This window comes from Ciconia boyciana, chromosome 17 (genome assembly GCF_034638445.1).
Source record: "Ciconia boyciana chromosome 17, ASM3463844v1, whole genome shotgun sequence".
Taxonomy (NCBI): Eukaryota; Metazoa; Chordata; class Aves; order Ciconiiformes; family Ciconiidae; genus Ciconia; species Ciconia boyciana.
In genome coordinates, this window is record NC_132950.1 from 451790 (window position 1) to 575873 (window position 124084).

At 54.7% G+C, this 124084-nt stretch overlaps 7 protein-coding genes and 2 non-coding genes across 11 annotated transcripts; 5 read left to right on the plus strand and 4 right to left on the minus strand.

The window, feature by feature from the left end:
- Window positions 1–1133: 1133 nt before the first annotated feature.
- On the minus strand, window positions 1134–51947 carry HIP1 (huntingtin interacting protein 1). 3 transcript variants are annotated; one of them, XM_072882225.1, is made up of 31 exons: window positions 51761–51947; window positions 19232–19295; window positions 18457–18599; window positions 17910–17966; window positions 17326–17406; window positions 15001–15077; window positions 14656–14717; window positions 13079–13219; window positions 12483–12540; window positions 9266–9341; window positions 8727–8858; window positions 7979–8076; window positions 7698–7770; window positions 7097–7280; window positions 6913–7001; window positions 6708–6824; window positions 6518–6619; window positions 5500–5694; window positions 5201–5348; window positions 4967–5053; window positions 4740–4847; window positions 4344–4480; window positions 4132–4242; window positions 3960–4018; window positions 3731–3824; window positions 3256–3356; window positions 3047–3152; window positions 2681–2804; window positions 2401–2462; window positions 1701–1812; window positions 1134–1361 (listed from the first exon to the last, which is right to left on the minus strand). In XM_072882225.1, exons 1-31 carry the CDS (start codon window positions 51875–51877, stop codon window positions 1351–1353), a joined length of 3126 nt encoding a protein of 1041 aa, XP_072738326.1. In that variant the 5' UTR covers window positions 51878–51947; the 3' UTR covers window positions 1134–1350. The 3 variants fall into 3 exon arrangements, with proteins under 3 accessions (XP_072738326.1, XP_072738327.1, XP_072738328.1); XM_072882226.1 differs by lacking the exon at window positions 51761–51947 and adding an exon at window positions 27977–28125; XM_072882227.1 differs by lacking the exon at window positions 13079–13219.
- A 10179-nt stretch (window positions 51948–62126) lies between these two features.
- On the plus strand, window positions 62127–62942 carry LOC140661049 (C-C motif chemokine 4 homolog). Its single transcript, XM_072882635.1, has 2 exons — window positions 62127–62254; window positions 62535–62942. Exons 1-2 carry the CDS (start codon window positions 62182–62184, stop codon window positions 62651–62653), a joined length of 192 nt encoding a protein of 63 aa, XP_072738736.1. The 5' UTR covers window positions 62127–62181; the 3' UTR covers window positions 62654–62942.
- Window positions 62943–64254: 1312 nt separating this feature from the next.
- Window positions 64255–69785, plus strand: LOC140660765 (E3 ubiquitin-protein ligase TRIM39-like). Its single transcript, XM_072881932.1, has 6 exons — window positions 64255–64865; window positions 65541–65636; window positions 67300–67530; window positions 67668–67690; window positions 68183–68295; window positions 68850–69785. The coding sequence occupies exons 1-6, from the start codon at window positions 64428–64430 to the stop codon at window positions 69419–69421; spliced, it is 1473 nt and encodes a 490-aa protein (XP_072738033.1). The 5' UTR covers window positions 64255–64427; the 3' UTR covers window positions 69422–69785.
- A 6037-nt stretch (window positions 69786–75822) lies between these two features.
- Window positions 75823–77092, minus strand: LOC140660826 (C-C motif chemokine 4 homolog). Its single transcript, XM_072882074.1, has 3 exons — window positions 76973–77092; window positions 76482–76596; window positions 75823–76160 (listed from the first exon to the last, which is right to left on the minus strand). Exons 1-3 carry the CDS (start codon window positions 77040–77042, stop codon window positions 76073–76075), a joined length of 273 nt encoding a protein of 90 aa, XP_072738175.1. The 5' UTR covers window positions 77043–77092; the 3' UTR covers window positions 75823–76072.
- Window positions 77093–86355: 9263 nt separating this feature from the next.
- Window positions 86356–88016, plus strand: LOC140660829 (C-C motif chemokine 4-like). The gene is made up of 3 exons (XM_072882082.1): window positions 86356–86483; window positions 86982–87093; window positions 87491–88016. Exons 1-3 carry the CDS (start codon window positions 86411–86413, stop codon window positions 87576–87578), a joined length of 273 nt encoding a protein of 90 aa, XP_072738183.1. The 5' UTR covers window positions 86356–86410; the 3' UTR covers window positions 87579–88016.
- Window positions 88017–95719: 7703 nt separating this feature from the next.
- On the minus strand, window positions 95720–97788 carry LOC140660819 (C-C motif chemokine 5-like). The gene is made up of 3 exons (XM_072882049.1): window positions 97547–97788; window positions 96958–97069; window positions 95720–96331 (listed from the first exon to the last, which is right to left on the minus strand). The coding sequence occupies exons 1-3, from the start codon at window positions 97617–97619 to the stop codon at window positions 96244–96246; spliced, it is 273 nt and encodes a 90-aa protein (XP_072738150.1). The 5' UTR covers window positions 97620–97788; the 3' UTR covers window positions 95720–96243.
- A 4443-nt stretch (window positions 97789–102231) lies between these two features.
- TRNAE-CUC (transfer RNA glutamic acid (anticodon CUC)) lies at window positions 102232–102303 on the plus strand. The gene has a single exon. It is a non-coding gene; the product is annotated as a tRNA-Glu (tRNA).
- Window positions 102304–102788: 485 nt separating this feature from the next.
- Window positions 102789–102870, minus strand: TRNAS-UGA (transfer RNA serine (anticodon UGA)). The gene has a single exon. It is a non-coding gene; the product is annotated as a tRNA-Ser (tRNA).
- Window positions 102871–110765: 7895 nt separating this feature from the next.
- On the plus strand, window positions 110766–123416 carry LOC140661026 (eosinophil peroxidase-like). The gene is made up of 13 exons (XM_072882607.1): window positions 110766–110862; window positions 111442–111538; window positions 112421–112596; window positions 113233–113356; window positions 115249–115378; window positions 116012–116212; window positions 116308–116623; window positions 117787–117947; window positions 118328–118580; window positions 120021–120191; window positions 121033–121270; window positions 121800–122017; window positions 123376–123416. The coding sequence occupies exons 1-13, from the start codon at window positions 110766–110768 to the stop codon at window positions 123414–123416; spliced, it is 2223 nt and encodes a 740-aa protein (XP_072738708.1).
- Window positions 123417–124084: the final 668 nt, after the last annotated feature.

Consider the following 124084-nt stretch of genomic DNA (forward strand, 5'->3'; position numbering starts at 1 on the left):
GAGGGGGCTGGTCCGGCTGACTCCCCCCAAGGAAGCGGCAACTGCCTGAAGGCAGGGTGCAGGCAGCGGTGCTGCCAGGCCGGGAAGGACACCCTGGCCCTGCAAGGGGCACCGGCAGGACCATGGGGGAGGCCGTGGGGGACAGAGACATTGCTGCGCAGTTTGATGCCACCGTCCCTGCCCCAGTGAGACGAGCTGGGGGGCCCGGAGCTGGGAGACACCCCCCTGTCCTCCGAGCCCCCTGCTCCAAGGCACAAAGGTTCCCCGGCTGGTGCCAGCCCCAAGGCTGCCCCTGCCCACGGCAACGCCAACACCGACCCCCTGAGCACCGAAGAGGTGGCGAGGACACAAGGGTGGCACCAGCCCAGAGTGAGCAGGCATAGGGAGCTGCTTGCTCTGGCTTCAGGGTGCTCTGGTTTTGGGGCACCCCGGCTGCCCCACAAATCCTCTGTGCTGCTGCCCTAGAGCCACCCCCCGTCCCCAGGAGCTGGTGGCTTGTGCGGTGGCACCACAGTTGCCCAAACCCGTGCCCAGCACCTTGCGGAGGGTTTATTGCTGGCTTGAACACAGTGATCTGTCGGGGCAGGGCAGCCCAGCTCAGGAAGGGGGGGGAGGGTGGGGGCGCATTCTGGGGACCCGGGATGGGCGGGCAGGAGCTTATGGCAGCGTCCCTCCTGCTGCCAACCCCAGTCCCTCCTCACCGCCGGCTGCTCCCGGCACTGCTGCCGGCACCCTGGTCTCACCGGCCAGGTTGTCCCACGGGAACGCTCGCCCCCACCCTGCAGCGGCCAAAGGCACTCGGTGCCCCCGCCAGAGGGGGAGCACACCTAGCACCAAGCGCAGCAGCACCCCAAAAGCTGGCTCCTGACCCGGTGGCACCCCTGGGGCCCTTGGCACCACGGCAGGCTCCTTAACAGGGTGGGGATGTTTGTGCCGAGCCAGGGACCTGGTTAAGGCTGGAGAAGCAGTGAGAGGCGAAAGAAACCCGACCGCTCTCGCTCAGCCAGAGCCGGCTCAAAGAGTTCCGAAAATCTGTGCAAAAACAAAACTAAAGGGTTAAAGACACCCCCCCCCCCGAGACCCCCCCAACCCCAAGCAGCTCTAATAAATACACGTGCGGTTTGCGGCTGGCGTCAGGCCGGCAAGCCCTCGCTCCCGGCCCCGGAGTCTCGCCAGGCGGCTCTTGGTGCTCCGGCGCTGGAGGCGGCTCTTGGCGTGGGGGACGTGGAGAACATGTGCTTCGGGGTGGCTTTTGCACCGGTTTGTTGTAGATCTTCCCAAAAGGCTGCACCGAGGTGGGTCCCAGCCCGCTGTGGAGGTGTCCCCTGCGGGCTGCTTCCACCACAGGTGTTAATCTGCAGCTGGAGGGGGAGAGAAGGTAAGGGGGTGCAGAGCAACACAGTGCCCCCCAGCATCCCTCCACCCCATCCCTTTGGGACCCCAGGGCTTCGCAGGATGGTAGAGCCCCAGCAGCACCCGAGCACCCTGTCCAGGGATGATGCCGGTCCCACAGGCTCTTGCACAGGTCAAGGTCCCCGTGGCTTTGCCCACGTGTGCTGACTATCCCTGGGCTCTGCTTGTGCCAGCCGGAGTGAAACCCATGCCCGCTCGCTGCCTGGACTGCGGGCAGGTCTTCCCCATCCTACCCTGCTCCTTTCCTGAGCAGCTTCCCAGCCGGAGCAGGACTGGGATCCACTCACCGTCCTCCTCCCAGCCCTCCGCCACTCCTGCCAGCTCGTAGTGCTTCTTGCGCAGCTCCCCCAGCTTCTGCCGCTCCTTCTGCAGCTGGTTTTCCAGCTCCAGCACCCGCACCTGAAGGACATCAAACACACCATGGCCACCCTGCGCCCCAGCACGGCACCGAGGTGCTCCAGCTGGTACAGAGCCATGCGGGGCTGGGCACCTCCCTTTCACACCCGTTATCGCCCCGATACCAAGCCCAGAGACCACTGAGGTGCATCCCGTGAGTGTTCTGATGCCAAATGGTCCTGGGGAGGGGACCGAGCTCAGGTGGGCACTGCCTGTGCAGGCAGGTGAAGGCAGAGCAACCTGCGTGGGCATGCCAGGAAGGGGAATTCCCTGGGGATGCCCCGTGCCAGGTGGAGGTGGGTGCTGTGGGGCAGCCCGACGGGCATGCAGGAGCAGGGAGAGGCCTTGGGCTGTTGTGCCATGATGGGGACAGCACCAGGGGAAGCTCAAGGACACCAACTGCCTGCGGCTCCTGGGCAAACCCGGCTGTTGCCTTCATGCCTTAGGCTTTCCCTGTGAGCTGCAGGTGCCCGGGGCCAGGCAGCCGGGCAGGGTGCCCCCCCCCACCTCTCCTCCAGCCTGGGCAGCCTCTCGTTAGCCCAAACGAGGCACCAGCAGGTGTGTTTCCCAAAGCGTGGGGGAACCTCCTACCTGTGAGTCCATCTCCTGACGCTTGATCTGGGTGAGTGTCATGCTGGAGAAGTCCATGCTGTCTGTGGAGAAAGACACCACCAGCCCCCCTCAAGCTCTGCTCCCCAGCTCGGACCCCCCGGCAGCTCCCACGCCACTGGCAGAGTCTGCCACCACAGGATACGCAGGCAGCGAGGGGCAGCTGCAGGCAGAGACCACCGGGGCACGGCCAACTGAAGACGGCGAGCGTGAAAAGCAGAGGCTTCAGGGCAGGTCCATGCCCCTGCAGCCCCACGCTTACCTTTCTCCTCCACCTGTGACTTCCCGGCCTTGGTGGAGGCCACCACACCAGCCGTGGCCTGGTTGACGCCCCGGGAGGCTTGCTGGAGCTTGCAAAGGTTGGCACTGTCTTTGTCTGCCTTCACCTGCCGGGGCAGTGAGGAGGGGTGTGCTTACGCCCCACTGAGTGAGCAGAAGACCAGCCCCGCATTTTGGGGTGACCATGCGGCACCCCAGGGTCACCCCAAACCATGGCCAGGGGAGCAGCCTCGCTGCTGCCTGCTCAGGGATGGACCATCTCCCAGAGCCGAGTGCAGGCAGCAGTGGGGGGAGCTGCCGGGCAATGCAGGCAGCGGCGGGGGAGCCTCCCCGGACGCCGGGCTCCTACCTTGGAGGCTGCCACCAGCTGGGCGGTGCTGGCCGCGATCTCCCGGGAACAGACCATCAGCTCCTCAAATGTCCCCTTGCCTTGCACCACCAAATCGGCAGCATCGCTGTGGGAGGGCAGAGAGCGGCTGGAGCATCCTCCCGTCCCCTCCCTGTGGGGACAGCAGGACCCTGCCATCCTCTCCCCGCTCCGGTGAGGGTGGCACTTACACCATGACAGTGGCACCCCAGCCCACAGCCTTGGAGGCGGAGATGAGACCCTCGGTCCAGCGGGAATTCTTGGCGTAAAACTCCTTGGGGGATGCTGCGCCCTGCCGTTGAGAAAGGCATGGTCACGTGCTGGGGTCAGGGGGGTGGCAGGCCTGGGACCCCCAAACCCCAGCTCTCGGGGGAATGGAGTAAGTCAGGGTTTCATTTAGGATGTGCATGGGAGCCGGGGAGACACCGAACCTGGGAGGTCACAGGGTCCCCTAGGAGGGAAGGGAGATCAGGGACCTCCATGACACCCCAGGGACCGCAGCCAGGGTGAGACCCCAGGGCTGGGGCAGGAGCTCCTGGCAGGCGGTGTTGATGCCCCGACGGGCCGAGGCTCGGAGCAGCACGTCCCCAGCAAGTGCACGGTGAGCCCCGTCTGGCCAAGCACCTGCTGCCCCGTGCCCTGCCCACATCCCTGCCCCCGGCTCACCCGTCCGCTCTCCACAATCTCTCTCTGGAGGTCCTTGGAGGCCAGGACCAGGACGTGGATGGCCTGCATGAGGCCCGTGCAGGAGCCCAGGATCCTGCGAGACAAACCCCACTGAGCCCCACTTGTGGGGCAGGGAGACCCCACTGAGCCGTGGGGCAGCTGCTCTGCCTGTGGCACTGGGCCCCATCCTGCCTGCCCAGCTCTTTCCAGCGCCCCGGCCACTGCTCACCTCTCGTTGACTTCCAGTTTGACCCCAGTGTCACCAGCCCGTGCCTTGCTCAGCATCTCCTGGTAGAGGGGGGAGAGGCCGCGCTGAGCCCCGCACGCCATCCTGGCCTTGTGCCGGTGGTCCCAGCAGGCACGGCACCCATGGGTGCCTCACGGCATGCGGCAACCCTCACCTCGATGCGGGCGGCCGCTGTTTCGATGGCTGCCGCCGTTGCTGCCATCTCCTTGTCCACCAGGTCACCCAGCTCCTCCTGCTTGACGTCCAGCCCTTTGGGCCGCAGCTCCTGGGGATGGGACGAAAGGGACCGTCCAGGGGTGGCACAGCCCCTCCGGCGGTGCCCGCCACGGCCTGACCCCATCCCACCAGCCCTCCTGGGGCACCCACCTCCCCGATGGCACTGATCCGGCCCAGGCAGGTCATCACCAGGCTGCAGTTGGCGCCTTCCACTGTCCCCGGGTCTTGCAGGGCACTGAGGTAGCTCACGGCCTCGCTACCGCACTGCTTGCACATCTCCAGCAGACCTGCGTGGGCAGCACGAGAGGCTGAGGGTGCCGCATGCGGGGGCAGAGACGTCCAGCCCCTGCCTGCCCCAGAATTCTACCTGGCTCGGCCCCTGCCTGCCCCAGCATCCTGCCCGCCCTGGCCCCTGCCCACCGCACCTTCCTACTTGCCCCAGCATCCTGCCCACCTGGTCCCCTCCCTGCCGTGGCCCCTGCCCACCCCAGCATCCTCGGCCCCTGCCCGCCCCAGTCCCTGCCCGCCCCGCTGGGCAGCACTCACGGTCGGCGGGCTCCATGGGGGCCACGTGGGAGGTAGCGCTGCCCTGCAGCAGGGTGTCGCTGACGAGGTGGGCGAAGAGGGCCAGGCAGGGCAGCAGGGAGCCCACAGCTGCGGTGGGAGAGCGGGCACGTGCCTCAGCCCCCGTGGGCGCTGCCCACCCGGCCCACGAGTGCCGGAGCTGCCCCTTGCCCCCAGCCCAGCCCCTGCCCGGGGCTGCGGGATCTCACCTGCGCGATTGGAAAGGTATTTGCCATGTGCGTCCCGCAGCCGCTCCACGCACTCGGAGGCTGCCAGCGTCCTGGATAGGAGGCAATCTGCAGGCAGACAGCAGGCAGGACTCAAATGCGGGGCATCCCTGGGTGTGGCACAGCTGCTCTCCGCCGCTGGCACGGCCCAGAGGACAGCAGGGAGCGGGCTTTACGTGGCAGCGGGTTGGGATAATGCCAAACCGGGGAACTCGCCTGCCGAGCCAGTGCAGCCGATGTGAGCGGGATCCTCCAGGCGACTGAGGGCATCCTGCACCATCCGCTCTGCCTCCCGCGCAGTGCCCTGCAGCAGGGCAAACTGCTCCTCGGCCAGGCGCTGCCGCAGTGCCTGCTCCCCGCTCTCCTGCCGAGCCGGCGCAGGTGTCACGGCCCCCACCGTGCCGGCTGGGAATCACCCCCGCACCGCACCGCTGCCTCCAGCTCTGCTGAACCCCTGCAGCTCGGCAGGGAGGGGGATGCCGGGATGCGCCATGCCAGCGGTGCCCCCAGGGTACCTTGTCTCTCAGCTGGGTCTGCAACGTCTCCAGCTCCATCTTGCTGCTCTCCTGCTCGCGGCTGAGCGTGTCCTGCAGCTGCTGCAGCTCGGCCCGCAGGGCAGCCATCTCCTCCCCGTGCCGCTCCGCTGCCCGGCTCAGGCTGTCCCTCTCCTGCTCCAGGCCGGTGATCCGGGTGCTCTGCTCCGCTCCCGCCTGGGTGGGCACGAAACAACGGTCAGGGCTGTGCCGAGGGTGAGCCCTCTCGTTTGGGGACTTGTTCATGGTCCAGGCTTGGGCCACCCTGACCGTCCCTGCTTGGTGCATCACAGCCCATGCAGGTCGCAGCCCTGCATCACCCACTGGCCGGCAGCACCCTTGCAGCACTGATGGACTTGCCTGGGGCCAGCCCAGGCTTCCTGCGGAGCCCTTTCACTTTTATCAGTGAAAATTCACTTTTATTATGACTATCAGCATCCCGATGGAAGAGCGGATGAAGGGTGCTGGCTGCTAGCCCTGGCTCTGCCCCATCCCCATCCTGCTGCCGTGTTTCTGCCCACCCTGGGGACCAGCAGCTCCATTTTCCTGCCAGCTTCTGCCTTCTGCAATGAGCCTGGAAACCCCTGCTGTCCTCCACAGCTTTGCAGGCATGAAATACCCTCTGCCACGGCAGCAAGTCCATGCAAAGGCTTGCGATGTGATGACACGCTCCCTGCCTGGGTTTTACAGCAAGCAGATTTGCCCTGCCTGACCCTGCTCTTGCAGGGATTTTGTTCAACCATCGCTGCTGCTGGAGGCTATTGCTCCGCATGCTCTTGCACCCAGGAGCGTTAAACCCCCTGGTACGATCATTAAACCCATCTACATGTGAGGGGGAAGAAGACAGGGAGTTGGTTATCAGGCCAACGGTGGGTAATGCCTCCTGGATAGGCAACACCTTCTGCCCAAGCACCATGACAGCAGGCAGACCTCCCCTTCACCTGGGCTGCCTGTCCCAGGGCAGTGGGGGGGTTGGCGGGGGCTACCCATGGGCTCTCACCTGTGTGCTGGACTCCAGGGTGCCCTGGAGGACCTGCAGCTCCTGTCTGCTGGCTGCCAGCTCCCTCTTCAGTGTGTCCAGCACCTCTGCCTGCTCCTGAGACTGCGGGCAAGAAGAGAGGTTGCTGGCACCGGTGCCCCATAGGGCAGCCCCCTGCCCATCTCTGGCGTGTCCCCCCATCCCTACTCACCTTCCTCTGAGCCTGCTCGCTCACCCGCTGGAAGGAGTCCTCCAGCTCCTTCTTCTCCCGCTCCACGTCCCCCTGGGCCTGCCTGGCCGCCGTCACCTGCTTGGTCACCTCTGCATTCTGGCAACAGCAGAGGGAGCTCAGCGACCCCCGGTGTCGGGGGGCATGGCTGGGAAAGGGGATGCCAGGGGGGTTTCAGGGAGCCCACCTTCCGCAGCAGGTCGGCGTGGTTCTGCACCAGCTCGCTGTACTTCTCCTTCAGCTTGCTGTAGCGCTGCTCGTTGGCCTGCGCCCGCCCTGCCACGCATGCAGGGATGCTGGGTTGAACACCTGGGACCCTCACCCCGGGACTCACCCCCACCCCAGGCTGGGTGCCGGCTCTCCCTGCTCACTTTCAATCTCCGTCAGGCTCCTCTGCGCCTTCTCGGTGTCCTCCCGCTGCTTCTTCAACTCCTCCAGCTCTGCACGCAGGAACTCGCTCTCGTCCTGCGCCTGCTGCTTCAGGTGCTGCTGCTCGGCCAGCTCGGCCTCCAGCTCGCTGGCGCGACCGCGCAGCTGCACCGCGCCCCGTGCGCTCTGCAGGGACGGCAGGCAGGCAGCTCCCGGCGCCGTTTGGTGGCTGCTGGCACTGTCTGATGCCCGCCGGTACCATCCCGCGGCCACCCCGGGTAGCATCCCACAGAGCCCCAAATGCAGCAGGGTGAAGCATTGAGGATGCTGGGCAGTGGGGGTGATCCTGGCCCCTCCGGCAGGGACGCATCCCCCCACACACACCTGGGGACCTCCCGTATGGGCAGGGGCGACTGCACCAGGGATGCAGAAGCCATGAGGGACAGGGCAGGACAGACAGACAGGGTCACCGCCTTGCCCACGCGGGGACGCAGCCACCACCCCACCAGCCCCATTCCCAGTGTGAGCCGCTGGGTCTCATCCTGCCCCTGGACTGCCACATGGGTGCTCACTGCGTGACACTACTGGGTGGTTGTCACCCACCTCGGCCTTGAAGTTCTCCAGCTCCTCCTTCAGGGCTGCAATCTCCCCATAAAGCTGCTCGATTAACCGGTCCCTGGAAAGGAGAGACACCGGGTACATCCTCAGTGCCACCAGCCGCGCCGGTGCCATGGGGACGCATCCTGGGATGGGAGGCATCCCCTGGGCCACCGCAGCTGCTGTGCTGTTCCGCAGCAGCCTGGCAGGTGGCTGTGGTGCCGTGCCGGGGAGGGAGCTCCCGGTCTGATCCTGGCTGCCTCCACAGCATCACTGGGACTGCTCACTTGTCATCCTTGTTCATCCCGTTCTGGCTGTTGAAATTGAAGGGGTCACTGCTGAAAGAGCTGCCGAAGATGTCGTCAAACTTATTGTCAAACAGGCTCTGCGGGGAGAGCAGCATGGCCCTGGGGTGAACCCACCACCATTCGGGAACCCTTGTCCCCTTCATGTCCTCGGCAGCGCCACCGAGCCAGCCCACATGCTGGCAGGGCTGCTGCCTGCTCGTGCTGCCTGGGCACCAGGGCTGGATCCCCCCACTGCTCCCAGGGTGTTGAACGTGTTGAACATGTTGAAGATGGAGCATCTCTGGTCCGTCCCCACCTAACTCCCGGCGGTGGGGGGAAGATGCCCAAAGCCATGTCACCACATGCCCCTTCCCCTCCTGAAACGCTCAGCGCCTGGGGACAACCCTTGGTGGAGAGGGGAGTGAAGACCTAACGCAAGCACGTAGAGCTGAGGGGCGATGCTGGGAAGCCAAACATCTCCAGCCAGCCATCACTGGAGGGCACCAAACCATTAAGAGAAGCACCGTGAGATGAATTCAGCCTGGCTCAGACCTAGCAGCACCCATATGGGACACCCCGCACCCACATGGCCCCCTGCAGTGATGCTCCCCAGCGCCTGAGGCCGCCCCCATTGTCTCAGTCCCCACCATGGCATGGTTTTGGAGAAATAATCCTGGTTTTGGAACCGAAGGGAACCCGCCGTCCTCTCCGCAGCCCGAGGGGCACAGGCAGTGTTGCAGCAGCTCACCTGCGAGGCCGTGTCCATCTCCACCAGGTCTGTGATGGGCTCGCTGTCGGGTGAGGATGCCTCGGCGGGGATGACCACCACGGGGCTGATGTGCTCTGACAGCGCTGAGGCGCGCAGGAAATTGGGGGGGTTCTGGGGAGGGAGGGGAGCGTGGCTGGGTGGGGGAGGACCGGCACTGCCACAGGGCTTCAGGCACAGTTGGTTGAAATCCTGCCCTAGCGCTGAGCTGGCCGTGCCTGGACCCGTGGGAATGGCACCGGGACCCACAGGGATGGAGCCAGGGATGGATCCCAGAAAGGGCTAAGGGTTGGTGCAAGAGGGGATCCCCAGCCTGCCCTGGAGGGGCAGCTCCATCCCACAGGATCCCACCCAGGGAGGGAGGCAAGGATGAGCCTCAGGCCCCACAGCCCCACATTGCCACTGGCACTGGGAAGCCATCAGGTGACCCTTTTTGGGCACTCTCCCAGAGCCACTGGCCCCATTGCTGCTCCTGGCCATGGGGACAGCGAGTGTGGGGACCAGGGACGACGGGATCTCACCTCTGGCAGCTGCGGGATCTGAATCAGCCGCTTGAAGTACTGCAGGTTGCTGGAGCGGTAGAAGAGGTCCTTCAGCCTGCAAGGGGCAGGGAATGGTTAGGCATGGCTCTTGCCCAACCCAGATACCCCACCCCAAATGTGGGTAGCTCCAAGCCCTCGCCTGGCTCCAGGAGGGTGTCATCGGGCCACTGTGCTGCACACAAGGGGACAGTGGTGTGTGCTGCCACCAAACCCACGGCTGGTCCTGGGAAGACCCCATCACCAGCCTCCCACCTCTGGCAAAAACTGGCTGCTGGAGGCTTTCTCCCATAAACCCAGGACCTGATGAGCAGAGAGAAGGACCTGAAACTTGAGCAACCTGATCTAGTGGAAGATGTCCCTCTTAGTTGGACTAGATGATCTTCAAAGGTCCCTTCCAAGCCCAATCACTCTGTGAGTCTATGAAACCATGAACTGCAGCAGAATGGCTGCACTGGGTCGCACTGAGGTACAGCCACCTCTGTGCTGTCCTCACCACGGCCAAAGCTTGAAGGGACAGCTGAGGAACATCACCATTGCTCCCACTACGGCCCCAGCCATCAGCCGGTTGGGGGCTTCCTGCCTGGAGGCCACATCTGCACCATCGCTTTCAGCTCCCCGCAGGAGCATCTCCCCCAGGAGCAGGGCTACCTCCCTTCAGGATTTCCAATTTTGGGGAGGAGCGGCAGTGCCCGGCTGCACCACTCGTGGCTCCCCTCCCTTCCAGCCACCCTGGCATCCCAGTCGGTGTGTCGGCGCTGTTGATACCTGCCCCAAGGTCTCTGCCCTGGGTGGTCAGAGCCCACGGACAGCCCTGCTATCTGCTGATGCCCGTTCCTGGTGTTTTTCCCACGGGCGCTGGTTTGCAGTTTGTGACCTTAAATCGAGCTGTCCCTCAGTGCCGTGACATCCTCTCCCTGCTCTCGGAGGCCAGTTTTCATTTCAACTACCCTAAATAATCACGTACCAGCGCCCACGGCACTTCACTGTTCACTCTTTTTCAATCTCATTTAAAATACGATGAGAGGACTGGTTCCAGCACCGTGGCTGGGGGGTTACCCTGAGACACTCGCTGGTACAAAACCCGACCATTTGTGTCCTCTCCTTTGTGCAGTTCCTAATCCAGGGGAGACCTGCCCTCACATCTCATAGGATCATGGACTCGCAGGATGGTTTGGGTTGGAAGGGACCTTCAAAGAACATCTGTTCCAACCCCCCTGCCATGGGCAGGGACATCTTCCACTAGACCAGGTTGCTCAAAGATCCGTCCAGCCTGACCTTGAACACTTCCAGGGATGGGGCATCCACAGCTTCAGTGGGCAACCTGTGCCAGTGTCTCACCACCCTCATCGTAAAACATTGCTTCTTATGTCCAGCCTAACCCCACCCTCGTTCAGATTAAAACCGTTGTCTTGTGCTGAGGACCCCAGAGCTGGACGCAGTGCTCCAGGGGGGTCTCGGGAGAGGGGAGCAGAGGGGGAGCAGAGGGGGAGCATCCCCTCCCTCGACCTGCTGGCCATGCTGCTGGTGATGCAGCCCAGGAGATGCTTGGCTTTCTGGGCTGCAAGCCCACATTGCCGGCTCATGTCCCATTTGTCACCCACCACTATCCCCCAGTCCTTCTCTGCAGGGCTGCTCTCTGTCCATCTGTCCGTCCCTCCCTCCCTCCATCCCCGTCTGTGCTGGTACTGGGGATTGCCCTGACCCAGGTGCAGGACCTTGCCCTTGGCCTGGTTCAACTTCATAAGGTTCACATGGACCCACTCCTCCAGCCTGTCCAGGTCCCTCTGGGTGCCACCCCTTCCCTCCAGCGTTATCAACTGCACTGCTCAGCTTGGTGTCATCTGCATTTCTCAGGGTAGTTCCATTTTTTCCCAGAACTTTTGGAAATAAATATGTTTGCTCCCACTGCACATCACCCTGCAGCAGCTCATGGCCTCTCACGAACCCAACACCCACCTCCCGCATGCAGAAGCACCCACCCCTTTTTTCATGAAGACCCTCTCCCACTCCTCGTTTCCCTGCTGTGCCAAGCGCCAGGTCAGCCCCTCCGCTGCCTCCCTCCCCTCTCCCCGGAGCCCTTCTTATCAAGCAGCACCGTAACACTCCTCAGCCCCTGGGCACTGGCAGCATCACAGCCACCCTCATGTCCAAGGTCTCGGGTAACTGGGTGACCATGACTTGGTTCTGTCTCTCTCCTCCTACACCTTTTATCTGCTGCTTTTAAAATCTCTCTTATTGATATTTTAATCTGGGACAGACACAGGTGCCTTTACCCTTTCCTTTTCTACCTGTGTCCCTGCAGGGATGGCTTTTCCCACCCAAGAGCCATCTCTGCTCCACTGCACCACCCAGCAGCATCCCTGGCACCCACGCTCTCTGCAAGGCTCTTCATGGACCCTTCCTCATCTTTGCAATACCCAAAGGTTTCGTCCTTTGACTACCCATTTTAACAAGCTCCCCTGGCTTTGTGCAACTGGCATTTTTTTTTTTTTAAATTCAACAGAACTGGGGGGAAAATCTCTTTTCCCTGTCCCTTGCCCCAGTGCCATGACGGTGAGTCCCCCCCCAGGGCACGTGCAGATCCTCCCTCCCACAGCAGCATCTCCAACCGCCTCCATGTGCTGCATGCATTCTCCTACCCCATTGCTCCTACCAACGCATCCCTCTCCCGATGGAGCCAACGGACCCACTGCAAGCAGAAAATGCTGCTAAGGGTGCTGAGCACCCTGCTCACCCAACACCCAGCCTGGGGCATCCCTGGGGTGTCCCCACTGGCACGCCCCCACACTTGGCTTCTCAGCCCATGCCCAGATTTCCACCTCAGCACATCAACTGCAAATTGCATTTAAAACTGCAATTAAAGGGTTTAAGGGGTTTAAGTCATCGGACGTGCTGTCAGTGGCTGAACACCTCCTTAGAATTAATAACACCGTTATCTGGTAATTCAATAGCTGTGGATTAGCCAAGCAGGGCGGCTGTCCTGGAAGAAGCTCCAGGGAAAGCTGAGAGGTCAAAGCGGGCTGGATTTCAGAGCCCCCAGCAAGACCAACTCCTGCACTTCCTCCATCTCCATCGCTCGGCTGCTGAGCCCCAGCACAGGGGCTCCAGCGTCCCTCCACGCTCCCTCCGCCCTGGGAGCACCCCTGGAGCATTGCCAGCAGCAGGGAGAGCCAGCACCCCGGCTCTGGGCACTTACTTTCTGAACTGCTCCAGGAAGCGATCCCGGTGGCCCTGCAGCGTATCTGCTGGCAGACCTGGAAGAAGAGGCAAGTAGAAACATCACTGGGTGTCTCCACGCCAGGAAGGAGCACAGATCAGGGGACAATCCATTGGCACAGCCACGTGGGGATGGGTCTTTCCCAGAGATGGTCACCCTCCTCCCGGGGTCTGAACGCTCCGGGCTCAGCGTCCTGCTGCAGGAGGGGATCACATCCTCCCCAAGACACCCCCAGGGCAGGGAAAGGCAGCGAGCTGGTGTTCAGGCAGCTGCCACCATAATTCGAGGTCCTGGGGGATGTGGGTTTTGCAGCCGGTGCCTGTCCAAAGCTGGAGGGGCTCCTGGTGGGCACCATCCCTGTGGCCGAGGGGTGTTCGGCAGGGCAAGCTCCTGGGACAGCTTGGTCCCCCATCACTTGCACCTCCTTGTCCCTTGCCCTGGTGACTCCCTCCACTCCCCCAAAAACGCTGGGAAGGAGATGGGGGCGAATGGCCCAGCCTGAGCAGGGTGGTGACCCCTGGTGTCCCCCTCTGTGTCACCCCCCTGCCTGAGGCGGCGGCGCTGGGGACACTCACAGGAGTGGAGCTTGAAGAGCAGCTTGACAGTGTAGTCGTAGAGGTGGCTGCAATCCAGGATCACCTGGATGAGCGGGGCCAGGCGGCACTGCCCTGCGGCTGTCACCGACACCGAGCGTGACATGTCCAGGGAGCTGAACACTGCAGGGAAGGAGCGTGGGATCAGGCTCCGGCAGCACCGCAGGGTGCCACGCCGTGTCGGCCGTGTCCGCAAACGTCACCCAGAGCAAGAGACCCATTGGCCTTGGGGATCCAGCCTGCTGCTGCACAGCCGTTTGCTGGCTCAGCGGGAGGGGAAATTCCCACCCGGGACTCCCCCGCAGGCATGGGAACAATTCAGCCTGGCACCATGGGCTGGAGGTGCCTGGTCCTGAGCCCCAGCCAGGTTCCCGGGCAGAGCTCCCAGCCCCCCAAGGGCACGCAGCCCCTGCGCTCTGCCTGTCGCTGCTGTCCCGCTGGCACTCAGGTGTGCCAGGGAGATGCTCCAGAAACAGCTGGGAGCAGCTGACAGCACCTCACATCCACGATCCTCTGCCCATGTCGCATCACATTGCATCTTGTGCCGGGGCTGCAGATGAGCCCTGTGACACCGGGCCATGAAGGTATATCTGCTGCGGTGGGGACAGGCCAGCCTGGGGCATGGGATGCTGGGCTGCCGGAGATGTGTCTGGTGACTGTCTTCATGGCCTAGCCTTGTGGGTCTCCCACAAGCTGTGGGATGCCTGCCCTTGAAGCGTGCTGGTGCAGCAGGCAGCCTAGCAGGGTGGTCAGAGAAGACATTGGCTTCATCTCCTCCCATCCAGGGACTCCATCTCCTTCCATCCGGTGTCTCCCCTCCGACAGGCAGAAGAGCGAGAGCTCCTGGGAGCGCTCCGGGGACAGGGCTGCGCCGCACGGATGAGCCCCCCAGCACCAGCACCATCCCGCTGTGCCAACGTATGGCCATGAGATGAGGGTGCTGCTCCAGTTCTGTCGAAAAACAGCCCCGTCCCGCCAGCACCCGCAGCCTGGTGCACGCAGCAGATGAAGGCTTCTCCCAGAATTGCTTTAATTTACCCCAAACTTCATCCTGCTCGACTGTGCAGAAGTCCATGACAGTCCTGAGGGTTGAGCCTGGCTTGTTTTTACCCCTCCACGTGCTTGCGCAGGAAGGCAGGAAGAAGGCAGGGTGCCCCCACGCCTTCCCCAGCTCCAGCACCGCTGCAAACACCCACGGCAGCTTGTGTTCGCCGCTAATAAAAACCAAAACCTGTCGCAAGCCCATGAGTAAGACGAGAAGAAATTCAGCCCAGGGAGGCTGCTGAGGCAGGAGAGCCCAAAGTCTGGGCAGTGGAAGCGATGCACGTCGTGGGGAGCGGGGTAGGGTGATGTGGCCAGCCCCATGGCACTGCCGGAGGGCTGCCACGAGGCAGCATGGCACACAGGGACTTCAGCTAATAATAATTTGGGTGAAGTGCCCAGAAAAGAGATGAGCCGCGATGACCTCAGACAGATCCTTCCCAGAGGCACCCCTCAACTCAGGTCAGCCCCCGCGGACCCCCCACCCCGACCGCCGGCAGGGCAGCGCAAGGGCTCACCCATCTGGAAGAGGTTCAGCTCACACTCCAGGTAGTCAAACATCTCCACTGTCAGCTGAAAACTAGGAAAAAGGGATGAGGATGGCTGGGGAGCATCCCCATGGCCACCCATGGGCCTCGACCTGTGCCAGGTGCCACCCCAGAGGGATGAGCGGGTGCTTCAGCATGGATGCACCGGCCTTGCCCAGGGGCTCTGCCTGCTCCCAGCACCCGTGGCAGGGGTGGGGGGAAGGTGCAAGGTCCCGTCCCCGGCTCGGTCATGCTGCCAGTGAGGTTGGGCAGCGCCATGCCACACTGCCTGCATCCGCCCCCCTCCCTCACCCCCTCCCCGTGCCCCATGCTCACAAATTATTGACGTCGTTCTCCCCTGCTTCGTCAAGCTGCCGATCAGACATCTGGAGATTGCTGGGGAAGCGGGGATTCTGTGTGGGGAAACAGGAGTCGGGAAAGGGTTTCGGAGGGTCTCCTGCTCCAGCCACAGCTCTGGGAGCACCAGGGCTGCCGATCCAGCTGGCGGCCTTGGTGCAAGAGACTAATGCACCGAGGAGTGATGCTGGGGGGAAAGAAGGCTAACACGAGCTCTGCTGAGCCCCGGGTGACCACAGCATCCCCAATCCATGCTGCCCGTATTCTCCCCTGCAAGAAAAGGCAATTCTCCCTGCGCTTAGAAACCCACAGAGTGGGGAGGAGATGGGGCCGCCAGCTCGTGCACAGCATCACCAAGAGCTGGAGGGGAAGGAGCTGATATCTGCTCTGGGGGGCAAAACCTCTTCATGCTGCCTAGATGTTTTGGGGAAGGTCACATCATGGCTCCAAACCAAATTGGGGTGATGGACACAGCCTGGCTTCAGAAAACACCTCTTTCCAGCAGAGCTCAGAAAGGAAGGAAACACTGCAGGTACCAAACCTGCCCCAGTCAGTTACTGTAAGGATGAGGGCGCTCGAAGCCATGCAGGGCTTCCAAGCCCACCATGACTTCCCATTCTCCTCTTGGCAGCATGCCGTTATCTTAATGCCACAAGCATATTCTATTCTATTCTATTCTATTCTATTCTATTCTATTCTATTCTATTCTATTCTATTCTATTCTATAGCATCTGCCTAAATAATAAGCTCTGTCGATGGGAGCATGGCTTCCTGAGGCACGAGAGGGCACTTCTCCCTTTCTATAACACACGCTCCCCATCAGCCCTGGCAGCCGGCACAGCATGGAGCAGACCCAGAGCTGGCGCATCCTCTCTGAGGCCAGCCCAAAGAAGGGACCTGCCCAGCAGCACTGCTCCGGAGACTGGAAACAAGCTCCTGATGATGGGGAAAAAACCTAACCTGGGACGGTCCCCTGGGATTCCCCTAGGATGCTCCCGTGCCCAGGAGCACCCATGGCCCAAGAGGGGAGAGAAAAAATGGATTTTGGTGACTGGCATTGATTATTTCAGGTTGGGGACAGCACTGGGTGGGACAGGAAGGGACACCGGCTGGGACTGGATCTGCAGCATTCCGTGTGTAGCGATGTTTATCAAGTGGGGCAGGCGAGGGAGAGCAGAAACCCTGGGAACACTGAGGCAGCTGGGGACCAAGGGGTTTGTTCTGTGCTACCTCATCTTGATCTCCTGATAAATCTCAGGTGAGATTTATGGTCTGCGATGAACTGGGTGTTCATAAAGAAACCTCAAATCTGTGACTGTTGAAAGTTCTGCTGAGAACTCGGGTTGCGCACACTCAGCGGTGCTTAGATTAAGTTAATCATTACTTCCCCATCATTCTTAAATTTCCAGGCTGACTTGTTGCTTCCACTCCACTTTTCCTGCCCATACAAAAACCTTATTTAAGAAAGCACTAGAGCGCCTTACATCCAAACTTCAGTCCCGATCAAAGGCACGTTTCTATACACATCTATTTCACCTCTCCTTTGCTGACCATGGCAAATAATCCTCCATGCTCGCATGCCTGTCAGAGCAGGCGCTGCTCATCCTCCTCCACGCACCAACAGGGACACCTCACCAGCCCAAACCCCCGGCATCCCTCCCTGCATTCCTGGTGATGCAGAAAAGCCAGGCTCTGCTGCAGGGTTTTCCGGGGGATTTACACCTCTGTAAAATCCGGGGGATTTACACCTCTGGCCCCTGCCCTGCCTGCACCGCCTCCTGCCTGTCCCTGCTGCCTGGGCTTACTTTAGCCCTTGCCGATCTTGCCAGGGCAGTGCTGGGGATGGGCAGGAGCTGCTCCTATGGTGGGGCACGGCACAGCCCCCACAAGGCCTCCCCACTCCAGAACCCCATGGCCTCTTCCACCTCTGCCCATCTAGGATACCTGGGAGGGACATGCACCCCAAAGCTGAGTGTCTCTTACTGCTTCTTGTAGCCCCCCAGCTTCCAGCCCAGCCCAGGTGCCTCCAGGGAGCCCTGATCCACCACGAAACTGTCCATCTCCGAGGCACTGGTCCTTGGGCCACTTTTGGTCCAGGCTAACGATGGACCCTGGCAGCATGGGACATGTTTCATGGAGGCAGCAGGACAGCCATGACGGAGGAGAGAACCCGTGGGGGTGACAGCACCAGGACAATTCTGCCAGCTCCTGTCCTGCCCCATAATGTTGCCACCACTTTCATCCCAGTGCCCCATCACCTGCCTCTTGCTGCAGCCATGGGGATGGGGACAGGACGATGCTCACCTTCGTGTGAAACTCCATCTTGGTTCTCAGCAGTTTGAGGTAGATGCTGCAGAGCTGCCCGTAGCCCTCGCTCAGGTGGCCCTGGTGACACCAACAAGCTGTTGAGACCTGGGGCAGGCTGTGAAAAAGCGTTCTCCCCTTGCAGCATGAGAGACCCCTCCCTTATCTCCCCCAAAACCACAGCCAAAACCCTCCTCGCTGACACCCCGTCTTGCAGGCTGACTTGCAGCCAACGTGCCAAACTGATTTGGTCAGGACCTTCTCATCACCTTCTCTGCAGATTTCAGCACTGCTTTTGATCACCAGAGCCAAGTTCTACTGGGTTTTGTCATAAAATAGGAAGAAGGCATCTGATTTTTGTGGAAGAGGATACTGAACACAACCGGCAAACACAGCCGGGGGAGGTCACGGCCACCACGGCTCAGCCACAGCTGAGCATCTGCTCAGCCCTCGGAGCCTGGCTCCTCCTGGGTGAGACCACCGTCCAAGCCAACACCACCCCCCAGCCCAGCCGGGGCACTGGGTGCTGCTGAGGGACCCTCGGGGTGTCCCCACTGCAGTGGCTGGTGGGGTTGGTCACTTACCCACATCCTGCTCATGTCGCTCAGCTCGTTCTTGTATCTCATGGAGTCTTTCAGGACCTGGAGGAATGACGATGAAAATAAGCAGGCAGCATGGGCAGCAGGCAGAGCACCAGGGCAAGATGTGCCATACTTGGAGCCAGCAACTGGGGTAAGGAATGAGAGGTCTGGATGCATTTGCAACCCGCAGCCTGCCAGCAGTCTCATTACCCCAGCCCCAGGGCGCCTCAGCTTCCCCAGCTGCACGCGGGGCAGGAAGATCCTTGCTGATGGCTCCTGCACTGATGCTGATGCCCCGTGCCGAGCAGTTTCCTCTGGCACGGGCGCCGCAGTCGGCACTGGGGGTTGTAGCGCACAGGGGTTGTGGGCAGAGCAGCGCTGGGAAGGCTCTGGCAAAACGAGCGGGGAGGAGGCCTTGTGCCAGCCCCCGCTGAGGACTGACCCCCCAGGAGGGCACCGACCCGCCAGAATCTCGCACTGCCCCATGCAGCCCCATGGGGAAAAGGATTTGGCCCCGGGGCGGCTGCTGAGCCGAGCCTGCGGCACTCACGTTCGCGTGGCCATCCCGGAGGAGTTTGTGGAAGACGTGGCAGAACTTCCAGCAGAGCACAGCGTTGCCTGACAGTGGCAGCCGGTTCACCACCGACCAGAAGGTCTGTGCCCCCTTCTCGTGGTGCGTGCCCAGGATGCATGGTGGCGGTCCGTCAAGGAAACGCTCCTCTCCCCCTCGGCAGTGATGGACAGCAGCCACCCCAAAGCCGGCTGGTACCCACAAAGCCGAGGGGAGCCAGGCCACGGCAGGGAGCGGATAAGCTGCCAAGCCTGGGCACATGCTGTCCCCTCTCCTCCAGCCCCACACCACCGCTCCAGGAGCACTGTGTCATGCTTGGGGCTGGGGCTGTGCCTCTGTCGAGCCTTCCCAGCTGCCCTGCTGGGATGCCGGGGATCCGCTTTTAGTGGCAGCATGCTCACAAGCACCTTTGGGGATTCAGCATCCTCATCCCAGGATAGGTAACCTGCTGCAGGCATCCGCCCTCCCACGGGATGGCAGTGCCAGGAGCGCAAGGCTGGGCACCCACCAGCAAGCAAAGGCTGCGGCAGCAGGAGCAGGGATCCCGTGCTGTGCCAGAAAAACCCCAACCATCAGCAAGAGCCCCCCAGGGTCCCATCCAGCCCTCCTCAGCACCCCAGCAGCCGGCTTGCAGCACTGGCCCAGCTGCGCCAGCACCTCTCCCCATGCACGGCCTCGCCGCTGCCGCTTTTCCGGGTGGCCCCGGCCCCGCTCCCATGCTCGCTTGTCCTGCAGCCAACTTTGGAAAGGATATTTCTGGCGTGTTTCTCCTTGACAGCCACTTCCTGTGCATTAATAGCCTTATTGATGCTGACAGTCTGCAAAAGAGAAGCGGTGGAAGGGGGGGTGAGATGGGAAGGGTTCAGGCTCCCCCCCTCGGTCCCCCCCACCCGCTGGGACCCCCCGGCTCTGCCGGCACCTGTCGGTGGCTGGGTCCCATCCAGGTCCCCAGCCCCTGCTCGTGCCAGCTGGATGCTGCCCGTTGCCAGATGCCTTTCTGGGATGTGGTTGGCACTGGCCAGGTTCAGCTGCTGCCAGGACTCATTTACTCCGCATAATAACGATGCAATTAAAGCAGAGACCACAAAGGACACTCTCCTGCCCTCGGGGTGGTGGGACGGGCAGAGGGAAGGCAAATCCCTCCCCTGCCCTCAGATCACCGGCAGCAGCCGGTGGCTGCTGGGGGGGACTGAGCGGAGATGGTGTTTCGGGGGGCATGGGGAATCCGGCAGCGGGATGCCGAGACCACCACGTGCTGCAGAGCAGAGCAGGACCTGGGCTGCCTGTGCTGTCTGGCAGCAAAGGACAGGTCCCAGCTTAACTGGCACCAAAGCGGAGCGGCTCTGCAACCCCTGGTGTTCTGCCCCAGCCCACCCGCCCCGTGGCCGGACACGGCCCCAGCTGCAGGATTAGAGGGGCAGGAGACGGCCCTGCTGCCCACAGCGCAGGCAGCTGCCCTGGCTGGCACCCGCTGCCACCTCCCCACCCCGCTGCTGACTGGCACATCTCAGCTTGGCCACAGGCGCATCCAGACGCGGCACAACCTGTCCCCACCGCCCAGCGCTCCCCGGCCGATCCGATCCCGCCAGGAGCCGGCGCAACCCTGCCATGGGGCAGGCAGCGCTGCAGGCAGCCTCTCCCCAGCACAACCCTGCCCACCCTGCCCACAGGCTGCCCTTTTGCTCTCTGCCAGGAAAGGCAAGACTTGCAAAGCAGACGTCGGGGACCTTGGGAAGCCCACACTGAGGAGCCTGGGCAGAGCTAGTGCTCCATTTAGCCTCCGGAGAGGCAGCGGCAGCTGCTGGAAGCGTTTGCTGGGCAGGATTTTTAACCCTACCCCATTTTGGCCCCTCAGCAAGCTGTGCTGGCAGCGGGGGGACACTGCGGCTGATCCTACATGGGAGCGCGGTGACGCCGGTGTGGGGCTGCCCTCTCCCCAGGCTCCCGCGTTGCTTGCGGCGGCGCCGAGCGCTTGCCTGGCACCTGCTCCATGAGGATCCCGCTGCTGAGGGACGACACTGGCTGGCTCAGCACTGCCAGAAGTAGCTAATTACTGATATAAACCAATTACAGCAGCGGGATTAATCCCAGCGCCTTCCCCACTGCAATCCTTCTTGCACCCCCGCTTCCTCACCCTCTCCGAGGTGGCCCTGCCATGGCTTCATCACGACCGACCCTGGTGACTCTGTGCTGAGCAGGGCTGGGGGGGCCCACGGGCACCAGCCACAGGCACCCCACACACAGCTGGGCACGGCCCAAACCTCCCAGCGCTGAGCCTGACCCATCTCCCCAGAAAGTCCCTCTGCCACCAAAGCATCCGCCGGCCAGAGCGGGGACAACGTGCTGAAGGGCTGAGACAGCTTCTGCTCTCACCCACAGTTGCCAACTGTATCCCCATCCCAGGGCCGAGCACCCCCTTAGCTGAAACATGGGGTCTGGGTCCTGATGTCCCAGTATGAACCAGTTCTGCCGCGGGGACACTGCTGCTCTCTTTGGCTGCGCTGGCTGCTCTTGAGCAGGGCTGGTCCGTGCGGCCCCGTGGTGTTTGCAGCCCCATCCCTACAGCGCTGGCTCTGCTGGGGACCACAGCGGGTCTCCAGCTGCACCAAGCTGTTTACCATGCCCATCACCAGGTCCCTGCTTACTGGTGATCATGGAGGTCATGGAGGTGACCAGTAAGGACCATGGAGGTGACCGTGGAGGTCACCAACAAGACGCAGGAGGCTCATTTCGGAGTGGCAGGGGACCCAGATTGCCAGCTGCAGGCACAAGCATCCCGGTCCAGCAGTGGGCTGGACATGGACCAGAACCTGCATCTTAGCTTGGTTTTAAGGAGAGCTGAAAGAAACACTGGTGGTGGAGAAACTTGACCCCGATGGGCGTCCCTTCCTGAGGGGCTGGACGGAGGTGAGCAGGTTCCTAACGGAGGAGGACCAAGGGTGGGAGCCACCTCTGCAGCTCTGCCCGGCTGCACGGCCACGGCCCGTGCCATTTATGAAAATATAAAATAAAATTCAGCATTAAAAAATTCCCAACAAAATCCTTTGGAAGGCGCCTCTCTGCCAGTGGTGGAAGCCTGGAACGTGATGCCCACATCCCAACAGCTGTCGGTGACACGTGCCATGGATCCAGCTCCAGGTGCAGCTTGTCCTCCTCTGAAATCCCAGCCTGCAGCCACGACAGCACAGGCAGGCAGGATGGTCGTGACGGGCCAGCCGGCATGGCAAGGAGTGCCAGGATCGGTGTTTAAACACGTGTCCCACCTTGAAATGGGAGTCCTGGACCACAAGTAACAAGCCAAGCACAAAGCCAGAGCCAGCGAGCAGAAGCTTGTAGCCAGAGGCAGGATAGGGGCACCACTCCCCTGAAGCCGGTGGCTTCACCGTGGCACATGTCCACTCCCCTGCCCTTGAAAGACCAGACAGGGGTGGTCTCCGGAGGGAAGAGGTGCTGGGGGCCACCGCATCCCTGGGAACGCTGGAAATGGAGCTCCCAGTTTAAGTGCTGTTTCCTGCCAGCTTTTCCTGGTAAAGCAAGGACACATTTTTCCAACCAGAGAGGCCTCCAGTGACGCCCCAGAGTGGGGAGACATGGTGGGGGGATGACGGGGCTCCGGCAGCCCCTGGCTCCAGGTGGTGGCCTCCAGGCTCCTCCCTCCCCAAGCCCCCTGCTCTGAAGCACACGTGATGTCCGTGTGGACGGCAGAAAGGTCTTCCTAGGAAAAGCCGGCTCCCACATTTCTGTCCTTGCAGGTGCCACAGGCACCCCGCCTCCCCGCTGCATCCCCTGGGAGGGCAGGGCAGGCGTCCCATCCCGGGAGCTGCTTGGAGCAGGCACCGGGACTCAGGAGATGCCCAAACCGCTGCTCCACTGGCCAGCGGCTCCAGCAGCACCTGCGCAAGCAAACCGCAGGAGCGCAGGCAGCAGCGAGGGACGAAGGCTGCGAGTGTTATCTCCAAGGGACGAGCGGGGTCGGGGAGGGAGACAGTGGTGTATCCTCTGTCCATGAGTTTTGGCTGCAAAACTGGGTGAAGAAGGAGAGAAATTTGGGGCTGCCTTGAAAGAAAGCTCAGACCTCTTTGCCACGGAGATGGTCTTTCACCCTGACCCACAGGTGCTGCTTCCCAACACCATCCAGAACCTACAGCTGATGGTATTTTAATTTTAATTTAATTACGAGCTTCTACACCACAAGGGCTGTTTCCCACCTGCCAGGCCACGAGCGCATCCTTGGCAGCGCCGCTGGCCCGGCTCCGGTTTCTTGCCGATGGAGGGATGCCAGCCCCCGGTCCCCGTACCCACATGGGCGCCCAAGGGGCTCCTCTCCCGCTGCTGCTCCCCCCCAGCACTGGGAGCAGGGCAGGGGCCTATGGCGGCTGTGGGGCAGCCGAGCCCTTCCTCCAGCCCCACACCCCTCCCCGCCACCGGGAAAGGAAACCCCGGTGCTTCCTCTTGTGCAATGCTGCTGAGGCAGTGGGGCTGGGAGGGAAGCAAGAGGAGAGGCTGGCGGGGCCCCATTTGCACAACGAGAGCTGCAAGGGGGTGACACTGTCACGCCAGCCTCCCCCCGGCAGGGCCATGGGGCTGGGGTGTGGGGCAGACCTCAGCGAAGCAGCACCCGGGGCAGGGCTGGGCCGTGGGTGCTCTGCCGAGGCTGGGCGAGCTGCACTGGTGACGCTGCAAGCACTGGTAACGCTGCAAGCACCCTTAGCGTTTCAAACATCTCTCGAGCGGGGTGAGGAAACCCCACCGCCACCAGCACCGAAAGGCTCGGGGCGTTTGGGAAGGAGCAGAGTCAGGTAATACAAACCAGGGACCGTCCAACCTAATAGCTCTGCCCCAGAGCACTGGGACCTGCCCGAGCGCCTTTTCTTCCCTCCACAGCACCTAGGGGGTCCCCAGAAACCCCTGCAAGGTCTTGTGCCCGTGGCTTGACATGCTGCCACAGCCCTGTTCCGGGGCAATTTAACACCATTCCCGTGGGACTCTGGGAATCCCACTGGCAATGAGCGCTGCTGGCCCTTGGGGTGACCTGCACCATGTCCCACAGGACCCCCGTGACCCCTGACTCAGCCCAGCTCCTCTCACAAGGAGATGCGATGCCAGAGCCAAGCCACCGACAGCTCCACGCGGGGGTGACCCCCCGACTGTGGCTCACATCAACTAAAACACCTCTCCGGGTGTGCAACCGCAGGCTCCAGCCGGAGGGACAGAGGAGCCCAAAACTGCACAGAGGCACCTGGGACAGTGACAGAGGCTTTCTGAGCACTGAGAAACACTTCTCGCTTTCACATGCACATATTCACACCCTCATCCCCCTTCCAGATCTCCCCAAATTACGCCCTCAGCCTCCTCTGCATTGCAAATCTCCCATTCGGCCGAAGAGCCGAGCTCTGCTCAGGAGCCACACAGCACCTTCCCGTTTCTCCTTTCATTTCCAAAAGGAAATGAGTGTTGATTAAAGAATCCAGAGCTATTGCAAATTATTTTGAGAAACTGAGTAAGTCGCAGTGCAAATCCTCTTAGTAATGCTCCCTCATTTCTCCTTAATTCCTTTCTATAAATGGAGAGCTGGGATGGAGCATACCTCTGGAAAACCGCTCGCAATCAAGCCCTGCAGACGCAGGGGCTCTGGGGGAAGCGAGCGAGGAGGGAGACCTGACTACTACAAGCCTGGGAAAAAACCACCTATGAGCTTAATTAAAATGCAAATCCCAGCCTAGCAAAGCTTCGCTCTGGACCCGGAGGTGTGCAGGACACGAGGGTGTGGGCAGGCTTTTTGGAGGGCGCATGTCTCTCTTTAAACATCGCTCACCAACAGCAGCTAAAACCAAATCACAGCCTTGCCGGGGCTCGGGAAAGGTTTTTCTCCAGCAAAATCCCAAAGCAAAGCTGGCTGGATAACGCTGGGGGTGCTTAACGCCCCACTGGGACCAGCGAGAGCTCCTGGGGAGAGCCGGGGTGGCCGTGGCCCCCCTCCGTGGGGCTGCCGGGCGCCTGTGGCGTTTGACAGCAGCGGCAGGAGCAGGCAACAAGCCCGGCTTTGTGCCCGCCGGCAGCCGGAGGGAAAGGAAGGCAGCGAGGCCGCGCTGGCAGGGCTGGCTGGCTGCGCGGGGCCAGGTGCTGTGCCTCGTACATGCACGGATATATTTCTGTGTATAGGATAAGACGATGCTCAGCACAAATGGGGTAACTTGTAGTCTTCCTGCTCAGTCCTAAATGCTCCCTTTGAACAGGAAGCGAGAGGAGACATTAAAAAATACCTTCCCATCATTTAATCCTATTTGGCTGCCTCCACTGCTGGATCCATGAGTTTAGAAAGAAAGCGCTCCTCTCCCGCCCAGCTACGCACCGGAGCCGCTCCAGGGATGAAGCGCCTTGACCCAGGGCTGTGTGAGCATCTCCTTGAAGGTGCTGCCGCTCTTCTCGCCTCCTGCTCCCACCAGCCAAGAAATAATCCTCAAAATGGCACAAGTATCAGATTTCCCTTCACTTGGGCCGTAAAAACAACCACATTTTCCCCAAAGCAATGCTGGCCTCCAGCGTTAGAGACTCCAAAACCTCACTGCATCTGCCGGGGTTTGCTCCCAGCTGTGGCAGCTCAAGATGTACCTCTCTAGGAGGAGATGCTGATGACACCAGCTTGGATGCCAGCAGGAGAAGGAGGACCAAGGTGTACCAGAGAGACCCCTAAATCCCAAGGGACACCTGCATGGGGGCCTCGGGGGGGGTGTTTGGGGACACCTTGCCCCACACCCTGCACTGCTGCCCACCCACCGCCCCGTGGCACACGGGACACCCCAAACCAGAGTCACCAGGCATTGGCATTGTCGATGAGGCTCTTCTTGGCAGAGACCTACCCTGGCCACCACACCTGTAGCATCACTGCCTCCAGCTCTGCTCTCCTGAAGTGGGGAGGATGATGACTTCAGATCAATGTCACGCTTGGTCTACCCACTGTCAGCGCTCTCCGGCGCATGGTGAAGCCTGATGTGAGCATTATGGAGGAGCTCTTCCAGCACACACGGGGCTTCCAGGGGAGAAACCACCTGAGCCAGGCCAGGGAAGGGAGATGTGGTGTTCAGAGGTCTCCACACCACAAGGAGACATGAGAGGATGGCAGCTGCCATCCGACTGCCACCAAGGCCTTTGCCTCGTGAGCTGTAGTACCATTATCATGGTAGAAAAATGAAAATAAGTTGAAGGATACAAATTTTGAGTGTATCTGAACAGACCACCCCTCTAGCTCCCAGCTCCTCCCAAGGGCAGCAAGGTGGCATCAAAGCAGAGGTTGGGATCCACAGGATGATGCACCCATAAGCTGCCTGTGCAAGGACTTAACCCACCGCTCCTCCTGGCCTTTCCAGAGCCTCCAGCGAAAATAATGAGTTCAACACCATCACGAGAGCTGGGGCAGAATGAGACAGCGCGATCTGATCCCTCCTCCACTTTCCAGACAAGCAAAGGGAAAGAATGAAGACAACCACCCAACTGACTTGTGGTGGGTCCCAAGGATGCGAATGAGACATCCGATGCCAGGAGGGGAGAGCCGGGCTGGTCACCTGGAAGGGTTTGGTTCCACCAACGCCAGAGACAAGAGCTTGCTATGTTGAACACATCACTGCCCACTATTGGGGACCAGCACCCAAAGAGTTGGGCCACTGGATTTCTCCAGTGCCATAAACAATTTATGCAGATTAACAACTTGTCTGTATTCCTTAAACTGGATTTAAAAAACACATGTCCTTTTCCAAGACACAGATAAACCTTTGGAAAAAAAGCAGGACAGCAAGAAAACTGATTTTGGGGAGAACAGCTGGCAAAAAGTGAGGCTATAGAAGAAGCCAAACCTCACCAACGACCATCAGGGGAGTTGACGCAGTAAAACTCGGATTCCTTTGAAGCCTCCAGCTGAAATAACAGTCAAAAGAGAAGCCAGCCAAGGCTGCAGAAGAACTTGGGGTATGCTTTAGTCACCTCCAGCACAGGCCCCGGCTCCCACTGCTGGGCACTTCCAACCTGCTGCAGCCGGAGACCCTGGCACCAGACCCCAGCACAAGTGGATGGATCCGAGGAGAGGCAAAAAAACAGGAGGCTTCCCAGGACCTCTGCACCCCTCCGCAGCTCCTCCCCACAAAAAACACTCCTTACTCTTCTCAATTATTGATATGGGCACTCCCTCACTCATGCTCCACGTTGCCCAGCTGGCTCGGCCATGGCCGGAGCCTTTCCCGTGAGCTGCCCCGTTAGCCAAGCTTTTAATTTTAAGTGGGGATTTTATGCGAAGATAATCTCTTCCAGCAGCGGTGATTTCTATCTGGGGAGGCAGGATGGCTGTGTTTTCCAGGGTCAGTGGTTCAGGAAGGTCCTCCACTGCCTTCAAATAGTCCTGAAATGTTCCCAGTAGTCCTGACCGGAGTCGTCTTCTTCCCAGCAAATGCAAATATTTAGGCATTTTTTGGAACAGGAGGAAATAAAAGAGCGAGGCTGGAGGATGCGGGGAGCAGACACCAGGAGCACATCTCCGGATGTGCATGTCGGTGATCAGCTGCCATCCCAGGACCGACCTTTCCTTGGGAAGTTTTAGCCCAGCGGGAACACCCGGGGTGTGTATCGCCCTAGCAGGATGCTCCTGAATTCTGTGGAGCCGGGACACCCCGGGGATGCAGAGCCTGGTGGTGTCAAGTTAGCTTTGGTCAAAATCCTTCCTTGCAATGCCTCCCGCCGAGCGGCAGCTCCCATGAGCAGATCGGGGTGTCCCTCGCCCGTCACCCCTCCAGGACGTCTGGATCCTGCAACGGAGCTGCGAACAGCCAGGGCCGTACGGGCTCCACGCTGCACCCAAGGGACCTTCCCCGTCCCTAACCCGGCTCTGCCGGAGCACCGTGAAAAGCAAAACCTCTCTTCCCAGGTGAGCAGCGCAGGGGAGGAACATGGCTCCCTGCAGGAACGGACCCTAAACCCCCACTTTTCACCCCAAACTTGTTTCCATCCCTAATGCCCGGGTGAGGGGCTGCCCCCCGGGCCGAAGGGGCTGTGACGGCAGCACCGCGCGTGGGGACACGGGCATGTGGGGACACGGACACTCGTGGCATCACCTGAACCCAGCCGAGTCAAAGATCGGGCGAAAGCAAGTTAAAACGGGTGTGAGGGAGCAAACCCCGACCCAGGCTGCAGCAGCACGGGGGGGATGGTCAGCTTTAACCGCGAGGATGAGCCCCCGATAACCGAAGGAGGCGGCGCAGGGCTCCCGCTGCCGCCCCGAATCCATCCCCGGTTCCTCCTCATTTTACACCAGGAGGCACCCATGTCCGGGGGCTTGCAAACACCCGAAACTTCCCCGGGAAGGAGTTTCGCTGCGTCCAAACCCTTACTCCAGGAATAAACCTGGATGCCGCGCTCTGCCCCCCCCGCCCCCCGCGGTGCTGGGGGGGTCCCGGGGCGGGTCCCCGGGGGATCCCCGGCGGGGTGCGGCGATCCTCGGGGCCGCGCCACTTACCACCTTGCCCAGCTCCATGGCGGAGGGGCGGCCGCGGCCGGGGCTCCGGGCCCCGCGGGCGCCGGGTGCGGGCTCAGCGCGGCGCGGCGGTGCCCGTGGCGGCGGTGCCCATGGCGGCGGCCCCGCGGGGCGGCGGCGCTGGAAGGTTCCGCCGGGCGGCGGCGGCGGCGGAGCGGCGCGGAGCGGCGCGGCGCGGCGCGGAGCGGGGCGGGGGGGGCGCGCACCCGCGCGCGGCGCGCTCCCGCGAGGGGCGGCACAGCTGCGCTGGGGAGGGGGAGGAAGCGGGGGGCGGCCGCGCCGCGCCGCCGGAATAACAAAGGAGCCTGGCGGGGGCGCGCGTGGGGGTGGGCGCGCGTGGGGGGGCCGGCACGCCACCGCCCACGCTGAACCGCCCACCCGGGAGCGCCCCGCCGCGGCGCCCGCCCGCAGCCCGCGGGGCGGTTTCGGGGCAGAGGCGAGCGGTGGCGGAGGGGATGCCCGGTGGCAGGGCGGGCGGTGGGCTCCGCACCCCCCGGGACAGCCTGCCTGAACCCCTGCCTCGCCGCCTGCCCCCCGCTCCATCCCCTGCCCCACCGCCTGCCCCATCTCTGTGCCTGGGGGGGAAGCTACCGAGGGTCTGGCCGGTGACCCGCCCAAGGGTTTCCCTTGCCCAGGAGCCCACTCGGCTGTCGCAATCTCGGTTCCAACAACAAAAGCAATTAAACTGGCGTGGTAAATGAGTCCCCCGACCTCAGGCCACCATTCTGGGGCGGGCACGGCACGCTGACTGCCCGCGTTGCCCGCACTCCGAGCAGGGATTGCCGCCCCGCTGTGGGACAGGCAAACACCCAGGCAGGAGTATTTGGTTTTTTTCCCGGCTCCTACTGGTGCTCAAGCAGCATTTTAGCATCTTCCAACGGGAGGCACGAAAGAAACCCAAACAATTCTTCTATCGTTCTGCAACCCCAAAGCAGGGAGGAGGAAAAGCATCGCAGCTGCCCCTCGGCTGAAGGTGGAGGAGAAGCTTCACAGCCCTAAGAAAAAAATGCTGCTGCAGTGCTGGCCCTGGCCGAACATGCTAATCCCCCAGGATTACTATAGTCTAGTCGCGGCTCAGCCACTTACTCTGGCATGGTGACTTGGCCACTCTTAACAAGGTTCCGGGATCCCACATCCCTGCAGGGACTCATGGGGACAGAGCGCCGCCACCCCCGTGCTCTGCCAGCACCCAGCTCCGCACCCACCCCCCCCGCCCAATTAATCCCTGCCCTGGAGGGGGCAGCTTTTAGGGCCAAGACCCAGGTCGTGTTTTCCTCAGGTGGCTGTTAAAGCCTCTGCTGCGATTCCTGGGACAAACGGACGGACGGACAGCAGCACAGCAGGTACACAGCTCGTTGTTTTTTTGCTGGACCAAACGTGTTTTGCTGGACCAGATGGTTTTAAGCAGCAGCCAAATTCCCCTGGGAGCAGAGTCTGGGCCCTGCTCTGAGCCTGGGGGTGAGCATGAGGCAGCGCTCCGGGTGCGGGTACCCGCCCCGATCACAGGTACCTGTTCCTATCGTGGGTACCTGCCCCCATCACGGATGTCTGCCCCTGTCATGGGTACCTGCCCCATCATGGGTACCTGTCCCTATCATGGATACCTGCCCTGCCCCATCACAGGTACCTGCCCCATCATGAACACCTGCCCCTGTCATGGATACCTGCCCCTATCGTGGACATCTGCCCCTATCATGCCAGGCATGATGGGGCTCGACAGCCCCTACCACGACAGGCATGACAGCATGTGTGTGTGGCGGGAATGGTCTCTGCCGCGCTGGCCATGGGAGGCATGGCACCAACCCTGGCATCCCCGGGACAGGGCGCCCAGGCCCCGAAAGCAGAGGGGACAAACCCAGAATCGAGCACTGTGGCTGGGAAGGGGCAATGGGGTTTGTGCCCTCCCCACGGCGAAGCCCCTCGGCAAGCGATTCCCAGCCGTGCTCTCGGCATAGGAAGATGGAGCTTGGGTCCTCGCTGCACAGCCCAGCCCCCAGCCTGGTGTTCACCCTGGCTTAATGGGATCCTGGAATTAATTAATTCACCCTTGTCTGGGTTTAGCATTGCTCTGAACCCAACGCTGCAACCGCTGCTGCCTTGCTGTCCCGGGATGTCCTGCAGATGCCATCTGCGCTTCCCAGAGCACCGTCCCCAGAGGCACCAAGAAGTGTCAGCCTCCAGAGGCCACAGCCCTGCAAATTAGCACTTGGCCATCAGGTTTTAATGCCTCACGTGCATGAAGAGACCTTAAGGCAGGTATGCAAAGAGCACGCCCTGCAAGGCACAGTCAAAAACAAAGAGCATCCTCTGGAGCAAAACCCAATCCCCCCTCACCACATGCATAGGATGGATGTGACTTTTCCTACGATGCCACCTGCATATATAGCTTGTAAAATAATATGCAGGGTCCACCCTTTAGCCATATTTACTGGCAACACCCTGTAATACCATCGAAACCTGTGTGCAGCCATGCTAAGCTGCCCACCTCCCGTGTACAGGCTTTGTGCTCCCAACATCCCTCCTTAATCCCACAAATTAAGTCAGCTCATCATCATTAACCTTATTTCTCAAAATCAAGCTTTCACGCAAGCGCACCCCTGAACCAAACACCTCAGCTGGTGCTAAAGCCAGTTCAGAGAGAAGATGGTTATTGCCGTTATTGATGGTCTCCTACGGATCCTGCAGAGCTGGGATATGCAAGTGTCTGGCTGCCATGGCACGGCCACGGCCGCTGTGTGGTTCCTCACGGCTGAGCTGCTCCAGCCGGCAAAGCCCAGATTTTGGAGGCCACCAGAAAGCACATGAGGAAAAGGGAGAGAGCTCCAAGTCCACCTGGCTTCACAGCAAGGGGGGGTCTTCAGCTAGAGGGCAAAAATAAGAGCCAAGGCAGCTCTAGAAGAAAATCTGAAAATTAATTTCAAGGCAATTTCAGGAGGGTCCCTGGAGCAAAGGGAAACCCAAATTCCCCAGCAGCAGGCAAAGCTGCACTCCCCAAGCTGAAAGCACCGAGCAGAGAGTGGGGATGGCTCAGGAGGGGCCAGCGTGACCCGTGGGGACAAATCCCACCACTACAGGGATGCCTTGGGGTGAAAGGAATTTCCTTCTTGCTTTACTGAGCCCAGGGGAGTTCCCTGCTGTGGTTCACCACATCGCCGGCACACAAGAGCCGCTCCCGCACTGCACGATGCTCCCAGGTTATTCCCAGGGGCTCCTGTAAAGATGCCGAGGCACTGACCTACTGCTCTTTGCAGCTGCAAGAGCATCAGCTCTGCTTCCAGTTTCCTTCAACTGCTATAGATACAAATATGTATATATAATACTTAACTCACTCGCACAAATCCACTGACGGCTGTTCAATAAGTGAACTTGCTCTAAATCTCCGTGCCACTGTGGCAGGAGCTGGGGGGGATATATAGAGCATCCCAATCGGGTGTGCAAACCCACGCTTCATCCCAGGCTCCAGCAACCCTCTCCAGGGCTGCACCCCATCCCAGCAATTTGGGATGAGCTTGCAGAGGACCAGCCCTAGCAAGCCTCTCCGGAGCAGATGCGCTCCAGTTGGGATGGAGGGAATTACCTTGCGAATGAAGGCAGTGGGGGGGATGCGCTGAAGGTGCTGCTGAAAAACCGCAGGGCATCAAAGGCGCTGCCTCCGCCAACCCCTCCAGCTTGGGGGGTAGGAAGGGACCTCTCCCAGCAGGGAATAGGGAAGGCAAAGCAAGGGCTGCTTCCCTGGAGAAACAGGGGGGGAGGCAGCCCCACGCTTCAGCCTGTCCCCTGAGTGCCTTCATCATCCTCCTGGCTGATCAGGAGAGGCGGACAGCCCCTCCTCTCCCCCCCGGCTGTATTTAATCTCCTCTGGTGCTTCACTCCGAGACTCTTTACACCACCCTGGAAACACCCTCCATCCTCTTGCAGCTCTGTTATTCTCCTGCGAGTGGGACGGTACAGGCGTGTCGGACCACGAAGGATGAAGGAGGAGAGACACTCAGTATCTTCCCTGAGCCCACCCGAGGCTCCGCGAGCAGCTTTTAAACTCTATTTTGGCAACCAGCTCCCACTAAAATGAAGGGAATTAGGGCTAAAACGTCTCAGCAAATGTGGCCTTTTGTCATTACAGCCAGCTTGACGAGGTTCGTTGGGTAATGATCTAGAAGGCATTTTCTTTTATTGGTTTTACATTCCCTACTTCTATTTGAGCGAATCTCCGCCTGAGCTGACGCTTGGGGCAGGATGGAGCGGAAAGCCCGGGACGCTCTGCTCTGTGAAGCATTTACATCTCTCTCAAAGGTCTCCTGCCTCTTTTTTCCCCCCTACTGTTCATTTTACCAGGTCTAAAAATACTTCGAAGCCTTTTAAACCCTCTTCCCCTGCAGCCGCCTCCCTCCTTGATGACTAATAATATCTGTTGCTCCCTCTCGATCTCTCTGTATTTCCCAAGTTCTTCCCTGAGGGAAGGAACCAAACAGGAGCTGTGCTCTCAAACCACCCCTTGGATTCACAGTCTCTTAAATTCATTTTCCTCGGGGAAAGCCATTTTTTCCCAGCTGCCCAGTGTAGGAGCAGTTTAAACCCACCTCCCCACAGCAGCTCTCTTAGCTCATGATAAACTAGTCCTGCCCCATGGCTTAACCATGCAAGATGCTGCTGGAGCATCTTTCCAGCATGGGATCTCCAGGATCCCGGGGTTTTCAGAGCTCTAGGTATAAAGCAGAAGAGCAGGTTCCTTGGGAAAACCACTGAGCACTTAGAAAACTATTTATTTTCTATTTTGCAGGTTCCAGCTCTTTTCAGCATCTCTCCAGATCTGGAGCACTCGCTTGGGGGGTGTGCCTTCAAGGACTCGTTAGACTGGGTTTAGTTTCTGGTCCATGGAGCTGGGTGAGCGTCACTGGCTGTGCAAGGAGTTTGGTTTTTTAGGAGAAGGGAGTGAATGCTGGGCACCAGGGTGTATTTGTACTAGTGTGACTTAGAGGAAAAACCCACCATGCCATCACCATTTGTGGCAATGGCTTTTTTTTCCACTAAGCTGGGAGGTTAGAGCATCGTAACAGAACAGCTTTCCTGACCGATCCCCTACGCTGCTCCACGTCCTTCCAAAACAGAGCCGAGACCTGCCTCGCGCACCCTCCCCATGGCCAGCATCACACCACAGGTTATTTGGGATACAGGGATGGAGCAGCCGCATCGGCAGAAGCTGAAGGTGTCATGAGTTTCTCTGGATTCAGACACCGCAATACAGCCAAACCCCTCTGGGCTGATGCCACACCACCGCGATTTTCAGAAAGGATCCAGCAACGAACAACCTTCAGAAAACCCTCACACTCATTAACACTGATGATGTAAAAAAATATGCCCCAAATTGTCAGAGTCTTGGTGAACCAGCTGCTTTTCCGTACCAAATCTACACTCGCACGGGAAGCAGATTTAAAGGGTGTTTGGGTGCTCCGATACTTCTGGAAATCCCCCCCGGCTGACTAATGCCCAAATATCTTTGCAAATCTTGATTTAGGAAAAATATCCGCTCTGGAGCAGTGCTTAAAAAGCTCAAGGCCGTTTTCAAATCCTTGTAATGCTGCAGTTTCCTGGGCATGTGAAAGCGAGAGGAAAAAGCAGATCAGTCTGAAGCGGGCATGGGTCCAGGGCTGGCGGCTGCACCAAAGGCTTGTGCCGGCATGGAGCAGGCAGCGTGGGCAGGAGCAGGCAGCCCAGGGCTGCCGGTGAGGGGGTAATTTCAGTGGGTACTGAGCTCCCCCAGCTCCTCACTGTGGGCTGGACCAGCACGGGCAGTCGGGGAGAGAAGCCCTTCCATGTCGCCCCAAGCAGAAGATAAATGAAGAGCTCCCGGGGTGCAGAACCATGCAATCCCCGCGGGACCGATGGGCACGGGTGAAGCCAGCGCCGCTGACAGCCCCAGGCCAGGGTGCGGGCAGGAAGCCCAGCTCCATTATCCCTCCTGCCTTTACAGGAAGCCGCTTTGTTGTGTTGTCAATATACAGATTTTCTTAAAAAAAAAAAAAAAAAGCTGGGGTTCATGCTGTCATTATTGATCGTTTGTTATTTTTAGCTCCTTGTTCAATCTATGGCCATTGGTGTTACAGCAACCGCACAAGCCTCATGTAACATCACTCAGCGCCTGTGGACGGGGCTGCTCCAAGGTTAGCAGGAGCTCAGCGAGCAGCTCTGCAAAGCCAACGGAATTAAAAATGCAAGAGGGAAAGAGACACAGGATAAGCAGCATCCTCCCTGCTTGCTGCTTCACCCTCCTGCTGATGTTGCAAGAAGCCAGGCAGATCCTCCCATCCAAACCTGGAGCAGAAGAAACTCCCGTTCCCCACCTGGCGTGGAGGGCTAGGAAGCCATAGAAAGGATGACACCAAGCTGAGTGGTGCAGTCGATACGCTGGAGGGAAGGGGTGGCACCCAGAGGGACCTGGACAGGCTGGAGGAGTGGGTCCATGTGAACCTCATGAAGCTCAACCAGGCCAAGGGCAAGGTCCTGCACCTGGGTCAGGGCAATCCCCAGTACCAGCACAGACTGGGAGATGGATGGAGGGATGGATGGATGGATGGAGAGCACCCTGTGGAGAAGGACTGGGGGATAGTGGTGGGTGACAAATGGGACATGAGCCGGCAATGTGGGCTTGCAGCCCAGAAAGCCAAGCATCTCCTGGGCTGCATCACCAGCAGCATGGCCAGCAGGTCGAGGGAGGGGATGCTCCCCCTCTGCTCCCCTCTCCCGAGACCCCCCTGGAGCACCGCGTCCAGCTCTGGGGTCCCCAGCACAAGACAGACATGGACCTGGTAGAGCGGGTCCAGAGGAGGCCACCAAAATGGTCCGAGGGCTGGGACACCTCTGCTATGGAGAAAGGCTGACAGAGTTGGGGTTGTGCAGCCTGGAGAAGAGACAGCTCCGGGGAGACCTTACTGCGGCTGCTCAGTACTTAAAGGGGGCTTGTAGGAAAGAGGGAGAGAGACTTTTGACCAGGGCCTGCAGTGACAGGACAAGGGGTCTGAACGAGGGTGGGGTTAGGCTGGACATAAGAAGAAATGTTTTACGATGAGGGTGGTGAGACACTGGCACAGGTTGCCCACTGAAGCTGTGGATGCCCCATCCCTGGAAGTGTTCAAGGTCAGGCTGGACGGGGCTTCGAGCAACCTGATCTCGTGGAAGATGTCTCTGCACACAGCAGGGGGGTTGGACTGGATCATCTTTGAAGATGTTCTTCCTTGCAACCCAAACCATCCTGTGAGTCCATGATCCTATGATGGATGGGGAAGGCACCGCCTGAAGCCCTCGATCAAAAAGGACAGCCTTCAGTAGCCATGTAAGTGAATCATGGCAGTGGGATGTAAACCTGCACGCTTAACCTCAGCTAATATGTATGTGACCACGCAGATCTCTTCTGTGTCCCCTGCGGCCCCATTTGTACGTGCAGGTTATCTGGAAACCCTTCTCAACTCCAGCTGAGGCTCGGCCTTCCTTTACACACGCACAATGCATGGCTGTAGTTAGTCGCTTCCTTCTTGTAAGCCTTAACGCCGACACCACTGAGATAAGCAAAACGCCCAGAAGAAGGAAACAGGGTTAGCAAATGTCACAACTGCACTACCGAACCGTCAGCACTGTGCTCACCGCTCCCATTTTTGCCACGTTGCTACTCCCTGGGCTGCCAGCGCCCAGAGCTCCTCTGTCACCCACCTCCTTGCAAGCCCCAGAGATCTATGGGGATAAATGCCCGCAGCATCTATCCCCATCAATGGGGCCATTTACCCCCATCAATGGCCCCCAACTTTGTCCACACTTCTCCACTTTGCAGCCCCTCCGTATCTGGATCAGTGCTGTCAATGATTCAGAAGGTGGTTGATGAAACACGGCTCCCACCAATTTCCTTTTGAAGCCCTTAAGTTCTGCCCTGGAGGCTTCATGTATGGGGAGCTGGTGGCTTCACGTGGAGCACGGCTGGTGCCTGTGGGGCTGGAGACAAAGCCATGCCAAAATACCTTCAGCATCTGCCCTCGGGTGCCTTCCTCCTTCTCCCAAAGCACACTGAGCCCCCTCCCTTCGGTAGCCTCCAAACCTCTGCCTTAGGTGATCTTCAAATTGCCCCATCAGAGGAATCATTTTAATTATCTGCTTTTGTTTGTCCCTTGAATTGAAACCCGCAGACAGACCCAGTGGCAACACCATGTGCACGATGCTTCAGCTCAATGCCCAGCCAAGACTTGCACACCCACCGCCCAGGACCTTCTCACACCTCCTGAACTTTATTTCCACACAAACCCAAAAGACGGGGGAGAAGGGGGCTGAGCAGATGCTCCCAGCAGATTTGCAATGTGTACACACACGTCAGCACCTACAACAAGCCCTAAATGTTAACAGCTTCAGCACATCTGCATAATGAACGAGGAACAAACTCATCTGAAGTGAAACCACCTGATGCAATAGGTTGGGAAATGCCACAGCAAATGTTTTCCCTGTGGCTGGACCCCACCCTCTGGGGCCAGACCCCTGCCAGACCCCTGCCAGACCCTGCCTGCAGTCTGCAAAGCAGTGCTGGAGGGACACAGAGGGCAGCGGCATAAATATTTATAGGAAATAGGCAACGTATTTACAGCCCCGGGAAAGTTTCCAGCTCTGAGTATATTCATATTCAAGTGCCGCGTGGTTGCAGGGAGAGATTGGAGCAAAGCTGGCGATGCCGGCTCGCAGCAATGCCGCCTCCTCCTCCGAGCACTCCCGGAGGTTTTTCCACTTTCTTTGGCATTGCGGGTCACTTCCCAGCTCTCTCACCCCGCAGCCCGGCCGCCGAGACCTCTGCCCACCTCCCCATCTCCTGGAGAGCTGCTTCCCAGAAGTGCCGGCAAAGGGGCAGGGGGCTCATCTCCCTCCCACCAGACCCAGCGGTATCAAGGTGCCCATTTCAGTCTGGAGGGAAAACGGCAGAGCAAACGAACTGATGTCCAAATGACAGATAAAAATGACATTTTTGACTCACCACTCAGCATCCCCCCACATGTGGCGGGTGACCAGTGCCAGGATGATGCTCTGTGGCTGAAACTGCTCCCCTCTCCCCCAGCAAGGACAGAGCTCACTCCCGGTGTCCAAATCTCTGACATTGGGAAGGTTTGTCCTTTATAATTAATAAATATTGTTTTACTAAATACATAGGTTCTAAGCCTATGCATATTTAATAAATACCTAAGCCTAAGGCAACAGAAGGCTGTCAGTACTGGAGCAGGATGGAGCTCCGTGTGCATCCCTCTGGGATTTCCCAGGACTTTAGAAATGAGCGTCCAGCTTTGTTAAGCCACCAGCACGGTCCCCAAGCCCCGGTCCCCAGCAGACCTCCCCGGCACCCAGGCCACCATGCGGTGCCAGCTGTAAGCGGAGCTCAGCACCCAGCGACGGGGTGTCCGTTCCCCGTGCAGAGGAGCAGGATGGGACAGAGGAGGAACAAGGGATGTTCTCCGATGGATGTATAACTGGAAAATAAACCAGCCCCGCTCTGGTATGTGAGCTCCAAGCTTTCCTCATGCTTGGTACAAGCAGGCCACGCTCCCTGTGTTCGACACCTCTCCTGTGCCTGCAGATGCTCCCCACCGCAGGTGATGCTCCCCACAAGGAGCTCCGTGACTTTGCCGGGCTGTGAGCATCTGGCATGCCGCCTGCTTGCTGGGTGTGGAACGCGCCTGGGGAGCACATGGAGCCAGAGCAGGGATCTCTGCTGGGACACGGGGTGGAGCCCGAGGTGGAAAAAACCCCAGCGTATAAAGGAAACTGTGTTTCATGTGTTATTGCTGCCTGTCTGACGCTTACCAACAGGGGAATCGCAGGCACGATTCCGTGCTGCGAAATCCCTTCCCGAGATCTAAATATTAGTTTTTACTCATTTTCCTTGTTCGAAAACAAACACTGCTGGCTGGAGTGCATGCCAGCACACCCTTCAGCTTACCCAGCCCAAGCAGAAAGGGTTGCACTGTCCCAGTCCTGCCAGCCCCGGCACTGCGGCTGGAGAGTAACCGAGAGCGTAAAACCCAGCTCTGGGTGTGGAAAACACGCCTGTGCCTCCTGGCAGGACGGGGAAAACGGATGAGAGGCACTTGCACTGGGCACAGACGGTGAGAGGCGCCTCTGTCGGGAGCCCCTCCAGCAGCAGGAGGAGATGCCCCCATGCTGGGAGCCACTGGTGCCCCACGGCTCACCCACGTGTGATCCCACAGGGACACGGGCCGGGCTCGGGGGGTCAGGGGGCTGCACCCACCACCCCACACCCTGCCTCCTCCAGCCCCGCGAGCGGGATGATGCATCCTCCGCAGCAAGATGGAGTTAGCGGGGATGCAGTACTTGTCCCTATGGCTACAGGAGGCAGGAGAGCCCTGGACACAGCCCTGCCCGCACACTGCAGCTGCAGGCAGCAGCATAGCCCCAGCCCAGTGCAGGACAGGGAGGCAGGGCAGCTGAAGGGCTCTGCACCCTGAGGATGTCCCTGCCAGAGTTAAATAGGGCAGAGGGAAAGGCAGCCCCAGTATCTCCATGTTGTTTCAGGAAATCAGAACGTATAATCTGAGAGGGAAATCTCTGCTCTCAAAAGCAAATCACAGCATCCAGAGCATGCATGGTGCTATCACTGCCAACCGCCTCCTGCCCGCCCGATGCTGGGCATGCATTGCTGGCAGAGGGGCACATAGGACACCAAAACGATGAGGTATTGGCTCCGAGAGACAAAATGTGTGCTCCTGGCTACATATCGACAGCCGAGCTGGAACTGAAGTGCAAGCAGGCACCTTTTCCCAAACCATCAGTCACCCCCCTCTGTGATACAGCACTCACGTCGGCAAACGAGCCACGTGCAGCAGCTCAATCCCGCTCTCCCAGAGATGGCAATAAGGGGTTGTGCTGGTTTTGGCTGGGATAGAGTTAATATCTGGCTGGTGCAGCGAAGTCCTAAAGTCTTCTAAGTACTTAAAATCAAACATCCTACTAAACACACCCAATTTCATTACTTTTCAGCAATTCAGCAGTTGTCAGACACTGCCAGACCAGCCCTGCACAGGGGACTGTGGTCCTCACTGCCCCCAGGGCATCCTCCTGCAAGGGATATGCTCTGCTGGAAGGTGACAGGGCTGGCCGGCGTGACATGGGGACAAGGGCTCCCGTGTGACCAGCGTGATGTGGGGACAAGGGCTCCCGTGAAAGCTGGTGGGTGACAGCCAGCCTCTTGGACACAAAAGCCACAGGGATCAGACTCGTCTGGGCAAAGGCGGATGGATGGCTGGGCAAGGCACCAGCCCGAGGACCAAGGGAGCCGCACCCAGTGCTTCTGCAGAGAAAAACCTCCATGTTCCTAAGGCATTTGGGGAATCAGGACTTTTTTTTACATTTTTGGATAAATAAAGAAGATTGTGCTAGAAATCTACTGACTGATGTTATCAGAAACAACCCAAAGAGCCCTGAACACAGCCCTGCTGCCATGGCCAGTCCCCTGTGCTGTACCCAAGTGCTCACCAGCAAGGCACAGAGAGACAGAAATCTGCTTGGTGAGAATTAGCATGATGCTGCTACCTGGGAGAACAGCATATTGCAACTAAACACCAGGACCAGGAAAAAATGCAGGTGAGAAGTAGACGTTCCTGTACAGGAGCACCCAGGCTGCCAGGACCGCCCGGGCATCGCTGCTGCGGTGCTGTAGTCGTTATATGGGACAGCCACGTGGAAGGAGCTGAGCACCGGTCCTTCTTACCCTGTAGGGCTGGAAAAGATGGAAATACCTAGGATAAGAAGAATAAGCTCTTGCCATGGCCACACAAGCTGCTCACAGGATGCTGGTTATTTCACTGAGCAGTAAACATGCTGCTTCTCTTTGCAGGCTGGAAAGGAACAGTCCCTTGGAGGTGCTGGTATCAGATACCCAAAATTTGCTTATCATCAGAAGAAAGGAGCTGGCAGACTTCATCCTCTCTGATAGGAATCAGCAGTTCTTAGCATTTCCACAATGTCCAAAATTCCTTTTTCCTGCTGATGGGAAGAGAAGCTGGATACCTAGACAGTAATTGCTCCCAGAGCTGGTGAATGCGGCAGAAAGGGAGGAAAAAGGGTTAAAATTATAAACGGTGTAATGGACACAGCCTGGCTAATTGCCGTTTCCACGTGATGGCTGATTAGAAGAAAGAATTGGTTCAGATTTGACCTCAGATGAATTTTTCCCAGGTACGGGAATTTTTCCCAATGCAGTACAGACCATTCCCAGCAGCCATCGGTGTCCTGTCAGCCCACCCCAGCTGACGCAGCCCTGCTGCCTGAACGATGATTGCACACAAAAGGGACTGGGGAGGCCAGCAGACAAGTGGCAGCAGGGACCCGAAACGGTTCCTGCGTGATAAAAACTCTTGGAGGGGGAGATTGCAGCCATAGCATGCCCAAAATGGTATCCAAGTATTAAGGGATTAATGGGGAAGTCTAGGTAATTATACCTCTCTCCCATGGGAGAGAGGATCGGACTCGCTGGGATGCCCAGGGGAGCCTGTGCCAGCCCTCGGGCAGTGGCAGGGCAGCTCCTGCGCCCCTGCCCTGGCTTTGCACCACAGCCAAAATCCCAGCTAATTTTAAGGGGCTGAAAACCACAGGTTTTGTTTAACAAACTGTCCTCTCCTTTTTGCTACCATTTATTTGCAGCCGTGCAGCAGACAAAGCTTCGCTTCCCTCCCAGTGGGCAGAAATCGCTGAACATTTTGTCTGAGCTCTTTGCTCACCACCCAGCAGCTTTAGCAAATACCTGATCTCTTATCCACCCCCCAAACATTATTAATTTCTGCAGCTTCATCCAACACCACCAGCACACAGGGAGCTCTTCTGCCAAACCAGCTGCGCCAAGGCACAAAATCTGGGGGTTACAGAAAATACAGGCAGGGGTGAGAGACCTCATTCCCTGGGAAAGCCATCTCGCGGAGGCTCAATGGCTGGTGTGAGGGCACTGGGAATAAGGCAAAGGAGAAAGAAGACCCAGTCTGAGTGGAAAAAATGCAGGACATGGTTCCCAGCTCGGCACTTGCGGCAGTGGAACTCTTCAAAATTGGACATCTCAGCTAAAAAAATAATAAAACTGGAATGCATAAGCAGAGAGCAGCCCTATTTCTAGCTGCGACTCCTCCCTGTGTGCTTGGCCTCCCAGACGACTCAGAAACTCAAGGCGCTTCTTTCCGAGCTATAAAAAGAGCTGGAGCAGGACTGCAATAGCCAGGAAGACAAACAAGAGGGGAGCGCGTCCTCCTGTCAAGGCCAAGAGCATCTCGCCAGGAGAGGAGCGAAGCCAGGAGATGGTCTTGCTCAACCCACCTCCTCAGCTAACGTCACCTTTTGAGGTGCCCACAAGGAGGGAGGGCTGTGGGGCATGTCAGAAACTCCAGGCTGGATGCCACCCGCCGAAACTTTGGCTGTGTCACGTCCCAAGTCACCCCACCGCCTCTCACCCCTCCTGCGCAAGGAGGAGTAGTGAAGTAGTAGGAGTAGTGAAGCTTCATGCCACGCTGCGTATGACCCCCGCACCCGTCACCCCAACATAAGCCTGGGTCACTGGAGCAATGAGATGCTCTGTGCTTGGGGGGAGGCACGGGTACATCCATGGGCATCTGTGGCAGGTACCGCAGTGAGCAGAGCTGGGGCATAAAGCCTTTCCTGGGACCACGGGGAGGAATGAGCTGCACCAAAACGCAGCTCCCTGCTCCCCAGACGGGCTGCTAAAGGGGTTAAAAACCTTGCCTGACACCCGCTCCACACGTCCCAGCAGGACAGTATGGACCATGCAAGTTCCAGGTAACAGAATGAGACCATAAAATTCAGCAAATACAGAAATACCTACCTTTGCCCTCTCCAGACAAGTGTTTACCTCCGCAGAAGCAGTCAAACCTTGCTGACTCTGTCAGAACATTTCATTCCCATTTGTGAAGTGCACAAAACCTTTCTGGCTGGGAAAACACAAGGTCTCCACCAGGTCATGGACTGGGAATGGCTCCACCAGAAGAGATGATTTCTTCAATGACTTCATTGACTTATTCAATGCAGAAGTCATCATCTCTTCTGGTGGAGCCATTCCTAGTCTACATTGACTTGTTCAACACAGAAGTCAAAGTCTTCCACTGCCTCCACTTCAGCATTGCCTTAAGACAATCTTCACACACCACTAATCGGTGACGTGGGATTTTTGTTGTGAGCAGTTGTGAGGGTTGTAGAGCTGGACTGGGCGGCCCACAAGGAGCAACCTGAAGATGGCACACTTGGTGCACGCAGTAACCGTGGCTCAGGAGGAAAGGGACAACCATGATGCCCACGGACCAGCAAGGGTGAGGGCCAGCACCAGCGTGACCTGCTGGCAAGCCTACTGAGATGCAGAAGTGCTGATCAGTGCTTGATTCAATGGATTGCAGAGATTGCATTTAGTCCACACCTGGATGACCAGTGACCTTCACCAGGTGGGGGACTTGAGGGCCACATCTCGCTTGTGCAGAAGATGCAAATCGCTCTTTGCAACCACACCCAGAGCCTTCCCCTGCCCAGACGCCCAATCCCAGGTGAGCATGCTTGGTGGGAGCTGTAATCTCAGGACGTGCATCACTGGGTCGGAGAGGTCTACTGCTGAGGTCTCAGCACTCATGCCATCACCTCTTTTCTGGGGTCGCAGGCGGAGGAGGAGGGACAATTCCTGGGTGTCCCTTATGTCCAGGCACAAGCACCCCATTTATGCTTACAAAACCCTGTATTCTTGTTCACTTCCATGTGAACACGACTGGAAAACACTATTTTCCAGTGAGCATCTGCTAAATAAAATAAAAAGCGATGCCATGCAGTCTCTAGAGAGCGCTGGGCTGCTCACATGGAATAAAAGAGACAAATGGTAACAATAAATAGCAAGTCTCCAGCCCAGCCCTGGCGAGAGAAGCCTCTTCTCCCAAAGGGTCCCTTTGTTTGCTGCAACTTGCCTCTTTTCTGCACGGTAAATACTTAACTTTCTCTCCTCAGCATCAGTGCCTCAGCTGCCAGCCCAGCTCTGGCAGCACCGCGGTGCTGGCCGAGGGGCTGCACCGTCCCCCGCAGGAATTGGGTCACTTGGCAAAGCAGTGAACGTGGTGGAAAGCTGGGCGGTAAACACCAGACCACAGGAGACCCCCAAGGAGCAGAAACCTAGATGCCAACAGCCTCTGATGGAGCATTTGGGGCTGCAAGACCAAAAAACCACCTGGGAAGGACACAGGCTGATGCTGTTAAATTGGGATTTACTGCAATCACATTAAGCTGGCTATCAGTCAGACAGGCTAAAAATAGCATGTAAAATTATGAAAGTCCTGGAATAAAGTAACCACAGCTTCAGCAATCTGATCTGCAAGCATGCTTAGCAGAGTTTTGTTAGTTTGCTCAACAGCCAAGAAACAAAGAATCTTCTCCACCTCATCACTCAAAGGATGGTAGATGTGGGCAACTGAAGTCAACCTCACAACCTCAGTTTCACGACAAAGCCATAAAAAAATCCTAGTAACCTCACTATGAGCTGCATAAAGCTGAACGAGCTCTAGAGCTACCTGATTTCTCAGTAACACAGTTTTTGCAGCCACTGCACTGATGCTTTTTGCGTTGGTGGGAACAGAGAATGCAATGGCATCTGCTTGTCCAAGTGCCAAAATGGCACGGCTGGCTAAAGGCAGGGCAAGAAGGGATCAGCAAGCGTGCGCAAAGCCCCATGGGAGGGCACAGGCTCCAAGACACAGCTGATGGACATACCCACCTCAAAGCCTGCAGTGGGGACTGGGACCATCTGGGAGCATCTCTGTGCTGGACTGAAGATGTTGTTGGAAGCTATGGCCAGGACCATACCCTGCAGCAGCCACAAGGCTAAGCCTGTCCTTGTGGTACAATACCAACCACGACCACAAACAACCTACACTACGCGCTCTCCATCGGTGTGAGACTTGTCAAGCTGCAGAAATGTCCCACCAAAGAAGGGACTGAAATTCTGCAGTTACAAAGGAAGCTCCGTGTGCTAAGACACAGTTTTAATCTGAACAAGGGTAGTGTTAGGCTGAACATAGGGAAGAAATGTTTTACGATGACGGTGGTGAGGCACTGGCACAGGTTGCCCACTGAAGCTGTGGATGCCCCATCCCTGGAAGTGTTCAAGGTCAGGCTGGACGGGGCTTTGAGAAACCTGGTCTAGTGGAAGATGCCCCTGCCCATGGCAGGGGGTTGGACTGGATCATCTTTGAAGGTCCTGGTCCCTTCCAACCCAAACCACTCTGAGTCCATGATAAAATATTAAATGTCTGCATGCACCTTTGAGCAAGTGACTTCACCTTCTGCATGTAGACCAGCGATCATTTACCTTCCACTGTGATTAGCCCGGAACAGCACACAATGTATAATTAGTCCAGCCGTGGGCTGGGACTTGCATATCCGGGCTAAAATACCGGCTGCGCTGCTGGTTTCTGCTGTCACCCGGGGAACAGTCAGTCCCCAGGAAGTTTTCTTATTTAGTGACTGTGCAAAATAAATCAGCCAAGCTGGTGGCAGAGATTAGGGCCAGGATCCGGCCCTTCCTCCAGCCCTCATGCTGCTGTGTGACCCTGCCGGCTGTTGGCCCTGTGTCCCCACTGCCCCGGCGTGGGTCAGCCTCGGGTGAAAGCGGAGAGGGACCGAATCCCTTCAGGACAGAGGGGTTTTAAGTCGATTCTCCACAATCCGTGCCAGCACCCAGCCCACCAGGGCTGAGCCATGGGGCTGCCCGCAAAGCCTCCTCTCCTGCCTGCACCAGGGTGTCCCTGGGGCAGTCCTCACCAGCCCTTCCCAGCATTGCTTGCTGTGTCCTGAGTATGTTTTTTTAAACATAAGTATCAATATTCTTAATTAAATATAACTTTTTAATAAGAAAAAGAACTTTTTAAAAATTAAAGTGTCAGGTTTGTGCAAGAAAAAGTCTGCAAAGATGTGGCAACCTCTGGCTCTAACCACTGCCCCTGTTCTTGCTTGCTTTGAGTTACAAATACATCCAGTTTTCTGGCTCAGAAATACGTGTGTCTGAGGACCCAGGCGTCTGTCAAGCTCAGGATCTATGCAAAGGCTGGGGCAGTCATTTTAGCCCACCAGCCAGAAGAGCAAATGAGTTACACAGCTGGAGGCAGGCAATGGGATGAGCACGGGCATGGCATTTGGGTGCCGGGGCTCATGCCTCTGTGGCTGCATGCCGGATGGTGCTGGAACAGGCGATGCTCAGCATTGCACCTATGGGATGATGCACTGGGAGCTGCAATGGGCACCTTCTCCCCATCCTCGGTTTCTCAGTCTTCAACCAAAATTGTCCCTCCTGCAGCTTCAGCCCCTTCACTTTGGTCTCTTCAGAGGTTTTTTTCCCCTGGAAGAGCAAAGCTAGGACGAGCCACCCCCTCCTCGTGACAGGTGCCTGCTTCCCACCTGCCCTTCCCCACCATTTTCCATGGGCTCAAGGGTCACTGCCAGTGCTGGTGCAGGGGACCACACTCAGTCCAGAGTCCTCTGACGGGGAATTTGGTAAAAATAATCCGCCTGGCTGGCTGCTTCTCCCCAGCTTTGCAGGAGGATGGAGTTTAACAGGCTGAAGTTCAGACGGCAAGAGCCCCTGCGCTCATTAGCGCAGGACACGCTTGGTGGGGAGCCCTCTCCTAACTGCAGAGCCACTGAATTACAACCACCCCGGCTCACGTCGTTCATGCTGATCTGTATTTTAAAGATCAGATTTTAAAGAGCCTCCTGTGACCATCAGGGCAGCACGTGCTGAACAAGGGCAAATGGGTTTTGGGGCAGCAATGTCCCCCAGCCCTTGGCATCCCTGCCTTCCTGCTCAGCCTCTGGCGTGATTTGCAGCAAGGTCCCCCCTTGTCACCCCCCTTGTCCAAAAACATCACGTCCCCTTCTGGAGCAGCCCCCTGGACTCAGTGGCAGATGTCCCCCACATTCAGCACCAAACCTATTTATCCTGAGGCTTGGCCACTTCTGGAGTTCATCACCACATTAAAAAACTCAGTTATTTCTGCACATATTTTAAAAAAACCCAAACCCCTCCAACCCAGATTGCACTAAAGAGAAAAGCAGCCCCTAATCTGGTAAAAGACATACTATTTTCTTTCTCTGGGGACGGAAATAAGTTCCTAAGAGGGACTCGCTGAAAAGAGATGAGATGACTAATTTCTTCGCTGCTGAAGCTGTATTCAATCCCAAGCACCTCTAATTCCGATTAAAAGACAGGAGACCGAAAGCATGGGGGTTCACACAGCACAAAGCACAGGAGCTCATTTTCCTGGAGATGAAAGAGCTGTGAATTAATCCCCTGTATCACCTACTCCCCCAGGATGGGCTCAGCTGCCTTCAGCCCTCGCTCCCCGCAGCCAGGAGCTATTTTTTCCTGTTCTTGCTAGTGTCAATATGTTTCTTTAAATATCTTTTCAGAGAGGCTATATATATAGCCCCACTCTGGTGCTTTGAAAGGAGCCTCATTTCCTGTGTAAGAATTGAAGTTCTTGGCAAAGCTGCTGGCGGCTGCAGCATCCGAACCACAAAAATTGGTTTTTTCAGTAGTAAAATGGTATTTCCTCCACGACTGTGAGTCGTACCGAGCTGGGTCTGTTCTGAAACCAACGGGGCTGCTGTGGATGGGAGATACGGTGCCATATTCCCAATTATGTAAATGATGGGGAAAGGGATTAATTGCATTAATAGCAGTGGTTGGGCCCATTGCAGGGACCAGGATGGGCACAAAGCTGCTTTCCACCTGCATTTGTCTGTGAAAAATTTTGGTTCCCACATCAAAATGATTTACTAACTTTGTGCCCAATACGTTTTCTCCTTCTTCTGCACTGTCTCTACACGCCTGGTTTTTGAGAGGGCTCCTCCAGCAGCAGAGCAGGAAAGAAAACAGTTTTCCAGCCCCTGCGAAATGGTGGTGGGATGCCTCATGGGTGCTCAGGACCTTAAAAACCTTTCTGAGGAGATGTGGCATCAGCTGCGTTCAGCATGCTGCATCTCCCCGCTGGCAACGTGCTGCATCCCCCACCGGGAAGCCCTGAGCTGCAGGGTTTGACACCCCTCTGCACTACGTCAGGGACCTCTTATGATAGCGGCAGTGATGCAGACAGATCAGCAATCACCTTCTGCTGCAAATATGTCTTTCCAGGGTAACTTCTGAGTCATAAATTGCTTTTATTGCTGGTCCAGCAGCAACACACAGTCCTAAGGACCCAGTGTGCAAACATGCAAGAGAAGGTGGTGGCTGTGGGCAACACAAGCGGTCCACGTTTCTCTTTGCTACTCAGCTACTTTCTCAGAAAAAAACCACAGTCAAAGAAGATAAGTGCAAGTTTTTTAGATTTTCTGGAGAAATTTTAAACAAGAAGTGTCTTCTCCCAACACTCACCACTATTGGGATGGATGACCCTTGGCATTGTCCCCAGTGGACAAGTGCACAGGGACCCTGATGGGCACGTAACCTTGGGACAAAGCAGCACCACGTCTCCTGGCTCAAAGCCCCAGCAGACACAAGCTCTGGGGGACAAGCACGAAACTTCTGTCCCCCTCCACAGCCCCAGGCCCTGTCTCCACCAGCACTGCATGGATGTCCTCATCACTGGGACCCAGTACTGCCTCTGGACAGGGCAGTCTGCAGTGGTGTGGGGCATGATGGCACATGATGAAGCGTGGCTGGGGCACTGGAGCAACGCTCAGGACAGGGGGAAATATAGGAGAGTTATGTTGCCATCTTTGCAGCCCAGAAGACAACACGCAATCACAATATACTGTTTTCCTTCTGCCCAGAACCCACAGGGGCAGGAACAAGGACTGGAGCTCAGTGCACATCCTGCTGGGACTCCCAGGACACTTCCCCCATCTTCACTTTCTGAGCACATTTGCCCCTCTCCAGCGTTCAGTTTCCCAAAAGAGGGAAGGGGCTGGTGCAGGAGCAGCTGAGCAGAATCACGCTGGGTCAGAAAGAAGACCTTCGCACACCTTCAGCTTTCCAGGGGCCAGCTAGTGCTTGGGGATGCCATGCACCACCTCCATGAGTCTGCAATTCTGCCTGCACTGATGCCAAGCAGCGCTGGGCCTCGCTGGCCACGTCCCTGCTGGGAACAAAGGGAAATTCCCCATGGCAGTCCACGAGTGAAGAAGCAGCACAGCCTGGCATTTCACCCCAGTGTGCATCCTCCATGCCCCGCAGAAGTCTTGCATCCTTCTGACTCTGTTTTCACCCTCAAGACCTTGGCTTATCCAACTGCTGAAGATCTGGTCTTTGCCAAACTAGCCCTTGGCTGGCCAGCACAGAATGACATTTGCTCCTCGGCACCATCATGGCACAAGGATGTCTGCTGTGGACAACTGCAGCGAGGAGAAGGGGAGGGAGACCCAAGGAGGGAAGATCCCAATGCACTAACCTAAATGAGGAGGTCTTCAGACCTTCCCTGCAGAGCTCCAACACCAGGACATGCTCCTCAATACAACCAGGAGAACTCACAGGGGATGCAAACATCAGACTCAGACACCATGTGGAATACAAACATTTATCTCAACATATGGCAGAATTTTCACTTTTGGTGGTTTTTCTCCTCCCTTGGTGACCTTTGCTCTGTCCAAGGATTTATTCTACTGACATTGAGGCAATGAGCAGCAGTGAATCACAGCAAGTGAAACAAAAGGGAGACAGTCCTTGCAACACTCGTCCCCTCCACGGCAGTGATGCATCCCCTACAGCCGTGCACCTGCAGGACAGCACAACTGCAGGATTTGGTGTCCCTGTTGCTCAACGTCCTGTGAAAACTATCAGCAATGATGGAAAAAGAAAAGGGGAGCCCTTGGGTGTGCGTCAAAACCAGATGCCCGATCTCCATGGTTCTCACTGAGCGGTTCCTGCCCAGCAGGCAGCAAAGACACGCACAGCTGCACAACGGCAGGGACACTGTGTTTCACCATGTCCTCAGGTTTCTCACATTTGCATCACCAGGAAAACCGAGACACTTGACCAACCGTGGGAGAACAAAAGAGGCCACTGGGAAATGTATTCCCATGTGTCCCCAAGCCAACAGACGGATGTTGTCAGGGCAGAGACGTTGTGCAACATGATGAGCACCGCGAAAGCATCCCACCACCAGAGCTTCCCACCACCATGCGAGTGTCCCAGTACCAGAATGTCCCACCACCACGAGAGCGTCCAACCACCAGAACGTCCCACCACCAACAGTGTCCCACCACCAGACCTTCCCATCATCAGAATGGCCTACCACCGGAGCGTCCCACGATCACCAGAGCTTCGCAGGGTGCTCTTGTTTTTCCAAGCTGAGTCTCAAACCACATAAATCGGGTGGTGCAAAACCCAAGCAGGTGTTATTCAGGCTCACCAAAGGCCCATTTTGACACACTTTCTGCCTGTTTGGGCTCTTTTAGCCCAGAACAGTCTTTCTGGTGAGTGTGCTGCTGTCACAAGACAGGCAGGTTTGGAGCCGGGGAGGGAATGAGCCTGTATATGCAGAAACATGGGTAAAATCTTCATTTTAAAGGCCATTTAACAGATTAAACTTTTCTTAAGAAAAGTCACTTTCAAAAAAAAACAATCCTAAAAAACCCCAAAACCCACAAAGTTTCTATAAAAAAACCTCAGAAAGAAGAAGTTTGACAAAAACTGTGGATGACCAACATGTGGAAGATCTGAGGGGTGCCTGGCAAGTTCCCTAAAGTGGAGAGAAAGAGAGAATTATGCAAAAAAAAGGGGGGGGGGGAAAGGACTAAAAAAGGAAATTGCACAGAGCTGAACACACAGAAGAATGAAAAGCCAGGCAGGCACTGAGCTCCTAAAAACACATGCTGTGTCATTTGTCTGCAAATCGGACAAGGAAGATTAAATCCAACTAGTACGGATGTGGCAGGCAGCGTGAGGGCTTGCGGCGCTGCCGGCACGGTGTTGGGTGCCGTGTGTGCCGCTCCTCCAGCTGAGTCTGCCGCCCTCTCCGGGTCTGCCCTTCCTGGGGGAGTAGCGGCTCTCGGGGAGCATGTGGGAGCTTTGGGGATCCCACGGGGTCATTTGCTGACACACGGGACCAGGCAGGCAACTGCATGCACGAACTAGTTCCACCTCTAGTGCTATAAATAATTGATTTTTGAGGTAACTTGAGCAAGGAAGGTAAGAAGACTCCCTGTGCATAATCTCACACCCAACCTTAAATCCTGATGTTTCTCTTTCTGCAAAACAACCCCCTCAGAGCTGATCCTTGGTCTTTATTTTCATTACCGAGCCATCACCCATGTGCTGTTCCCGCTCTGGTCTCATCCAAGTCCTGCCCACCCTCCCCGCACCGCTCCCAGAGCAGCCGATCCCGCTGGCTGCCACCTCTGCCCCTCTCCTGCCTCAGTTTCCCTTCCTCTCCCATGGCAGGTCAGGATGGCACTGCTTCGCCTTTACTTTCCATCCCTGGACACAGAGCAGGGGCGAGCTGTCCCCAGCTCCTCCTGCTGCCATCCATCCCTCTTCACGCTCCCTGTGGCATGTCTGGGCATCTGCCCAGCTGCTTCCAAGCCTGTCCTTTCCCCAGACGGCCAGCTTTTTACCCCAAAGCACCCCTGCTGCCCCCCCAGCTCTGCTGCCACCTTCCCCTCTGCGCAGGACATCAAGCTGTCACTTAAAACCCAGGTGAAGGGCAGAAAGGCCCCATCCGGACACGCTGGATGCTGCTGCGGAGCAAACTATGGCCGCTTTTCAACGCGTTGGTGCCTCTTCCCCAGAGCCGCCCGCGGGGGCAGTCCCTGTCCCGTGCCCTGCCTGTGCCAGGTGTCCCCGAGCGGCACGGGAGGTCTCAGGGGGGTAACACCCAACGGGGCGACTGACCCCGCTCGCCACAGAGCTGCCCTGCGTCCCCTCCAGCCAGCGGGGGCAGAGGCTGTCGTGTCCTGAGGGCACAAGATGGAGGCCAGGGTGGAGAGGGCACTGGCCTGGGCACGACGCCTGGCTCCGGCTGGGCTTGGAGGCCAAATCCCACCAGCAACCCAAGCCAGCCCAGCAAGTGCCCCCTGGCCGGAGCCGTGTTTGTCCCCTGCCCCACAGCCAAGGCCAGAGGTGACCCCCCGGCCCCCCGCCAGCAGCCCCACCTGGGACAGCCGCTGGCGGGAGGGGGCCAGGCTGAGCAGGCCGCTGCTGGGCCCAGGCCGCCAGTGCCCCTGCACTCCACTGTCCCCAGGCACGCTGCCCGCCGGGCTCCTCCCTCACCGCCCCCCCGGGGACCCCGTCCTCTGCCCCCGTGGCAACCCACCGCCCTCCCGGGCGGGGCTGGGCTGGCTCCACCCACCCAGAACAGCCCCGCCCACTCAAGCACTCTCCACCTACCTGGAGCAGCCCCGCCCACTGGAGCCAACCCAGCTCACCTGGGCCGGCCCCACCCAGTAAAGCCCCGCCCACCCAGTAAAGCCCCGCCCAGCTGTGCTAACACCAAACTACTGGCCAACCCGAGCTAGCCCCGCCCACCCGGGCCAGCCCCGCCCCCCTGCGGCTCACATGGGCTGCCCCCGCCCATTCGAGTAAGCCACGCCCACCTGCAATAGCCCCGCCCACGTGGGCCAGCCCCACCCAATCGAACCAACTCCAGCTACCTGGCGGGCTCCGCCCCCGGCCGCCCCGCCTCCCCGGGCCGCCCCCGCCCCTCGGGCGGCATCCCCCACCCCCGGTCGGCATCACCCGCCGGGCCGGCCCTGCCCTGCGGCCCCGCCCCGTACCTGGGCACGCTCGAAACTCTCCCGCTCCGCCTCCAGGCCACCGCCGCCCGCCCGCCGGCTCAGCACCTTGGGCAGCGGGTTGGACACCTGCTTCATGGAGCTGCTCACGCGGTCCATGGCCCCGCCGCGCCCGCCGCCGCTCCGGCCCCGCCGCGCCGCGCCCTCGCCACCGCTCCGCTCCGGCGCCGCCGCTGGCTGGACCCCGCGCCATTGGCCCGCCCACCTGCCACTCATGCGTGGGCACGCCCCGCCGGCACCGCCTCCACCCGGCGGCTCCGCCCACCATCCCGCCCCTTCGCTCTCATTGGCCGGTCCCACTGCCACTCGGGAGGAGCCCCCGAGAAGGCCGGCCCCGAGCCGGCTCAGGCAGCCAGCTCACGTGACCGCCGCCGAGCTCACTGGTCTGGTCGGACGCCACTCAACGCCAGCTCCCGCCCCTCCGCGAGAGTCCCGCCCTCTGCCCCGCCTTTAGGGAACGCCCTCTTAGCACCGCCCACCTCAGCCCTGTGGTCACGCCTCCGTGCCATCGCCCTGTGATGACTGGCCTCCGCGCCTGCCTCTCACACCTCGCCGGCCCTCCCCGCGCCTCGCCCGTGCGCGGCGTGGCGCCCCCTGGCGGGGCTGGGGGGGCCGGGGCTGGGGCCGGAGCGGGGGCTCGGGCCGCCTTGCGAGGCCGCTCGGGCCCCGGCCCTGGCCGGGAAGGGCTTCGCGGTGCCCGGCCCAGCCCCGGGGCAGAGCGAGCCCCCCCGGGGCTCGGGAGACCCGGTGCCGAAGGGCTCTGAGCTGCGGCGGGAGCGGGAGCGGGCGGGCAGGCCTAGGGGGGTCCCACAGGCCTGGGCGTGCGGCCCGCACGGCTCCCGCTGCGCTGAGGCCCTGCCCCGGGCTCCCGGCCTGGCCCGGCCCGGCCCCACAGCGGGATGCGGCATCTGCTCTCCCCCGCAGCTTGGCCCAAAATATAAGCAGGCCGCGGGGGAGCACGAAGGCGTGCGGCCCTGCCGGCTCCCCGCGGGGGGTGCGGGGAGCCCTCGGCGTGCGGGTCTGCTGCGCACCGTCTCCCTCCCTCCGCTCGATCGCAGGCTCGGGTCAGCCCCCGGGTCAGCCCCTCCAAGCGCTGTGTGCTGGCTGGGCTGAGCTGAGCTGCACTCCCGGTATCCCGCTGAGCGGCATTTGTCAGGCTTTGCTCAGCCTACGGGATGGATTCGGGGCTTCGTAGTCCTGCCTGGGGCCAGGGGGAGGTCGGGAGAAGGCATCCCGGGGGTGTCGGCGTGGAGAGGGCGACCGCAGCCTGCAGGAAGGTTGTGTGGGCCTTTGCCTTTTGCGTCATCCAAGCTGTGGATGGGGAGCTCTGGAGGGGTGTGTGCTCGGGCAGGAGGCAGCTGCAGGCACAACTGGCAGAGCAGAGCAAGGAGAATAGGTCATTTCTCTGGTAGCATTGGCAGAGGGGCAAAAAAAATGGTTACAGGTGTCTGAAAAACAAGGAAAGAGAAGCAGAGGTTTTCACTTCCCCTGAACAGCTGGCAGATTGAGGGCTGAGATGCTCTTCTGCATAACCTGATCTGGGCTCATGTCTCTGGTCCCCTCACTCATCAGAGACTCGTGCTGGGCTGGTCTTTGCTCTCTCTGATCTTTGCTCTCTCTCAACCCAGTGAATTGCTGGACCCTGGCTGGCTCCTGTGGTTTTGACCAGGAATCCCATCCCACTCTGGAGGTGAATTTCCCACTGGGACCTTTGCCAGAACTTGAACATCTCCACAAAATTCGGACAAATCCGCATTTTTGCAAGGAGACTGAAACTTTCTAAGGCTGCTCCCCAGTTAATCCCCACTGATGGCAAGGGGGCTGTGCTGGGGTCATGCCAGCTGGGTTCCTGAATCCTTAAAAGCAGGTCACACAAAATCAGTGTCTTTGCTTCAGGTGGGGAGTAGCGGTGCAAAACCATCCTGTCTGCAGCTGCCAGGGGTGATGGGGCAATCTAGGAACAACTGTTTAGGATGTGGGTTGTCAGGAGCTCTTGTGCAAGCAATTCTCTCTGCATAACTCACTTTTGTGGCTTATTTTTCAGCTGAAACAATTGCCACACAAGCAGCCTCCTGTAGCTGCCCAGTGGGATGTGTGAACAGGCTGTTCGCATGGTAGACTGTACCCGACTCTGTGTCTTGGATATCACATTCACAGCTGATCGGAAATGGCCTAGACTGTGCAGCAAGGCCATCTCCCACCCCAGCTTGTCTCGACTCCCTGTCTGCCTTCTCCCTAATGTACTTTCTGGAAACCTGCCTCCTTCCTTGGGGCTGGTCCCAAAGGAGGTTTAATGGGTTTAATTCGGCCACTATTGCAGTGAGATGATTAATAATTGAAGAAATGAAGTCATTGCCAAATAGAGATGAAGGAAAGAAAGAACAGAGGAGGGCATTTGACAAAGGACAGCAAGGTCCTTGTGATCTGCCTACCTCTCCCACCCCGCCGCCTGGCTAAAAGCATCCTGTTCCTGCATGACCTCTCCAGCATGCAGCCTGCATCTGGGAGGGCTGGACCTCAACCCCAAGGGGAGGGACCACGAGGCTTTTGTTATCTGCTCCTTCCTACTGAAGAGCAGAGTCACATCTTCTTCTTCCATGGCCAGGGCTGAGTGCCCATTTTGGGACCTGGGCTGGCCAACTGGGAGACTCCTGCCTGGGCAGGAGCAGAGGAAGGCGGCTGGATGCGAGCCAGAACGGGCTGTTTCTATCGGCTGCTCCTGCCTCCTCCAAGACAGGAGCTGTAACAGGATGGAGCCAGGATCTGGCCCACAGGCAGCTGGTCAGACCACCCTGGGATGGCCCAATCCACCCAGTGGCTCTGCTGGATTGTGCTTTGGGGCTCTGGCCCACGCTTGGCTGCTCTGCAGGGATTTGGGAGGCTCCCTTCTGGTGGGACCACATGCTTCATTTTTAGGATGCTCTGCAGGAATTTGGGGGGCTGCTTTCTGGTAGGAGAGGGTGTCTTGCTTTTAGGCAGGTTGACAGATGCTCGGGAAGTGGGGAAGGCACAGGGCTGTTCCTATGTGGGGTCTGTTCCTCTGCCTCAGGTTCCATGGGGAGATGATGGAGAAAGGCTAGTGTGCAGGGCAGAGGAGAGGTGGGTTGGGCACCACTCCTCTCACCCAGCAGGTCCTTTTCAGAAGCCATGGCTGGGTTTCATCTGCTTTGTTGCTGTGTGCTCCTCTTGCTCCTGTCCAAGAGGCTGAACTGCAGCCTGGAGGCAAAGGGTGATGGGAGAGCCTGTCATGGGGGTGTCTGGCCTGTGCGGGGACAGAAACTGGCTTCCGCAGTGCTACCCACCCCAGTGCAGCTGCTTTCACATTTCTGGGACAGAAGACCTTGGTAGATGGCCTGGGCTGTGGACCATGGTCACCTTCCTTGCTTTCAGTATCTACCTGGGTTGTCTGCACCCAGGTATCTTCTGCAGGATGGAGACCAGGGATCTGCTGGGACATGGAGAGGATGGTGTGTCCCCTCTCTTCTTCCCTTCAGGCAGCCTACTGCTCAGCAGTGTGTGACACCTATCAAGCGCTGGCTCAGGCTGGGCAGGGGGGACCGGAGCTGGTCCTTCCCCCCTGCTCCGTAGGACAGCCTCCCCTTGCTGCTCATATGCTCCGAGGGTCCCGCCCGTAACAGCCCTAAAGGGGGCTGCTCCCTCTCTGCCAGGACATTGCTTCTCAGCTTGGTCTCAACCCAAAGGACCTGCAAGCAAGGGGAAAGAAGTGGCAGGAGAGGCGCCAGAAGGGACTGCAGGGGCTGAGGGCCCTGACCAGGGCTGAGGGATGCTCTTTTCCCAGGGGTGGGGGCTAGAGGCTCGCTTTCCAACCCCCCTCCCCAGCCAGAGCCGGGAGAGTCCCAGGGTGCTGCTGCAACCCTCCTCACCCTCCCATGGCCTGGCCCAGGCTCAGGGAGAGCACAGATTCCCCTTGTTTCAGCAAGAAAATAGAGGCACAGAGAGCACCACAGTCCTTCCTCTGTTATCCAGCTGGCTTCGCTGGAGCAGGCGGGCACAGGGCTCTGTGCAAAGATCCTGCTCTCTTTTCCCTGCCGGAGGTGAGCTCCGAAATGCACCCCCTTCAGACACCCCAAGGCACAGTCTCCTGAGCCCACCCGAGCAGACGAGCCGCCCCTGGAGGGCACATCTTCTGGAAAGCCACGCAAGGGGAGGGCAGTGGCCGTGACAAGCCTTCCACAAATGCAATCCTGCAACCACAAATACAACCCTGCCCTGGTGACAGGGCTGTTTGCTCAGTCCCTGGGACAAAAACATCTTATGAGCCAAAGTGCCCACCTGGTGCAGGGAGAGGGCAGGGTCTCGGGTGCAGGGTGGTGGCCCAGACCCAGCAGGAGGGTCCCTGGTAGAGCAAAGAGCACTTGGGGCAGCGCAGTGCACCAGGAAGAGCCTGCGTGTGTGTGTGTTTTCATCTTTTGATCCTGTTTTTTGAATGCTTTGTGCAAACCAGATGCTGCTGCTGAGTCCTTGTCTGCTCATGCTATCAAAGAGCCCCTGGGCTGCTATGTGGGGCGGCGGGTGGTGAAGGGAAGGGACAGTCCTGGTGCGGGAGGGCTAGCTCCCACCCGGGAGGGCGGCCAAGGCAGAGCAACTGCTTGAAAGGGATCAGGGAGAGGGTCTTGGAGAGGACTGCTTAGCTAAGGAGCGTGAGGGTCCATGGGGCCCTCACTTCTGTCCTGGGTGAGGTCTCCTGCTTGCCCAGCTTTTACAAGGAGGGATTTACATCCCCAAAACATCACCAGGTGTATTCTCTGCACTAAAGCCTCAGCAACTACCTCCACTTGTCCGAGAATTCAAAAGCAAAGCTGAGCGTGGTTTCCAGCTGGATCTACAGGAGAGGACCCAAACCCAACCTTGGGCGGCGGTTCTGCGGGGGTGGCTGCCTAGGTGAGAAGCTTGCTCCGGAGCAGGGCCTGGAGGTGGGAATTGTTTGCCATCTGCTGGAAAGCTTCCCCATTGCACGGGCAGCAGGTCCAGGTGGAGAATTGCACCGAGCCCAACCCGCAGCCCTGGGAGTGACCACCTCGAGCTGGCTGCTTGTGCCAGGAGCATGGTGGGAAAGGCTGGTCTCTTCCAAGACAGGACATGGCAAGCTTGCTTTGCTTCTGTGTTATGAGGCAGCCTTTGGCTGCCAGAACGTGATCACTGAGAAAAGGTTTTCTGTGTATGACTTGGGGTGTGCAGGGTTGTGTGTAGGACCCCTGTGCTTGCTGCAGAGGAGCGTGGGTAGTGAATGAGGCAGGGGCTGCAGGGAGGCGTGGGCTGTAGATCTGGAGAGCCAGTCTATCCCTGTCTTCCCTTTGTGATGTGGGCATAACCCAACATTCACCAGTGCGCTGTGGAGGGTTGTCTTTGTTTTCTAGATTCCTGAAATCAACGTCTGGCTTGCAGACGCCACATGTACCTCCAGCTGAAGACAACAGGAGGCAGACTTTGCAAGTACAAAGTGCCACGTAATGCCAAGTGCTCAGAAATGTCAGGTCATGGGTGTCTCAAAGCTAACACCCAAATGTTTTTCTCTTAGTTTCTCTGAACCTCAGCTGCCATAGCTAAAACAGTCACACGGTGCTATAGCTGCTCGGCAAACCCTGCTCAGCTCCAGGCAGGTTGGTGCTCGGTGCTGAGGGCGTCTTCAGGGAAACAAAGATAGATATGCGTGGCTGTAATTTGGCAAAGACAGCCTGCGTCTGTCCTTGGAAGTACTACCAAATTTCTGTGAGGGCCACATCCTGACATGGCAGCTGGCCACCTCCTGCTCTTCAGGCTCTTGGTCCAAAAGTGAGGCTTTTCTAGGTGCCCCAAATTTGTCTTGGAAAATTGCACAAACTGCAGCAATATATTTCTGCCTTGCTGTGTGCTTAGAAACTGTTGGTGTCTTTCTGCTGACATTTACCAAAAATATTCATCTGGAGGCATATCCTGATATATACATTTCAGTCCAGGGATTTCAATGCAATTTCACAAGCTACTCTATAGACCTTACAGTCCTGTAGGACCAAGTGTCTTAGGGAATCAAACATGAACAGTCCCAGAGGATGTAGACTAAGGGTCCATCTAGCCCAGCCTTAGTATCTCCAGATGTGTCCACAATAGACCCCTTGAAGAGAAAGGCAAATATCTGTGCTGCCTTCCTCGAGTGCACTCCCAGCCTCCAACCATTCTCATTTTACAAATCTTCTTAAGCTTATTGCTTTGAAATCCAAGCCCTGACTCAGACACATGGAAATTTCCTTGTCATCACCATGTCCCTTGGCGAGGAGCTCCTTATATGGAGAGTTGCTTCTTTCTGTTCGTTTTGAACCTGGCTCTTGCCAGCTTCATTTGATGGTCCATGGTTCTTGCTCTGGGAAAGACAGCAAATAATCACTATTTGACCCTCTTTCTAGGCCACTCACCATTTTTCAGACTTCAACTCCCATGCTGGAAAGTCTCGATCTCTCTGGAAAATACTTCTTCTCATCTGAGATCTTGCTTGTCTTTCTTGGAGCCGCACCACCCTGTGATCGCTGACTTCCCCCAGTCATTCTCTTTCTGTTTCCAGCTGATTTGCTCCCAGTTAAAACCAGAGTTTCCCACCTTAGTGATCTGGCAGCTCCCAGGGGCACTGTGATAATATGATCCCCCAGACATGACTCCAACCTAAGAGTCAGTGTGCTGGAGCAGGCTGCCTTCACAGCTAAGAAAAGACCTCTTGCATCCCAAATCTGTTCCAGTGATGGATCCAAAGATACCATGTGTGGTTTCTATCGAAAGCTGAAACACACCATAAGGCAGAGGTTTTAGAGACTCCATAAATAGCTACTATTTAGGATGTATGATATGGAGGAGGTTTTAGAAATCAAAATATTTAGAGATTTGCATTATTTGTCTTGGCAGGAAGGAGCAGCCAAGACTGAAATACGAAATCTTCCTTCAAGGAAGGAACCGAGTTGAGGAAAACAGTGAATAGGGGGAATAACAGAGGTGTCAAAACCTCCAAGAATTCCTTTTGCGATGAATGGAAGCAGGAAACAGCCCAGTCTATCTGAAAGAAGAGAGAATTCATTGAAAATGTCTAGGCACATTTATATTCCTGATAGAAAATATTGATTTTTCAGAATGAATCTTGACATTTCCATCAAACCCATATTTGAATATTGCAAGAACATCCAGAACATTCAGCTAAAAGCAGCTCCAAGCTGGGCTGTGTTGGTGTGAGCTGCATCAGCGAGGATGTCTCCAGCTCATTCCTCAGCCTGTTCTCCTCCTCTCAGTTTTATTCTGGTCCCTGTGTGGAGATGTGTAACAGGAACGTTAAGATTGGTCAGAACGGGGAATGTGTGCAAGTGTTGGGTCTGCAAGCACCGGTAGAAATGGCAGAAGCAGGGCTACCCGAATGGTAGACCTTGGTGGCACCTGGGTTAGCAGGTCATCAGTGCATCATGATCATCTCGTCTCTTCTCATCTCAGTCTGATCTCAGTCTCGTCTTTCCATGTGGTTTCCCAGTCTGCCGCTTGGCCAGATCCGTCTCCAAGCCTGTTTCTAGCACCCCCAGCCTCAATCTGCCGTCTGTTGCCTCAGGCAGGGGTGTCAGTCTTGGTCTGTTATCTCGGGCACGTCAAGCTGTCACGTCTCTTGTCTCAGGCAGCACGTCCGTCAGTCATGTGTGGCCAGCCCCATGGGGACAGGGGTGTGCAAGGGGGCCTGCAGTCCAGGCAGCTCCTGCCCGTACACCCTTCTCCCTGCCCAGGAGCCCAACTTCACCCGCACCTTCCCCAGCATCCCTGAGCAGCAACTTTGAAAAAAGGGTGCCAAGAGCTCCCGGAGGTGGGGTAAGCCTGGGTGCAGGGTGAGGGGAGTCGCTTATGGCTAGGCTGGAGGTGCAGCATGGCTGAATTGGGCATAGGGATGAAGGGGAGCTGCTATGTCTCTGCCCTAGATGTCCTGGGAGCACAAATGGACACACACTGCTGGAAGAGGGAGGCAGAGGGAGTGCAGAGGTGCTGTGGATTTGGGATCATGGCTCAGTGCACACCTTCCTTCCAGGCTGGCCCTGTTGCTGGTGGTGCTACCATCTCGTGCCAGGTGTGCTGCAGCCTGCCTGGCCCCTTCTTGGCAGCTCCCCAGGACAGCCACTCTCCCGAGGCTCCCTGCTAGATTAAGCTAGATACTTCAGGCCAGAAGAGCAACTCCTAACCGCTCATGGACCACTGATGGACCAGCAGCAGGCTGACATCTTCCTAGCCCCACTCTGTACAGTGTGTGGGGGTGAGTGGATCCAGCCCAGGACATTGCTGGTGGGACCTCGCGCCCCTGGGGGTGCAAGGCTTCATCCTAGCATCTGAATGGGCTCTGGAGCACAGGACAAAGGGGATTATAGAGCAGGCAGGCTCCCAGATGAATCCTGAGGTCCTTGGCTGTTCAGGGCGGGGTACCATGAGTCCTTCTCTGCCACAGGCGGGTAAAGCCTCAGCCTTGATTCGGGCTGTCTTGATTCACTCTCGCTCTGGGAGTTTAATCCCTCAGCATGATTTGGGATGGCAGCAATCCCATCAATGGGGAAAGAGAGATGCAGAGAAACAAAAGATGTGCCAAGGCCTTCACTGCTGCAAAGCTGGGCACTGAGCTATGATGGCTGCAGAGGAACTGTGGGCTGTGGGCTGAATGCGGGCTGCCTTTTTGCTGTGTGATGGGAGATGCCTGTCGCTGCTAAGGAAGCATCTTTCCAAAAGCCCCACTGGCAGCATGTGCCTTGGGGTCCCAGGGCTCTGCAGGCAAACCCTCCCTGGCTGCCCACTCCAGGCTTGTACGGGCTTCCTGCCTCCACGGCAGCAAGGCACCCACGTGTGGTCTCACCCTGGCTCAGTTTTGCTCATGCTTAGTAACACAGTGTTTTAGTGAAACAAAAGGCTGTGTGTAAAACAAATCCTGCAATGCCACCTAGCCCACACTTTCTAACAAGTTGGGCTCAGTTTTTCAAAGAGTTCGGTCTACCGAGACGTGATGGTGGTGTGCGTCATGCCCTGGAGCACTTGGGAGCCCCAGGCCTTGAATCAGCTCTCCTTCAGCCGGTCCAGGGAATCTCCTCATTTCCCTTCTAGTTCCTCCTTTGGGTTCCTACAAGGCCACCACTTTGGGCAGTGGTTTCTTTTTTTGTAATCATCCTCCTCCACAGAGGAGCTAGGTCCCTTTCTTCACTGGACCATCACGAAAGGCAGCCCGCTCATGTGGCTTTCCCGCTGTGGCTGCGGTTGTCCAGTGCCCAGACACATTCAGTAGCACCATGAAGACCTCACTCTTCCTCCACTCTCCTGAGGCTTCATCCACAAGCCTTTGCCTGGAAGTCAGCAGAGCCTTTCTGTAGGGATGTAGCATTTCCGACAGGAGTTTCTCTGCCGGCACAGTGACACCATTCGTGTCCCAAACAATATGAGCTAAACCAGCAAATCTCTTCTGTATCTGTCTGTGGCTGCTGGGACAATGACAAAGCAACATCAGGAGGATGTTGATTCTACACTGCTGGAACCAAATAATCATCTAAGCCAACTCTGCTGTGCCAACATGGTCATGAGCTTCTAAAGCTCTTTGTAAACATTACTGGCTGATTCTCATGTCCATGGGTAACGTAGTGCTATTTTAGCTGTCACTGGTATTTGTGAAACTGCAATGTAGCGACAGAACCAGTTTCCTGATGACTTGCTGCAAGCGATGGTCAAGAACAGGAGAGGAGCCCACACCTGGGGTGGCACCGTGCTCTACCCTCTGCTCTGTGTGCTCGCATACTGATGGCGCTCTGGGTCCCATGGAGAAAGCCCCTGTCTCCTTGGGGCAGTGCTGCAAGTGGGGCAGGGCACAGCTGCTGGGCAGGCAGCGGGGAGGGCTGCCTGACTTACAGACTCTCCCTGCTCCTGTCGCTGTGGGAGAAGTGCATTGTCCCCAATCTGTCTGTGATGCAGATACTCTAGGAAACATGAGTGCGTGGCAGCCACGGTCATTTTCCATTCATTGCCATCATGTGACTTCTAGGCAAGAGGTCTATCTACTGATCTTCTGAATGGTTACTTCTAGGTTGTCTACCGAGTCCTTTAGTCAGGGGAAAGGAAAAGAGAGATCATGTCCTGTTCTCTATAATTTCATGGAATCATATCATTATATAATATGCCACATCAGGGCACTACTCTCATTGGGCTCCGGGCACTTCCCTCCACAGGACTGCGCAGCACCCTTGACACAGCACTTTTTCCATTATGTCATGTCGTGTAGCAATGTTTCCGGCATGTTTCCATCCTCGCTTACTGTCTCCCCCTATAAAGGGGGCTGAACCCAGGGATCCCACATCAGGCACAGCAAGGGGCTCTCTGCAGCAGTGTAGCCTGACACCTACAATTTATCTCCACCCAACAGGAGCATGAAGACCTCCACAGCTGCCCTTGCTGTACTGTTTGTGGCTGTCCTCTGCTACCAGGTCTCCTCTTCTCCAAGTGAGTCCAAGCTCACCTGTCCGAGGAGCTCTCTCCTCTTTCTTTCTGCCGTATAAGGTCTAGTAATGCTTGGCAGCTCTTCCTTCCGTGCATCTGCTGTGGAAAAGGAGAGGCGCGTCTTGCTACTCTTTGGCTTCCTGAGAGAAGGATGGCTGTGGTGGGAGCCCGTGGTGGGAGCAGCACCTCCTCCAGTGGGGACCTTCTGGTCTTCTGACCCTGCTTCCCCCCACTGGCACTTTTCCTGGTCTGGTTTAATCAGAAAACTTAACTTCTCTTCCAGCTTCTGTCAACTTTTCTGGTCCCTGCTGCATCCAGTACAGCTCCAAACCGTTTCCCTCGAGCCGCGTGGTGATGTATGAGCGCACAGGCAGCCACTGCCCCCAGCCAGCCGTGATGTGAGTAGATCTCCTGCCCAAATCCTGGGGGACCCTGCTCCACTGAAGGGTGGCAGCACCAGAAGACCCCACATCTCACCCCATCCTGGCAAGGGAAAACACCAGGCTGGGCTCTCCTTTGTTAGGAGAACAGCCTGGAAACATCTCAGAGGCCAATCCCACATCGCAGGCAGCCCGTTTCTGGATCTCCCTATTAGATTTGAGCCAAAAGAGCTTCTGGTGGTCACCACCCTCATCCCCAGAGAGCAGGACCCAGGCAGGATGGTGTCCCAGCTGGAGTAGGCATGCTGGGGACGAAGTGGCTTAAGTGGCAGAGAGCAAGACAGTAATGACATTAATGACATTAATGACAATGTAATTACATTAAGCCAACCCCCTACCCCATATTTCCCTGGGGTTGTTCTGCAGCTATAGAGGTGTCTGGTTTGGTGGGGTTCACCAGTGGCAAGGAGCAGGTGGTCTCTCCTCTCCTCTCCTCTCCTCTCCTCTCCTCTCCTCTCCTCTCCTCTCCTCTCCTCTCCTCTCCTCTCCTCTCCTCTCCTCTCCTCTCCTCTCCTCTCCTCTCCTCTCCTCTCCTCTCCTCTCCTCTCCTCTCCTCTCCTCTCCTCTCCTCAACTGAATTTCCTTTTGCAGATTTATCACAGTCACTGGCAAGATGGTCTGTGGCAAACCTGATGATAAGTGGGTCCAGGACATCGTGAATCGCCAAAAGGACAAGGCAGACAGTGGATGAGCAACGCCCTGCTCCCTCCAAGCATCACCTCTGTGACAACCTTCTCTCATGGGCACCTCTGAGACACCTCCCTTCTTTCTTATTGCCTGTGAATTTGGCAGACTATTTAATACAGTGTTTAGCTCTTTTATTTAAGTTTATGCAACGGTATTTTTAATTTATTTGGCATTTTCAGTGAAACTTTTCATTCTAATTTGTACTGATTGTGTTGAAGTTATTTTGTGTAATAAAAAGGAGCAAAATCTGCAGCTTCTCCCACTGGCTCTCGGGATGCTTCATGGAGGCTGTGCTGGGCAGCAGCGGCTGGGAGGGGGTCCAGGCTGACGCAGGAGGTCTGCGGGGCAGCGGGGTGGCTGCACACCCCCCAGCACAGGGTGGAGCGGTGCTCATCCTGCCTGCTCCCAGCAGGGCTCTGGCAGCTGCCTGTGCCTCCTTACCCCTTGCCTGCCAGCTGTGCTTGAGCCTGCCCCGGTCAATACCCAAGCTTGTGGCTCTCTGCGGCGGGTGGGTGTCACGGGGGATGTTGCAGCGTGAGTGGCGGCGTGGTAAGGCGCGGGGGTCACCGAGCTTGGTCAGCGCCTTCAGGCAGCTTGTGAGCAGGCAGCTGGCAGGCAATGCCGGGGCTCCCGCTGCAACGAGGGGCCGCTTGGCTCAGCAAACACGAGAGACGACCCCGTCTCCTCTGCCATCGAGTGCCTGGGGTTATCTATGGGCACGGATTATTTCTGGTGCTTCCTAATTTGTCCCGCTCTCCTGGCAGGGTTTTCCTTTCGCTTCTACCCGCTGGGGCCAGAGGAAGCCCCAGCCTTTAGGGCTGGCTGCAGCTGTCGGCCAGCGCCATGCTCCTCCCCCAGCCGGTGCGGAGGCTCCCACGGCCGGTGCCGCACGGCAGCGAGGCCGTCTTCTCCTCCGGGCTTTCATGGCACTGCCGGTGCCGCCTTGCTGTGAGGCTACCGCAACTGCGCCTGCCTGCGAGCCTGCCTTTGCTGGTTGACCCTGCGGGTAAGGAAGTGCCTGGCGAGGCCGCCCGGCCGCAGAGGCCACCATGGCGCTGGTGGGTGCCCTGGAGCGGCTGCAGGAGGAGGCCATCTGCCCCATCTGCCTGGAGTACATGAGCGAGCCCGTCAGCATCGACTGCGGGCACAACTTCTGCCGGGGCTGCATCGCCAAGCACTGCCAGGAGAAGGGTCTCTGGGCCGACGGGCCCTTCTCTTGCCCACAGTGCCGGGCCTCCTGCCACCGCAGCGGCTTCCGACCCAACAGGCAGCTGGCCAACATCGTGGAGAGCATCCGGCAGCTGGGGCTGCGGGGCGGCCCGGGCACAGAGACAGAACCGGGGACCCCGCTCTGCGCCCAGCATGACGAGCGCCTCAAGCTCTTCTGCGAGGAGGACGAGGAGGCCATCTGTGTGGTGTGCCGGGAGTCCCTGCACCACCGCTCGCACACCGTGTACCCCATCGAGGAGGCCGCACAGGTGTACAAGGTAGGGGAGGTTGGGGCACCGGGGGTCCCCGTCCTGCCCTGATGCACCCTGGGCACGCTGGTGCCAGGGGGATTGGCCACCAGGACCCCACCGCCCCTCTCCCAACAGCCCTGGCAGCACCGCCAGGAAAGCAGAGGAGAAGGTGGCAGAGACGGCGACACCCACCCAGCCGCTCTCCTGCTGGCAAGAGGCTAGACCCGCTGGCTCCCAAATTATGGAGGCACCCAGGCTCACCCCTGTTGTCTGGGTGCACGGAGGCAGCCTGGCTCCCTCCGCAACCCCCCAGAGAAGGGGTGGTGGTGGGTTGCCCTGGGGACGGTTTGCCTTGGTGGAAGGGTGCACCCACACCCCATGTCCCAGTGGTGCTCCCGGCAGCACGCTGCCAGCCGCCCCGTGCCCCGGCATTGTGGCGAGCAGTCATTTTGTTCTCCAAAACCTAAACAGTGAGAAAAATATGGGTAAAACCTGAGGAGCGCGGAGAGGGTTAACACCGCGAGCAGAGTGAAGAGCGCAGCTGCTGAGTTTGGGTGCCAGGGCTGGCACCGCCTGGAACGGGGTCACTGTCCCCTGCTTGCCCGCTGGCACCAGCGGTCCCAGGGCAGAGGGGGCCCGGCCGAACTGCAGTGCTTAGTGGGTGCTGCTGGGGTGAGCTAAGCCCCTTTCTTCTCTTTTCAGGTAAAACTCCAGAAATCCCTGGAGCATCTTTTGAAGGAAGTGGAGGACATGAAGAAGCGTGAGTCAGCGGAAAGGATGAAAACCCAGGAGTGCAAGGCAGGTGCCTGGCTTAATTCTTAAAGAATCAGCTTCAGAGATATCAGCAATTATGATCTTTTCTGGGGCCGTGAATTTGGCGTAGTCCTCAGGATGGGACATGTCCCCATGTCCTGCTGTTGTATGGAGGACTGGTGCTGGAAACCAGGCTCAGTGACCGTGTGCGGCTCTATAAAAAAACTAAAAAGGTTTGCAAAGAAATACTTTGCAAAGAGCAGCACACCAGCTCCACCGAAAGCACGGGGGCTTGTGTGCCAGTTAAACAAATAGACACTGAGTATTTTTTATTTGCCTTTTGTTTTACAACATGTGCTTGAGTTACAAGCCAGGCGTGAGCCATACGGTGAGCTCTGCTTCACAGCAACAGGAACTAGAAGTGTTTTCATTTAAAAAAGAGAAGCTGAATTACTGCACCTCTGCCTGACTCCAGGCAGTCCCGGGGAGATTTGATGCCAGCAAAACAGCTGCATTTCATGTCCCTCCGGGGTGGAAGCTGGAAAGTGAAAGTAACGGCAGAAAAGGAAACGAAACTGCTGGACCGAGTTATCCAGCCCTGAGCTAGAGTTGATGATTAATCAGCTTTGGCAGGGAAAACTGGTTTCTCCTGACTCCCCTAGTTATTTGCTCAGCTCCCCTGCCTGCCTGCCGTAGCCCGGCCAAGCGGGTGGCAGGTTTTTGGGGTGCCCCTGCGTGCCCATCGTCCCCCTCGGGGCTGGGATGAGGCCGGGGATGGAGGTTGTGAAAGAGCTGTGTCACTCTCCCCCCGCCCGCCTGAGTCAGGGCTCCAGGGCCGCGGCTCAGCTGCCTCCAGCTTCCTCCCGGCCCGGTGGCTTGTTGCGCCTTTTTAGTAAAAAGGAAAAAATGTCCCTTGCGAGCGGTGGGGGGGAAGTGGCTGTGACTGTCCTGGCTTATCAAGCCTTCGTGACTCAGGTGCAAGAAATCATGTGCGTGGATAGAAATATAAATGCAGTTCAGTTTCATTTATCTTCTGCATTTTGAGGTTTCATGGTCCTAGCTAACCGCTACGTGTTTTCCTGATGCTTCAGATTTTGAGCAAAGTGCCAATTTTTAGGGCTCACGCGAAAAACCCTAAAGCACTGGCAGACCCTGCGTGTTGCTGGCTGTAGTGAGAGCTCTCAGACACCCGGGGAGTCCTCCCTGCCCCCCCCTTTCCATCCCTCCCCAGCCCTGGGGCTTCTTCCACCTCTTTCCCATTGCTGTGGGTTTTTCCAGACATGGAGTATTTCCTCCAGGCTGCCAGAGCAGCGGGTTAGCCTGAATCCAGCTGGAGGGATGAGTTGTACCACATCTAACAAAGACCTACCCTGACACCTGATGGCATCTCCTTGCAGCCCAGCAGCCCCTCCTCCAGTCCCCCCATGCTGCACCGAGGCATCATTAGACATCTGAGGTCCAGCTGAGCAGAAATGCCCAAGGCAAAGTCGTGCTGCTGGTAAATTGAGGATGTCAAGTGGGAGCTCAGGCGAGGTGAAAGCACAGCAGTTAGCCTCTGGCTGTTTTTTTTAAATAAATGCACTTATTAAAAATATACGGTGGTTTCCCAAGGCCTGATGCCGGGTTTTGGATGCCAGAGAATCTGGCTCTCTCTCAGCTGCCTGGCTAATGTTGCCTTGCTTCACCCTGTGTATCTTCTTATCGCAAGGAGACGGTGAAGAAAAAGCGGGAGAGGATTGTGAGCGAGTTCGGGAAGCTGCATCGACTGCTGGCTGATGAGGAGAAGCTGCTGCTCCAGAAGCTGGAGGAGGAGGAGAAGCGGATTCTGCTGATGATCAATGAAAACCTGGCCAGGCTGGTGGAGCAGAAGTCCTTGCTGGAGGAGCTGATCCTGGAGATAAAGGAAAAGACCCAGCAGCCGGCCGACAGGCTGCTCAAGGTCAGGCTATGCCTCCAGCCCCACTAACTCAGCCCTGATGCCTTTGCCTTCTGGGCGGGTGGCCGGGGCCAGGCTGGCTGGTGGGCGCGAGGCTCTGGAGTCCCACACCCAGAATGGTTTTTCTCTTCTCCTTCTAGGACATGAAAAGCATCCTGAGCAGGTAGGTACCCATGCTTGTTCCTCCTACCGTCCCGGCTGCCTCCAGGCTCTGAGACGTTCGTGTCTGCTCCATGCCAGTCACCCCTTGTCCTCCCTGCCCAGCGTCTGCTTTGGTCCTCCCTGGGGCTGACAAAGGAAGGACTGAGACCAGCAGGGGCTGGAGAAGAGAATCCATCCTCTTCTTCCAGGGCTCCAGAGCCAAGGTCTTGCCTGGCCTTGTGATGTGTGAGATGCCTCCCCTCCTAAGGGACATGCTGCCCAGCTGGCCTCGCTCCTTCCTTCCCAGGGACTGCCGCTCCCCGCATCATTTAGCTCTGGTCCCACCAGGCTTGCTGATAAGCAAGCGGTTATCCCTAGTGCTCTTCACAGCCAAAGAGCTCAAGGGAGGAGATGCATCTGTGAAGCCAACAGAAAGGCATTAACTGCCCCTCAGCAGGAGACTGGCTGTGCTGTGGGCTCTGGGTACAGCCCATGGGCATCGCTCTCCCTTCAGGTGCGAGGGGGTAAAGTTCCAGTCCCCCAAGGCTGTGTCCGTGACCCTGAAGGAAAACTACAGCATCCCCGAACGCTGCCTGGGCATGAGGGACATGCTGAAGAAGTTCAAAGGTAAGGGGGCTGCTTTTGTGCCAGCTCCTGGCACATTTGGCTCTGGTCCCCACCCCCCCCAACCTTGGGGCACGGGGGAATTTTTTCTACAAGCTTTGTCCAGCTGGTCCCAGTTTGTGTACTGATGAGTTCAGGCTGGTTTCATGGTGGGGAGACCTTCCTCGTTCTGGTCTTGGATGGGTTGTGAGGTGACCCTGAATCCTAGGAGCTCACTCAGGAGTTTCAGGCTCCGTGTTGCCCATGAACTCTTGCTTTCAGTGTTGGCTGTTTCTGAAGCTGTGCTGGGGGCTGCGGAGCCACCGTCATTCTGTTCCTGCTCTGCAGCCAGATGCCAAATATTTTGATGTGGTTTATGGTTAGCATGATTTTCTGTATTGCACTTCCCCACTGCTGGGCAGTGCTGAGAGCTGTGCAAAACCATGGGCAGAAGCAAATAAATGTGGGAGGTAGGAAGATCTGGAAGAGCCCGGCATCCAGGTCACAGGCACTCGCTCGTGTCTGCACCTGCAGACCCCTGAAGCCCTGTCTGTCCTTCCACCCTTCTCTCGCTCCAGTGGACGTGACTCTGGACCCTGAAACGGCACACCCTGAGCTCACCCTGTCTGAGGACCGCAAGAGCGTGCGGCGCGGGAGCAAGAAGCTGCTTCTGTCCCTCTTCGACAACCCCAAGAGGTTCAGCACTGCTCCGGTGGTGCTGGGGAGTCAGGTCTTCTTCTCAGGCCGCTGCTACTGGGAGGTGCAGGTGGGAGACAAGCCTGAGTGGGGCTTGGGGCTGTGCAGGGAGTCTGCCAGCCGGAAAGGCAACATCCTCTTCTCCCCAAACAACGGCTACTGGGTGCTGTGGCTGCAAAACGGGGGCAACTATGAGGCTCTCACCTCGCCCGTGTCCCCTCTGACCCTGAGTGTGAGACCCCGGCGCATCGGGATCTTCCTGGACTACGAAGCAGGAGAAATCTCCTTTTACAACGTGAGCGACCGCTCCCACATTTACACCTTCACTGACAAGTTTTCAGGGAACCTCCGGCCTCTCTTCTTCCTGGGTGCCTTTTTGGGGGGCAGAAATGCAGAGCCCTTGGTGATCTCCTGGGTCAGGGACACGCAGGGGACTGGGTGCATTGTCCTGTGACAGCGGCTGCCCTGGCTTCTCACCAGCGGGCAGAGACCTGGGAGCCTGACTGGCTCCTCCCGTGAGCGGTGCAGCACTGGGGAAATAGCTGTGTGCCTTGGCGAGCATCACAGCAGAGTCCCTGCGTGCTCCTGGCTGCCGGGGGTGACCCACCAAGTGTGACACCCACCGTGTGCCATGCCCGTGCTGGGAAGGGCGCTTTGAAGCGGGGACTTATGTGCCATAACCCGCTGTGCTGCCAATGGGAGCCCACTGATCACCACTGCCCTGCTGCTCATCTCACAGGCTGCTGGAGAAGGGTGCACGCCCAGCCTGCTGTGTAGTGGTGATTTTGGTGTGAATTGTACTGGAACAAGGCAATAAAGGGTTGATTTGGGGAGCCTTGTGTGGTTAACAGTGTGGTTTTGTGGTGCGGCCATCTCTGCTCGTTAGCCCCAGCTAATCTGCAACATCTCAGAGGGCAAAGGGTGCTGCTGGACCTGGTCCTCTCCGGCTCAGAGAGGGTCCTCGAGAGATGCCGCTGTGGCATCAGTGGGACACCGCAGCAAGCCAGGCACCTCCCAGGCAGGGATTTGGTAGTGGCAGCTGCCTGTGTAGTTGGCCACGCTTCAGCCTCACGGTGCTGGGGCCTGGGGTGGAGGCAAGGGGACATCTGTATGGGTGTGGGTGCTGCACTGCCTGGTGGCTCCTGGGCTGCTCTCTCTTGTCCCCTGGAAGGGAGATCACCTGCAGTTTGGTAGGTCCAGCCCCTCTGCCTCCCCTCACGAGCCCCGTGGGTGGGAAATCTCCAAGCATGGGAAGCTGTGCATTGCACACCCCAGGACGGGGACGCTTCAGGGACTGCAAAACCCAGGGAAAGAAAAATAACCCAGCCTCTGCTGATGTCTCCAAAGGTCACCTTTGGTCTCTCCATCCCCTGGGACATCCCTTCTCCTCCAGGCTGTACTGCTGCCCCAGGCTCTTGCCTCAAGCAGTCTGCCACCGTGTTGCTGGAGGAAAAGCTCTCAGGTCCTTAAGCTCAGCTGTGGCATCAGCCAGTCCTACTCATCTAAACCAAAGTGCCTGTGGTCCACAGGGCCAGGAGGCAGGAGACGCTGCCCTGGGGGCAGATGGGGCAGAGGCTATGCCAGCAGCTGTGGACTGCCAGCTGGAGCAGCTGCGGAGTGTGCCCTTCAGACAAAAATAATGAAGCTGCTTAATTTCAAGACCGATTCAATTCAACTAAAATGAGATTTGATAAAGCACGGCCTTAAATGCTCAGCACAATTTCTCTGGGGATGTCCTCAATGGTGCTTTAGGAATCTCCTAGTGAAAAATGACCTGAAATAGCAGTTCCTCTCAGCTGAGTTTTGTAGCGTTTTGGGGAGTCCCACCCTCCTCCCTTCAGCTGCAGGCTCTTTCTTTTGGAGGCTGCATCGCAGAGAGAAGAGGCCATCTAGAAGAGCCCAGTTCCAGCTTTGCCATGTCCCAGGAAGGAGGGTCTCGGTGGGCTCTGCAGCTCATGACCTCCATGGAGATCTTACAGAGGGAGTTTATGGAGCCTGAGAAGATAAGAAAGGACATGAACTTTGAGGTCTTGGCAGGGGGCTGGAAGCGGAGGCAGTTGTGGGGGGGAGTGGTGAGGACAGCCAGGGAAACCTGTTGTGCAGGGTGACAGTTGGGAAGGGACCAGGCTAAATGTCACAGAACCAGGGGCGGGAGGAGGTGGTGGGATGGAAACTGTCCAGAAAGCGAGAGTAATCTGACCATGGCAAGGTGACAGACGAGTGGCACTTGCTGTGGCGCTGGAGTGACGAAGAGTGTTTCCAGAAGAGGCAGGAGGAAGTGCAACAGTTCAGAGATCTTGCAAAGAGGGGGAAGAAATGAATGAGCAGAAAGGATGTGAACTCACCCAATGCAGCATCCAAAGTGTTCCTAGAAATCATGAATCTGCCTCACCCAGGAAGGTTAAAGGCATGAGACAGCTCTGAGTATCCAATAAAATTTTCTGTCTAGTGGACTCTGCATCACCTGCAACTAAGAAACTGCTCGGGGCAGATACCATTCTGCCCTGAGATGCGCAGACTGGTTGGCAATGGGCAGCTAGAGAAAAGCCAGGAGCACTGGGACCTGGCTTTTAGAGCTCCCTGCTGACTTAAAGCTAAAGCTGTTCCTAAAGCTATTTGCAAGCAGGTTTTCTGTTTAAGTCATGACAAGTCGAGCTTGCCCCTGTCCTCAGTAGAAATGCATTTATTGCCTGGCTGTGGCCTCCACACAGATCCTGCCCAGCAAGGACCAGGTCCTGCTCAGACCACCCGGCCCAGCCGTGAGGGATGGCTGCACGGCACAGCGCAGTCAGACCCGAGCACGTGGGTCTTCCTGCAAGCGCTCCTGCTCCCCAGCTCCAAGCAAGCTGGTGACCCTTCCATGGCATCATAAGGTTATTTATTACCTGTATGTGCCAGGCTAATCACAGTCACACCATTTCCATTTGATTTCCATATGCTGAAGGAAGATGGGCATATACATATGCATATACATATGTTTTGCAGGTACATTTTGTGTTGAGACAGTCTCTTGCTGTGGTGGGTCCCAGGACTGATCTGCTCAAGGTGTCTGGTTTTACTGAAGGCAGTAATCCCTCGGGATACCACGTCTGGCAGAGCAGCCATGGGTTGGGGTTGGGTGATCAGGGAGCTGTTTTTCTGAGCAATTGGTAGATTAATGTCACATTTTTAGGCTTTAGCTCCTGGGGCAGCTTGGGAACCCAGAGGCGCTGACTGTGTCCCCTGTTAAGGTTCTCCACAGCAAAAATTACAGACCTGCAGTTTTAGAAATGTGTTTTCTCAACAAATGTTAACATCTTTCTTTCTGTTCTACTGTAGTGGAAAATGTTTCATCATCTTAGGGGGATGTGAGTAGTCGTCTGTGTCTTTTTAAGAACTGAGCAGAAATGTTCTTTTGGGTCTTCGTGGCCACTTCTGCCTTCTGTTGGCCATTATGGGGAAGGTGATAGCCAGGCGCCATTTCTAGCATAACACTTCTGTGTCTTCCTCAGCCCTGGAAGTCAGGGATATATCGCTACTTTAGGAAAACATTAATTTTGTATGCAGCATGCAAAACCATCCACTTTTACATGCCTTTTTTGGGTGCTGGCCCCTCAGAAGAGACAAGCTCCCCCATCTTGGTGTCTCTGGGAAGAGCCGTTTTGGGTGGAGGATGGAGCCTCCCCTCCCTGCAGCGAGCCAGGGTGAGCCAGGGCCCCAGTCCCTGGGATGGTGAGGAAGGCACAGACCTGGCACTTCTGAGCACACAGGCATTTTGCCTTCAGGGAGTCTAATTCCTCTTTTAAAAAGGGAGATGTAAAAGCCATCAGACCATGAACCTTGATTGCCATCAATCTGTATCTCCATCAGCACAGCACAGCTCCTCCTTCTGTGCAATGCCAGACTCCGACCTCCAACTCCCCTGGCTGTCGTTATACCTCAAAATGCCTACAGACACACCAGGGTGATATAAACAACAAATACATAGAGATGTGCATGTATATTATAATAACAATGTTATTCTTATCATAGTAATGATTTTATCTTTGTTCACAGCTAGGCTTTCCCAGGGTGTTCATTAAAAATATTTACTTTTATATACATTGCACAAAATGTTCAGTAAATACCACACTCTGGTTTCAGGATGAGTCTCTCTTTTAGTAGTTTACAAATTCTGAAACCCTTTACACCATTACTCTTGTCTTGGTCTGAATCCAGAGGAAACCCCCTGCAAGCTACCCTCCTCTTGGGTCCCAGCCTTCCCTTTCTCTTCATCTGCTGCCTCTGGCTTAGTGCCCTCTGCATCTTGCATTCACCTGCCCCATCTCCAGTGGGTGCTCCCTGAGCACCCCGCGAGGCTGTTTCTGGGAGGGATGAGCATCATGATTAGCCCCTGATACCCATGCATGAGCACCGCGGTATCCCGGGGCTCCTCCAAGGACTGCACGGTGTGAGGGTTTTCTTGTATCACTCAGCTCTAGCACCAGGATCAGCCTCAAATAGCTGCATCAATGTATATAGCAAATACATCCCCTGCTCTGGGCAGGGTAATCCCTGGGTGCAGATTTGAGCTAATGGCGACATGGGTACTGCAGCCCCTGCCTGCCCGTCCCTGCTCCAGGCCACCTTCCTGGACTCCTCTTCTTCCTCCTTTGCAAGACGTGGCAGCTTTGAAGATCACCAGGGATGCTTTCTCCATGCGCACACTGCTGCTTGCAGGCCTTGGAGGCAGCTGCCAGCTTGCTGAAAGCTGCTGGCTGCCTTTCCCTTGCTCATGCGGGCTTCGTTCACACCTCTGTGCCCGGGGGTGTGGAATAACGAGCACGTTGTATTCCTCACATGCACTTTGAGGGCTCCTCTGAGCTGTCATGCGTAGGTGGGTGTAAGATCAAGAAAGACATGAGCAATTCAGGACTCCCTGCAGGTCCCAGAATAGTGGTGAGGAGTTAGCTGAGGTACCCAGGGTAGGTGTCTGCTGTGGGTGGCTTGAATGTGACCCGGGTTGTTAAGGACGTTGGCGCATGGGCTTGTTTGCAACAGGCTCAAACAGTGCACGGGCTGGATGGTGCTCCCCGGATGACCCTGCACTGTGTGTCCTTTGACAAGAAACCCCAAGGCTGAGGGACTGTTCCCAGTGCTACAGGGACAGATGAGGCTTCTACCCAAGAGGGACTGTGGAGGCTCAAGCCATTTTGGGATGACCCTGTTGCAGGTCTCCCCCCTTCTGTCCCCTGCTCCTGCTGTTCCCTGGAGTGAGGGCAGCTCTGGACACTCAGCTTTGTGCAAATCTCAGTCCTCAGGGTGAAGCTACCGCACTCCGGCAATCAGATACAGGGCTGGCTAGTACTCAATGGCCAAGGTGTCCTCACCTCCAGCGTGGCTGCGATGAGCCCTGCTCCCGGAGCTGGCCCTGGGGCATGCAGTGCCCAGGGAGTCAGGGCTGTGACCAAAGCCACTGCCCTCACATGCAGGAGCAGCTCCTTGTCACCAAGGCACAGCCACCTTCGTGGTGATGCCCACCTTAACCACCCAGCAATGGGCTCCCTCCCAGCAGCAACTTGGGGAAGGGGGCTCGGGTCCTGCTTGCTGGCACAGCTCTCCATTTCACTCCCCTTCCTCCTCGGATGCTATTTGAAGCTGGGTACAGTCAGCGCTGTGAGCAGGATGACTGATGGGGTGCACACCGCTCCGTGGGCTGAGGAGCTGGGGGCTGAAGTTCCTGAAGTGATGAGGCTCCTGACATAACCGATATGCTCCTTCCCCCCCAAATGCACCCACACCCCCTGGTCCCTTCCAGCCCCACCAGAGGCTCCTCTGGCTGCATGTCTCCCACCCAGCCTCTGCCCCCTGTCTTCTCATCTTCACCCCCTCCCCAGGAGCCCCCTTCCTGCCTTGCTACCCCTTGTCTCACTGATGTTCTGTCCTCCCAAATTCAGTATGTAAATGCTGTGGGGTGAGCTGAGTCTCTGACCTGAGCCTTTTTCCTTGGACTGCCCTACAGGCACCAGAGGTCCAGGCAGGAGGAACCTCATTGTTCATCCAACAGTGCATGTCCAGAGCTGGTCAGGGCAATCTAAATGCCACCAGTGGTGTGAGCTCAATCTCTTTCAGCTCCGGTGGGAGACCAGCCCCAGGGCTGCAGTGGAGATGTCTCCTTGCAGGGGCAGATCCTGCCCTGGGGCTGGGGTCTGGCAGGGTGATTGCAGGGGGACACTGCATCTCCGGACAGGCATCTCTGGACAGGCATCTCCAGAGATGGGCAGGTTTTGGAGGCAAGGAGATAAAGCACCTTTTCTTGTAAGACAGACACATCTACTAAGCCTCATGTCCCAGCTAAATGAGAGTTTAATGAAATAGTTCTAAAAATCTTGTAGTGATACATATTTTTTCCATTCTCAGCTCTGGGAATAGCTGATCCATTTTAGCTGCAGCTCTCAGAAAACTTTCTCTGAAACAGCCAGCATGTTAAATTCCAGCCCCTAAAGGTAACATTTTAATTGACCATAATGGGGCCAGCGATGGAATTTAACTAGGTGCCAGTAGTCATAATGAGTAGTGATTAAATACCTTATAAAAAGAGTGAGCCAAGCTACCTGAATGTAATCTATGCCCTTCGCACACCTCCTCCTTCAGGGTTTTTCTCTTCTTATTTCGCAAAACAGCACGTTTGGATAGAGAAAGCTTGTGGGGTTTTGACAGCATAGAAAAAGGAATAAAGAACATGTTGCCACTATTATAATTTCAGCTATTGTCATCGCAAAGAATTGTAATAGAGGCAAAGACAGAAAGTTCTTACAAAAATATTTATTTCTCAACATTTGAATTAAATATTATATCAAAAATACAATTAATTAAACACAGAAAATATAACCTGAGCATGAGTCTTCATTTAAAAAATATATCTATTAAATAATATTCTTATTTGTCTGGAGTGGAGTTATTGCATGTGATCCCTCCCCTATAAAAAATTAAATAGCAAAACACTAAAGTCAGATTCTGGAACATTTTCAATTTCCTAACTAGCTTTAAATGGCATTGAAGCATGTCCAACGGAGCCCACAGCTGGCCATGGCTTTCTTGTCCTGGCAGCCAGGGGATGCAGGGCGGCAGGGTCTGTCCCAGGACCTCAGTTCAGCTCCAGGTCATTCATGTACTGCTGGACCCAGTCCTGCTCAGGGTTGGCACAGACTTGGCGGCCCTTCTTCGTGATAAACCTGTGGGGTGCAAAGAGGTAAGTTTTCAGTGGGAGAGCAATGCGTGGAGGAGGACCCTGCCCCAAACCCAGCCTCTCCCGAGCATCAGCAGAATTTGGACATGCAGCATATCATGCCCATCACGTCAGCAGCGGTGGAGCCAGGACTGGTGCGAGCCCCCTGTGTGCTGAGCCTATGGAGCATCACCTTGCATCTCTTGGCCCCCAACCCTCCTGTCCCTGGGCCAACCTCCCTCCCCTGTCTTTTGAAAAGAGGCCTTTCCTTCTCTGGATCCTCAGCCCAAAGGGAGAGCCCACCACCGCCCTGGAGGAGAGGACTTACACAACGGCTGGCTGGGAGCACAGGCTGTTTGTCTCGTAGTACTCCACCACGAAGCTGCGGGGCAGCTGCCGGGAGGTGTAAGTGAAGCAGCAGGAAGTCGGTGGGTCGGAGCCAACTGTGAAAGGCAAAGACAGTCGTCAGCAGTGGCAAGGGATGGGGAGCAGGGGCAGAGAGCTGGGGCTGCTGACCCCCGGATCTGGGGAGTGGGGAGGACGTGGAGGAGAAAGAGAAAAGATGAAGTCTTTTTTCTTCTTCCTTTGATTCTTTCTCTTCTGGGTTCACCCTGAGCTGGTGCTGGCACAGTCCATATTGTGCTTTGAGCTATGCCTTTCCCATGGCAGGAGAGCCCCAATGGCCCTGGAGCACCTGCCAGAGGGTGGTTGGACACCAGAAGGGACCCAGGGGTGGAAGGCCTGGCAGAAGGGACCCTCTCCCAGCAGCGACATCCCTCTTGTCCCCATTTAGAGAGGAGGGGGAGAGCCCTGACTTACTCGGTGCAGAGGAGGTCTGGTAGCAGAAGGCGGCAATGAGAATGGCAAGGGCAGCCACAGAGACCTTCATGTCAGCTGAGAAGTGGTGGCCGGAGCTGAAGCAGGCAAGTGGAGCTTGAAAGCCTCTTTTCTGTCTGATGCTGAGACAGTCAGCAACTCCCTAATTTATGGGGTGAGGACGTCCATGCAGCGGCTTGCGTAGGCATGGTGGAATTTCCCCCAGAGAAGAGGCTGCTCGTGGTGTAGTCTCGTGGTGGAACAGAGCAGCAGGCCCAGCCCCGGAAAGGCAAAGCTCCTGCCTCGATTCAGAGCCTCTCCAGTGACACAGGATATGAAACAGTCACCATTGCTATTTCTGCTTCTTTCATGCATGTCCCTTAGTAAGAATTTCCCCTGCGGAGGTTCCTGCATTTGTCAACAGCCCCCTATTACCCAACCTGCCCAAGCAGCTTGGAGGTGAGAGTGCATCCTTCCAAGAGCTTTGCAAATGGGCTGAAGAGCATGGATGGGATGAGGCCAGTTGGGGAAAAGGGGGCTGAAGTCTCCTCTTCCCTGGACTGTTTCCCTCCCACATCTGCATAGCCCATGCTGCCCCAGTAGCAGGAGATTGGAGCCATCACCAGTTGGCTCCATGTCCTGTATATGCTTCACATAGTCTGAGGGGACTCAGGGCATGTCCTGCAGCCCTGACAGCACTGCAGGCACCAGCACAAGTAGTGGTGGGCATGAAACAAGAGTCCCAGAAGCTGAAGCACTTGAGTTTCCTCCTCAGTTTAAAGGAAGGAAGAGCTGAGATGGGGCGTTATTTCCTGGAGGTGCCTGCTGCACTTCAGGTCCTATAAGGAGACCCTAAATGACCAGTTCAGGTTAGACACTTAAATTTCAGTGGCTACTGATAAGTGAGGCCTATCATTGCTGGGCAAGGATATGCAGAGAGCCAAAAGAAGATGGAGACTTTGACTGTGACCCTGAAGATGAGGCAGGAGGGGCTCCAGGAGCAGGGTGAGGAAGAGTACCCTCCTTCTAAAGACCAGGAGCAGGTTAACTGGAGGACAAGGGCAGAAACTGGGATTTCTGGCAAGAAAAGAGTATCTGATCTCAGCAGAAAAGATAAAATTGTAATGACCATAGACAAGGAAGAGTGACCACGTTGTATGGGAGAGAGTAAGAGCTCACAGCTCTCCAAGGGCTGGGCAAGGGCTGCGACCAGGGATGGCTCACTGGGAAGAAGTCACCAGCCTACACACGGACTGCCATGGAGGTCTACCAAACACCTCTCTGTCCCAGAGGAGGAGAGGGAAGGCCTAGGAGGGAGGTGATGGGTGCTCTGGGAAGAGCTGAGGGCTGTCCATCCATAACAAGGTGTTCCTAGAAGGACATATCTTCCCAACAGGGAAGCAGATGCATTTCTGGGAAATGTCTCCATTTCATTATTTTCAAGACATCACCGAGTGCTGATGTCTTGGCAGATGCTGCCTGAAAGTCAATGGAAGGACTATAACGTAAAGCGGAGCAATCCAGCTGCACCACCAGCACCTTTGCACCCCTACTCCAGCTCTGGGCACTGACTCACCGTGTTTCTATTAAAGGCTCCTGGCTATTGACCCAGGCATCTTCTGTAAATAACCTGGTGTTTTCCAAATATCACTCCAGCACCGCATGGTGTGCACAGCCCTCCACCAGCCGTGGGCTGCCCTGCCTCCCCTTCTACCAGCCGCGGCAGGTTAGCTCCATGCAGGCAGAGAGGGGTCCAGAGGACAGCATGGTCCTGGACTTGCACAGAAGTCCCAGAGGTGGCCCACCCTCAAGGAGGCTCCTGCTGGGAGCCGTGGCTGGGAAGGGCAGATCTACCCCATGGAGCAACGGTGGCGCTGGCCAAGCTGAGCATCACCTCCTTCCTGGCCACACCATGGCCAAGCTGGTCCCCTCTCCCTCCTTGCCTTTGCTGTCTGCAGAGAGAGGCACCTTGCAGGCTCACCCATCAGTTCAGACACCACTCCCCCCTCCACTTGTCAGCTTGCCTGTCCACAAATATCCTGGGAGGATGAGGAGAGAGCCTGCCTCCGCAGGCAGGGCGCCCAGCCAGGCAGGAGGTGGAACCCGGCGTTCAGCTGGACGCCAGCTGGACCAGAAATCAGCTCTGAGCTAGCGTCAGCTTACTTGGCTGCTCTGTCTGGTTGCTCAGGGATTGTAACTTGTAGATGTGTGTAAGAGCGTGGTTTGCCTCTGAGCTGTTCCCTGTGATTGTACCTTCAAGCATTCATGGGTCATGTCTTGAGATCTGCCACCTACAGCCATCTGGTTCTGTCCTGCTCCCAAGGCACACGATGTGGGTAGGGCAGGCGAAATGCCATTTATGATGCAGGAATGTTCTGATAAAAAACAAGTTTCATTAAAACAGAAGAATTAGTTGGAAATCTGCATTGATTATTCAAATGTTTTCAATGAGATATTTTTCCTTTTCAGGCAGCTGAAAACCTCCATGCCTTTATACCTTTGTCGGCAAGCAGATGCCAAATTATTTTGGACTGTCAGGAACCATTTTTTAATTAATCAAAAAACATTTCCTTAGTTTAGCTGAGTCACTTAGTTTAGCCTAGATAATGTGTGTTACAGGTAAGGGCTGAAACTTTTCTACGGCTGAAAGCAAAAAATAACCCCAAAGTCAGGGTGTTTGCTTTCTAGGGGTCTGGTTTTTCCTTAGAAATCTGACTAAAGTCCCCACTCTGCCAGCTCTTTGCAGGCTGGATAGAGGTGGGAGGCTATAGCCATATCAGTGATGCCCTGGGATGTTGCAACATGCTCCTAAAAGTGTTTCCTTACCCACACCCCCGCATTCCAGTCATAATGAAATGAGAAAGTAATTTCTTCTAGCTCTTCCCCCTTTTAGAAAGAGAGGATGCTGCGTGTCTCAGATGAAGGACCATCTAACCCAGGAGGTGCTCTGAGATGGAGACATGGCCATGGAAGAGTGGCTAAAGTGGGCTGGAGCATCTCAGGGGGAATTAGGTTCATAGCACAGTAAAATGGTGGTGTAAGTTGGAAGTTTTCCCGCCGTGGCTCCAGGTGGTTTCAGGATTCATGACCCAGCCTGTGGTCTACCCTTGCCCCCACCGCTGGCAGGCAGTGCTTGGAGTGAGCAGGACAGGCCATCCGAAGCAGTCTGGCTGATGTTGCACCAATTTACATAAAGGGATAGAGCTTTTCTGCAAGCCCCCAAAAAATCCCAGGAGAAAGTGCTAAGTAAAGCAAATGCCCAAAATAAATTTGGTGATAGCAGAAATAGGGAAATTCTCGATCTTGAATGAAAGAGGAACCCTGAAAAAAATGGTGAGACTGACTGATGTAAGTTGCTATTTATAGCAGGTTTTAATGCTGAGGAGTCAGGATTCGCTCGGAAAAGGAAGTACTAAAAAATATCCTGAGTTCAGAAACTGCCTCTAGGACAAGCTCCTCTTCCACCTGCAGCAGTCTCCATCCTGCCCTGCTCAGAGCTCGGGCACCAGTGACTCTCCATCAGTGTCCAGAAATTTCACCTCCACCATTCTTCACATTTCTGGAGAAATGTTGGAATTTTTGAGATGACGCCATATCCCGGAACTGGCTCCAGTGGGAACCTGTGCCTGTGGGAGTGACTGGGACCCATCTGTTTCCACTGTGCCGGGTGAAGGGGAGAGCACGGCCATCCCGGCCGGGTGGTGTGACTGAGCTCTGGCCACCACTGGCTGTGTTGCACAAAATACCCCTTTGTGTTTCCCCAAAATCATGTCACACCAGGAAGATGTTCGTAGCTGATAAGAAAAATGTATCTTGCTAAAAGTTCAATCTTCCTCCAGCAAGGGCATTTTCTGAAAAAAATACCCTGGGGAATACTACTGCTTTCTAATGGCTGATGCTTCAAATTTTTCCTGGCTTTTCTTTTGAAACAAAGCAAACCAAAGACCATTAAGTGTACAGTATTTCAAAGTAAATTGAAGTGAAATAAAAAAGCCTCCTTGCTACACACTCCTCTCCATCCTTGGCATGAAAGGAAAAGAAAGAAACAGGCAAATCTCATTTTAGCAATTTTTGAGCCTTAGGGAAGTGGCTGTGGGGCTGTGCTTCTGGCTCGCCCCGACTGCCCTTTCCAGGGGCTGGTGCATGCCCGACCCACACCCCTCAGCATCCCTCAAACCCTGCAAATGCCTGGGAGGACCAGACAAAGTGTTTCTGCTGCGGCTGCATCCTCTGCCCTGGAGGACAGCCCACCTCACTCAGATCTTTGGTGAATCCTCCAGAAAGAGCAAGGAAGATCAGGCTGAAAATTGAGAGCTCTGCTAGGGTGAAAAACAAAACCAGTTTATAAATGAACCGACTGGGGCTTGTGTGCTCATCATAACCAAGCAAAAAGGAAAAGAAGCAAGCCACAAATCGATGGTTTTCATTTTCATTAGTGCTCCTGGAGCCCAGCTCTCCGGGAGGTTTGGGTGGGCTTGCTGCAGGTGGCCCGCAGAGCGCAGGGTGGCCAGCTGCACCCCATGGGTGCTTCGGGTATGGCCAAGCATCACGACCTTCCCCTGCTCACAGTGGGGGCTGAGAGCAGGGTTAACCTTTAAACATGTGTCAGGGCCATTGCCACAGCTGGGGGATGACTTCCTTCTGAAGACCCCATATCCACCAGTGCCTGCTTGGTCCCTCTCTTTGGGGGGGGATGCTGGCAGGGATGTGTCAGGTGTCGGTCCCCCCCCAGCACTGACGGGGGGTAGGAAACCCCACGGGAGGTGTGAGCCCCCACTCCCACAGTGAGGTGTGAGCTTTCCAGCTGCGGTGGTAACACACGGAGACTGGCAGTGGAGCTCGGAGGTTTACTAGCCTCACAATTTATTTTGGGCTCACTGCAAGGCTGCAAACCACTTCCCATGTGTGGGGGCTGTTTGTAGGTTAGGGTGCTCTGCAGTGTCTCTCTGAAGCACAGGTCCCATCCTGCTCCCTGTGATGCTGAGGCTTTTGCTACCCCAGATGGGCTTGTGCCCTTCAAAAGGGCCATTGTCCAGCTGGCCTGGCCAGCACGGGCTCTGCCTGGCACCCGCATCCCCTGGGGGAGAAGGGAGGGCTCGGGGAGCTCCGGCACCGCTCACCGGCCTGGCAAAGCTCCGCAGCCTCCCCACGCGGCCTCCTGCATCCCTCGGGGACCGTGCAGAGAGGTGCAGCTGCAGGAGGGACTTGCTGGGGACGGCTTGTGAGTGGGAGCGAAGGGGAGCTGGACTTGGTCAGAGACAAGGCTATGACCCCCCGGGGCACAGCACCTCTGCCCCAGGCAAAACCACCAGCATCTCCCAAACAGAGCACCCCACACCCCAGAGCTCGCATCCACTTGTGGGCTTATGGGCAAGAGCATCAAATGGCTAGCAGGAGTGACAGGGACAGGATAATATCCCTTTATGTGCTCCAAGGTCCTTCTGATGGTGCTAAGGTGCCAGGGCTGGGATGGTGCAGCCCCCACGGGCGAGCTGTACCCCCAGGGGAAGGCAGACAAGGCTTCCCCATCAGCCTGGGGACAGCCCTCACCATTGCCCATGAGCAAAGTACCCCGCATCCCTCTGCCCCGGGGGTATGTGCTTTGTGACCTGTGGCTCTTGGCGAGGGCAGGATTCCAGGGGGGGCTTGAAGGAGTCCCGAGGCATCTGGGCTAATCCTTGTCACCATCTATCCCAGGGGATGAAGACTCAGCACCCACTATAACATCCTTCCCTACGGTCTTCGTCTTTGAATAATTTTAGCTTTCTTTTTCTACCCTGCCTGCACCCAAACAAATCTCATGCCCCAGTCTGGGTGAGGCTAAAATTATAAAAAGTGGCTCATTTCCGGGAATAATAAAGGAAGCTCAAGAGAGGTCAGCTTATAAATACTTAAACTGCAGGAACTGTGACAGCAGAGGGCTCTGGGATTTGACAGAGAAGCGAAAACCAGTGTACAGAAACAGAAAACTGAAAACAGAAGCTGGCCTCAGAGGCCAGTGAGGGTGAAGTGCTCTTGGGGCAGCCTCGCAGGAGCATGCAGCCGGGGTTGCAGCCGGGGTTGCAGCCGGTGACTCAAAGCCAGAGTCCTGTGGCAGGGGGTCAGCAGCACAGAGAAGGGGCTGGGGAGGGAGAGGTGCCCCCTTCCAGGAGGCTTCTCGGCACTCCAGGGGAAACATCACAGCTGACGAAGGACAGTTTTGTAAGCGCTAATCGGTTTGTGCCGATGACACAATCAAGCAACCGCAGCTGCAGCAGCTCTTTGCAGACCCTCCTCCTCCAGCTCTGTCAAATTCATTAGCAGTAAATGACGGCTCCTTTCCTTCCACAGACCATCTCAGGGCTTCCAGATGGAGGACAGAGCTGCCTGATGCAGATCACATCACACCCCCATCACATCTCCCCACCACCCTTGGATGCTCCACGCAGTGAGCGAGATGGCACCGTGCGGGCCACCAGCCCTCTGGCTTGCTCCTTGCAGGTGGCAGGCTGGAGAGCAGAAGCTGTGAAGTTCCCATGAGCAAAGCTGTCTCTGGCTGGTGTTAGCCACAAAGCTGTCTTTCTGCAGCCGCAACCTTTCTCACCCAGCAATGCAGTGCTGGCAGCTGGCATTTGTCATTTCCCCGTGCACACGCTAGCATATGAGTTGCAAGCCCATAGGAACATAAAACTCCCACTGTTGGTTTCGGCATAATTTATTTTCATGGCAAAAAGCCATAATTTGGTTTTGCTTTGCAGCAATTCAACCAAAAGCTGGAGCCACTTCTTGTTCTGCCATGCACCTCTGCCCAGAGCTGCTCAGACTTACCCAGGGAAAGCAGAGCTGGTCCTGCCAGGGCTTGCTATGAATTCGGCAAAATCCAACACCTTCCCCGATACCCATGTCAGGACTTACAGAGTCTTTGGCCCCAATAAAAGCACACCCTCAGCCACTCTGGTATTGCCTCTGCCCAGCTGCAGGGTGAGCCTGCAGCCTGCCACAGCCAACAGCACCAGTGTCCTGGGTTGTAACGCAGGATGAGACCATGCAGGGAAGCAGGAGTGCAAAAGAGATTCTCCCTGGGGGGGTAAGTATGCAGAGGAGCAGATCATCACCTATGTCAGGAGCCTTGAACCTTCTTTCTGTCTCTGCCAGAGAAGAGCTGATTTGTGAAGGACGGTGTCTCCACTGCTCTCACTTGCAGCTCCAGGGTAGCCGAGCAGGGGATTTGTACTTCTGGGGATGAAAATCCAGGCTCTGGAGCCCACCCACAGGCCTGAGCATCCTCTCTGCAGTGGAGGGAGGCTCCGACTCCATCTGTACCCCAAGGCTGTGGCAGGATGTCAGGAAGTCCCAGGTCACCCCTCTCCCTGCAGAGCTGCTGCTCTGCCCTGCTCCCCAGGCAGGGGCTGCCCTGAGCCACGGCACCGCGCTGCCACCGCTCCAGCACCGGGGACCTGCCAAGGCTTGAAAGTCTCTCCTGTGCCAGGCAGGTTCTCCACCACTCATTTCTCACCTTTTTGGCCAGAAAATCCGTCTTGGACTTAAGGGATCTTTTGGAGGGAGTGGTTCAGGCTGGCAAAATGTCTCAGGTGTGGCAAACCGCCTCTTCCAGCAAACTCCTCGGTCCTCTGGGGGCTGAGGTTGGGGGTGGCAAAAGACCCTCCTGCCTGCAAAGACCCTCCAAAGCAGGGTAAGATCCTGCAATTTGATTTCTTTGTGGAGGCCTGTGGCTGTTAAGGTGACTGTGAGTAGTCTGCAAAGATGAGATGGCCGGCTTGGTGGATTAGGGCAGAGCAGTGTATGTTGTTCATTTTTGACTTTAGTAAGGCTCCCATAACATCCTCATAGGCAAACTGATGAAGTATGGATTAGATAAATGGCAGTGAGAGGGACTGAGAGCTGGCTGAACAGCTGGGCTTGGAGGGTTGTGATCCATGGTACAAAGTCCAGCTGGAGGCAGGTCGCCAGTGGGGAACTCCAGGGATCGATACTGGGGCCAGTGCTGTTTAATATCTTAATGACCTGGATGATGGGACAAAGTGCACCCTCAGCAAGTTTGAAAACACAAAGCCAGGAGGAGTGGCTCACACACCAGAGGGATGTGTTGCCATCCAGAGGGACCTTGTCAGGCTGGAGAAATGGGCTGACAAAAACCTCATGAAGTTCAACAAGTAGAGGTGGAAAGTCCTGCCCCTGGGGAGGAACACCCCCAGGCACCAGTATACGCTGGTGCCGACCAGCTGGAAAGCAATTTGGCATAAAAGGACCCGGGGCTCCTGGTGGTCACTGAGCTGGACATGAGCAGCAATGTGCCCTTGCCACAAAGAAAGCCAACAGGCTCCTGGGCTGCATTAGGAGGAGCATTGCCAGCAGGTCAAGGGAGGTGACCCTTCCCCTCTGCTCAGCACTGGTGAGGCCACTCCTGGAGTACTGGGTCCAGTTCTGGGCTCCCCAGTATGAGAGACATATGGACGTACTGGAGAGAGTCCAGCGAAGGGCCACGAAGATGATTAAGGGACAGGACCATCTCTCCTAGGAGGAGAGGCTGAGGGTGCTGGGGACTGTTCATCCTGGAGAAGAGATGGCTGAGGGGGATCTTATCAACATGTGTGTGGGGAGCAAAGTAGATGGAGTCCAACTTGTCAGTGGTGGCCAGTGACAGGGCAAGAGGCAACGGGAAATTCTATTTAAAGACCAGATAAAACTTTATTACTGAACACTGAAACAGGTTGCCCAGAGAGGTTGTGGAGTCTCCATCCCTGGAGATATTCAAAGCCCATCCGGACATGGTCCTGGGCAGCCTTCCCAGCTGATCCTGTTTTGAGCAGGGGCTGGACTGGACTATCTCCAGGTGTGCCTCCAGCCTCAGCTCCTCGCTGGTCCACATTAAGCCAAGCACTGCGGGACTGGTGGGGGCAGAGTGCTTTGGGTAGCACAGAGCCCGCAGTCCAGCCACCTCTCAACTTCATGTGCTGCAGTCCAGCAACCGTTGATAGATACTCAACACATAACAGCACAAGCATGCTTTGGAGCCTGCCTGTTTTTTTTTTTCCAGAGTTGCATAATCTTAGGCAAACATTGTGTCTTTTGCTATACAGACTCACAGGGAAAAATCCCTCCTGTAGTTCAGATAAATAGTTCTCTTTCTGGCCATGCCACTTGGCACATTTTAGTTTCCTTTTGATTTGATGAAATCGAAAATGAGCACTGAGTCAGAGCTCAACATACTTGGCTTCAGTGTGAACCATATCCCATTCTTTCTGAGTTTTTTTCCCTAATTCCCTTTGGCTGTTTCACTTTCGTGACATCCTCTGCCATCATTCTGGAATTTCCACTCAGGCTTCTCCCAGCTGCCTCCGGGACTCCTTATTAAAAGGGAGCTGAATCCAGCTGCTGCAGTCTGAGCCGCATCTGCCAAAGCTTCTGGTCCTGCTCCGACTGCCCTAACCCAACAGGAAGATGAAGGTTTCTGCAGCCGTTTTTGCTCTTCTCCTCATTGCAGCCTCTTGCTCCCAAACTTTCTCTGGCCCAGGTGAGTCCTGCTTTTTCATTTGTGAAGGAAGAACAGATCTGAGCCTTCGTTATAATTTCTCCATTGAGCTCTGCTGGCAGATAACTGGGAATTTTTCAGCATTTGTACCACTCTCCACTCTGCACTCAGATCAGCTACATGTAGGAACCCCAGAATTAGAAAATCATCCATCCATCCATCCATCCATCCATCTGCCAGCCATCCTGGGCTCAGAGTACTTATTCCTGGTTATAGTTTAGGGACTTCAGTCTCTGCCCTGGGGCTGGGGGAGGTGGGGAAATGAAGCTCTGAGCAATGACTGGGTGGGAATCTCGCCCAGTACCTGACAATACTGTTCCTGGCATTGGACCAGATGATCCCCAATGTTGATTTCAATCTTAATTATTCTCTAATTCCTCACTCCCTTCCCCACCAGCATGGTTCCCTGAGCTGATGGGCTGGCTGCTCCCAACGCACAGCCCAGCACATGCTCACGTTGTTTCTCCTTGCCTCTTTCAGTTGGACCCGACCTCCCAATCTGCTGCTTCTCTTACACACACCAGAAGCTCCCGCGGAAGCTCATCCTGCGTTATTACAGCACCAGCACCAGTTGCACCCTGCCGGCCATCGTGTAAGTATCAGTGCTGAATCCTGGGTGCAGACAAGCTGGGGCAGTGCGGGGACAGCTGCTGTGGGCTGTGCATGTGTGAGTGACCAGCTCTGCAGGGTGGCTGTGGGCACGGGGGTCTGTAGGAACAGAACAGGGTGAGGGGAACCCCAAGGGGAAAGGGCTTGCACAGGGACTGCCAGGGATGCTCTTGTGGGGATGCCCAGGGATGTTCCTGCAGGAGTTGAGGAGGCAGTGTGGGAAAAGGGAGTGGAGTAGGGGAAATCACAGCCAGCCGCTGGTTTCAGATCAGCTTAGGGCACAGGGGAGAACCTCTTGCAACACCCCAAAGCTGGGATCCAGGCTCTCCTGGGATGCAGGTCTGAGCAGAGATCTAATATGTCTCATCCCTGTTCCACAGGTTCATCACAAAGAAAGGCCGTCAGGTCTGTGCCAATCCCAGTGACACCTGGGTTCAAAGTTACCTGCAAAACTTGAAGCAGAACTGAGCAAAGCAAGATGGCAAGCGTAGCTGCTATCATGCACGAGTTGCATTATCCTGAGCTCCTGCGATGGAGCAGGACACTGGGGCAACAGGAGCTGCAGAAGCCCACGTCATCTGCAGGCGGCTCCAAGGGGCTGCTGGAAGGGCACCACGAGACACCTCGTGTTGGGGTGCTGCTACTTGCCCTTGGCTTGCATGGACCAGTCTGCAACCTCATCCCTCTGCCCTGACACTTCCACCTGTGGCCTGGGAAGGCCCATGGGACTGCACCTCTATTGTTCTTATATTATTTTAAATTATTTAAGAAATTATTATATGGGATAGGCAGTACTTTATTCTGTGGATAATAATGCTATTTATGGGAGGGTGGCTCAGAGTCTCAGTGTTGGATGATGGGTGGCCCTGGCTTACACGTGTGAAATTATGATTCTGGAGAATAAAGAATTTGGGCAAAACCTCTGCTGTGTTCCCTTTATGTGCCTCTGTGTGGTGTTCACCGGCACAAAGACAGAATGTCACCCTGAGCCTATCTGCACACTCTATATGGCATGTGATGATGGGAAATGGTTTGAGGCACAACCATAAAGTTTCCATACTGCAGACATACGAATATCCTCCAACACCTCATTCCCCCACCACATACACCCCCGCCTCCCACATCCTCTACAGAATTAAACATGTTTGTATGCACATATGAGCCTTTTACATACATGAATATGCCCTCCACACACCCCAGGCATGTCGATATGCTTGCTTGCTTGCTGCTCCCAGCCCCCCACGTCACACCCCAAACTGGTCCCTGGGCACGCTGTGTGTGCAATGGGGTGGTGATGGGACACATTGCTGTAAGGGGCAAAATCCTGCCAGAGGCTTTGGGGCGAGGAGCAGGGAGAGCAGCTCATGGTCGGGTGGGAGGAAGCAGAAGGCATGGAGCTGCTGCGGTACTGGGGCTGCCCTGGGAGCTGGCAGGTACCCAGGACTCATGAGCTGCTCGTCCACCCTCATGCTGAGGGTGCTGGGGTGCAGAGCAGGGCCAGTTCCCTGCCTGTACCCGCCCCTGCTAGCCATTTCTGCTAGCTAAGCAGCAGTGTTTCCCAGCACAGAGCCCACAGGCACCCGCACGCACGCTGTCAGTGGCCCCGTGGCGTCCCTACTCACACGTATCTGTTCCTCCACATCTCTGCCCGCCAGCCCCTCTGTGCAGCTGGGTCCTGCCAAGCCCAGCAGTGCTTCCTGGAGAGGGGCAGGGACCCCAGCTTTCTTTCTGACCACCCCAATGGGGTTTGTTCCTCACTTTCCCACCTGTAAAACAAAGGGAAGGGTTCAGCTATGCTGCAGGGGTAAAACAGCCACCAGCAAACCTTCTGCAGTCATTCCCAGGATGCAGCTTTGCATGGGAACATGAATGGGAGGGAGCAGGTCTCAAGGGTAAAAGCACAGTGCTGGGCACAGCTTGCCCATTGCAATCATGCTCAGCGCTCCTTTGCTTCTGCACACTGAGAATAAATGCTCCCAACAGCATGGTAACCCAGAGCTGGTCTGGCCTTGCTGCTATCCTGTTCCAGTTGGTATTTCTTCTTCCTAATGCAAAAAAAAAAAGCCTTTCTCTTATAGTTTCATTTTTGCTGCAGCTAAATATCAGACTTGGCAACCCTGAGACTGGGAAAGCACCTCCACGTTGTCTTGTGATTTCCCTCTAGTCTTGTGTTTTCCAGGCTGGAAAGCTGGCTGCAGGCAGGAGGGCTCATGGGGCACCCAAGGAGCAGCATCCTAGCGAAGGGCAGACCCAGCCCAGGCACCATGTTGTTTCCCAGGAGATGGTGCTGGTGATGGGGGACCATGTGGAGGGCTCCTCTCCAGCTCCATGGGGATGGCTCCTGACCACTCTGCTGGGGGGATGATTTGGAAAAGGCACAGGCTCTTGCTCACCCCTGTCAGGGTCCCCATGCTCCCCTGGAACAGCAGGGTCCTAGCAGAGAGGGTCAGGTCCAAGCAGGGACGAGGTAGATCAATATGTTTGCAAAAATCTTGTCCCACTCTATGGCCAGGGCTTGCCATTTTGGGGAAGAGACAAAATCTGCAGAGAGGTTTATCCTGAGCAGGGCTTCCCCACTGTGCCGTGAAACATGGGAGCAGAGAGTGGCCACTGCATGGTGGGGTGGATGGACAGGAGCTGCTGCCCACGGGTGGGCAAGCGAGGAGCCCGGGAAGGGGGTGCTGGGGGTCTCCTCTGCCCCTGAGGGCATCCCGATCCCCTCCCACGTGTGCTGCACACTCAGTCACCTCTTGTGCTGAGAAGCCAAGTTTGGTGCTGCAGAGGAACTGCAGGAGCCCAAAATAGTCCCTGATCTGGGGCTCCGTGCACTGCAAGGACAGATGTCATGGAGAAAGGGAAGGCTGGGGGGCGTCTGAGGTTTGCCCCAGGCCTGAGGTGCAGGGGACAGGCTGCAGAGGCAGGAGGACTCGGCGCTGCAGCCGGCTCTTCTCCGGACAGTCCCTGGCTGGGAGCCCAGGTGTGTGTAGGAATTTCCCTCTCCAGCCCCTCTGGTTTTAGTTTCCTTCCTGAAGCTCCAGGAGCAGCAGCCAAGCCAGTCTGCTCCAGGAGCCCTGCTCCCCTCTATCGCAGACCCATCTCCCCTGGCACGAGCCGGGCAACATGAGGGCAGGTCCCTCTGCGTGGGGACTGTGGCAGCCCAGCCCGGGGCTCCCGTGCCTGCCTGTGCTGCCTGGCTGTCCGTGCTGGCCCATGGGGATGGGGCTGGTGGGGGGGCAGCACCATGGTGGGAGTCTGTAAGAGCAAAGGAGAAATCGTAGCCCCAGGGGTCAAATGTGCAGGGAGCAGCCTGCTGCCAGCTCTGGGCAGGGGAGGGCAGCCAGGAGGGGACACTTGGAAAAGCTGGGACAGCTGCTGGGAAAGATACTGCTGAATCCAGGGGATGTATCAGCTGCTCTCGATGGTCCTGTCTTGAGGCTTGGGGCAGAACCAGCCCTTTCTTGCCTGCTGCACAGAAATCTGCAAGAGATGGCTCGGCTATAGATCAGTCCCTGGCCCTGACACCCTTTTCCACGTCAACTCTGACAGCCCAACGCTCCCTTTTGTGCAGGTTTCTTTGCTCTGCAAGCAGTTCAGGGACATCTGTGCTGCAAAATGGGGTGCGAACTGGGATGGGCTCCACCGTGAAACTGCATGTGGGACACGGGGCACAGACAAGCATGGAGCCAGGTATCAAGAGTCAAGATGCAAGTCAGGACTCAGCAAGGCCAAGTGGTTCACCAGCCAGATCTGAGCCAAAGGAATGAGAGTCCAGCGGAGAGCCAAGGGAAGAGTTCAGATCCCCAGTTGCCTGCTGGAAAGTGACCATCGCTCAGCCATCAGGCTTCTCGTGTGCTTACAGAGGTGGACAAAAGCCAAGCCCAGCTGCTCCCGTGGGGCCTGGCAGGTTGACTCTGCTGGACCCCATGAACCACAGGCTTTTCCTTCACTGCCTGCTGTGGCAGAAGGCACCCAGAAGGTCAGAAGACCCTCATGGTGCCATGGGCAGAGCACCTGATAGCCCGGTTCTCTCTGGTCTTTTTGAGAGCATGAACCCTGTGGCTGTCCCCTTTCTCCCAGTGAAGCTGGGAGAAGCCCTGGGAAGGGAGGTGAACCATGCAGACCTTCAGACCCAATGGCTGCATTGTCTCCCTGCTGGCCCCTGTTCCTAACCCACATCTGTAGCTGCCCCCTCCATCAGCCCCTGCAGGGCAGTTCTCACCTCCTCTTGCTCTTCGCTGTTCTTCTCAACACGAGGAGTGCAGTTGTGGTTATTTCTAGCCGACGTTGCTGAAGCACCTGCTATATTCAGGGTTGTACATCCTGATACAGCCTCTCTTTGCAGCTCTTTGATAGCTGATGGTTTGAACTTGGCCTCATGGTTCAGCCTCTTTGAGTTCTGTCTTTCTAACCTACACTGGCCATGTTCTGGCAGCTCCATGTCACTCAAGAAGCCTTTCTCCTAAACCCACCCATTTATACATCCCATCACTGGTGCTTCCCTGTGGAAAGTAGGATCTGGATGGATTAGTGCTAAGAACAAACATGGTCTGTATGTCTGCTTAGCTCCTGATGGGAACATGAAGGTCTCTCTGGTTGAACCTTGTTGCTCTCCTTGTTGCTGCCCTCTGCTCCCAATCCTGCTCTGCTGCAGTTGAATCCACCTCTGTCTTTGGGTTGGTTTTTCCACTCCTGGAGGAAGAGGGCTCATGATGGTGACCTGTAATGCCTGAGGAACAGGCATGACCTGCTCTGACTCCTTGGTCTGAAGCGTGGCCCACTGGGTGTGTTTATTCTCTGCTGGTTGTACACATCCACATTGTGTCCCCTCCTGGTCATACGGATTCAGTCCTGCACCCCAAATCTCTTCCAGCCATCCCTGACACAGCTCTGTCACAGCATGATATCACATGCACTTGGCAGAAGCCTTCCAGGAAACACGTGAAGGACTATTTCTAAACCACCAGCAGGTGCCAACAGCCAGCTGTTGTGTGGATATGGGCTCTTGCCCGTGCAGGAAGCCTTTGGCTCGGCCCCACAAATCTTTCTCCCTCTTGGGACCAAGAGTGGGACTTGTTGGGGTGTTATCTGGGACTGGCCATCACTCAGTCCTGGCAAGGAGAGATACTTTCCAGTTGCAAGGAGATGACTGAGAAGGACCTGCCCACACTGACGCTGGCATGAGCCCAGTGGAGGGAGGATGAGAGGTTGTTCCTGGTATCCTGTGGGGTGCAGCCGCCCCAGCACGGCTGAGAAACTGCTCCCAGGTGAGGTGTTTGGTGTGCAGCAGAGAAATACACAGAAGGTGCCTGCCCCAGGAGACACCAACTACACACTCTGCAGTGGCCTCTTGGGTCTGTGGTCCTTCTCTCTGCCTGCGGGAGCCAGCAGCAAGTTGAGGCAGAGCCAGGAGTCTGGCCCAGGGACCTTCTCTGGTTTCTCAGCACCTCCCCTTGGCTGGCTGCCTCCACACCAGACAATGGTCACAAAAAGGACATTCCCCAGCCCTGGTGTGACTCAGTGCAGCTCTCCAGTGGTGCATCCCTTCCCTACCACAAAGGTTTCCTCGTCCTCCCCACTTCCCAGCTTCATCACCAGGAAGAAACACCAGGTCTGCACTGACCTTGATGCCATCTGGGTGAAGGCATTTGTGAACTTTTTGGGGACACACTGAGATGGCCACCCCTGCCTAAGTCCCCCAGTGCTCTACTTCTGGCCCCTGGGAGCCCAGGGTCAGCCCCAGCTTCTTCCACTCCTCTTGCAAAGGAATGATTTTGGTGTCATGAACTGCTCACCTCTTGCTTGTCGTGGTCCTGTGGGCAGGAAAGTGGGACCTGTGGTCCCAATGGGGAGTGCTGGCCCCATCAGCCCACTTCACCCAGCCTGACTCTGCAAAGGCAAGCTCGTGCCTCAGTTTCCCCATCTGTAAGTGAGGGATAGCAATGCTTAAAAGCTTTCCATGAAGTGCTCAAGGAGCCACTGTATGAAAGCAAACCAACATGAGCACTGTTTAATTATTCTCATGTTCAGGAAGACCTGGCTGATTTTATATCACTTCCCTGCTTCCCTCCACTGCCGGGCTGTGTCCCAGGGTCCCCCTTGCCGCCTGCCACAGCAGGCTGTGCCAGAGCTGCTTTGCAGGGATGCAAAACAGAACCTTGTACCTCTCCCCTCCTGCTGAGCTACGTGCCCAGCCTGCAGAGCATTTGGGCTCCTTCGAGAGCTACTCTGGAGCATCCCTCTTCCACCTTGAGGGAAGGGGCGTTTCAGGTGTGCTGTTCATTAGCAATTTTCACCCTTATTCGGCACACATGGTTTCATGCTGTCTTTAAGGAATAAAGCCTTCTGCTTATAATGCTTGCACTGAGCTTGGACATTGATGGACATCCTCCCTGATGCACAGGCTCCCCCTTCCCATCCACCCCCAGCAGAGTGGTCCTTTTGGGACCCACAAACCCTGCTCTGCATAGCCCAGCTCCCTGGACGTGCAGGGGAAGGTGTAGGGACCCAGCCATGAGCCTGCTGTGAGCCCCAGTTCGGGATGGAGCTGGGCCCTGGCTCCCTGTGGAGCACATTGTCCCCCATCTCCTCCTGACAGGTCTTTGTTCACTCTGCAAGGCTGCTGTCAGAGTGGGCTGTGGGGTAGCACCCCTGGGCCCCAGCCCCTGTGCCTGTAAATCCCACTGACCTGACAGGGCTCTTCCCATCCCAGACCTAAGCGCTGGGATCCCTTCTTTTGCTGCATCCTCCCTCTCCCTCCTCTGCCCCTGTCCTCTGCTCCCAGCCTCCCAGCTCCCTGTCTCTTTTCTCTCTGCATCTCCTTCATGCCCCACTGCCCTCTGCACCCCAGGGTGCCCTGCACCTGCCTCTCAGCACCCACCTCCACTCCCCTACACCTTGCCTCCCCATCCCCAGGGACAGCCAACCTCTTCTGTGTGGGGCTGTGCTGCCTTGTGCCCCATCACCAAGGATCTGGGACCCCCTCCATCCCTGGGACCCTTGGGACCCCCTCCATCCCTCAGCACCCGGGCAGCACGCAGGCAGGTGCCCTGCCAGGATGCAGGGACAAGATCAGTTCAGGTTGTGGCACCAGCTCTTGGTGCAGAGACATCTCGGGGCTCCTTCTGCTGCCTGCTCTCGCTGGGAGGATGCTCTGCCAGCTCAGCCTGGCAGAGCAGGGTCCACCACGGCTGCAAAGGCCCCTTGCTGACCCTGGCTTCATGGCTGGGGCAGTCCGCTCCTCTCTGGGGACCCTCATCCTGGGCACTGAGAGCCTTCCCTGTGCCCTTGGGGTCTGCGAGGTTTCTGCACCCCTTCCCTGCACTGATGCAGGCAGCTGCTGCTGGGAATACTGTCCCAGGCTGCGGAGAGCCCCAGGAGCGGCAGGTGAGAGCTGTGGCCTTGGATCCTGCCAGAAACGGAGACTTTGAGGCAGTTAATAAGGAACTGCAATAGGAAATGCTGCTTAATAAACAGAGAGACATGTGGAGATGTGGTGATGAGCAAGGGGAGAACAGGAGACAACCTGAACATTTGCAGACCACTGTGGCACCAATGGGCTTGGGGGTGTTTTACGGACACTTTATCTCACACTGGTTTGCTTGCCCCTAATTATGTGGGAACATTTATTGCTAGCAATGAGGGGGGGCCTGAGAAATTACTCCCAGGGGTGATAAGTAGCTCATTTCATGGTAGAAAACGCACTAGGAGGTGAAGATTTGATATGCACAAGCTGACAGGTGCGGATACTCTTGGCCAAGGGGCAATACAAAAGCTTCTGAGCTTTTGCTTCAGATGGCTCTGACGAAGGCAGCCCAGAGAGCAAAGGTTCCTGTCCCCTCCCGCAGAGCTTCAGCGGCAGGGAGGTCAGACCCGGCAGTTTCATTCTCTGCCCACAAAGATAACAGCTAGTTTTAAATGCAAACCATAGGCCGAGAAAGTGCTTTTGTCAGTTTTACTTGGTGCAAGAGATCTCTTGTGCTTTTTTAAACCAAATTCAGATTTCCTTCCCAAAGCAGCTGAAGAACAGCAGGTAATTGGTGTCTGTCTTTTGCAGTAAAACACTAACAGAGCGTACCCAGAGCTGAGCACAGCTCAGGCTGCATTCCCAGGGGAGCCTGTGCTGGGGACGTGGTCCTGGCTGGCCAGCCCCTGAGCCACCCTCCTTTGAGCCCACTGCAGACATGCCGCTGCACCCCCACCCCGTGATTTCCAGACATCCCTTTGCCAAACCCACAGTGGCGAATCCAGTGGGTCCAGCTCCACCAGCTCCTGGCCTTGGCTACTGATATGATGGGGGGAACAGGCTGGGGGAGAGATCTGGCTCTGCAGCAGTGCAGAGGCTGGGAGGGAACAGCCTGGGAGGTGCTGGAGTCGTGACGGGGCTGCTGCTGCTGTGGTGCTGGGAGCAGGGAGGCGGTGCAGAAGGGAAGGTGTTTAGGGCTAAGGAGGCTGAGGCATTTCCAGCTGGGAAGTTGGGGTTCTTCCCTGCCTCTCCCAAAATGGTTGTAATGGGGTCCTATCGGCCCCGTTTTTCCAGGCAGGAGGGGAACAACCTCTTCCACAGCTGACACAGAGAGAAAAAAATCTTTATTCTTTGGCATCAGCAAGAGGCAGCATTTTGAGAACAAGACTGAACAATGAGGTTCCACAATGAGCATCCTGTAAGTAACCAGCCTACCACTTCCTCCACTAAGGAGACGGACCTTACTCACAGCATCTACCGTTCCATGGCAAAATTAATCCAGCTAACTTGGAAGTCAGCCTGGGTTTACGTGACACCACTCATACCTAATTTTGACAGACCACTTCCCATGAATAGCTCTGGGGATAAAATCCCCCTCCCATTCTAGCAGCGGAGGCACAAGGAGGTGACAGTTTAGCCACATGTCACACAGCAGGCTACACCAAGTCGGGTCTGCAGGGCCAGGAGGTCCCCAGCATCACAGCTGCCCGTAAGGGTGACTAAATTATCATGGATAAATGACACCTTTGCAAGACTAAAGGAACTTCAGGGGTCTCAAGGTGGCTCAGCAGGCCCTGGCGCTCAGCAGCAGGATTTCTAGGTCTGTGCCAAGACTCTGCTGGATGGTCTTGCAGGACTTCTCCAGGGCAGAGACCTCTCAGCTCCCAGCACTCACTGCAGCTCCAGGGCATTCACGTATTCCTTCACCCACCTGGCATCAGGGTTAGCACAGACCTCCCGGTCCTTCCTGGTGATGAACCTGTCAAGTCAGGCAGGGAAGCGTTACAGCCCCGGAGGGGGGAAAGGGACACGAGGGCCTCAGGTCACCTCCTAGGCACACGCTGACCTGCCCTGTGATCAGGGCTAGCTCCTAAGGGATCATCTCCCCTCCAGTCTCCCATCCTACAAAGCCCCAAGCATCACGGGGCTGCACAGCCTGCTAAAACCCAGAGGGCAGGGAGAGATCAAGGTCCCCTGGGAGAACCCCCCCACGGTCAGACGTTCCTGGCCACGTTCAGTGCAGAGGTGAGCCTGGATGCAGCGCATGGGCAGATGGCATATCAGGTGCAAGTCTTGCAGGTGGCACATTATGTGTGTTGGGCTCATCACCACTGGGAGGTCCTGCTAGCTACACAGGGACCTCGTTCCCACACCTTATTCCCAGCACCAGGATGGTTCAAGGAGACCAAGGAGATAACTTATTTCTCAGCTGAGGAGGATGAGTGCTCATGTGCTGCACATGGGACCCATGGTGGCTGCCCCTTTCCCTCACTTCAGGTATGGTTCCTCACACTACCATGCTCTTGGCCCTGTTGGACATGAAGCAAAGAGCCCAAAGTCTGGCAGAGCCTTTCCTCAGAGCCCAGAGCGGGAGCCGGTACTTACACAACTGCTGGCTGTGAGCACTTGCTGCTGGTGTAGAAGTAATCCTTCACATGACTCTGGGGCAGCTTTCGTAAAGTGTAGCTGAAGCAGCACACAGTTGTGTCAGCGCCAACTGGAAGAGATCACGAAAGCCAGCATGAGTCTATCAGTCCATAAACTGCACATTCCCCAGCCGAGAGCATGGGCAACCATCCCCTTAATCAGCTGTGGAGCCTTCTTCTCTTCCTATTTCCCCAGAAAGTCAGCAAGAAAATGCTGTGTACACCAAAGCTTAATTAGTCATTGCTAGGATTGCTTGTTAAATGTTTTGCACTCACTTCCAATGAAAAAAAATCTCTCAGTCACCCTGGGACCACTCCTAAAGCCCAGCAACAAAATCAGAGGAGATGAAACATGAAAACTTTGATACTTACCAGTAAAATTCATCCCTAAGATAAAAGGATGCTAGAAAGGAAGACCAGTCCCAAGAAAGCAGGAGAAGCTATTCACACAGGTTTCCAACCTTTGCAACTAACTTTGTAGCTTCAAAATTACTGCCAGTCAGAGCAAAAGTCCACCCCAAGAGAGCAGAGAGACATGCTGTACTCACTTGGAGCAGGAGAGGCCTGAGAAAAGAGGGCAGCAACGAGGATGATGGAGAGGCATGCTGCGGAGATGTTCATTATGGACAGAGATGAGCTGCAAGGGCAGAGGCAGGACCAGAGCAGATTCCTCCTGTGTCTGATGTGAGGTGCTGGCTCAGTCCTTGCTTTTTATAGGGATGGTGGCCAGTCCCGTCAGTCAGATTTCAAGGCAAACACTTGGAGTTTCCAAAGCGTAACAGAGCTGATGTCACCGCACCTTTGCCTCAGAAATGCTGAAAAAAAGGAAGCAGCAGGTCTAGGAAATACCAGAATAGCCTTTATGTGAGGTGAGGTAAGTCTGAGCAAATCGGCACCCGCATGAGAGCTATACTGACCAAGACAGGATATGAAACCACCCTTGAGCAGCAGGTTCACAGTTAGATTTACCAACATGACAGCAGTACTCATCAAACTCATCTCAGCATCCTCCCTGAAGGACCAGGAGGACCTCAACTCAGCCTCCTTTTCGAGGACTCAGGCCTTGAGGACAAAGGTGCTCAGACCCTCAAAATGGCTTGGGGACAGCGCAGGTCCAGCTGGGTGGTCCTTGCTCCCGTGGTGGGTCTGGGACATGCACAAGGTGGATGCAGTACGGGCAGCATGGGCAGCAGGCACGCTCTGAGCTCTGCTGCCTGTGCAGGCAGCAAGGATGGCTGGCACCCTGGATACTGGTTGTAGGTCTCGGCTGGCAGTCTTTGCACCATGAAACACAAAATCCTCAATGATGTGCTTCCAGTATGGAGTTCAGGACCTCCAAACCCCTCCTAACACACCCCAGCATCAGCCAGTAAGGGGAGTGCTTGCCTGGGAAGCCTGACTCGATAGTCTGACTCTGCAAATACCATCTTCTCTCAGAGACACGGGGCAAACACAAGTGCCAGCATGGGTTTGGTACAAGGTGGGATGCAGAACACAGAGCAGGAGGTTTCCCTGCCCAAGGAGTGGAGAGGGACCAGCTCTCGTGCAAACGCGGCACCCCATCCCCTTGTGCACACTCATAATCATGGGGCTCATGACGTGGTCTGCCTAGAGCCCCCAGGCACTGCCCTTGCCATGAGGCGATGGGTTCCCCAGGATGCCCCAGGGAGCATTTCCCCTTTTTTCTCCTCCCTCTTCTCTGCAACAGGCACCAAGTTTGCCAGCTCACAGCCTGTGGTTTCTCCGGGTATTTTCACGCCTGGCTCTCAGTGACAACTGCCATTCACGAGGCACCACGAGCTCATGTCCCTGGGATTTCCTCGCTCCCCCACAGCCCCTGTAATGCAGCGGGGACTGCAGGGCAGTGCCGCTGTGCTCCCACTCTCCTTCTGTCCCACCGCGCTCCATGGGTCTGCGTGGGGCCCTCAGAGACCTCCTTATGTCTGGGTGCATTGGGGCTGCTTCCCCACAGTGTCCCCTTCACCCCAATGTCCCTGCAGGTGGGCAGTGGTGCTGCAGAAGGGTCCCTGTTGCTCTGCCAGCCCAGGGCTGTGCCAGGGACCCTGCTGGGGTGGACAAAAGCCCGCGGCTTTCCCAAATCATCCTCCCAGGAGCCATCCCCGTGGGGCTGGGAGGTGGTGGTGTCCTGGGGACCCTGAGGACTCTTGCCTTCAAAAGCATGTGAAAGACCTGGAGCTGAACCGAGTGACTGGCACCACAGGGTTGTCACAAACATGCAGTGGTGGCATTTTGGGGCAGCACAGCAACACCCGAGCAGGTACTCGGGCTTTGCAAAGGACAAAAGCTCAGCTGGAATTTGCCAAAGGAAATCCCACTCTCAGAGATGGGGAGAGGGATTATTTATTGCTACTCCTGTATTGCATGTATTCCAGTATTGTAATTAGCCTGTTATTCTGGCTAATATCTGTACGTATTGCTCATGCCCCAGATCCACATAGGGGTGCACAGCAAGGCCGTGTGTCTCAGCCTCCTCTCCTTGCTACAACAGCAATTGCACTTTGTACTGAGCCCTGACCTCTCCGTGCTGCCCCAAGGCTGATCCTGGAGCTGGGACTTCTCTTTCGAAGGAGCAGTGCCTATAGAAAGTAATTTTTACATCCCCACCACCTGCCTCACCACATGGCCCCACACACTCCTGGGCTCCAACATGCAGCGCCTGGGCCGCATCTCTTCCTTGTTGCTTTTGATGGGGTGGAAATCACTCATCTCCTCGTCCTCTGCCATCACAGACGGAGACTATCCTGCTATGGGACATGCAAGTGAACTTGTTGTGATGTGCCCAGGTCTTCTGGCAGAGGAAGGAACTGTTACTGTCTATGACAAAATATCTGACAGGTCCAGATAGAGATCTAAGAAACCACAGAGTGATACTGACGTTCCCCCAACCGCAAGGCTGCCAGAGCTCACGCTCTGTTGGAGCTTGTAGAGGCAACCGAAACCATGACATCTGCATATCTTTCTGAAAGTGCAGGGTGGCTTTGCCTCAGCCCAGCACAACTCCCTCTTCCCCGCCACCCGGCATGCCCAAGGGATGGCATAATCCCGTATGACCATTGCACAGACCAGCCTTGCCCCTTACTCAGGGGTTTTGGCCCTGTGCAGGTTTTTGGAGGTATATTCTGTGGCCCTGACCCTCACAGCAGAGATGCCCGAGTGTTGCAAAGATGCCAGACCATTCATCGTGGCTCCATCCTTGCTCCAGGTCAGCTCTTGTGGGAGGGTAACACTCCTCCCTGCTCTCCTCCTCATCCTACTCTGCACTCCTCCAAAGGTACCCACTGCCTCCCTTTGCCCTCTCCTGCTCGCTGGAGTGCAGCTCCTCAGGGAAAGGTGGTGGCAAAGGCAGCAGCCAGCAGCAGCATCCACCAGGCATTGCAGAGAAACCCGGGCAGAGGCCAGGGCACCGTGGGGACAGGGGAGCTGGGTGCCAGATGTCCCACTGCGACCCCAGACCATGTCACAGAAGGGCTGCAGGGGGGACCCTGGGGACCATGCTGGGGTTTGGCCTCAGATGGAGAGGGGAGCTGCACTGGCCATTTTAGGGAGCTGCATGGGACAAGGCAAGCCACAAGGAGGTTTCCCCAGTGCACTCTGTGTGCACTGACCCCTGCAAATCAGAGAGATTTTCTCTCTGTCCATTTACTTCCTCTCCCAGCCACACACGAGCATACAAGGAGCACCGGGCCCTCTGCCGTCTTCTGTGGGAAATGTTCCTGGAGGCCTCTCATCCATCCCCATCTCAGTCACGGCTCATCCATCTGCTGAGGAGCCCTGCAGTGCTTCCTCCTGCCTGCCCGAGCCCACGGGTGGGGCTCTCCTGCCGGCACGGAGCCTGGGGCAGGCAGGGCTCCTGCCGGCACCGGGCACCCCCCGGGCTGTCATCCCCCGTGTCAGTGCTCGTTCGCCTCTGGGTCTGAACGCCGCTGCGCTGGGTGCTGCAGGGACAGGTGACAGTTGTGCTGTCGCCTTGAGCCCTGGGCTCCTCCTTGGGCTCTTTGCCCTGGGCAGGGGTCCAGGGCTCTGCAGCACCCTGTCGTGCTGCCCATGCTGGTAGAAACCATCTGGGGAGTGGGGGTCCATTTCAAGCCCCTCTCCATCTTCCTATTCAGCAGAAAGTCTCTTTTCTAGGAGGTGAGTGCAGGTGGTGGGGGAGAAGTCTAGGTTTGTTTTTGCCCCAGCCTGACTTAGCCTCTTTTTTAATTTTTCTTTTTTTTTAAAGTGAAATACGTTCTTAAGTCTTATTTTCTTAAGTGAAATGTATGGAGCCAAGGAAACAGGCTATGTGTGGTGTGCAGGACAAGGGTGGGGGGATCACGAGCATCACTGCTGCAGGATGCCTGGGCAATGCCAGCGCATTGCTGCTGCCTGTGACTCCTGCCCAGCCCCTCCAGCAGCACAGCTCCCCGAACATGCTAGCTAACAAAGACCCGCTTCCTTCTGCAGGGTAAATGAAGGCAAAAGTCTCTGCTCCCTCAGAAAGACTCTGGAAACCAGGATCACCTACTCTTTGCAGCTCCAGATGAAGTCCCAAAAGATGGCCCAACTGGCTGTTTTCCCCTAGAAAAACACGATGCAAATGTTACTGTAAAACCAGTAGGAATGGGGACTCCAGACACACTCCCTCTACCAGCACAAGGGCTCAGACCCCTGTTTTCCCCAAACAGGGAAGGCTCTGCTGACAACAATCAGCCTGCACCTACACTGTTCTGCTTCTCCTGAGGTGACTACGGGGAATCCCCAGCTGTGCACCAGGGGCTGGGGTTGTTGTGTCCATGACACTGGGTCACCTGTGCCCAGTGTGATGTCTGTCACACAAGCCTGGCAATGTATAGCAGCCCAAATGGGGTCCATACTTCATCAGCAGCAGGACTGAACCGCCCCGGTGAACCCCCAGGGGACTGCTAAGTCTTTTCTTGAACCATTGGCCATCATTGCCTTCCCCAAACTTGCCTTCAGTGGTGATCAGAAGCATAGCCACCTAGCATAGCCACCTCCTGCTTCCCAGGCCTGGCAGAGATGGGGTCCTTCTGCACAGAGGGTCTTCCCAATGCCATAGCTCTCAGAAAGGAGCAGGCATCCCTGCAAAGTCCCCCAGAAAGGCTGTGGCATCCATCCCATCTGGTCCTCTCCTTGGGCTGTGGGGCCCAAGTGTCCCTGTCCCTTCAGGGCTTGGTTGGTGGCCACCAACAGGTCCACCACCATCACCACCTCATCCCTGGTGGTCTAGTGGTCAGGATTCGGCACTCTCACTGCCGCGGCCTGGGTTCGATTCCCAGCCAGGGAAGGGGATCCGTGCAGCCACCACAGGTCCCAGCCTTTTCCTGGGTGGCTGCACTGACCTCAAGCAGCTCCTGGGGTTCAGCACGGGCTTCAGGAGCTCCCACACCCAGGGCATGGGGCTGGGTGAGGGTTGGATGAATTTTGGAGTGTGGCAGCAGCCTCCTGTCCCCCACTGCCATTAGGCTGCACCTCCCAGCAGAAAAATACCCCAGGTGGAGGGCAGCCACGAGCCTGTGATGGGCTGTAGGGAGCAGGGTGACTCAGCTGTGTGGGGTGGACATGCTATTGCAGGATTTCTGCTTGTTTTAAGGAGAGGTGCAGGGCTGGTCCCCTGAGCATGTCTTGGCCCTCTCCTAAAGGTAAGGGCTCCCTGGGAGATCAGGGCCAGGGCCAGGGTGGGAATGCAGGGTCCCTTGATGAGGGGTGACAGGTCTGGGTCTGTCTGTCCCTTCTGGGAACAGGAGGGCAGGGGCTGCCAGTAAAAGCTCCCGCTGTGAGCAGGATTTGAACCTGCGCGGGGAAACCCCATTGGATTTCAAGTCCAACGCCTTCACCGCTCGGCCATCACAGCAGCTTGCACGCAGGGTCTCCGCAGGAGCCCATGGCTGTCACCCTGCCCCAGGGGCCACAACAGGACCTGATCCCACCCTGGACGTGGGTTCTGCCATCCTGGCCCCTGCTGCACACCCAGCATGGGTACTACTGTTACTGCTGTCACCTGCCCTGCACAGAGCTAAGGCTGATATGGAAATCAGCATCCCAGCAGTGCTGGGAAAGGGAACTGGGCACCAATCACAAAATCAGTGGTGGTGACAAGGAAGAGGGAGATGGTGGGAGGTCTGTGTCCCATCTCGTCTCCTTGTATCCAACAGGAAACTTGTCCCTGGACAACCATGCCCAACCTCCTTTCCCAGCCTGGGAACATCCCAGCCTCCTCCATCCCCTTCCACCCCCCAGTATACATACATTTACCTCTGTGAAAACAGGTCCAGACTTCTCTAACTGAGGCAGTCTGACACACAGTCCAGGCAGTGTTTTGTCCTATAGCTGGCAGGATGATGTTGCAGACTTGCATGGTTTTCACCAGGTTGTTGCCTGCCTTTCGGCTTTTGGAAGACAGGATTTGGAGAATGGAAGAAAAGGTGACTGTTGAGAGGAAATCCTTACTGAGTGAGGTAGTAACCTTGGTCTCTCTTTTGGAGCAAAAAGGTCCTATTTGGAGCACAGTCCTAGAAGCACTTGCCTATCCCTGGTTTGGGATCCCAGCTGGCTCTGGGAACCCATCCTGAGATATCCAGAGCCCTCTCTGGGTTGTCAGCCCAAGAGCTGTGCAAGTGCTTCGCTATGTCACTGGCACCCCATTCCTCTCCCATGGGGATTTATCAGCAGGGAGTAGCTTGGATGGAAACCTCACCATGTAGAAACCACTCCTCCCAGCTCCCAGCCCAAAGGAGGGTCTGTCTGCACTGCCACCCTCCCTGGCCTCTGCCTTGCTGGGTAGTTTGATTTCCCTCCTCCACTGGCCAGGGAGGAGCATAGTCCTGACACTGAGTCAGGCTTGGCACAGTCCCACAGGCATGGATGGATGCCCAGGCATGGGTGGCCACCTGCTCAGATGCATCAATGTGTTGGAAACCAGGTGCTCAAACCAGCTCTGTCACTGGACACATGAGATAGTGAGTAGAGCAAGGCCAGCAAATGTGATAGAGCTAAAGAGAGGAGTGAAGGGAATACTGTCTTTGGACAATTATGGAGAGACTCAGGAGAAAGGTTAAGCTTAAATTCATCCCTTTCAGTTACTCAGGTTTCCTTCTCCTTCTTCTCGGCTCCATGTTCACGTTCAGAGCTAGGAGATACATTCCCTGGATCTCCTGAAGTGCCTGTGGGGTTCAGGTTAGGGAATGGCACAAGAGCAGAGAGCCTTCAGAGCTGGAAAGCCACTAACATCCTGATGGGCACAGTTAGTGAAGATGAGGTCTATGGTCTGGAATGAGCTGTTTCTCCTGACTCCTTTTGAGGATGAAGTACTGCACATTTGGTATCGAAAGAGCTCTGCTGAGGTGAGGTTTCGTTTCAGGGTAAGGGTTTGAACATCCTTCAGACAGGCAAATGGAGGAACCTGGAGGGACCAGACTTGCACATTACTGGAGCCCAAAAGGAGGGGCCTGGAGCGGTGCACAGTGCATATGGAAAGGAGGGGGGGACCTGGAGAGGACCTGGAGAGGACCAGAGGGGGAGCAGAGGGACCTGGAGAGCCGTGGTATCCAAACAGAGGAGCTTGGAGGGGACCAGAGCTTGAAAGAGAGGTCTGAAGGGGTTAAGGAGGGCAAAAGGTGTGGTCTGGAGAGCTCCGAAGCCCAGACCCCAGACGGAAGGGTCTGGAGGAGACTCTATCCTCAGCTGGTTCTTGCAGCCTGGCTGGACCCAGACTTTTGTTGCACTGGCCAGAATTCCCATAATATTTCTCAGAGTTGTTTTTTTTTTCTTGACTTGTGTCATCAGCAGTGAACACCTATTTTCATCTACAATTCTTGTGATATTTACAGACAAAACAATCTTGCCTAGTAGAAAGAACAGGATGTGTTTATAGAAAAGTCTTAGTTCAACAGAGAACTGACAGCTCTTCTCTTGTAATAAATGGCACTTTTCAGTATTATGCAACATAGAAAACCACAAGGTCTGTCATGAGACAGACCCTGTTCTTCAAAGAAATGTTCAGACTCTGCTTCTACTTGCAAGTTTTCAACCTTTGATCTTCCAAGTTTCAGAAAATAGCAACTGCCTTGCTTGGGTGCTGGCTTTGCTGGACCCAGCACAGAGTGGTCACCATTCATTGCTGCATCCCATTACCTGATGCAATGTCAAAGACACTTTGTCCTGACCATAAAACAGCGCTTAAGCATCTCACTGGTTGTGATACGATGGCATACGATGATCAAGAGGAGACTACTACATGTGCATTGTGAATATTAATGCATCCCTGCAAACTCTCTCTATACAGACATTCCTTCACATGGTTAAGCATTGACTCAAACCCCAAAATTTGTGCTAATTTTGTACATCTACTCATGTATTCAGCCTCTCTAGAAATTAAGCTGTAGTCCAGGGAAAAGAGTGCACTGCAGCAAATGACTCCCATGTCTCCCAGCTGGTATGGCAGGATGAAAACTACAGTGAGTATCTAAAGCTTCTTCCACTTCCTCTTTGTTTAAATAAATCTCAGGAACTTTTGAAGCCATGTATTCTCCCAGTGGCTTTCTAGGGGCCTGACAACTGCTTCTGCTTTGGTGTATGGCTGTGTCCCAGACTCCTGGATAAGATGGGAACTGGTTCCAGAGCAGGAAGACAAAGTAAACTGGAAGAATGGAGAAACCGTCCTCCTGCTTGGCATAAGCAGCAGCTGAGGTCTCCTTCTAGACCTGCCAACCCCATCCCTAGGGAAGCCATCTCCCATACTCCAGTCTGAGCATGGGGTCACAGTCTGAAAGAAAAGTGGAAGGAATGGAAGGGGGGTTTTACTAAAAGATGGGGAGGAAGGAGTTTGGTTCATGAGGAGGAGCTGAAGTTTATTATTCATGGAGAAGAGAAGGAGCTTGGTCCATGGGAAGGGGAAGAAGGGACCAGCCCCTGGGGAAGGGGAGTTGCTCACAAGGAAGAGGTGTGCTAGCTGCTGCTCAGGACAGGAGTCATGTTTGGGGCCTGCAAGCTGAGGTCTTTCCATGGATGTATATGCAGTAGGTTGTCATGGTGGAAAGTCACAGATGGCCTTCCTCAACTTTCCTGCCCTGGGAACTGTGCCTACTGTTCAGGGCAGAGTTGGGTCTGAACACCCTACCCTGCTGAGTCATGCTGAGTTGGCATAGCCCCCGCAACCGCAGGGACCACCAAGAGCACTGCAGGCAACAAGGGCAGCAAGAGTGCTCGGGCTGTCCCACAGCCCAGCCTGAGAACGCCACGGATGGTCACTCCATGGGTGTCTTTTCTGGAAAGAGGCACAAAGCAGCCTCTACTCACTGACAGCACTGCCCAGTCTGTTGGGCTCATCTATCTCTGCACGGTGGGCAGAGCCACTGTGCGCTAGCCCAGAGTACCTTGTCGTGGCTATGAAATAGTCTCGGTGGCTGATGGAGGGCTGCTCTAAGAAGGCTTCATAGCCTTGGGTGTTGATGACTGGTGAGCCTTTAAAGGAGGACTTCAAAGACAGGTAATAGTCTCACTCCTGGGCATCATGCAGCTGGAGAAACCCCTGAAGTGAACACCTCAGTGATGCTGGAAAGACCTGTGGTGCCACCTCCTGAGCATCCCTTGCTGTTGCTGTGACTCCCACACCAACACTGTGGAAGGTCCCACTGAGAGAAGTGGGACTCCCACACTGTGGGCATGGGGCCCTCAAGCACATGTGCAGCTCCTGCTGGGGGACTGAGGTTTTTTCTCAGCAAACCTCACCAGTTACCATCCCAGGCTGGAGAGTGAGACCCTCCTGGTGTTCCAATTCCCCTCCTCCAGAGCTGCTGGCTGATAGGGGTAGATTGGTCAAACCATGGGCAGAAGGACAGTGCCCTGGGTGGGAGTGCTACAGCTCTATAGTATGATGATGTAAAGAGGAAATAATCTCTTAGCCCACAGCTTCTCAGTTTTTAATTCATGTGCTTTCAACCCACATTGCTGCTCTGGGGTTGGCCCTTACATATTCCTCAGAGAACATCCAGTAGCGAGCCTGTATCCAGACCCTGGCTGTACCCTTGAGTCCATAAGAGCTATTCCAGGAAGCTGGACTACGAGCTGTGCAGAGATGAGAATATTCATCACCAGCTTTCCCCTGTGCACCATCTTCTGAAAGTCCTCTGCTGTCCAGGGGCTGTATTTCAGTGCAGCATCTGGCCTTGAGCATAGAACCAGATGGCCTTCTCCATAAAGAGTTAGAGTTACTTTTTAGTGCTGCAGCCTTCATATTTTTAAAGCTGGACAAACTGGTTTTATTAAATGTGACCCCTGAGCTGCTGGGAACTTTTCCTCCTCTACTCGCCCTACAATTTCTGTGCTGCTAACCTATCACTTCTTATTTTTTTCTGTTTTATCCTGCTCGCTCTATCTCTATACGAGCTCTGCCCTTCATCTGTAGGAGCAGAAGATGCACTGGACACAGTTTTGTAAACCCGCAGTGGTTCTTCCATGCCACTGTGCCCCGGACAAGGACAGGCTTGGCTTGTATGGGCTGTTGGCTCTCAGTAGTATGTAAATAAATCCACAGTTTGAAATATAGGAAAAATATGCCATTGGCAGGTGAAGAAGGAGCTTTGTATGTTTGAAGTTGTAGCTAAATTAAGTCCTTAATCGCTGTTAACCTTGAAACATCCTGGTTCATGCCTGGGTTTTACTAGCATAAATGTGTCTGTGTCATGAAAACGTGAAAACGGGTGCTGAAAGAGCTTGCAGGAAAATCAGAGGTGTGTCGAACAGGGAAGGGGAGGATGCTGCTTTTTGCCATTAGTATGGGAAATAAGGAATGTAATAATGAGCTCTTTCTTTTTTATGTTGCTTAAATGTAGTGATCTTGTTGCTACAGCTAATGCTTAATCACATATTTAGCAAACACCATCAGCAGTCACAAAACTAGATTTACACTAGGATTTACAGGTGAAGATCTGCAGCCTGAATAGTAATACCAAGAAGTAATATTAGTAATACCAAGAGCCTGGAAGAGAAGAAATCTGCAACTTCTAATCACTCGGGACAGAGAGGAGTTCTGACAGAGGAATCTGCTGCTTGGTAGGTTAATTAATGGATAATTAATGCCCTAGCTGCCCAGATGTCTTGAACGCTCTGCTGAAGGAACATCAGCCTTGGTGGGCAGGATATCCTGCTTTCTCTTGAAACTCAAAAGATTGCACCAAAACACCATAAATCCTAGCTGGAGGTGACATAGGACAGCTTGCCTGTGGACACGTGAAAGCCCTCGGTACTACACTTGCACCCAGGCTCGAGTAATTGGTAGGACACATGTAATGTTAATGCAACGTTTGCATGGCAGGTGACTACAATCTTGGGAGCAGCATCGGGCTACCTGCAAATGACGGTGCACCCCCTCGAAGGCAGACAGTACCAAGTACCAGGCCCTACACCAAGGGCAACTGGGGGTTCCCAGAATGTCACTGAGGCACTAATGCAATTGCAATGATACGTGTCAAAAATACAAAAGAAATAGCAAAACCACCCTTCAGGTACCTGGACTTCTGCTTATGTACATTTTGTAGGCAGACAGCTGGATGGACAAGGTAGAGTGCCTGCCAGGGTGATCAGAGTCCCTCTGAGTCTAGGGGCCAGCTTCTGCTTTTGGTTTTGAATTTCTCTTTAGGGGAGAAATACTGACATTGTATTTTCAGCTTTTGAAAACCTGACCTTCACAAAACTTTTTTTTTTCAGGTTTAAGGGTTAGGGTTAGGGTTTGTTAGCAGTTTCCTTTCTCATATTTTCCTTTAATTTATTTTGGCTTAATAAGAACTATGAAAATATTTAAACAGTAAGAAGGATTGGCTACCTAATCTTTTGAGATTTACATGGCTGATTGTCAGTAAGAATTCAGCATTGCCTTTTGTGATCAGCCTGACTGATATTCAAAGAATTAAATTATTTTGGCTACCTTCCCATTTGTCCACTGAAGTACAGCCCTTTTCCCGACTGTACAGCTGTCGTAATCCACGTTGAAATGCTTGGCTGACCCAACACCTTGTTCCTTCCTGGATATTTCAGGACAGAACCTCCCATTTTGTACCACTGGCCTGTTCTTATTTGCACAGATATAACTTTGTGATTGTCCATATTACTATGCATATGATTTTACTGGAGACAGCTCAAGCTTGCTCTGTGCAACTGCCTTGTTCTTTGTTCAGTCTCTGTCATCCACAATGATCAGCAGTTATTTTATATGCATTTCCAAACCGCTGATGATCTGGCTAGTGTTTAATTATACAAACCATGTCACTAAGCAATTTTAAATGGGACACAACTTTGGTTTTCCTGGATACAAATTTTGGCAGGTCCATCATTCAGATGTGCTGTGTTTGGACCTCCACGTACTCCGCAAATGCATGCTGGCAAAATGACCCATTTCTGGCTTCCCAGACCATCAGAGATGTCAACCAACAGGGAAAAAAAAGCCAAATTCCACCATCATCTTTTACCATTATAAAATTATGCCAATCTCTTTCACTTGCAGAAAAGAAACATATGCCTTTATTCTTTTTCCTTTTTTACTGACTTGTCAGAAAGGAAGTCAACATTTACTGAGAAAGAATGGAGAAGAGTGCACCTTTCTGCTTAATCCAGGAAAGCAAACCAGCAGATAATTTCCTCTTGGCTCAGTCTGGTCCCAGTTTCTCCCTTTTTGGCCACACCCAGGTCAGACCCAGCTAATTTCTGCCCTGGTGCAGGTGCTATAAAGGACTGGCTTGTTTCCTAGTCCTACCAGCTCTGCAGAGATGGCAGGTAAGATCAGCGCTTTTTAATTTTATATCTGCATTTGACTGTTTCGATATTTCTCGTGTGGGTATTGGTGCATTCCATGGGTGAGCCCAAGAAGATGAGGAGACAGAGCAGAGCGTTAGGAGCTGGTGGTCCTTCGCACTTCCTTCTCCCCCCATGTGTGAAATACATTTATTTTGAGAAGTGAGAAAAGGCAGCTCTCCTGCCTCAGGTAGCAATACCCTGCAAGATTGCAAGGAATAGGCAGCCTTCAATCCCTGTGAAGATGGTTGAAGCATTTCCACAGATTATAAATGTAAGATAACCTGCCCCACTGTGAGAAGTTCATTAGTTCTTCTAAATTTTGTCTGTCTTTCCTGTTCCAAACAATTAAAATGTTGACTAAATTACCTAAAAAGTATCTAATTGCAACCTTTTGGTTAAAGATCTTCTTTTGGGGAAGACACTCTACCATTGTACATAACACTGAGACCAAATGATATACATTTCTAGCGTTAATGTGAAAAAGGAACAGAAATAAGTTTCAGGGAGCATAAAGGAGACTAATAAAGGGGGTCGAAGGCTGGAGGACCAGTGCTAGACGTAGCAGATTGTTTTGCTCAGTAACAAGACTGAGAGGGACATGTGGGGTCTAACCTCCTCTACACCACCCACCTGAGAAGGACGCTCCCAAAGGCAGAAGAGCAGGACACTGCCCTCTTCCAATGCACCTTCCCAATAGTCTCCATCCCTGAAGCCTGGACTGTGCTTGGTTGCCTCCTTCTTGGCAGTTACTCAGCCCAGTTTACTGAATGTCCCACACCACAGGGATGTCCCTGTGTCCTGCCAACACCTACAGCTACAGCCCTCGCCAGCCGGAGTCCCACCTACGGACCTGATCAGAGGGGTGCTGTATTTTATTGCCAGATCCTGAAAGAAATATTCAAACCAAACCTGTCAGTCTCTCCTGATGCTTCAGTGAAGCCCTGCCCATTCAGAAGATTTATGTTGCATTTCTCTCTAGGCATAAACCCAAGAATTACTCTCTTAGGATCCATCATCACTCTCTGCTTAGCTGGAGCATTGGACTCCCCACTAAATAGTAAGTTTCTGTTTCTCATTCTGCTGTTACTGTGCTTGAAAGGGTGTGAGTCAAAAAGTCTGAGTTCCTAATTAGATATAGCTCCAATATAAAATTGAAATATCCTGTAGACTGACCCACTAACAGTGAAGTCAATGCCTAAGAAACTTCATTGTCTATTTAACCAGCAGGTCTTCCAAGCACATGATCATTTTATGACAGGGAACCTGGGTCACAGATCATATATTTGGCTTCTTCTGTGCATGTCCCTTCTTACAGAGAAGAATAGCTTCAAAAAGAAGGGTGAAAAATAACTCCCTAAAAGCCTCCCAAAGCCATCAGAGCCAATTCTGTGAAATGGATAATAAACTACCGCTTTACAGTCACTTCTTGTCCTGGGACTTTCAGGACCTCAGCAATGGGGTGAAACAGATGAGCAAGAGGAGCACAGATAAAGGTGTCCAGGTAGCACTAAACACACAGTGGAAACTGCCTGTAAAGCAAATCAGTGCACCTCAGTACCCCGCGATGGGGTAGGATGTGTAGCTCCTGGTGTACATTACAAAGTATCCTCAATTTCTGCTTTTTCTTCTTTTTCAGTAGAGGACTCGGAGGTGCTACCATACTCATCTCTTCTGAGCAGCATTAGCGAAGCTAGGCAGCTGGTAGACACAGCATATTTACATGCCCGAAAAAGGTGAGTCCTTTTTGCATGAGGGCCCAGCATTATAAGGAAATAAGAGAAAATACATGTGTGTTTCTTCTGTTTTCCAATGCATATTTATTATGGAGACACCTTTGTTCAAGGGCTCTCGCTGTCATAGTTGGAGAGAATCTTTTGCTTGTTTTGGCTGGACTCTAGTGTCCCATGCCCAGGGCCACCCTTCATCACCCGCAGCTATTGCCTCCTCCCCTACACTGCCATGGGCACCTCTCAATAGTCCACAGTGGTCACGCTGAACACACGTTGAGTCCTCTCCCAGCTGCTGAAGTTCTGCCCCTCTCTGGAAGGACAACAGTCATGAGGCAGTTGTGCAGATGAGCACCCTGTCACAAATAAGTTTCAGCAGAAGTCAAAACCCAGGTATCCCTCTGTGTATTGTTCCAAAAGGCTGGTTCCAGGCAGCAGGATGCTTTGGGGAGGAGGCTCTCTCCACCCACCCTACTGAAGGTTTTTCATTGTGCAAGAAAGAGCCATGGGGACCAGGAAGAGAAGCAACAGGACCAAGGTTGTCTCTCCAGTCACAGAACATATTTTGTGGCACACTAAATGTAAAATTTTAGCCAGTCACTGAATATAACTCAGTTTTCCACTGACCTAGCTTTTCACATGATATAACAAAATTTATCGTGACAAGGACGTAATGCAAACTTGAAATAGAGGGTCACAATGATTTGTTTGCCAAAATGTGTCTGAGATGATGGGCAAAGCTGATGAGCAGCCAGCTTGTCCTAGGTGAGCAGAGCCTGCCTGGGACCTAGCAGTGCTGTCACGTCTAAGTACACCCAGCCTAGCATGACAGAGGAGGTCTGATTTCAGATAAGGTGGGATTCTTTTATGGGATTCTTTTATGTTCAGCTTAAAGAGAAAACTAGAGGAAAAGGTTGCCAACCCAGTGGATTTCCTGAAGCACTTAAAGGACCCAGTAGGAAGAACCAGATCTGCAATCCGTGCTGCAGATTACATGGAAACTACTTTGAAACTCCTCAAAACAAAGCTGCATCTCTCTGGGAAATGGAGATTCAATGTTACAGGTAATGTGGTTTAGACCAAAATGTCTTACAAACAGCTAAGAGCAGAAAATCTACCACAGCAGGAGTATCAGAGAGCAGCTCTGCCATGATCCAAATAACTGGTGATAAAACCCTTCCCTGCAACAGCCCCAGGTGAATAGACTTTAAGCATGCTCAGAGGCAGACCAGACCACCTGGTGTTTTAATCCTCATCTTTGGCAGTGCCTGTCTTATATCTTTGATGATAAAAACAGCCTAACAATAAGTGTGATAAACCTCGGACAAAAGGCACCGAATGCCAGGAGACTCTGACCGCTGAGAACAGAAGCCCATCTTCCACTTCTGGTCCTCACACCCACCTGCCCAGGTTGTACCACTCTGCATGCTCATAATTTTGTTCCCAGTCTAGGGTAGAACATTGCTGGTGATGATGCTCCCCATATTCCCCTAGAAAGTTGTTCCATGCCAACCCAGTTTCCCTAGCCCAGAGGTGAGAGCTGATCCACAAATGGTTTAGGGACCAAAGTTACAATTCAAATCCAGATGTTATATATCCACAGGTCTGACTCAGCTGACTCAAACATTGACCTAGAATACCGAGAAGCTAAAATAAAAATGAGTAAGAGCAGATGTTATTTTGCATGGTTTCTCTTGCAGACCTACTAGACAGAAAACAGAAGGAGGTGATTTCCAAAGGAACTGGCTGTGACTATCAGATTCGTTCCATTAAATGCCCAAAGCATGACATTTACCGGACCATTACTGGGGAGTGCAACAACAGGTAGGATTTGCATGTGGACAAGGAGAGTCTCAAGTTTGTACTTTGACCCAGGATAGATGGCTTAAGGTCATTTGTGTAAGTACCTTTCAACAGGGCAAGAAGAGCGAAATGTTCATTTTAGTGGTGCCTATAACAGGTATTTCATTTCTACCTATGCCTGACAGGAAAAAGATGTAATTTCTTGAAAATCTCAGATTTGAGCCCATTGCGTTCCATGTGCTGCTTTGGATGAAGGAGGGGACTTCTTGGGAAGGGGGGAGGTGAAAAGTTGAGGAAAGCAGATTTTGGGGCTATGACAGCCAGCCTCTGATTCAGCTTGAGGCTCCAGGAATCTCCTGTAGCATGGATAATACTAATTTCCCCAGGCTGGTTCATATGAAAATATTCAGCTATCAACATATCTGTGTGGCTACTGTTGTGATGCGTAAGGATGGGAAGTAAATAAGTTAATTCTTAGCTCTTCTAGCTTCGTGTATTGTGTATCCTTAATCTAAAAAAATGAGTTATTCAGCTTTTGGCACATAGCTTCCCTCCTGGTTCAAACCTGGGATCATATATTTATTTATTTCCTTGTTAGCTTTTTTTTTTGACCAGAAGATGGCAAAATTTCTAGCCTAATACTTTGAAGTCAAAGCTCGCTATTCTGTTCTGCCAGATTTGCTGCCTGGTGTGCTAACTCCAGCCCCCAAGTCTGAGTGTGACTTGCATCTGATGTGCATCTGGCATGAAACAGATGTGCCAGATGTGAAGACATAGCACAACTCTGCATTACACGTGCAGGGAGCTCACGCTCACAGTGCTAGCATTGCAGTCAGTCTGTACCTTTACCCACAGACCCCACAGCCTTCAGCTCCCCAAGGATAGCAGTGTCCATGCTGACTTTTAGGCTCAGGGTAGGGTTGTTCTTGGGCTTGCTAATCTAGTGGGCTGCCAGAGAGATAATGAGGCACTCAGAAGCGAGTAGACTCTGTGATATGTTAACATTTTTCCAAGGATCTTGCTCAGCTTGAGATGCACACCATGAGATAGCACTTGAATATTTTGCAAAAATCTGCCTGCAAGGACAGTAATAGCAATCAAAACAAGAGTCATGGTGGTACTGGGTTCTTAATATTTGATGGAATTGCTTCAGCTATGGTGTGGCAATTGTTCTAGGGCATGCTTTTATTTCACAGCACACTGCTGTAAATTTTGGGTACACCACTCCTTTTTAAGTATAGACAGGTATTACCCAGATTTTGTGGATTTAAGAGCTTAAACACAGAAAGTTGTTGCGCACCAGCTGATATTCAGTAACTGGTTTCCCCAAAATAACCTGTGTTTCTGTGTCCTTAGGGCCACAGCTCATTGGCTCAATCAACATTATTGTTCTTCTGAACAAGTGTTGCTCAAATTCTTCTGAGCAGTATGAGGCAATATAACAAGTGGCCACAGCTGCAGATTGCAGTTTGAGAGGTTCTGTGCTGGACATGGGGAAAAACTTCCTGAAGGGGCAGCCTTGGCACAGGTACCCACAGAGGTGGAGGATCTTTGTCCTTGGAAGCTTCCAGCCCTCAGCTGGACAAAGGCATGGCCACCCTGATCATTGGCGATAGCCCTACTATGAGGCTGATCTTGTGTGGAGCAGCAGTGGAGGCAGAGGTGCTACAGAGATTTAAATGCCAAATAAAGTTAGTATAATGTCATAAGGAATCTGTTCTTAATGTCAAAAAAGTTCATTTTTCTCTGCAGTAATAATGTTGGTATTATTTACTTCTCAGTGTTTTCTGGCTATCACCTCTGTTACCAGAATAATCAGACAAGGATTAAAGGGCTGAAAAACTTTAGTCTCTACAAGCATGTTCATTTCTGAAATAATACCAGTGTTTGCTTTTCTCCTTGTGATGCTCCAGAAAGCATTCTCATCTGGGGTCCTCAAACCGCGCATTTGCTCGCTGGCTCCCAGCAGCGTATGAAGATGGAGTGTCTGTTCCCAGAGGAGCAAGTGAAGGAAAGCTGTACAATGGATTTCCACTCCCGCTGGTGAGAACTCTTATTCTTGTCCAGATAACAGTAGTGGACACGGCCCTCACTGCATCCATCAGAAATGAAACAGTGGCAACATCTAGAGTATAAATTGCTTGATCCTTTCCTCTGATCTCAGGTGCTAATTTGAAGCTTTTTTTCTACAACTGAGCTATGGCTTGGGGTGATATTTTTTGTTGGGAGACAGACATGAACAAAAAGGTTGTGAATACTTCACTAAGCAAAGCATAGACAACATAACATTTTCAGAAGTGTGCATCCCCAAGTTTGATGCAGACAGCACCACAGTGTGCTCAGATACACCAGGATGTTTATACAAACCATCAGGCTTGGGTGTTCCTCAGCCATCTTCTTGACTTTCTGGATGTGTGCACGTACATCAGTTTCAGCTGTAAAAGGCTTTCCATGAAGCTTGGCTTGGCTGAACAGCTGTGGAGTCAAGAGGGTGCTACTTATCACATCTGTTTTGATACAGCTGGGGCATGGCATGGGTCTGTTTAATGCCATAATTAACTCTTATGAGCTTATCTAAGATCATCTCATGCATGATCTCATAGTGGGTGTTATACTGAGAGGTAAATTCATGGTGGTAGAGATAGTCACACACATTTTCATTTTGATTTTCTGCAGGTTCGAAAAGTGTCAAATGAAATTGCTCGCACAGCCAACGAGGACATCACTCAAGATCAAGGGCTCTCTCTTGTCTTCATGCACTGGGGCCAGTGGGTCAACCACGACATAGACTTAAGCCCTTCCAGTGGTGCAGGAGTCAGCCCAGAGCTTCACTGCGAGAAGGATTGTGCCTTCAAGTCCCCTTGCTTCCCCATTAAGGTACCCTGACTTTCATTCCATCCCACTCTATCTTAAGACAGTAAAAATAAAACCACATGACTTTCTGAGGCATCGCTTATGTTTTTTTGCTTTAGTTTCCCCCTGATGACCCACGGATGCTGAGGTCAAACTCTTGCATGCCGTTCATCCAGTCAGCGTCCGTGTGCAATCCCAGGACGTTTACTCGTGAGCAGATCAATGCCGTCAGCTCGTTCATCGATGCCAGCACAGTGTATGGTAGCGAAGACTCTGTGGCAAAGAGTCTTAGAAATCAGACAAACCAGCTGGGTTTGATGGCTGTGAACCAGAATTTTACTGATGCGGGGCTGGAATTATTGCCCTTTGAGAACAAAACGAAAAGTGTTTGTGTTCTCACCAATGAGAGCATGAACATCCCCTGTTTTAAAGCAGGTAAGGTGCATCTGTGGAGTAGTTTTCAGTGGCCCATAAAGTCAAACAGGATCATTATGGTCAGGTGTCTGTCTCTTTTATATTTGTATGAGGTGCTGCAAGACATGATGGTGTAAGGTGAAAGAGAGGGGACCCTCCTCCAAATTAAAAAAGAATAATAATTGAACAATAATTGTTTAATTAAACACAAAAATTATTTTAATTTCCCAAAAGAGTTAGAGCAAATCATTGTCCCTTTAAAAAGTCTTTTCAAAGGTAGAAGAAATTTTCAATAGAATAACCACCAGTGTTTAAAACTTCTCAGTGACTTTTTTCCCCGTCCTACCTAGAATTCACCATTCAGTTTTCAACTCAATAAATACTAACAATTAAATGCTCTTAATCAATTTAGTTAACTCTCCCTGGTACCACATTTTAAATTTTTAATATTTCAAATATCCCAACCTACATCAGAAGACAAGTCTAGAAGTTTGTCTGAAATTTAAACAGACTGATGACTCAAAACACAGAACTTTTTAAAATGGGAAGTGATCCATCATAGGCACAACATTAAAAAAAATTATAAATGTGAAGCTTGCAAAGTCAATAATAAGAATATAGCGTGTTCCCATTGCACATTATTTTCTCATTCCCTGAACACGAGAAGAGCTCTTTGCTGAGTGAGGAGATACTCAGTGCTTCTTCCATCAGCTGTCAGAGGGTCTTCACTGCATCGCCTCCGGTTTTCTCTCAGCATCTCTGCTGAAGGCACACAGACCTCTCAGAGTTGTTTACAACATGGGTGAACTGAGACAAATTTTCAAAACCAAACATTCACAGCACTGATATAAAAGAAGATTGTATCCTTGAGGTACAAAAGGAAGGCAGACACGAGATTTTTCACAAAATGAGACATTTACAGCTGCTTCATGACCATGTGCAATATAGTTTAAATTGCCCAGAGCCTCTTCTCCAATGGTTTTGGCTAAATGGTTTGGACAGAGAATGTTTTGTCTTCACTGGAAAGAAATATCTGGCATGAATGATAACTGCTAGGAAGTTTAACCATGAGCATTACTGCCAGTAAAACTGACTATCAGTTTTTGCTCATCTGTCCTAACACAAAAACCCGCTGCTGAAATAAAAAGTAATTTACAAAATTCCTAAAATATTTTCATTTGTAGGTGACAAACGGGTAACTGAAAACCTGGGACTCTCTGCACTGCACACTGTCTTTCTACGAGAACACAACCGCCTGGTTACAGAGCTGAGGAAATTAAATCCTCACTGGGATGGAGAAAAGCTTTACCAAGAGAGTCGGAAGATTGTAGTTGCCATAAACCAGGTGCTGATCACTGCTCGCAGTTTATCATCTGCATCCTTAGGAATGGTTTTTCCTCCAGGAAAAGGAGGAAAACCATGCTTTGCAGATCTAGTGGAGTTATTTGTGGGAGTTGAAAATTGTGAGTAAAGATGGTCCATCTGAGACAGCATGGGTATCCAGAGCTTTTTTATCCATTATTTTACCAATTTATCAATTATTTATTATATTAAATAATTGTACTATATTATGCCACACTCAGGCAATTGCTACAGCTCTTTTTTCTGAAGATCTTAATGAACTCTGCTACTGGACAGACAGTCCATGTTCATGCTCTTCACTTGACTTTGATGGCATTTCTGCTACAGCTGCTGACAACTTGCTCTGCTTTTGTGCTTTTTCAGATAATAACATACAGAGATTACCTGCCACTTCTGCTGGGGGAGGAGACCAGCAAGTGGATCCCTTTCTACAGTGGCTACAATGAAAATGTGGATCCTAGAGTCTCAAATGTTTTTTCCCTGGCTTTCAGATTTGGTCATACGTCAGTAAAGCCTTTTGTGTCCCGTTTGGATGACAGTTTTCAGCCTTTGGGTTCATTCTCCCATGTCCCTCTTCATTTGACCTTTTGTGCTACGTGGAGAATTATAATGGAAGGTAAGAACGTGGAGCAGCCAGCAGTCCTGGTCTCGTCCTGAAGCAGACACTCAGGCGGAGGTGAACTGGTAAGGCACATGAGCCTAGACTCCAAAAACTGCTTTAGCTCCATTTATTTAACTGGCCTCACACAAATTACAGTGCCATTCAGCTTGGAAGGTGCTCATGACATGTCTACCCAAGGGGCTTCAGACAAATCGGTGGTCTGCTTAATGTGGAGCAGCAGGACAGTCCTGCAGAATTGTCACTAAACACAGCCTAACACTGGTTCTGCATTGTACCCAAGCAAAGGTTCCCTGCCAAAAAATTACGTGCTGTTATACTCTAACCATTGAACGTTATCAAGTACCAGCTCCCGCAGAAGCAGCCACATTGGAGCAGGATTTTGCATACAGTTCTGTAGCTTCTTTTGCACAGTTTTTCAGTGTTGTCTTCCTCAGTTGATTGCACGATAATTGCTTTCATATTCTGAACATGTCAGTAAATAACCAGAACATATAACAGATTAAACCTCCTTCTCAGGTTGCCGTACGTCTCTCAGCTCAGCGAGAGGCCCGACAGCGTGAGCATTGCACATTCACTCAAATAGTGCAACTGCTCATGCTGTTCCAGGAGGCCTGAGAGTCATGGCACCAAATGTCAGTCAACCAAAATTTAGGTCAATATCTAAGCTATTATATCCCTCTGTAATTAGTAAGCACTGCCAGAGAGTGATGCATCTAGTCTAACTGAGCTAGAACAGCATAATTGCTTCCTCGTGTTCGCCATCTCTCTTCATTACTCTAAAGGGAGTTAAGGGATCCTGCTCTTATACAGCTGGTATCTGCAGGCATGAATTTTTCCAAGGAAGACAAATGTCTCTTCCAAAATGAGTTATCTAACTAATTATGGAAAACATACCAAAATACACACTGCAGCCAATTTTCCTGTGTTTTGCTAATACCGTCTTCTTAATGGCTATGAAAAAGACTTAGACAAACGGGCATGAATTGATTCTATCATTGTATTTAATGTTTTAATAAATATTTGTCAATTAATAGCTAAGTATAAACAAAATCAATTGCAAAACCTAAACCTTGGGCAGAACCCCATGTATCAGTACATGCTGGAGACTGACAGGCTAAGGAGCGGTTCTGCAGAAAGGGACCTGGAGGTCCAGTGGGCAACAAGTGGATTTAGGGCTGCAGAAAGGAAGGTCGATGGATGGAGATGGGGAAGGGTGGGGCATCTAGTTACAAAAGGGAGGTCTCATCTACTGGCATATGCAGGTATGTACATATGCACCAGTATATGTTGAAATGGAAATACAGAGCTAGGTGAACCCCACACAGCCCAGAGTAGAAAAGACATCTAATGCAGCACTGTTTCAGCTGCACAAAATAGACCATCAAAGTTGGAACTTGGTACAAAAAGTCTTTTCCTGGTTTGCAATGAATGCAGGTGGCATTGACCCACTGATACGGGGCATGGTGGTTGATCATGCAAAACTGATGAAACAGAATCAACTGCTTATTGAGGAGCTCCAGAACCACCTTTTTGAACAGACAGAGATAATGGGTCTGGATCTGGCAGCACTGAACATGCAACGGGGAAGAGACCATGGTCTTCCAGGTAAGGAGACACAAGTCCATACGTCCTGTGAACAATACTCTTTTTTCTTCTGCTGTTTATAGTAGTTCCATGAATGTACTAAGCTTTTTCCATACCAATAGGAAGAAACAGTACCTTGATTTGAGGGCGAAGGATGGATAGACAGTCAAGCTCAGGGAAGAAAAGGTTTCTGTATTATAAAGCTCTTTTTCTGAGGGATTTAAGACAAGGACAAAAAGCTTGGAAAACAAAGATGATGGCTGGGATAATGTAATAAAGAGGGATAGAAACAATGGTGTATTGCAAAGAGAGAGCGTGTAGCGTACAGAAGGTACAGATGCAAGCAACCAAGTTCAGCTTTCACATGGACTAGACAGACCATCTGTGCTTTGCTCTTTGCCCATCAATGCTTATTTTGTGTCTTCAGACAACCCAGAGCTCTGGGCAGAAGTGGCTTGCACCCACAGGTATGATTGCGCTGGAGAAGAACGGATGCTCTTGGGTTAAGCACAACCAAATGTTGCTCTTTCCTAGGACTTTGATGATAGAAATTTTGCCTCTCAAAACTGCAGACTGGTGCATTCACCCTCAGCACTAGGTAGCTCTAACCGACAGGATGCAATAAACCTGTAGTCACATGCAAAGACAATCCAAATTGTTAGTTAAGTGTGTGCATACAAAAAGGATTTTTGAAAACATGGCATTTATTGTGACTGTCTAGACAATAATGTCTTCCAGATCCTTTAATGCCATTAGAAGAAGCTGACATTGCTCACAGGCCAAGGGGTCTGTTTAGCTCCTGAGCCTAGGCAGATGGTGGGGAGACACGGGTCCTGATCAGCTGCTGTTCCTGCTTTTGCAGGTTACAATGCCTGGAGGCGCTTCTGTGGGCTCTCCCAACCTCAAAATGTAGATGAATTGTCTGAGGTGCTAGGCAATTCCAAACTGGCCAAGAAGTTCATGGAGTTGTATGGGACACCGGACAATATTGACCTCTGGATTGGGGCAATCGCAGAGCCCTTTGTTCCCCAGGGCAGAGTTGGACCCCTCCTGGCCTGCATCATTGGCACCCAGTTCAGGAACCTGCGTGATGGGGACAGGTAGGTAGCTCTGAGAGAAAACCTTCCCCATGGCATTTATTATGGGAAAAAATGCCAACATTTCATGTGACACACTAATCCAGCCCATCTCCAACACGCCAGTGAATGCTCCCAGCAAGGCTCACAGCTTGATTTTAGCCCAGTTGCGAAAGGGCTCTTTTTTGCAATCCATTCCTACAGACTCATGCGTTTGAGGAGAACAGGCTCCAGGCCATGGGTGATCTGCAGTAGTCTCTGCCTGAGGTGACATTTGCTTTCAGGGTACAAAAGGGGAGGATTAGTCACTGCCTCCCAGCAGCTTGGTGATGCTGCGTGGAAGAGGCAGGCTCTCTGCACTGGCAGATGAGTGGCAGAATCCGGACCTGGCCACACCTGGAGACACCTCTTTCCAAAGAGGTGTGCCAGCTGCCTGATAAATCAAGATGGACCTGAGCAGAGACTCACCTTGGCCAGATTCCCATCTTGGCAAGTAACCAGCACCAAACTCCTTCAAGGAGACCGTAAGCTGCTTCTGAAAATATCATTGCAGATTCTGGTGGGAGAAACCAGGAGTTTTCACTCTGCAGCAGTTGCATGCACTGAGAAAAATCTCACTGTCGACAGTAATCTGTGACAATACTCATATCAAAAAGATACCCAGGGATGTGATCAAGGCCAACAGTTATCCTGAGAACTTTGTTGACTGCCATGAGATCGATGTGCTCGACCTCTCACCCTGGAAAGATGAGCCTGAAAGTGGCACAAAAGGTAAGCAGTTGTCTGAGGTCTGTCAAAAATAATAAATGTCCTACAAGGTCAGACTCTTGTGTGCCTAAGAAATGAAATAATTAAGGTCATCACAGTGCCTCTGCCCCCAAAAAGACCTTAACCATTCATTCAGCCCCACTCAGACACCACTGGAGGCAGACGTGCTGTTAGTCTAGTCTCCTTGCAATCCATCACCTTCATCATCCCTTAGTAGCCTGCCTCTTCCTCTTCAACTAGGTGGGAAATCCCTGAAAATCCAGTCTGTTTTGGTCCTTGTGAATGTGTCCTTCTCTAAGCACCTTATTCCAGGACAGTTGAAGCCTTCCTTCACAGGAAGAGTGTCCATGAAGAAATCAATCAGAATTAGCCAACCTCCTCCAAATTCTTACTTTGCTGCTCCAAGTCCCTGCTCTCCCCTTGCCTTCCCTAAAGCTCTAAAGCATTTTAAGGTATATCTGGAGTTGTTTTGAGACTGCATGGCCTGACACATCAGTAGTTCAATACGCATAGTCAGAGATTATGATGTGCCACATCCTGAAAGACAGTAAAACAGTGTCCTCATATATGAGATGAGGAACTAGCTGTGTCCTCCTGCTGATATATTTTTGGCATGGGCTTTCCCAGCTGGAAATAATGTAGGGAAAACAGAGACTTGCAGAAGACAGGTATGGCCTGAGCAGAATGGACTGGATTGTTTTTTTCCTTCTGGCAACCCATTTATAGATGATCACAATACCTGGGGATCACCTACTCCCTCCTTCTGCAAGGCACAGACCACAAAGCATCTCCATGCAGTTCCTGCACTGAGTTTGATTAACTACATTTGAGACAGACACTGCCGTTTAAGAAAGACAATGGCACTTGATGTAAAGGCTAAATTATGGTGACTTCACCCCGTTCTTTAGGAACAGAGTCCAACTGATGCTCACCTTCTCTCTAAACAATAGAGGCTTCCTGATTTCTTTTATTAACTTACTCTTACAGTCACTAAAATTTGCTGAGCTGCTTCCTGTGGCTCTTTTATCACCAGGCTGGGAGGAAGCTGAACTGTGTTTGTTCAGCTAACCCAGAGATAGTGAAATCACAGTTTAGCAACTGCTAAAAGTTTAAACTTCTCAAGTGCCAAGAATTTGCCCCAAAAACACTCGTCCAAAGGGCTGTCTGATGTTAGGTCACCAGCGGTACCTTTTGAAGCACTGTGGTGTCTCAGAGGTACAAGGATACAGGTGACCTGGTACTCAGTTACCCATTCACCAGAGACTATTTTAAGCTATGGAGTTAAATTAAAATGTGGGGAGAAATATTGTGTCCCGGAAAGACTTCCTGCCTCTCAGTAGCTTTTTCTGCTTCATTGACAGTTTCTAATCCTGCTCATCAGACCAGTGTTGAAATCTCCTAACGGTGGCACTGAGCTGCTCTTGGAAAACTGCTGCCTGTACATCCTGCTCAGCTGATTGCTGTCAACTGAACCTCAGCACATGATTTCTCAGAGAGGAGCTCAAGACTATGTCTACTGTTTTATTTGCTGTACTGTGATTTTTATATCATTTATTTGTAAAAGCTTCCAGTAATGTAAGTCTTCAGATGGAAGGGTAATGACATTTTATTGTCTGTTGCCCTAAAAACATGTTCGGAGGTGTGCAAGACTTGGTTAGGTGCTGGATGCTTTATGACTCTCTAAAGGCACAATCAAGACAATTTTTTTACTTCCAGTCCTGAATGGGTGTCAAATCTGGAGGCTGGTGTGCTTGCATTTCAAAATCAAATTCCTTGTCCTTTGTACCTGCTCAGAAATCAGCAAATTCATGTAATCTTTATCAAAACTTTCCTTATCTCCTCCTTGTTTTGCACAAGAGCATAAACTGTTTAGGCTGTTTCTAACTAGCAGTGAGATTTCAGTCTTTGAAGGCAGTGGAGAATGGCAGCTGCATCTTGAAGCCTAGAGACACCTTTTATTTAAATCCTATAGTGAACGTGTGTATTTGGGTGTGCTGGACAGCAATAAAATACATTGTATGCACTCATCTACATTTGGCATCAATTCTGCTATGTCAAAAGTCTCCAAAA

Coding starts and splice junctions, on each gene's coding strand:
- HIP1 (XM_072882225.1), bottom strand. CDS start 51,877: ATGGACCGCGTGAGCAGCTCCATGAAGCAGGTGTCCAACCCGCTGCCC. Junction 7,771..7,978: donor GGGATGAACAAGGATGACAA/GTGAGCAGTCCC, acceptor TCTCCTTTCCAG/GGACCGGTTAATCGAGCAGC. Junction 6,825..6,912: donor ACGCCGACCTGCTGCGGAAG/GTGGGCTCCCTG, acceptor TGCTGTTGCCAG/AATGCAGAGGTGACCAAGCA.
- LOC140660829 (XM_072882082.1), top strand. CDS start 86,411: ATGAAGGTTTCTGCAGCCGTTTTTGCTCTTCTCCTCATTGCAGCCTCT. Junction 86,484..86,981: donor CCAAACTTTCTCTGGCCCAG/GTGAGTCCTGCT, acceptor TGCCTCTTTCAG/TTGGACCCGACCTCCCAATC. Junction 87,094..87,490: donor TGCACCCTGCCGGCCATCGT/GTAAGTATCAGT, acceptor CCTGTTCCACAG/GTTCATCACAAAGAAAGGCC.
- LOC140661049 (XM_072882635.1), top strand. CDS start 62,182: ATGAAGACCTCCACAGCTGCCCTTGCTGTACTGTTTGTGGCTGTCCTC. Junction 62,255..62,534: donor CCAGGTCTCCTCTTCTCCAA/GTGAGTCCAAGC, acceptor CTTCTCTTCCAG/CTTCTGTCAACTTTTCTGGT.
- LOC140660765 (XM_072881932.1), top strand. CDS start 64,428: ATGGCGCTGGTGGGTGCCCTGGAGCGGCTGCAGGAGGAGGCCATCTGC. Junction 67,531..67,667: donor CGGCCGACAGGCTGCTCAAG/GTCAGGCTATGC, acceptor TTCTCCTTCTAG/GACATGAAAAGCATCCTGAG. Junction 67,691..68,182: donor ATGAAAAGCATCCTGAGCAG/GTAGGTACCCAT, acceptor CTCTCCCTTCAG/GTGCGAGGGGGTAAAGTTCC.
- LOC140661026 (XM_072882607.1), top strand. CDS start 110,766: ATGTTGCATTTCTCTCTAGGCATAAACCCAAGAATTACTCTCTTAGGA. Junction 110,863..111,441: donor ATTGGACTCCCCACTAAATA/GTAAGTTTCTGT, acceptor CTTCTTTTTCAG/TAGAGGACTCGGAGGTGCTA. Junction 115,379..116,011: donor ATGGATTTCCACTCCCGCTG/GTGAGAACTCTT, acceptor GATTTTCTGCAG/GTTCGAAAAGTGTCAAATGA.
- LOC140660826 (XM_072882074.1), bottom strand. CDS start 77,042: ATGAAGGTCTCTGTGGCTGCCCTTGCCATTCTCATTGCCGCCTTCTGC. Junction 76,597..76,972: donor CCAGACCTCCTCTGCACCGA/GTAAGTCAGGGC, acceptor TGCCTTTCACAG/TTGGCTCCGACCCACCGACT. Junction 76,161..76,481: donor TGCTCCCAGCCAGCCGTTGT/GTAAGTCCTCTC, acceptor TGCACCCCACAG/GTTTATCACGAAGAAGGGCC.
- LOC140660819 (XM_072882049.1), bottom strand. CDS start 97,619: ATGAACATCTCCGCAGCATGCCTCTCCATCATCCTCGTTGCTGCCCTC. Junction 97,070..97,546: donor TCAGGCCTCTCCTGCTCCAA/GTGAGTACAGCA, acceptor GATCTCTTCCAG/TTGGCGCTGACACAACTGTG. Junction 96,332..96,957: donor TGCTCACAGCCAGCAGTTGT/GTAAGTACCGGC, acceptor CTGACTTGACAG/GTTCATCACCAGGAAGGACC.